The sequence below is a fragment of the Myxocyprinus asiaticus genome, chromosome 29 (assembly GCF_019703515.2).
Source record: "Myxocyprinus asiaticus isolate MX2 ecotype Aquarium Trade chromosome 29, UBuf_Myxa_2, whole genome shotgun sequence".
Classification (NCBI taxonomy): domain Eukaryota; kingdom Metazoa; phylum Chordata; class Actinopteri; order Cypriniformes; family Catostomidae; genus Myxocyprinus; species Myxocyprinus asiaticus.
Genome location: NC_059372.1, coordinates 30,692,073 through 30,836,251, shown reverse-complemented (window position 1 = coordinate 30,836,251; position 144,179 = coordinate 30,692,073). Strand labels below are relative to the sequence as shown.

General features: G+C 42.5%; 1 protein-coding gene across 1 annotated transcript; it reads left to right on the top strand.

Annotated features, from left to right (window-relative positions):
• Positions 1–25,345: 25,345 nt before the first annotated feature.
• Positions 25,346–139,344, top strand: oprl1 (opiate receptor-like 1). The gene is made up of 4 exons (XM_051662667.1): positions 25,346–25,542; positions 26,019–26,235; positions 104,172–104,524; positions 137,596–139,344. Exons 2-4 carry the CDS (start codon positions 26,027–26,029, stop codon positions 138,123–138,125), a joined length of 1,092 nt encoding a protein of 363 aa, XP_051518627.1. The 5' UTR covers positions 25,346–25,542; positions 26,019–26,026; the 3' UTR covers positions 138,126–139,344.
• The last annotated feature ends 4,835 nt before the right edge of the window (positions 139,345–144,179 follow it).

The following is a 144,179-nucleotide window of genomic DNA, read 5'->3' as shown; positions in this document are numbered from 1 at the left end:
TCACTGGTGTGCACACAAGAATGACCTTGTTTACATGAGCGCACCTGACATCAATGCTTTGGGCTGTCTAGAGATGCACATGCAGGATGCGCTGTGGTGCCAGGTGCAAGTTTAAACAAGGCAGGAGAAAAGGCAGATGAAAAGAAATTGTGCACATCGGTTCTTCTGTGTATTTTCACTATTCTTGTTGAATGTGTGAAAGTGAACAAGATTTGAGGACGGGTCAGTCTTCCGCACCCCCCTTGCAATAACTCTATCAATAATTTTATCTTTAATCAGTGTGTGTTGTGTATATCAGTGCTATCGGCCCACCATCCCGACTCACTCTCTGCCGCACTAGTAATATCACACACTGACTAAAGAAAGAGCCTTCTCACATATTTGCTGATTTGTTGTTTTAACATATACCAGAAATAAATTTAAAAGAAGAATTTGACATTAATAACATGGAAAAATAAATAAAAATGTATAATAAAATATCTGGAAAGAAATGTACAGTTAGTCAGTACATCACAGCATAGATTACATTGTGCCTTCCAGGGAAACAAGTAACTGAAAAGGAGCACCATAATGCATAAGACTTGATCAAAATAAAAGGTGGTAATTAAGAAAAACGTCATGGTTACTGGTGTAACCTCCGTTCCCTGATGGAGGGAACGAGACATTGGTGTTGATGTAGTGACACTAGGGGTCACTCTTGGGAGCCCGAGACACCTCTGGTCTTTGATAAAAGGCCAATGAAAATTGGCGAGTGGTATTTGCATGCCACTCCCCCGAACATACGGGTATAAAAGGAGCTGGTATGCAACCACTCATTCAGGTTTTACGCTGAGGAGCCGATATAAGGTCCGGCCATTTCAGCGGGTAGTTCAGCGTTGTGGCAGGAGGGACCAACATCTCGTTCCCTCCATCAGGGAACGGAGGTTACACCAGTAACCATGACGTTCCCTATCTGTCACTCACTCGACGTTGGTGTCGATGTAGTGACACTAGGGGTCCCTATACAAAACGCCACAAGGCTGAACTGTGTTACGTGAACTGGCGGTGTGTGGTGGGCAGACTTGCTGTGTGCCTCATAGCCAGCACACCAGGTCGACACGTAACCTCCCCCAACACAGTTATGAGTGTCGAACGGCCCTTTTTGGGGACAAGTCGACTACCCAGAGATAGACACAGGCTTAACCCAGTCATGGCCTCTTTCCCCTTCTCTTTTTCCACTCCCTAAAAAAGAAGGGGGATTATCCGACTGGGCCGCCAGGTCTAGTCGGGGGGTGTCCCTCCCAAGGGGAGGACACCGCGGAGACCACACCTCGCCCCAAGAGAGGGGGGGATATTTAAGTGGAAAAACACATCACATGGTCTTTCCAACCATGTGGAGAGCCTTCAAGGTAGATCCTACCCAATGGGGGAGGAGTTACTACAACATGGAGACTGAGGGGCTCTGCCCAAGGAAGACGCAGTTTGCCAGTAGGGAAACGAACTAGCGGAAGATATAGATCGCATGGGGTTAGCCTTACAGGGAACCGCCACATGCGGAGCACCTACCCCAGAACCGGGCTCTTAGTTAGCGCGTGTACTGGGCCGGCAGCGAGTCTCTCCGAAAACTCGACTGCCACAGGTCTCGGAGGAAGTCAACCAGGGAACAACTTTTGTGAACACTACTGGGAATTAACAGCGCACATCTTCAGCTCAAAAGGAGGTGGAAGGCGCTATGTGCAAGCGATACACCCAGCCGGCTATCCCGGGCTTATCCGCTTGTGTTGCGTGCCACTACCTGGGACCAAACCGGTTCCACCCAGAGGTTGTAGAACCTTTCAAAGGTGTTGGGTGTTGCCCAGCCCACTGCTCTGCAATGTCTGTTAGAGAGGCACCTCTGGCCAGGGCCCAAGAAGCCGCTACACCACGGGTAGAATTGGCTCGTAGCCCTACCGGGGGCGGCATGTTTTGGGCGAGACATGCCATAGTTATGGCGTCAATGAGCCAGCGGGCGATCCTCCGCTTGGAGACAGCGCTTCCTTTCCACTGTGCACCAAAGCAGACAAAGAGCTGCTCAGAGATTCTAAAGCTCTGCGTGCGATCCAAATAGATGCGTAAAGCGCACACCGGACACGGCAACGACAGGGCTAGGTCTGCCTCCTCCTGGGGCAGCGCTTGCAGGTTCACCACCTGGTCTCTAAAAGGAGTGGTGGGAACCTTGGGCACATAGCCCGGTCGGGGGTCTCAGGATCACGTGAGAATAGCCCGGACCGAACTCCAGGCATGTTTCGCTGACAGAGAACGCTTGCATGTCACCTACCCTCTTGATGGAAGTGAGCGCAGTCAGGAGGGCAGTCTTCAAGGAGAGTGCCTTAAGCCCGGCTGACTGCAAAACTCAAAGGGGGCTCTCTGTAGACCCTGAAAAACTACAGAGGTCCGATGAGGGAACAAGGCGTGGCCTGGAGGGATTCAGCCTCCTGGCGCCTCTTAGGAACCTGATGATCAGATCATGCTTCCCTAAGGACTCACCGTCGACTGCGTCATGGTGTGCTGCTATGGCAGCAATGTACACCTTCAAGGTGGAAGGGGACAGCCTCCCTTCCAACCTCTCTTGCAGGAAGGAAAGCACTGATCTGACTGCGCACCTCTGGGGGTCTTCCTGATGGGAACACAACTTAGCGAACAGACACCACTTAAAGGCATACAGGTGCCTCATAGAGGGAGCCCTAGCCTGAGTGAACGTGTCTACCACCGCAGGTGGGAGACAGCTTAGGTCTTCCGTGTCCCGTCCAGGGGCCAGACATGGAGATTCCAGAGGTCTGGGCGCGGGTGCCGGATGTTGCCCCTTCCCTGAGAAAGAAGGGTCTTTCTCAGGGGAATTTGCCCGGGGGGAGCTGTCACGAGGAGCGTGAGGTCCGAGCACCACGTCTGGGCGGGCCAGTAGGGTGCTTACCAGGACGACCTTCTCCTCGTCCTCCCTGACCTTGCACAGGGTCTGTGCAAGCAGGCTCACTGGGGAAAACGCATATTTGCGAATGCCAGGGGACCAGCTGTGTGCCAGTGCGTCTATGCCGAGGAAGGCCTCGGTGAGGGCGTACCAGAGCGGGCAGTGGGAGGATTCTTGGGAGGCGAACAGGTGCACCTGTGCCTGACTGAATCGACTCCAAATCAGCTGGACCACCTGAAGGTGGAGTCTCCACTCTCCCTTGAGGGTAACCTGTTGTTACGGCGCGTCCGCCGAAGTGTTGAGGTTGCCCGGGATGTGAGTAGCTTGCAGCGACTTGGTGCTGCTAACTCTGTTGGAGGAGACGGCGGGCGAGTTATGACATACAGCAGGAGCGCAGACCGCCTTGGCGGTTGACATATGCTACCGCTGCCATGCTGTCTGTCCGAACTAGCACGTGCTTGCCCTGGATCAACGGCCGGAACCTCCGCAGGGCGAGCAGAATTGCCAGTAACTCGAGGCAGTTGATGTGCCAACGCAGCTGCGGACCCGTCTAGAGGCCGGCGGCTGCGTGCCCGTTGCCAACAGCGCCCCAGCCCATTTTGGAGGCATCTGTCGTGACCACGACGCGCCTGGAGACCAGTTCTAGCGGAACACCTGCTCGTGGAAACGAGAGGTCGGTCCAAGGGCTGAAAAGACGGTGACAGACCGACGTAATGGCCACGCGGTGTGTCCCGTGGCGCCATGCCCGTCTCGGGACTCGAGTCTGGAGCCAGTGCTGAAGCGGCCTCATATGCATCAACCCGAGCGGGGTGGCCACCGCCGAGGACGCCATATGCCCCAGGAGCCTCTGAAAATGTTTCAGTGGAACCGCTGTTTTCTGTTTGAACGCCTTCAAACAGGCCAGCACCGACTGGGCACGCTCGTTCGTAAGGTGCGCCATCAAGGAGACTGAGTCCAACTCCAAACCGAGAAAAGAGATGCTCTGAACCGGGAGGAGCTTGCTCTTTTCCCAGCTGACCCGAAGCCCTAGTCGGCTGAGGTGTGAGAGCACCAGGTCCCTGTGTGCGCATAACCCGTCTCGAGAGTGAGCTAGGATTAGCCAGTCGTCGAGATAGTTGAGAATGCGAATGCCCACCTCCCTTAACGGGGCAAGGGCAGCCTCTGCGATCTTCGTAAAGATGCGAGGAGACAGGGACAGGCCGAAAGGGAGGACTTGTACCGATACGCCTGACCCTCGAACGCAAACCGCAGGAAGGGTCTGTGTCGAGGAAGGATCGAGACGTGAAAGTACGCATCCTTCGGGTCTACCGCCGCGAACCAATCTTGATGACGGACGCTCGCTAGAATGCGTCTTTGCGTCAGCATCTTGAACAGGAGTCTGTGTAAGGCCCGGTTCAGTACTCGCAGGTCCAAGATTGGCCGCAACCCACCACCTTTTTTCGGTACAATGAAGTAGGGGCTGTAAAACCCCTTCTTCATCTCGGCTGGAGGGACAGGTTCTATCGCGTCCTTCCGTAGGAGGATAGCGATCTCCGCGCAAGGTAGCAGCGTTTCCATCTTTCACCAAGGTGAAGTTGACACCGCTGGACCTGGGCGGATGCCCAGCGAAGTGAATCGTGCAGCCGAGTCGGACGGTCCGGACCAGCCCTCGCGACGGACTGGAAAGCGCAAGCCATGCACCCGAGTTCCGCGCAAGGGGGACCAAAGGGACAACGTCATCGGATGTACCGGCGGGTGGGGCCTCGCAGCGGGGTGGAGCTTGAGGTGCCACACCACATCGTGGCCGTGCTGAGTCCGAGGACATCGAAGCACTTACCTGGCTCCTTGTGACCACCCCGGAATAGCCTGGGATGGGGGAGGAAGAGGCCTGTCCTCATGACCCGTGGAGACTGTCACATCGGGGGCAGATTTGTGCCACAGCTGGGCGCTCAGGGCGGGAGACCGCCGCTGGAGCGCCAACCTGCCAAATGGAGTGGTGGACGGTGGTCGTGATGCCAGCCGTACACACCGAATATGTGACCCAGGGAACAAGGAAACCACTCTTGCGGAGCTCTTGAGTACTGCAGCCACTTGGGCATGCAGCGCAATTAAATGCAAAAGGTAACAAAAAGAAGATCTGCTTACCAGCTCCAGAGCAGCGGGTTTCGTTGTCCCTGGGTCGCCCGTCTCAGGGGCGCTTCGAAGACCTCCGTGGGTTCTTCGGTGCCGGCTGTGAGACGGGTGGCGTCGGCTTCCTGCGGTGGGCTCCACGCCGGGGCCGGGCCGGAGGGGCGGGCTGCGGCGGAGCCGGTGCAGTCACCGCAGGGGGACGCCCTCGGCGATGAGTAGATGGGGGGATCTTGAGCCACGCCGGGGCAGGACAAGCCGGCTAGCATCCATCTACTGCTCTACCATCGAGAACTGCTGGGCAAAGTCCTCGACAGTGTCGCCGAATAGGCCCGCCTGGAAAATGGGGGCAGCAAGGAATCGTGTCCTGTTGGCCTCACCCATCTCGACCAGGTTGAGCCAAAGGTGGTGCTCCTGGACCACTAGTGTGGCCATCGTCCGCCCGGGAGACCGCACCATGACCTCCGTCGCTCAGAGAGCGAGGTCGGTCACCGAGCGCAGTTCCTGCATCAATCCCGGGGCGGAACTACCCTCGTGCAGTTCCTTTAGCGCCTTGGCGGACTTGCAGGAGAGCCATGGCGTGCAGGGCGGAGGCGGCTTGTCCAGCAGCGCCGCAGGCTTTGACCGTCAGAGACGACGTAAACCTACAGGCCTTGGATGGGGGCTTTGGGCACCCACGCCAGGTGGTGGCGCTCTGCGGGCATAGGTGCACCGCGAGCGCCTTTATCCACCGGGGGATTGCCGAATAACCCTTGGCCGCCCCACCATCGAGGGTAGTGAGAGCGGGGAAGCTGAAAAGATCGGGACCGGGCAGTAAAAGGTGCCTCCCGCAACCTTGTCAGCTCTTCATGCACTTCCGGGAAGAAAGGAACGGGGCAGGGCGTGGCTTTGAGCGGTGCCGCGAGCCCAGGAACCAATCACAGAGCCGCGAGGGTTCAGGGAAGAGCGGTGAAATCCACTCTAACCGACGCTCGCGGCTGTCCGGGAAAGCATGTCGTCATCTCCGCGTCAGCCTGTGACTGGGCGATCGACCCCGAAGGGAGGAGCCCAGCCGAGGCTTCCGACTGGACGAGCCCTGAATGAAAATCTGAATGAGTGGTTGCATACCAGCTCCTTTTATACCCGTATGTTCGGGGGAGTGGCATGCAAATACCACTCGCCAATTTTCATTGGCCTTTTATCAAAGACCAGAGGTGTCTCGGGCTCCCAAGAGTGACCCCTAGTGTCACTACATCGACACCAACGTCGAGTGAGTGACAGATAGGGAACAGGTCCATGTGATATGCAAACATTGGGTAAAATAGTGTTACAATAATAATAATTATTATTATACCACTAAAATGATCAACTTTACCACTGTGTTTGAATTTTATTGAGACAAAGGCTACAGTATTCAGTAGAGCATGATACAGTATTCAATAGAACATGATAAAAAATATTTCCATGATTTAACTTTATATTTTTTTTTATATTCAGACAACATAAGAATTTAAGAAGTTTTTATTGAGTAAACTAATGGCACAGTGGCAATGTACTGATATAATGTAAAAAAAAAAAAAAAAAAAAAAAAATCCACTAACTGTTATTTACTATACCTTTTTATTCAAATTATTATTTATTTTATTTTATTTTACTATCACATTTTATTTTAAATGAACTCAAAATTTTAAGGCAATCAGGTTACTAACTTTTTTTAAGTTAAACCAAAATAATTTCTTAAAGTGCATAGTTCAGCACATTACCACATTCACCATGGTCAACATACATCGAATCCGATTTGTCCCCTTTTTTAATAAGTAACATGACATTTCAATGACCTATTGATCACTGAATTGAAAAGTCCCTGTTTTTCATTTCAGAAATCTGGTCACCTTATGTTAGGGAATAGAAAATGCCATTAGTTCATTATAAAATCAATAGAAGTTATTGTAAAGACACTGTGTGTGCCTGTGCCTGTGTGTGTGTTTTTACAGGATAACTGCTAATTGAGGCACAGGGCTACTAACTGAGCATTGGTGATGAGATGGGAATCATTAGTTTAAAGTCAGTACTGCTTTGTTTACGAAAAGGCCACCCACTGGCAGACTGGCTGCTTTGTTTGTGATTAATTTAAAAGGGAAGTGTGTGTGTCTGTGTGTTTCGGGATGTGTTTGTGTGTTCGCGTAGGAGTGTTTGTAATTAGCTGAAATGGGATAGAGAAACATTTGCTTGCTTCTGCTTCTGTCCACTGTGATAGAAGAAATAGCACATTTGAAAATGAGCTGAATACACGACTCAATTTTTTATATAATCTCTGTCAGTAACATTTCTGGGCATAATCATGCTTTGACCATGACAGAAAACGTAAGTCTGTATTTCTAGGAATGCTCTTTATTTTAGTTGTGCTCTGTTGTTTCTAACTGCACACATTATAAAAGGCAGAGGCTACAGTATACCATCCTACCATTATTTCTAGTGTAAATACTGTTTAGATACTGTTTGCAACCCAGGAAACATACACTATATATATATATATATATATATATATATATATATATATATATATATATATATTATTTTATGTGATTCAACAGTCAGTGTTTCAGAAGTGTAAACCTGTCAGGCTAGCATTATATAGTTGATAAGAAAGGTGGTTTGGAACTTTAAATGAGGACAAAAATCAATACCAAATCAAAAACAGAATTTCAAAAAGAAACAGACCTCTAATATACATGTTATGATCTGTATCTCTAGATCCCTTTCTATCTCTGTATATGTCCATTTCTTTTGTATGTTACATGTAATTGGATTTAAATAGAATTGATTACATACTGACATTCTCTGAACTCAATTTGTGGCTCTCAATTTGAGGTTCCAAGCAAATGCAATCTTCATTCACTTTTTGTCTTCCTCAATCAATGTCCCATATTCATCTCCATCTCCTTGGCTCATTCTTTTGTGATGTTTTTCATACCCAAGAAGCTTCAGTCAATATGTGCACACAGCATTTATGCTCATGGGATTTCCCACAGAATGTAGCACTTGTCAATGTTCTGATAGCAAATCGTTATTGGGCATATCGCTGCGAAACATTTATAGACATGTTAAGCGGCCAATAAAAACATGACAGACTGCTGAAAAATTAATGTAGAACAACCATGTTGATAGGCAAGTGTCAAGAATGCTCAACTGAAGCAAATAGAAGACAGGCAAATGCTGTGTAGCCTTGGCATCCTGTGGTGTTCAGTAGTGGTGTGTACATTTTTACATAGTTTACGCACTCACAGATTAAGTGAATAACATTGATCATCTCCTAACAAGGCCACACGTCAAGGTCTGGGTAGATTACATGGTAAGCAAACAATCAGTTCTTGTAGTCAAAGTGTTGAATGCAGGAGAAATGGACAGGAGTAAAGACCTGAGTGACTCTGACAAGGACCAAATTGTTATGGCCAGATGACTGGGTCAGAGCATCTCTGAAACAGCAAGGCTTGTGGGGTGCTGCCAGTCAGCAGTGGTGAGTACCTACCGACAGTGGTCCGAGGAGGGACAAACCACAAACCGGCAACAGGGTGTTGGGCGCCCAAAGCTCATCGATGCGTGAGGGCACCGAAGGCTGTCCCGTCTGGTCCGAACCAACAGAAGGTCTACTGTGGCACAAGTCACAGAAAAGTTTAATGATTGTTACGGGAGTGCATTGCACCCTGCTGTGTATGGGGCTGCGTAGCCACAGACCGGTCAGAGTACCCATGAGGACCCCTGTCCACTGTCGAAACGCCCACAATGGACACGTGAGCATCGGAACTGGACCTTGGAGTAGTGAAAGAAGGTCACATTATCCGATGAGTCCTGTTTTCTTTTACATCACCTGGACAGCCGGGTACATGTGTGCCATTTACCGGAGAAAGTATGGCACCAGGATGCACTATGGGAAGACAACATGCTGGTGGAAGAAGTGTGATGCTCTGGGCAATGTTCTGCTGGGAAACCCTGGGTTTCATGTGGACGTCAATTTGACACGTACCACCTACCTAAACATCACTGCAGACCAGGTGCAGCCCTTCATGGCAATGGTATTCCCTGATGACAGTGGACTCTCTCAGCAGGATAATGCGCCTTGCCACACTGCAGACATTGTTCAGGAATGGTTTGTGGAAAATGATGAAGAGTTTAAAGGGGACATATTATGCCCCTTTTTACACAATGTAATATAAGTCTCATGATGTCCCCAGAATGTGTCTGTCAAGTTTCAGCTCAAAATACCTCACAGATCGTTTATTCTACATTGCCTTTATATCCGTTTTGTAGCCCTGCTCCAAACAGCCTGTTTTAGTGTCTGTTGCTTTAAATGCAGAGGAGCTGCTGCTCCCCACACTGCTTTCTGGACGTGGGCTGTGCCTATCCTGCTGGTGCCATGGATACCCCGGCGACAACAATGCAAATAACACACAGAACACACTAAGTCAATCATCTTACTTTATTGTCCATAACAAAGGTCGAGTTATTAAAGATGAAAAACAGCTATAGTTGTCGAAAATACCACTATCGTTTCATAAAATGAAATAATGACTGGTTTTATAACACAGAAAATCTTCATTGCATGACCACTCAATCGGGACAGTGGAGGACGCCAATCAGTTTATATCGTAACCAAAAAAGAGCTACAGCTTCATTGTTATGGAATAAGGTAGTTAAGGACTAGTTTCTACGTTACAAAAAGCACAATGTTTTCACAAGCGTTTTTCACACAACGTGCAAACAAGCAAATTCAGAAAGCCAAAGTGCAAACATTAAAAAAGTATAAAGTGTGAAACTTACGACTTGCAAATCTGAAGTTGGGTCATGGATAGTTGGTATCAATTCATCCTTGATCCTTAGCTTTGAAGCAGATCCAGCCTTGTTTTGACCATCGTTGATGAAGCAGTCTGAGTTAGTACAAGCAGCTCTATCGAGGAGATAAATATGGCGGACTCTGCGCTGCTCGCTCAGGTTTTAATGAGCTACTAAGCTACTCGGGAAGATCTCTTTGCCAGTTGTGGGTGGTACCTTTCCCCTTTTGACGTCATAAGGGGCTACAAACCTGAACAGCTCATTCGGAGACACTGTTTTTTATTGATGTGGAAAGGACAGAAACGAGGGGATAGTCTTTTACCATATTTTGTGGTTGTCTACACACACTGGGGACACATAATTATGTAAACAAAAAAATGGAAAAAATGGATTTTGCATAATATGTCCCCTTTAAGGTATTGCCCTGGCCTCCAGATTCCCCAGATCTCAATCCGACTGAGCATCTGTGGGATGTGCTGGACCAACAAGTCTGATCCACGGCGGCTCCACCTCACAACTTACAGGACTTGAAGGATATGTTGCAAATGTATTGGTGCCAGATACCACAGGACACCTTCCTTCAGGGATCTTGTACAGTCCATGCCTTGGCAGGTTGAAGCTGTTTTGGCGGCATGCAGAGGACCAACAGCATATTTGGCAGGTGGTCATAATTCTTTGAAGAAAAGCTACAATGTGCTTTATTAGCACACTAACATTAGCCCAAGACTAAATTAAATAATTTTTATAGCTTCATTTTGAAACATATCGGCAGCATTCTCTGGGTTTGATCAATTAAACAAATTGCTAGATGCAAAAAAATAAAAATAATAATAAATTAAAAATATAAATTACCAAACAAAATTTAAAAAAAAAATTACCAGAACAAAAACAAAACATTAAATTAAATCAAATTAATAAATCACCACAAAAAAAAAAAAAAAAAAAAAAAAAAAAACATTATTAGGCCTATGTATTATTGCCTAATTATTGACTATTATTTTCTAATATTGCACTTATTTTAATTAACCTTGCCCTATAATTATATGAAAAAAAAACAACAACAAAAAAACATTCTCAGAACGTTCTATAATTTTTTTTTTTAATCAAAACTAGATAAGACTGTCAAAACTATATTTCTAATGCAGTGTTCACTTTTAGAAATACTAGCATTTGAATTTTTTAAGATTTGAACTCTTCCTCTATTCGCATTTTCTGAGCTTCTTCATCTGCAAATGTATAACGCATAAATTAGTCTACGGCACTAAAATAAATTTAGATGGCTATCGGTTAAAGTCAAACTATGCAATATTAACATGTTGATTAGTTCAGTTGGTGTTTTACATTGCTAAAAGTTCAATTCTATTTAAGGCGGGACATAATAGCCTACAGTTAAGATTGAGATGCATTAGATTAGAATGTTGATATTATTCAAAATATTTAATACAGGATATATGTATTACTGACCTTTAGATTTTCTCTCCACATGTGAACGGATTATCATCGTGTTTTTTGTACACGTCTTTTAGGATTTCACAACAAACCTTTGATTGTGGCAATCACCTCCCCACTCATGTTCTCCTTCGCCATCCCATCATTAATTTTCACTATATGCCAGTTGACGTAAGAATAAAGAGACGAGACACAAGCATGTAGTTAAGTCAAGCTTTACTGCAAGCTTAACTCAATAATAGGGAGCGTGAACACAGAAAGCGAAAGTAACCTTCGTGCTGGAGGTCGAACATTACCAAGTGCCGCTAGATTTTAAATTAGTATTTTTTATACTAGTACTTTCTGGTTATATCAGAAATTCTATCTTTCCTTCATGCCAATAGTGTTTAACACTGCTTAACACGTGGTGAATTATTGCATTAAGATCAAGCGGGACAGTGGAGGAAGCCAATCCCCACGGGTATGAGGCCAGCGCAGCTAGCACTAGGGGCGATTTGGGGACCCTAATAGGACCACCTCTGCCGGGTATCCCCCCACGGACCTCCCATTCCCCAGCATGCTCATCTGCCCCGATCGGGCTTCCGGATGAGTCTCACGGCGAGTTCGACCTCTTATTCGGAGCCCGCGAAGGTGATGAGCTCTTGAGCGCAGCATCGGAGAGCGGGCTCATCCGGTCGGACGTGGAAGCCTCAGCTGGGCTCCTCCCTTCGGGTGCGGTTGCCCAGTCATGGGCTGACATGGAGATGACGACATGCTTTCCCGGGCAGCCACGAGCGTCGGGCTAGAGTGGAACCCTCTGCTCTCCCCTGAACCCTCGCGGCTCGATGATTGGTTCCTGGGCTTGCGGCGCCACTCACAGCCATGCCCCGCCCCGTTCCTTTCTTCCTGGAAGTGCATGAAGAGCTGACAAGGTGGTGAGAGGCACTTTTTACTGCCTGGTCCCGATCTTTCAGCTTCCCCGCCCTCACTACCCTCGATGGTGGGGCCGCCCTTCATGAAATTGCTCTCCTGCAAGTCCACCAAGCCAAGGCACTAAATGAACTGCACAAGGGTAGTTCCGTTCTAGGATTGATGCAGGAGCTGCACTCGGTGACCAACCTCACTCTCCAGGCAATGAAGGTCACGGCACGGTCTCTCGGGCAGACGATGTCCACCTTGGTGGTCCAGGAGCGCCACCTTTGGCTCAACCTGGTCGAGATGGGAGAGGCCAACAAGGCACGGTTCCCTGCTGCCCCCATTTCCCAAGTTGGCCAGTCCGGCGACACCGAGGACTTTGCCCAGCAGTTCTCAGCGGTGAAGCAGCAGAGGGAGGTTATCCGGCACATCCTGCCCCGGCATGGCTCAAGATCCCGCACCCCGTCTGCTTGTCACCAAGGGCATCACCCTGCGGTGACTGCATCGGCTCTGACGCAGCCCGCCCCGGCGTGGATCCCACCACAGGAAGCAGACGCCACCAGTCTCGCAGCCACCAAGAACCCGCAAAAGGCTTCGAAGCGATCCTGAGACGGGCAACCCAGGGATGACGAAATCTGCTGCTCTGGAGCTGGTAAGCAGACCACTCCATTCCCCCAGTGGAGGGCTGGGAGGAGAATCTTTTGTTACCTTTGCATTTAATTGCGCTGCATGCCCAAGTGGCTGTGGTACCCAAGAGTTCAGCAAAAGCAGTTTCCTTGTTCCCTGGGTCACATACCCTGTGTGCACGGCCGTCATCACGACCACCGTCCACCACTCCATTTTGGCAGGTTTGGCGCTCCAGCGGCGGTCTCCCCGCCCCTGAGCGCCCAACTGTGGCACAAATCCACCCCCGATGTGACAGCCTCCATGGGTCACGAGGACACGCCTCTTCCTCCCCCGTACCAGGCTGTTCCGGGGGTGGTCACAAGGAGCCAGGTAAGTACTTCGATGTCCCTAAACTCAGCATGGCCACGATGTGGTGTGGCACCTCAGGCTCCGCCCTGTCACGAGGCCCCACCTGCCGGTACGTCTGACGAGATTGTCCTTCTGGCCAAGATGAACAAGGGGTTTTTACAGCCCCTACTTCATTGTACCGAAAAAAGGCGGTGGGTTGCAGCCAATCTTGGACCTGCGAGTACTGAACCGGGCTTTAAACAGACTCCCATTCAAAATGCTGATGCAAAGACGCACTCTAGCGAGCATCCGGCATCAAGATTGGTTCGCGATGGTAGACCTGAAGGACGCGTACTTCCACGTCTCGATTCTACCTTGACACAGACCCTTCCTGCGGTTTGCATTCGAGGGTCAGGCGTATCAGTACAAGGTCCTCCCTTTCCGTCTGTCCTTGTCCCCTCGCGTCTTCACGAAGGTTGCAGAGGCAGCCCTTGCCCCGCTAAGGGAAGTGGGCATTCGCATCCTCAACTATCTCGACGATTGGCTAATCCTAGCTCACTCTCGGGATGTGTTGTGTGCACAGAGGGACCTGGTGCTCTCGCACCTCAGCCAACTAGGGCTTCGGGTCAACTGGGAAAAGAGCAAGCTCCTCCTGGTTCAGAGCATCTCTTTTCTCGGTTTGGAGTTGGACTCAGTCTCAGCCCTGCGGAGGTTCCAGCCTTTGATCCAGGGCAAACACTTGTTAGTTCGGACAGACAACACGGCAACGGTAGCATATGTCAACCGTCAAGGTGGTCTGTGCTCCCATTGTATGTCACAACTCGCCCGCCGTCTCCTCCTCTGGAGTCAGCAGCACCTCAAGTCACTGCGAGCCACTCACATCCCAGGCGACCTCAACACTGCAGTGGACGCGCTGTCATGGCAGGTTACCCTCAGGGGAGAGTGGAGATTCCACCCTCAGGTGGTCCAGCTGATCTGGAGTCAATTCAGACAGGCACAGGTAGACCTGTTCGCCTCCCAAGAATCCTCCCACTGCCCGCTCTGGTACACCTTGACCGAGGCACCTCTCTGTATAGACACGCTGGCACACAGCTGGCCCCCTGGACTGCACAAATATGCGTTTCCCCCAGTGAGCCTACTTGCACAGACCCTGTGCAATTTCAGGGAGAATGAGGAGCAGGTTGTCCTGGTAGCACCCTACTGGCCCACCCAGACGTGATTCTCAGACCTCACGCTCCTTGCGACACCCAAGGGCGGCTGTCCCCTTCCACCTTGAAGGTGTATGTAGCCGCTATAGCGGCACACCATGACACAGTGGACGGTAAGTCCTTAAGGAAGCACTGCGCTCACTTCCATCAAGAGGGTAGGAGACCTGCAAGCGTTCTCTGTCAGCGAAACGTGCCTGGAGTTCGGTCCGGGCTACTTTCACGTGATCCTGAGACCCCAACCAGGCTATGTTCCCAAGGTTCCCATGACCCCTTTTAGGGACCAGGTGGTGAACCTGCAAGCGCTGCCCCAAGAGAAGGCAGACCCAGCCCTGACCTTGCTGTGTCCGGTGCGCGCTTTAAGCATCTATTTGGATCGCACGCAGAGCTTTAGAGTCTCTGAGCAGCTCTTTGTCTGCTTTGGTGGACAGCGGAAAGGAAGCACTGTCTCCAAGCAGAGGATCGTCCACTGGCTCATTGACGCCATAATTATGGCATATAGTGCCACCCCCAGTAGGGCTACAAGCCCATTCTACCAGGGGTGTAGCGGCCTCCTGGGCCTTGACCAGGGGCGCCTCTTTAACAGACATTTTCAGAGCAGCGGGCTGGGCAACACCCAACACCTTTGCGAGGTTCTACAACCTCCGGGTGGAACCGGTTTCGTCCCGTGTAGTGGCACGCACAAGCAGGTAACTCCGGGACAGCCGGCCGGGTGTATCGCTTGCGCATAGCGCCATTCACCTCCCCTGAGCTGAAGATGTGCGCCGTTAACTCCCAGTAGTGTTCACAAACTGTTTTCCCTGGTTGATTTCCTCCGAGTCCTGTGGCAGATGAGTTTTCGGAGAGACTCGCTGCCGGCCCAGTACACGTGCTAACTAAAGCCCTGTATTGGGGTAGGTGCTCCGCATGTGGCGGATCCCCGTAGGTAACCCCATGCGATGTATATCTTCCATTAATTCATTTCCCTGTTGACAAACTGCGTCTTCCTTGGGCAGAGGCCCCTCTGCCCCAGTCTCCATGCTTGTAGTAACTCCTACCCCATAGGGTAGGTCCTACAATGGGACTTCTCCACATGGCATACTCCCGACATAGCTCGGCAAGACCATGTGACGTATTTCCACTTAAATGCCCCGGGTGGGGTGTGGTCTTTGCGGTGTCCTCCCCTTGGGAGCCCAGTTGGTTAATCCCCCTTTATTTGGGGAGTGAAAAAAAAGGGATAAGAGGCCATGACTGGGATATCCCGTCTCTATCTTTTGGGTAGTCGACTTGTCCCCAAAGGGCCATTCGACATTGTTGAGGGAGGTTACATGTCGGCCTGGTGCGCTGGCTATGAGGCACACAGTGGTCTGCCCATCGCGCACCGCCAGTTCACGTAACACAGTTCAGCCAGTTGCGGCGTTTCGTATAGGGACCTCTAGTGTCACTACATCGACACAACGTCGAGTGAGTGACAGATAGGGAACGTCCTGGTTACCTGATGGAGGGAACAAGACGTTGTGTCCCTCCTGCCATAATGCTGAACTACCCGCTGAAATGGCTGGGACCTTGTCTCGGCTCCTCAGCACAAAACCTGAATGAGTGGATGCATACCAGCTCCTTTTATATCCGTATGTCCGAGGGAGTGGTATGCAAATACCACTCAGCCTTTTATCAAAGACCAGAGGTGTCTCGGGCTCCCAAGAGTGACCCTAGTGTCACTACATCGACACATGTCTCGTTCCATCCATCAGGTAACAGAGGTTACGCAAGTAACCAGGACGTTTTTACCAATAAGCTGTTTTTTTACGAGCCATGTCAGCAGGGGGCAGTCAGCACAAGCAGCACAGCCACAGAAATAGAGACGGTCACACAGGATGTGTTTTGACAACTGAGTTGATTCCATGGAAGCCTGGATGGTTTTCCCTTGAGCGATGGCATTAAAGGGGCAGAGATGAGACTGTAGTTGCGGATAAACCTCCTGTAGAAGTTTGCAAAACCCAGGAAATGTTGTAGCTCCTTAACAGTGTTGGGTCTTGGCCACTCTGTGACTGCCTGGATCTTGGAGTCATCCATCTCAACACCTTTATGACTGATGATATACTGATTGTATGGGTAGCGTGGAACTCACTTTTCTGCTTTCATGTAGAGTTGGTGTTTCAGAAGGCGGAAGAGAGGACCATTTTAACGTCTTTGATGTGTTGTGCCTTATCTTGGGAGTATATGAGGATGTCATCAATGTAGGCGATGACACATCTTTTGAGGAGGTCTCTGAAGATCTCATTGATGAATGACTGGAACACAGCTGGTGCATTGGCCAGGCCATAAGGCATCACCTGGTATTCGTAGTGCCCCCTAGTGGTGTTAAATGCGGTTTTGCACTCCTCTCCCTCTCCAATACGAATCCAGTTTTGTGTAGATGTGTGCTTCACGTAGTTGTTCTAGGGCAGACAGCACAAGAGGGAGTGGGTACCTGTACTTGATTGTCACCGTGTTCAATCCTCGATAGTCAATGCATGGACGGAGCCCTCTGTCTTTCTTCTCGGCGAAGAAGAAGCCTGCTGCAGCTGGTGAGGTGGAAGGACGAATGAACCCTGAAGCTAAAGCCTCCTTGATGCAAGTCTCCATAGCCATGGTTTCAGGTCTTGACAATGGATAGGCTTTGCTCCTAGGGGGTGCCATGTTGGGAAGCAACTCCACAGCGCAGTCCCATGGACGATGAGGGGGTAGTTGGGTTGCCTTGGTTTTGCTGAATACCTCGGCGAATTCAGAATATTCCCTGGGGACCTGGATTTGAGCTTTGTTCTCAGGACTTTCAGTGCTAGTAATTAAACATGGCATGGTGACAGTGACATGAAGACAGTTTGACTGACAATAATCTGACCATTGTTTTAACTCCAGGAGTTGATGGGATCATGGATAGCCAGCCATGGATGACCCAGGATGAGAAGATGCTTGGGTGAGTTGATGACATAAAGAGATATGATCTCTGTGTGAAATAATCCAATCCGTAATGTAATTGGAACAGTTTAGTGAGTGATGTCTGTGCCTATAGGTGCATTATTCACAGCAGCTACAGTATGTTAATGGTGGGTATACAAGGTACTGTAGGGATATGGAGTTCTTGTACTAGTTCTTGGTGAATCAAATTCACAGCAGCCCCTGAGTCAATGAGTGCTGAAACACATTTCAGCTTATCAAAGGAGAGTTCAGTGGGAAGGGAGAAACTGTGGGGTGTAGGACATGAAATGTTCTTGGTACTCTCATTAGTTCTAACGGCTGGATATTTCTTGACTTTGTGATGGCATGCAGAGTTTCGATGATTCCTCTCACCACAATAGTAACACAGTCGCTCCTTATGACAACAATCGCGTTCTTCATCAGAAACTCTGGTATAGGCGATCTGCATAGGTTCAGGTGCGTTGGCGCATGCCTGGACTTGACTATGGACCAATGTTTGTGACTTGGAATACATCTTTGAGCGTCGTGAGTTGCGTAGTAAATGATCAATCCTTACAGCCAATGAAATGAATTCAGCGAGTGTTGAATCCTCACCCTTGCATGCGAGTTCAGCCTGCAGACTGTAGTTCAGTCCCTCTCTGAACACAGTCTTGAGTGCGATCATATTCCATCCACTTTGGGCTGCTAATGTCCTGAAGTGTATGGCAAAGTCAGCTGCAGACAGTAAACCCTGGCGTACATGAAGCAGCTGAACAGAGACATTTTTACCTCCCTCTGGGTATTCAAACACTTCATGGATCTGGGAAGCGAAGTAATCAAATGACGTTTGAAGCTGACTATCACTTTCCCAAACAGTTGAGGCCCAGTCTAGCGCTTTTCCGGTAAGTAACATCATCATAAATGCACATTTCTTGGATTCCTGACTGTATGACTCTTGTTGACTGGAGAAATATATTTTACATTGATGTAAAAACCCCTTACATTTCTCTGGCGAGCCATCAAATTTATCAGGAAAAGTGAATCTTACCGGTGTAGCTTGTGGCGATGGAAGAGAATGGATATATTGGGTGAGGTTCTCATTTGCAGCTCTTAGGTTGTTCAGTTGTTCCTGGTAACTCTTGAGAAGTTCGCTCTGGTAAGCGAATGCAGCCTGGAGCTGAGAAACTTCCGCTGGATTCATGGGTGGCGAAGTATTCTGTGAGGGACTTGACATGGAGGCGGAGGTAGAATCCAAATGCAGGAAGTTTATTTACAATCAGCATACAAATCCAAAACACAAGGCAGAGGCGTAATCGTTGAAGCAGGCAAAGTAGTTGTTAACAGGTAATCAGTCTAACCAGGCAAACAGAGCAAAACAATAATCAAAATCTGTAATCCAGTAAAGCAGGCACAATGGTCATAACAAGTAGGCAATGAGAATAGCACTTGGTAAGGCAGTGAAACTGGCAATAATTCGCAAAGTCACAATGGAAAAGCATGGCTATTATATGGTTCAAACAAGAAGTCACCATAGAAGAAAACGGTTCAGTGTCAGTATTCGGGAGAGGGCTCTCTCTGGCGGTCAGCTGAAGGGATACCAGCCTCATTCGTTACAGTCTCTTAAAAGGCTCAATTTCAGTTAGGATGCTATCAAAGAAGGTAGCTGCCTATGTAGGCTGGAGACTGTGAGGCAGCTCACTAGGTTTGGGAAAGACCCATAAAGACCACTTTTAGGTAAAAATACCATTAATTTATCCCATAGACAAATTGATTTTCAACGATAAATTATAAACCTTTAAAGACAGACCTACCATGAGCTACAAAGTTGTTCATTGATGGTATATGCTTTCGTTGAAGCCATCCATTTGCGTTATTTCAACTTCATTGTGAGCTTGGATGGGCTCGGCAGCTGGCCCATGAGAAAATCAAAAATCAAAATATTATTAACTAGAGTCTTGACCAACACAAAATAGGTATTGTTTGAAAGCTTAGAAACTCTACTCCCCAATGCATGTAGGCATTATGACCAAAACTGAACAAGTGCTTTGAAATTTGCAGACAAATCAGAAGTGTTCCATTTTGATAATTTATAAAATAAATGAACGGTACATATTATTGCAATCAATAAAAACAACAAACTCATCAAATAGCTATGTGTCATATGTTGTTGGAAAACTTCCAAAGAGTAGAATACAACCAGCTTTTTTGTTTTACTCACAGATGAATATACAGGTGCATCTCAATAAATTAGAATGTCGTGGAAAAGTTCATTTATTTCAGTAATTCAACTCAAATTGTGAAACTTGTGTATTAAATAAATTCAATGCACACAGACTGAAGTAGTTTAAGTCTTTGGTTCTTTTAATTGTGACGATTTTGGCTCACATTTAACAAAAACCCACCAATTCACTATATCAAAAAATTAGAATACATCATAAGACCAATAAAAAAAACATTTTTAGTGAATTGTTGGCCTTCTGGAAAGTATGTTCATTTACTGTATATGTACTCAATACATGGTAAGGGCTCCTTTTGCTTTAATTACTGCCTCAATTCGGCGTGGCATGGAGGTGATCAGTTTGTGGCACTGCTGAGGTGGTATGGAAGCCCAGGTTTCTTTGACAGTGGCCTTCAGCTCATCCACATTTTTTGGTCTCTTGTTTCTCATTTTCCTCTTGACAATACCCCATAGATTCTCTATGGGATTCAGGTCTGGTGAGTTTGCTGGCCTGTCAAGCACACCAACACCATGGTCATTTAACCAACTTTTGGTGCTTTTGGCAGTGTGGGCAGGTGCCAAATCCTGCTGGAAAATGAAACCAGCATCTTTAAAAAGCTGGTCAGCAGAAGGAAGCATGAAGTGCTCCAAAATTTCTTGGTAAACGAGTGCAGTGACTTTGGTTTTCAAAAAACACAATGGACCAACACCAGCAGATGACATTGCACTCCAAATCATCACAGACTGTGGAAACTTAACACTGGACTTCAAGCAACTTGGGCTATGAGCTTCTCCACCCTTCCTCCAGACTCTAGGACCTTGGTTTCCAAATGAAATACAAAACTTGCTCTCATCTGAAAAGAGGACTTTGGACCACTGGGCAACAGTCCAGTTCTTCTTCTCCTTAGCCCAGGTAAGAAGCCTCTGACGTTGTCTGTGGTTCAGGAGTAGCTTAACAAGAGGAATACAACAACTGTAGCCAAATTCCTTGACACGTCTGTGTGTGGTGGCTCTTGATGCCTTGACCCCAGCCTCAGTCCATTCCTTGTGAAGTTCACCCAAATTCTTGAATCGATTTTGCTTGACAATTCTCATAAGGCTGCGGTTCTCTCGGTTGGTTGTGCATCTTTTTCTTCCACACTTTTTCCTTCCACTCAACTTTCTGTTAACATGCTTGGATACAGCACTCTGTGAACAGCCAGCTTCTTTGGCAATGAATGTTTGTGGCTTACCCTCCTTGTGAAGGGTGTCAATGATTGTCTTCTGGACAACTGTCAGATCAGCAGTCTTCCCCATGATTGTGTAGCCTAGTGAACCAAACTGAGAGACCATTTTGAAGGCTCAGGAAACCTTTGCAGGTGTTTTGAGTTGATTAGCTGATTGGCATGTCACCATATTCTAATTTTTTGAGATAGTGAATTGGTGGGTTTTTGTTAAATGTGAGCCAAAATCATCACAATTAAAAGAACCAAAGACTTAAACTACTTCAGTCTGTGTGCACTGAATTTATTTAATACACGAGTTTCACAATTTGAGTTGAATTACTGAAATAAATTAACTTTTCCACGACATTCTAATTTATTGAGATGCACCTGTATAGTGAGTAATAGCTAAGTTTTTCTTTTACATTTATGTTTCACGTGAACAGGTGTTGATTATATGCCGCGTTTTCGCTTATAACTTGATGAAATATAAACAGAACGTAAAATATCACATAGTGTTACTTAGATGAGGCGATTATCTTTCAAACGAGCCCACACACAAGGTAATTGGATGCATAGATCATTAGATAATCCACATGAAGCACTATGTTACATATGGCCACCAGGAGATGGCGCCAAGTAAATGACACAGACTCAATGATGCAGACTCATGGAGTCAAAAGGCACTCATTCTGTGAAATCTCATTACTAAAATCATGTCTCCATGCTATGAAAACCTTTAGTCATTGATGTGTTTGCATGTGTAATTAGTTCTTATGTACAACTTTTATGTTTATGTTATTTTTGTATTGCTATAACTTTTGATTGCTTTGTCATATCAACACAATTTGTTTCTCAGCTACAGTTGTCATGATTGGGAATAAGATACATGTTATTTAAACCATGAGATATATAATGTCAAATCAGAAAAATAATTACAAAAAAGAAAAATGTTGGCTTTTGAGTGATTTGCAGCAGTCTCTTATGCTGAGAGTCTCAGACTGTATCTTAATCTATATCATTAAAACATTTGAAAAGTTTTCTTTACAATGATACCAAACACTTGACCCTCCTTGTTTTTTTTTTTTTTTGTTTGTTTGTTTTTGTTTTTGTTTTAACATCCATTTGAGGGTGCTTATACCATCAAGCACCCCAGAGAACTGGGCCTGCCACCAATACACACACATATACAATTTTGTTGTAATAATAACAACAGAGAAATGCTGTGACATCTCTGAGAGATGTTCTTTCTTCCAGAATTTCTAATAATTTGTGTCATTTGAATGAAACATCACACCCTTGAGCCATCACTCTTTCAGCATTCCCTCAATGTTGCTCTTTCTCCATCTTTCAGTGTCTTTGCACCCTGTTTTTAGAAATATGTTATAGCACTTACCCCCACTGTTTCCTCTCATCCATTATTGGTCATTTTCTGTTCTCATTGTGTCACTCCCAGCCATTACTGGTATCAGTCATCTTCTCTCCACAAACTTTCTCTCTCTACCTATCAACTCAGTGCTTCATCACTTCCTCTTTACCCCTGCACACCCCATAATTCTTTCTCCTCTGTCTCTGATTTTAAGTATCCCCTAAACCCATGCCTCTCTATTGGACATGCAGGGGCGTATAGGGGGTAGTCTGTAGTTATTGTGATGAATATGATACATCCACTAAAAGTCACCTTGGAACCAGTTGGTTTACAAGTAATTGCAAAAAAGCTCAGAAAAACTAAGTTACTTTTGAGCAAAGGTCTAGTATCAGTTGTCACTTGACACTTGGTTTGATATTTTGTTATCTAATGCAATGACATTTAGTCAATTTTAGTGTGGCTTAAATGTCCACAAACTTTTTAGGGTGTTTGACAGTGCCTCAAATACTCTTTAAGCAAGGGCTCAAAATGTTGCAAATAATGATAAACCATGTTTGCTGTTTGTTATTACTGCTATGAAAGTGCCTAATTTTGCATAAAATTGTAGCTTTTGCAGTGATATAGCAATATTTCATCTAAACATCAGCTTGGTAACCACAGGTCTGCAATTCTAATATTGTATGTACTGTATCTGTGTGTTTGCTTCAAACTACAGATAATAAACCACTGCCTGTAGGTTATCTGATATATGAAGGGACATCAAAGGCTGTGTCTCGTTTGGAAGGATGCATCCTCCGGAGGTCACATTTGTCGGCCGCATACGTCATCGAGGCTGTGTCGTTTCACTTTTTCTTATTTTTTATTGTCAATGTCTTTTATGTATATGCACTTACATTTATACAATTGTTAACCTTTTATGCATTCCCAATAAAAAAAATAAAAAAAAATGAAATGAGACAGCCTCGATGAAGTATGCGGCCGACAAATGCGACCTCCTGAGTACGCATCCTTCCAAACGAGACACAGCCAAAGTCTACAAATAAGGTCAGCAAGTATGGGCTAACTAAAGGTTAATGTGATTATTTAAACGTGTGAAATGGAACCTGGAAACATGGTTCCCTGTGGAAAAGAATAACTGCAGTGCCAACTGTATAATGCACTACATGAGCGCAGCTATTTGCCTGCTATAATATAATGCCTTGTGCAAGAGAATGGGTGTAGAAATTAATTAATTTATTGATTGAGAAGTTATAAAAGTTATGTGTAAATGGACATATATTATCTGAAATCTATTACATAAATCTTTATCTTATTTAAGGGAACTGATTCAATGGTGGGCCTGTTGCCTATGTGTACACAAGAGAGAGGAAAACAGATACATATAATAGCACATGACATCAGAGATTACATCAGTACAAGTCTAATCATGCCAGGTTTTACAACACCATGCAGGACAGATTTCATTATCATTTGTATGGTGCAACATTTTCACATTATAATTCACAAAGTGAACACCATTTGCTATATATAAGAAGATACTAGTGATAAAATAAATCCAAGCAGATCGTGCTGCTAATTTCCTGGCTTGTAAATGCACAGCAGGATATTTCACATCTAACAGGTCTAATCAACTGGTCTTCCAATAATGTGGCAGCATTGCAATATTGGTGGTTTAAGAATACAGGCTGGATTATTTCCACGAGCTAACATAGTAAATTGAGGTTTTAATAATCGGACGGTATTCTGCAATTTTGAGATTGTTAGAATCTGCCAATAATCGTTCTACCATTAGCCTTGACAATGTAATTCACTAGTTTTTATATGTTTAGGGGATTTCAAATATATACTGTGTAAAAAAAGGTTTGTTTAGTACACTGTTAAAAGTAGTAATCTGCAATTGTTACCTTAAGGTGCTATTTCAAACTGGTCTAACTCTTAAAATTAGATTTGTAGGTGTAACCTAATGTATTCTGGTTGTTTCAGTCATGCTACATATTATTTATTTGTTAAATATTATTGAATATTATTGACTTGAGACAGTTTGTCAGATTTAATTTTATAAGTTTCAGGACCAAGGACAGCGCCCAACCACAGTTATTCAGTCAGTTTTTTCCCCCACCAGCAGTGAATGAAAAAAGCATGCCAAAGTACATTTTAGAGAGCAGACTGGTCTCTTAAAGGAATATTCCGGGTTCAATACAAGTTAAGCTCAATTGACAGCATTTGTAGCATAATACTGAATGCCACAAAAATTTATTTTGACTTGCCGCTCCTTTTCTTTAAAGAAAGCTCAAATCTGTCGATTGAACATAACTTGTATTGAACCCGAAATATTCCTTTAAGCCGGTGGCACACTTTACGCCTTATTTAGCACCGTAAATCTCCTAATTTATATATTTTTATTTTTTTAAATATTGAGTGTAAATTTATTACATTATGCTTATAGTTATATTACCCTGGAATTAGTTTTAAAAACGAATTACCACAGCTGCAAGGGGGTTTCTATTGCAGCTGCTGAGAGAGTGACAGTAAATTTGGCATCTTCTCCCATCTGACTTGCTTAATCCACCGCTCTCTATTTTTTTTCCTCTTCTGGAAAGTCATTCAAACGTAATAGTGGATTTTTAATTTTGGTCTTGGTGCAAATGGGTAAGTGAAAATAACATTTGCTGTGATCTCCCATTCACTCCCATTCACCGCTGTCGAAGAATGCATATGTGCAGTAACTGCTCGTGAGTCTCACGAGAGGAGAAAACAAATCTGCATGCTGAGCAGCGGACTGAGACACACACTGCATGCGATTTTATCTTCAAACAGTAGCTGATGAGTTACCCGTAACATAAATAGAAATCTGTGGCACTAAAAAGTATTTTTGCAAATAATTATTAGAAATGACTCTTGAGAGCTCGAGATCACAGAGACCAAAGAGCCATATTTCAAAGAGATTATATATATATATATATATATATATATATATATATATATATATATATATATATATATATATATATATATTCCAAGTGACATCCAAAAGTTAAACGTACAGACATCTGACTGCAGTCACTCTCCATCACTGACACCTGTTCAGGCGCGCGCTCGCGCGCCACCGCTGTGTAATCAGCGTTTGGGTTAGCGCTTGCCAGAGAAAGAGAGAGAGAGAGAGAGAGAGAGAGAGAGAGAGAGAGAGAGAGAGAGAGAGAGAGAGAGAGAGAGATGTAAGTCGCTGCTGAAGATTCGCAACAACAAGCAAGTCCTTTACCGCACCTTCCCCTCCCATTGCCTTCCCTGAGAAAAAAGAAAAATCATGTTTCTCTTTTGCCTGAGATATAGGCTACAGTAATCTGAATATCTCTCAGCTGTTGGAGACACTGTGCTCTGAGAAAACATAAAAGAATAGCGGCAACAGAGAATTCCTCGCTCGCTTACCTGATTCGGAGGCAGCACTGCAAACACATATAAGAGACCGACCGGGATTTGGGGGATTTCTTCAAACAGCGGTATGTGATGCTCTAATTGAACGCTTTTGCTGCAGTTCAGGTCGCTAAAGCGATATTGGTAGAGATTTTTGTGTACGTTTTGCCTGGTCCGGTGTGGACAGTCAGTACTAGGAAATTCGTATGCTATGTTTTCTGTATAGCCAAACTGTCAGATGTATTTCATGCGCAAACTGTTGACAGTACAGATGGGACAGTATGCGCATGAGATCCTGCATTAGCACTGATATATCACATCTGCACCATCAACTGTATCAAACATGTATGTATTTAAGATTTATCCTTGAGATGAAACCTTGAGTCAGTGTAATAAACGATTTTTTTGACCGCCTGTTGTCATTTGAGTTACTCCGCGTGCTGTCTCAGCGTTTGTTTATGTGTTGTTGTTGTGTTTTCTTTCTTTTTTATTATTATTATTATTATTATTTTTTATTTTTTTATTTTATTTTATTTATTTATTTTTTTATTTTTTGCGGTAGTTGTACTCATGGAGTTCCCAAATGATTCCGCTGGCTTTGCTGACCCCAGACACTTCCGTCTGTACAACGAGTCCCTATTCCAGAGCAACTTCAGCGCCTTCAACGGGACTTACAGCTTCTTCCCGCGGGGCGTCAGGATCACTATAGCCGTGGTCTACATGATTGTCTGCTTGGTGGGGCTCGTGGGAAACTGCTTGGTCATGTACGTCATCATCAGGTAAGATCACCTGGCAGGTTATGATGGAACAGGGTATTATTTAGTAATAAAGCAAATGATTGTAGAGTCCATGGGTTAAGAATTGGACCCTGCACTGTTGTGGATGTGTTTTTGAGGCCCATGAGGAAGACCCTTCACTTCCTGACAGGCTGGACAATGCAGTCTGACAGAAGGCCACTGGGTCATGACCTAGCTACACAGTGACTGAAGTTTTTATTTACAACAGTGGACAATTCAGTACCCAAAGTGGACATCTTTTTTTCTTTTCATTTTTTACTTTTCTTTCTTTTCATTGTTGTCTTTGTTATGAGGGAAATAAAAGTAGTAATGACATGACTTTAAAGGGATAGTTCACTAAATAAATTATAATTCTCTGATAATTTTCTCACCCTCATGCCATCTGAGATGTTTATTACTTTCTTTCTTCTGCAAAACACTTTTGAAGATTTGTAGAAAAAGATCCATGCTCAGCAGGTCCTTAGAATGTGAGAGTATGGTGATTAGATATTTGTAGGTCCAAAAAGCACAGATAGTCAGCATAAGAGTAATCCATCCTATCTCCAGCAGTGACATTAATGTCTTCTAAAGCGAACTGATCCCTTTGTGTGTGAAAACGAATGACATTTAAGCACTTTATAACTATAAAAGATCACTTCCAGTCAGGCATTGGCAAATGGCCAAATTGCTTCCGTGACATAAGTTCGATCGCACGTGAACTGACGCGTGACAGACAAAACCAATGAGTGGAATGAACGTGCCAACACACTTGCATCACAGGAGCACTTGGGTAAATTCGCCCATTCATCAACGTCTGACTGGAAGTGATCTTGTATAGTTAAAAAGTGCTTAAATATCATTCGTTTTCACACACAAAGGGATCAGTTCGCTTTTGAAAACATTAATATCACTGCTGGAGATAGGATGGATTACTCTTATGCTGACTATCTGTGCTTTTTGGACCTACAAATGCCTAATCACCATCCTCTCACATTCTAAGGACCTGCTGAGCCTGGATCTTTTCTACAAATCTTCAAAAGTGTTTTGCAGAAGAAGGAAAGTCATACACATCTCAGATGGCATGAGGGTGAGTAAATTATCAGAGAATTTTCATTTTTGGGTAAACTGTTCCTTTAAGAATCTTTAAAGGGGTCATGAAGTGCTTTATTTTATTATTTTATTATCTTCCCTGAGGTCCAATGATAATGTTTTGCACCAAACAGTCACAATTAAGTAATATATGATCATTTTCCACCTGTTTTTGGCCCTCTGTCTGAAACACTCGGTTTTGGCCTTAGCACCTTCTTAAAACTTCAACGTAAACACCCACTTTTATGATTGGCTAACATCATGCAGCCCCTCAAATTCAGCAAACTCAGTCAGAAGAGAATGAACCTTGACATTATAAAACAAAATTGCAAGGTTTACACACAACGCATATCCAACACATTGTATCTGAATATATTAAACTGTTCATCTCAAGCACAACTGTTAACATTCAGCACCATAAACTATCAAACAGTCATGACATTTAAAATATTAAAGAACGAATTGGTTTACTTACGTTTTTGAAGTGTTTTTAATTGCCCAATCCTTCAATAACAGTTCCTTTGCAAAGCTTGAATCGTATTTTGACTGTTCACAAACAATTCATGTTGGCATGAGCCGGAAAAAAAAATTGAACACATCATATTCCAAAGAACGGTGAAAATTACACGCACACATACTGTAGGTGCAGTGAGGTGCACGTTGCCGGGAACACACAGAAACAGTCAAAGACGTCCATCATCAAAGATGTCCTATGTTTACATACACCAACAATCAAAAATAGCACAGATGGACGAAAGAACACATCCATGACAGAGGCCGCAGCTGAATGAAAGAATTGCTTCTCCCTTTCAGAGTTGTAACTTGACACCGTGTCTTTTAAAAGTGGCAAGATACATGGCAGCGGTCAAAAGTCTGTGTAATTCATGTTTATATACAAAATAATTCAAAATAGTCCAGATGAGTCCCCTTAGTTGTTATGTTAGGAATAGTTAGCCACACAAGGCCTGCTTTCTCGAACTGCGTGCCAGTGGGCAGGGCCAAGGGTGCGATGACACGTTGTGGGATGTGTAAATACAAATGAGCAATGTTTTGTGATGTCACGAACAGACAGATTTAAAAACAAGACATTTTAGCAGGGTGGCAACTATAATGCTCTTTTTAGAATGCGGAGAAAGATTTGAGTTCTGAAATTTACAGTGTGTTTTTATAGTACAATTACCTCTTATATATCTAAATATCAATGGAAAACTGATTCTCCTTTTCATGACCCCTTTAATTCATCATGATAATTCATCCTGTGTATACTGCTATGTTTTATGTCTACCATCATCACCCTTTGCTACTTAAAACCAATGGCAGAATTCATAATCAAAGTCATAATCAAAGTATTAGCATCCTGTGGTATTACTTTCCTAGAATATGATCATATTGTTACAATAGCTAGCAGGTGAAATGTGTAATTAACATTTACATTTACATTTAGTCATTTAGCAGACGCTTTTATCCAAAGCGACTTACAAATGAGGAACATAGCAAGCAATTTGTCATACAAAGTTCAACAACATCTACAGTGTTGTACTGCCAAGCTCTCAAGGTGGCTGGAGTAGTATAGGCGCTAGAGTAGAAGAAAGAGACAGAGCATTTATTTGTATTTATTTTTTATTATTTTTTATTTTGTACAATAAGTGCAAGTTAAGTTCAACAATAAGCACAATTAGTGTGGATTGGTTAAGTGCTCACGGAACAGATGTGTTTTCAGCTGGTTCTTGAATGTTGAGATGGTATCAGCAGATAGTGTGGATGTTGGAAGCTCATTCCACCACAGTGGAACAGAGAATGTGAATGATCATAAAATAGACTTTGAGCCTCTTTGTGATGAGACCACCAGGCACTGCTTGTCATAGACCGCAGAGAGCAAGTTGGAGCACAGACCTGGAGAAGTGAATTAAAGTAAGAGGGTGCAGTTCAATTGGCTGTCCTGAAGGCCAGAGTCAAAGCCTTAAATTTGATGCGGGCAGCTACAGGTAGCCAGTGAAGGAAATCAAGAGAGGGGTAACATGAGCCCTTTTTGGCTGATTGAAGACCAGACACGCTACTGCATTCTGGACCATCTACAGTGGTTTAACTGTGTTAGCTGTGAGGCCAGCCAACAAAGCATTACAGTAGTCCAGTCTTGAAATGACCAGACCTTGGACCAGGAGCTGTTCAGCATATTCAGACAGAAAAGGTCTGATTTTCCTGATGTTGTAGAGTGCAAATCTGCAAGACCAGGTGGTTGATGAGATGTGGACGGTAAAATTAAGCTGGTCATCTACCACCACTTCCAGGTTCCGAGCTGTTCTGGTTGGTGTTAGTGTAGTTAGGCCAAGATGAATAGTGAGGTTGTGGTCGACAGATGGGTTGGCTGGGATCACGAGGAGTTCTGTCTTGGCAAGGTTGAGCTGAAGGTGGCGATTCTTCATCCAGGCTGAAATGTCCGAGAGGCAGGCAGAGATATGAGCTGAGACTGTAGGGAGAGGCTGGGTGGAACGACAGGTAGAGCTGCGTGTCATCTGCGTAGCAGTGGTAGGAAAAGCCATGTCCTATGTTGTGTATATAGAGAAGAGGAGGGGTCCAAGCACTGATCAGCAGCAGCCCCACTTTATTACAGTTCAGACAGTGGGCAAACCCCCAATGTACTAACACAGCACACTTTGATCACTATCAACAGCTCTGTGGGACTAGAGATGCTAAATTAATTTTCCCTCAGATTCTCACTCTTTCTGTTTTGTTTATATGCTTTTACTCAATTACCTCCACTGTACCTCCTCATACCCCAATCCCCACCCATTTGTTTCTCAATATCTGTCTTTTATACCAAAATACACAACTTTAAACCCCTAAAGTTAAGTTATGTGAACATAGTCAAGTGTTAGACCTGTTAAACTAATTGTGGCAATTTGTCTCTCTTTTCCAAAGTCAATGCTTTTATGTTCCCCTAATTTTCTCACTTCACGGAGTCATCTGCAACTGCCAAGACCATTCTTTCCAACATCCCACTATATTATCTATCCCAATTCATACTTTTGCACCCCACCCCCATTATAAGATATGGCCAAATTGTCTCCCCAATCATTTATATTCTTGTTACTGTTTTGCTACAGTCCATTATGCACGGCTGTCTAATTGTCATTAAGTTGTTGCATAGATTACATAATAGTTTAAAAAAGTTTAATTATTAGCATGCTCAGTGGTCTAGCACACCTCGTTAATGCCATTTGAGACAACCAATCAAATAGAAAAAGCTGAGACCAACTTTTCATAGAAGCTAAGCAGGAACCTAAGATATTATTCCAGCGCCACACATCAGCACGGTCAGCATTTCAGGTGTAAGTGCCTAACAAAACATGCAATATTTGCCCACTATGTTATGATGGAAATCTTGCACACACCAACAGTAAGTTGTGATGTAAACTACTCACTGTTTGCAAGAATGCACATTACTCACTATTTGTCGAAATTGTCCGTTTTGAATTGAAATGATGTAATGTGCAGTACTTGCTTCGTATGTCATTCCCAGTTTTGCATGTGAAAACATCAATGGAGCAGTTTTCTGCTTATCAGGCATAAGACAAAGAGCAAATGTGTGCATAATGAGAATTAATTAAATTAATATGGTTATCTGACTAGCTTTTTAAGTTGCCTTTAAAAAATTCACTTTACACTATCAAAAAACAAAAAAAACAAAAACAAACTATAACATTGGTAAGACCCGTGGCTTTGACTTACTGTACGTTTTTTTAGGTTTGGCAAGAACACGTTTCATATATTTTTTAATGAAAATATTATTTGTCAATAATTTAAAATAAATGTGAGCGTTTCTAATTTCTTAACTTTTCTTAACTAATTTCTTTATGACTTTTATTAATTCTGACTTTTGGAAAACAATCTCCTAAATTTCCTCTTTTAAAAGATACCAGGATTCATGAATTGTGTGTATGTCTTTATCAGGTATGTGCTCATAAAGGGAGCCACCAGTTAAAAGAGCAGTTCACCATAGAATCACAGTTTATAGTGAGCAGGAGCTGTCAAGCTTAAAAAAAAAAGAAAAAAAAGTGCAGTAATGAAAACACCATAAAAGTAGTCTGCATGACTTGTGCACTATATTCCAAGTCTTCTGAGGCCATACAGAAGCTTTATGTTGTATGGACTACTTTTATGATATGTTAATGATGATTTTTTTTCTCTTTGAAGTATGACAGCTGTGGTTCTTGATTGGAAAAGAGCTGCGTAAAGATTCATGAAGAAAAGACTGGATTATGATTCTGCTGAAAAAAAAACAAAACAATGAGGGTGATTTAATAAAGGTAATAAAGTCATGTCATTTTTCAGATACAGCAATAATGAAAAGAAATTCAAATGATATTCATCTTTTCTTTGAGACAGCTCATAAAAGAAAGGTAAGCTGACTGAAACAGGAAAATTGATAGCAGTGCATACATGGTGGTAGTCTTGTCTTGTGAACTAACACCCCCCCCCCCCCAAAAAAAAAATAAAAATCATATTTAAAGCCTTTATTACAAAAAGTATTGCATTCAACACCTTTACTATTTTAAAGGACAAAAGGACCCCAAATGGTTTGGTCACAACCCCCCCCCCCCCCCCCCCAAGTCATGGTTACCTGATCTAACACTTAAAATGAGTTTTGTTAATGTATCCTAATGTATTCTGGTTGATAATGTTAAATAATATTTTTGACAATAGATGTTAACACATGAAGCACTTTTTTAGGTTAATATTTTTCCAGTGTACCTCTGTATACTGCTTCAGAAGGCAGCATTTTATAGCTTTCGGGACACAGCCTTGAATTGTCCATCTGTTTGTGTCTGATTGTCCTGTAATGATGCTTCTCTGCACATGGCACTCAGTGATGTACAAGACAGTAATCATTGGGCAGAATCAGCTTCCTGCTCTGTGCCGAGTCTTCAGGCCTTCACCCACTCAGGCCCAGCTCACCCACCTTCTCCATCTGCCTGCATGTGTGGAGGCCACAAATGTGTTTACTGTCCCTCCCTCACCGAATGGAAGTGTATGATTATGAGCCTAATGTATGATTGCTTGTGCTTGGATGACTGCCGTCCTTTTGGATGATTTCAGCTGTGAAGTTTGCACTCTGTTCTCTCTTCTTGTCTTCCACTTGCATGCTCTGTAGCATGCAAATCAGTCGTGTGCATGTGTTTGTGTGTTGGAATGTGGATGTAAGCGGTTTACTATGGTAATGCAAGACCAGCGTTTTTACCAGTCATAGCCAATCTGAAAAATCAACCCACTGTGGGTTGAAGGGAAACAGTATATCCATCATTCTGATAAGTTTGTGTTATATTGGCCAAAATGCTGCTGCTTTACTGTAACTATCATTCATGAAAAGACATTGTGATTAAATGCATGACTGCTATCAATAAGTTTCATGTTTTAGCTCTGTTTGTGTCTAGGTTGGGCATGATCAACATTGTCTGATATCCAGTCAAGGTTAAAATTGTTTGGACATAGGTTTAGCTGTAACTGTAGGAAGTAACTGGTTAGCTGGTTATTTCCATGATTCATACTGTATATCATATAAGTCAGTGATTCCAAACCAGGTGTATGCAAAGCAGGTTCCAGGGTGTACTTAGAAATATTTAGACATTAGGCCCTATTTAAAAAGTGCTGGTGCTAAGCGCAGCACTATGCCATAAGTCATAATTGCAAAATCAATGGGCATGGCCATAAAGTTCTGGTATTTTTGTGCAAGCATGCACTAATAGGCGCAAGTGGGTTTGGCGAAATCACAAAGCGCTAATGGGCTGGGTCAAGTGCAATTTAATTCTGAGGTTCTTATGATGTTATTGCAGTCTCTGCGTCCTATTATATAGTCCATTTCCTCAAGCACCAGCGATATAAACAAAGACAAGGGGCGTGGCCAGAAGGGTGGCATGGGGTGGCAGCTGCCACCCTAAAAATGAGCTTTGCCACCCCACATGCAACCCCAACTCGGACCCGCTTGCGTCCTGGAGACGGTGCGCAACACCTTAACTCGTCCATGTCACGCGTAGTCCATTACAACGCCCCCCCAGTCAGACTAAATTAATAGATGTCACCCCTTTCTCGACTCTTGCCACCACTTTGCCACCCCTGCCAAAAAATCCTGGACATGCCCCTGACAAAGACAGCACATTCATAAGAATTTGGTAGTGTAAATAGACAGCAATGAATTAGAAGAATAGAAATATGGACTTACATTATTTTGTGCATTTAGTGCGTCCTTGTTGAATGTGAAACGGTCATATTATATGCATGGAAAATGTGGTTTAGGATATGGATGTAGGTTCCATTAAATTATAGAGAATGTAAGAATTATTAATAATTTTCATCTGCTGACACACAAATCATGGCTAGTATTAACAGTGATTGTATCGGCACACGATTAATGTTTTACTGGTCAATTTTGATTTTGAAAAATGTTAATGAATTTATTGAAACAAGATAATTAAACCAAAATATTTCTACATTTAAATTACACTTCAAACAAAACAAAAATATAATCAAAATAACGAAGTGGTCCAAACATTTTACCCTCTACAAATTCTTCCACCGGCCCCTTTTTTCAGTGACTTAAAAATCACTCTACGATAAAAGGTGGAAAAATTCCAATACAAATTTAGATCATAAATACAATTGTAAATCTAAACATAATAATAATAATTGAAAAGTACACCATGACATATAGATAGTTTAACACTAATATCATAAATATTTGTTTCATAAAACAGCTATAACAGTGATCGTCATAGACATCATTTAGTTTTAGTTTGAACATGAACTTTATTACCACCTGCTGGTGGAATCTTCAGACTGCAAATGTATGAACTGAATTTAGACTTTGCACTGAAAACAGACATGGTATTGAAACATCTTATGGCAATGACCTATTTCTCAGGAAAATAGCAAATTGTGCTTTGCGGCACTTCATTAACATACAATACACCCACAGTTTTCTCACATACACCCACAGAAAGTGCAAACACTCCCACCCACGGCTACTTGTGCTTTGTGCTGACACAAAATTTGCACTAAGAATTAGCGCTTTCTCGAAGATTTTATTAGACGAAGCACACAGTCTTTGCGCATAGTGCTGCGCTTTGCACGCTTACAAAAATAAAGCCCTTAGCCAACATAGTCTAATGACATCTTGTAAGAATTTATACAAGATGGCGAAATCGTAAGTTATTTTTCAACTTGCCTCATACAAAAATATACGACCTTTATTCCAATATAGACCAACCAATCAACAAACAGAATTTCAAATTGAACCAATACAGGTATCAAAGTTTTGCTAGCCTCCCATTCAGCACTTTATTTTAGGAAAATAATTCTAGCAAATTCGCCAACTCGTACTGTTATTATGAATTGTGATGAGACCGGGTTGACTTTGCTAAGTTTGTCTTTAAACCTATAAATCAGAAACACATAGCTTGTGTGTAAGTGTTGTCAAGCTGTGTGAATGACACTTGAAGCAGCATATGCTGTTTGTGCACATCTATGAAGGTACATCTATAAACATCTTATTTACAAGTGATGCTGTATAAGATGATATTTCACAATTGTTGTGCTTCTATGATACTTAAATTCCACCACACAAGCCTGCCAATAACTTTACTTTTGTTAAACATCCCAAACAGTTGAATTATGAGTAAATTCACTGTTTTTTGTAATTAACATTTTTTATTAAATCTTATAACAAGAAACACACACACACACACACACACATACATACATATATATATATATATATATACACACACAACATTTAAACCCCACAACCCCCCCCCCCACGACCCCCAACCCCGCCTCCCCAAAAAACAATCCTGTGCATACACATATACACACACATACATACAGTGCATCCGGAAAGTATTCACAGCGCTTCACTTTTTCCACATTTTGTTATGTTACAGTCTTATTCCAAAATTGATTAAATTCATTATTTTCCTCAAAATTCTACAAACAATACCCCATAATGACAACGTGAAATAAGTTTGTTTGAAATCTTTGCAAATAAAATAAAAAATGAAAAACATCACATGTACATAAGTATTCACAGCCTTTGCCATGACACTCAAAATTGAGCTCAGGTGCATCCTGTTTCCACTGATCATCCTTGAGATGTTTCTACAACTTGATTGGAGTCCACCTGTGGTAAATTCAGTTGATTGGACATGATTTGGAAAGGCACACACCTGTCTATATAAGGTCCCACAGTTAACAGTGCATGTCAGAGCATAAACCAAGCCATGAAGTCCAAGGAATTGTCTGTAGACCTCCGAGACAGGATTGTATCAAGGCACAGATCTGGGGAAGGGTACAGAAAAACTTCTGCAGCGTTGAAGGTCCCAGTGAGCACAGTGGCCTCCATCATCCATAAATGGAAGACGTTTGGAACCACCAGGACTCTTCCTAGAGTTGGCCACCTGGCCAAACTAAGTGATTGGGGGAGAAGGGCCTTAGTCAGGGAGGTGACCAAGAACCCGATGGTCACTCTGACAGAGCTCCAGCGTTTCTCTGTGGAGAGAGGAGAACCTTCCAGAAGAACAACCATCTCTGCAGCACTCCACCAATCAGGCCTGTATGGTAGAGTGGCCAGACGGAAGCCTGGAGTTTGCCAAAAGGCACCTGAAGGACTCTCGGACCATGAGAAACAAAATTCTCTGGTCTGATGAAACAAAGATTGAACTCTTTAGCCTGAATGGCAAGCGTCATGTCTGGAGGAAACCAGGCACCGCTTATCACCTGGCCAAGACCATACCTGCAGTGAAGCATGGTGGTGGCAGCATCATGCTGTGGGGATGTTTTTCAGTGGCAGGAACTGGGAGACTAGTCAGGATCGAGGGAAAGATGAATGCAGCAATGTACAGAGACATCCTTGATGAAAACCTGCTCCAGAGCGCTCTGGACCTCAGACTGGGACGAAGGTTCATCTTCCAACAGGGCAACGACCCTAAGCACACAGCCAAGATAACAAAGGAGTGGCTACGGGACAACTCTGTGAATGTCCTTGAGTGGCCCAGCCAGAGCCCAGACTTGAACCCAATAGAACATCTCTAGAGAAATCTGAAAATGGCTGTGCACCGACGCTTCCCATCCAACCTGATGGAGCTTGAGAGGTCCTGCAAAGAAGAATAGGAGAAACTGCCCAAAAATAAGTGTGCCAAGCTTGTAGCATCATACTCAAAAAGACTTGAGGCTGTAATTGGTGCCAAAGGTGCTTCAACAAAGTATTGAGCAAAGGCTGTGAATACTTACAGTGGTGTGAAAAAGTGTTTGCCCCTTCCTGATTTCTTATTTTTTTTGCATGTTTGTCACACTTAAATGTTTCAGATCATCAAAAAAGTTTAAATATTAGTCAAAGATAACACAAGTAAACACAAAATGCAGTTTTTAAATGAAGGTTGTTATTATTAAGGGAAAACAAAATCCAAACCTACATGGCCCTGTGTGAAAAAGTGATTGCCCCCTAAACCTAATAACTGGTTGGGCCACCCTTAGCAGCAACAACTGCAATCAAGTGTTTGCGATAACTTGCAATGAGTCTTTTACAGCGCTGTGGAGGAATTTTGGCCCACTCATCTTTGCAGAATTGTTGTAATTCAGCCACATTGGAGGGTTTTCGAGCATGAACTGCCTTTTTAAGGGCATGCCACAGTATCTCAATAGGATTCAGATCAGGACTTTGACTTTGGCCACTCCAAAGTCTTCATTTTGTTTTTCTTCAGCCATTCAGATGTGGACTTGCTGGTGTGTTTTGGATCATTGTCCTGCTGCAGAACCCAAGTTCGCTTCAGCTTGAGGTCACAAACAGATGGCTGGACATTCTCCTTCAGGATTTTTTGGTAGACAGCAGAATTCATGGATCCATTTATCACAGCAAGTCTTCCAGGTCCTGAAGCAGCAAAACAGCCCCAGACCATCACACTACCACCACCATATTTTACTGTTGGTATAATGTTCTTTTTCTGAAATGCAGTGTTACTTTTACGCCAGATGTAATGGGACACACACCTTCCAAAAAGTTCAACTTTTGTCTCGTCAGTCCACAGAGTATTTTCCCAAAAGTCTTGGGGATCATCAAGATGTTTTTTGGCAAAAATGAGACGAGCCTTAATGTTCTTTTTGCTCAGCAGTGGTTTTCGTCTTGGAACTCTGCCATGCAGGCCATTTTTGCCCAGTCTCTTTCTTATGGTGGAGTCATGAACACTGACCTTAACTGAGGCAAGTGAGGCCTGCAGTTCTTTGGATGTTGTTGTGGGGTCTTTTGTGACCTCTTGGATGAGTGGTCGCTGCGCTCTTGGGGTAATTTTGGTCGGCCGGCCACTCCTGGGAAGGTTCACCACTGTTCCATGTTTTCGCCATTTGTGGATAATGGCTCTCACTGTGGTTCTCTGGAGTCCCAAAGCTTTAGAAATGGCTTTATAACCTTTTCCAGACTGATAGCTCTCAATTACTTTCTTTCTCATTTGTTCCTGAATTTCTTTGGATCTCGGCATAATGTCTAACTTTTGAAGATCTTTTGGTCTACTTCACTTTGTCAGGCAGGTCCTATTTAAGTGATTTCTTGATTGAGAACAGGTGTGGCATTAATCAGGCCTGGGTGTGGCTAGAGAAATTGAACTCAGGTGTGATAAACTACAGTTAAGTTATGTTTTAACAGGTGGGGCAAACACTTTTTCACACAGGGCCATGTAGGTTTGGATTTTGTTTTCCCTTAATAATAACAACCTTCATTTAAAAACTGCATTTTGTGTTTACTTGTGTTATCTTTGACTAATATTTAAACTTGTTTGATGATCTGAAACATTTAAGTGTGACAAACATGCAAAAAAATAAGAAATCAGGAAGGGGGCAAACAATTTTTCACACCACTGTATGTACATGTGATTTTTTTTTTTAGTTTTTTACTTTTAATAAATTTGCAAAGATTTCAAAAACTTCTTTCACGTTGTCATTATGGGGTATTGTTTGTAGAATTTTGAGGAAAATAATGAATTTAATCCATTTTGGAATAAGGCTGTAACATAACAAAATGTGGAAAAAGTGAAGCGCTGTGAATACTTTCCGGATGCACTGTATATATATATATATATATATATATATATATATATATATATATATATATATATATATATACATACATACATATACACACATAATAATCATACTCACTTAAAAACTATACTACAATACTCTCTCCACACCCCACCCGAGAGCCCCCCAAAAATTCCAAATACCTGCCCCATTTCCGGACAAACAAATTTAAATCACCCCGTCTTCCCAATGACATCTCTTCATAAGCTGCTACCCTCCCCATCTCCGTGGACCACTCCAGATATGGGGGCGCACCAGCTGACCTCCAGCCCCTAAAAATAACCTGCCTGGTGATCATCACACAGGTCAGAACCCAGTTCTCAATATGGACATCCCCCGCATTGATGTCCGCCCCATCGCCCAGAACACAAAGTCTGGGGCAAAACAAAACCCGAGTGCCCACCACGTCGCACACAAAATTCTGAACCTTCGACCAAAATTTCTGGATCTCGACACACCACCAAAAAACATGGGCTATGTCTCCATCCTCCGACTGGCATCTCCAGCAGGTGGGTGTGTCTTTAAGACCAAGCCTATACAGTCTAGAGGGGGTCCAATAAAATCTATGCAACATTTTGAATTTGAATAAGATGCACCCTTGCATCTCTAGATGCAGACTTAATGTTTTTAAGAATCTTAGCCCACACTCCTTCCTCCAAGTTGAAATCTTTCTCCCATACTCTCTTGAGAGAAGTTAAGGCTCTATCCCCCAGACTCTGAATTAACAGGGAGTAGTACACTGATGCCTCATTACCTTTTCCAAAAGCTGTAATCACCTCTCCCAAAGCATCTGCCTCCTTAGGGGGGTGTGTGCTACTCCCAAAAATAGTACAAAGCAGGTGGCGCAGTTATAAATACCTATAAAACTGAGGTCTGGGGATCCCAAAATGTTGGACCAAGATTTCAAATGATCTCAACACTCCACTTTCATATAGGTCACCGAGTGTAGCAACCCCCCTCACAATCCACTCTGACCAGCAGAAAGGGGACTTGCCAATACACAGTCTTGGGTTCTGCTATATGCTCGAGGCAACATTTAAATAAGTGTCCAATTTAAACAATCTGGACACTTTAGTCCATACCGAGTGTAAATGCGAAATAACGGGGTGTAACTTAACTTTTTCGATTAGTTTGATAGAGATGCTTTGTAATAGCGAAATAGGGGCAAGAACTGCCTGTTCAATAACAAACCAGGGAGGGGCTGTCTCAGGTGGAAGTGACCAATAAGCCAAATGTCTGAGACTGAACGCATAGTAATAAAATAAAATCTTGGGTAGGCCTAGCCCACCTTTGTCTATCGGTCTATGTAACTTATTAAAATGCAATCTGGGACATTTACCATTCCAAATGAAGGACTTTGCTATGCTATCAAATTGCTTGAAATAAGAGAGGGGGACATCTACAGAGAGAGATTGTAGCAGGTAGTTTTGGAATACAATTCATTTTAATAACATTAACCTTCCCAATCATTGATAAATGTAATGAAGCCCACCTGCCCACATCGCTTGAAAACCTTTTTATTAAAGGGTCAAAATTAACACTAAATAAATCAGACAAATTTGCTGGGAATAAAATCCCCAAATACTTAATGCCCTGTTTGGGCCACTTGAAGGCGCCTGGCTGGAAAGCCATTACTGGACAGTACGCTGTCAGTGCCAAAGCTTCGGATTTAGACCAATTGACTTTGTATCCTGAGAACTTGGAAAAGGAATTAATAATTCTGTGGAGGCAAGGCATAGATCTAGTAGGTTCAGAGACAAATAATAAAATATCATCTGCGTAAAGCAGAAGCTTATGCGCCACACCTCCTGCCACCACCCCTGGAAAATCATCCTCCTTTCTTATCGCAGCTGCTAATGGTTCCAGGGCAAGACAGAACAATAATGGGGAAAGAGGGCAACCCTGCCGAGTGCCTCTATCCAGAGTAAAACAATCTTTGTTTGTACTGCTGCTACAGGGTGTCTATAAAGTAACTTAATCCAACCAATAAATGTACTCCCGAACCCATACATTTCCAAAATCTTAAAAAGGTAATCCCATTCTACCATATCAAATGCCTTTTCAGTGTCAAGTGAGATGGCAGCGACCGGAGACTGATCATTCGCTACTGACCACATGATATTGATGTTATCAGAAGAGCTGCGGCCCTGAATAAACCCCACCTGATCTATATGTATAAGAGATGTCATAACCTTACTTAATCGGTTAGCCAAAATTTTTGACAAAATTTTTTACATCTAGTTGGATCAGGGAGATTGGACAGTAACTTTTACACTCGCTTGGATCTTTGTCCTTTTTAAGAATCAGATTGATCCGGGCTTGTGTCATGGTTGGAGAAAGCTTACCATTCTTTAATGATTCAGTATAAACTTCTAACAAAAGTGGAGCCAGTTCTGTAACATAGGATCTAAAAAATTCTGTGGCAAAACCATCTGGCCCCAGAGCCTTGCCAGTAGGTAGGGACATAATTACCTCGTCAAGCTCCTCCAAGTTTATCTCAGAATCAAGAGAGTTTTTTTGCTCAGTCTTCAGTTTAGGGAGATCTAATGGTTCCACAAAGTTTCTAAAATCTTCATCAGTAGTCAAAGACGTGGAACTATAAAGATCAAGATAGAACTCTTTAAAGGCATTATTAATATCAATGGCTGAGGTAAACATTTCACCACCAGCAGATTTCACTGAGGGAATGATAGAAAGAGACTCTCTCTGCTTTATATATATAGCCAAAAGCTTTCCTGCTTTCTCCCCCGACTCAAAGTATGACTGTCTTGCCCTGAATAACCAAAACTCCACTTTCTGTGACAAAATAATATTATTTCTATATTTCAATCGGGTCAATTCTCTGAGGCCATCAGATGACATACGGCACTTCAGCTCTGCCTCTGCACTTTTAATATTTCCTTCCAACTCCACGAGTTCTCGTGCTTTGGATTTTTTTGATGAATGAGGCATACTGTATGATCCGACCCCTAAGAACCACCTTAAGTGCCTCCCAAGCCACGCCCACAGAGGATACCGAGGACCAGTTGGTCTCCATATAAATATTGATTTTAGTCTTTAACATTTGTTGGAAATCAGGATTTTGCAAAAGGGATATATTAAGGCGCCAACTATATGATTTCTTTTTCTCTATATGTGGCAACACCTCTAAACTCACCAGGGCGTGATCTTAGACTAAAATGTTTCCAATTGAGCAATCAACAACAGATGAAATGAGGGATTTGGATATATATATATAAAAATCTATTCTAGAATAAATCTTATGGACTGATGAAAAAAATCTATAGTCTCTCCCAGATGGGTTCAAAAGTCTCCAAATATTTGTAAGACCAAGATTTTTACACATCCTGTGAAGCGTCAGTGTTGCTCTAGGGGGCTTACACACTTTTGCTTCACTATGATCAAGGACGGAGTCCATCAAAAGATTAAAGTCTCCTCCCAAAATTATATCATGAGGGGTGCCAGCGGCTTGCAACATCCCTTCAAGATCTATAAAAAAGCCCTGATCATCAGTGTTAGGTGCGTAAATATTAGCCAAAATCAAACTTTCCCCCTGAATTTCTGCTAAAACAATAATGACTCTTCCTAATTTATCATTAAACTGTTTGAGACATTTGAATTGTAAATTTTTATTTACCAACATAATGACTCCCTTGCTCTTACTTGAGCCAACACTAAAGAAAACATGTCCACCCCATATCTTCCCAAATTTTTCAGCTTCCTGCGGGGAAAGATGCATTTCTTGAAGAAACACTATATCATATTTCTTACGTTTAAGAAAAGAAATAACCTTCCTTCTTTTTATGGGGTGCCCCAACCCATTCACATTCCATGTGGAGAGAGATAGTACACTCATATTAACATTTTACATTTTGATATAATAGAAAAAATGTATTGTGTGCCAAAGACAAAATTATGAAGACCACATTTCAACATTAATGCAAGAATAAAACCCTGACAGATTCATCCATAACTGTCCCGAAGTAATGTTATTTAACAAAACAAGCTCCAACCGCTAGGCGGGACCAGCACAAAAGGAAACGAAACACGCATCCCGGTTCCTCGGATGGTCAAGAGTCAATTCACTCGGAGGCCCCATAAAAGTATATCCCATGATTTACACAGTCCACCAACTTTATAAAAGACATCCTTTGTGTGGGCATGTAGATATTTTGTGGTCATCTGTAGTGTTTATTCTCAATCTGCCCGGGAACTTCATTGTAAAAGTGATCTTCTGTCAATGCAAAAGTTTCTTTAAGGAAAAGTGTTAATCCACAAAACAAACTTCAACCACTCGACGGAGCCAACGCAAAAAGAAACAAAAATGGTGCCCAGCTTCCTCCGAAAGCCAGAGCATGTACAGTGAGCCAATCCACTCACAAGAAAAACACCCAATGGTTACTCACCCATTGTTTCTATAAAAGACATTGCTTGATTGGGACATGTAAATACTTTGCTGCCGTCCTTGGTGTTTATTCTCAGTCTGGCCGGAAACATCACAGCAAAAGTGATCTTCCACTGATATAAGAGTTTCTTGCATTCCTTAAACCGATCGTGTTTCTCTCTTGTTGAGTTCGCAAAGTCCGGGAACAAGAAAATATTGTAATTCTTCCAAGAAAGCTTTCCTTTGCTCCTCGCCTGGTGCAACACGAGATCTTTATCGGATGATTTCAAAAATTTGGCCAGAATTGATCGGGGCCTGTCTCCCTCAGCAGATCTGTGAACCGGGACTCTGTGAGCTCGCTCGATTTCCAGCTTGTGGCCTGTTATGTCGAGCAGACTCGGGAAAAGCTCGTCTAGGAATTTCACCAAATCCCTGCCCTCCTCATGCTTAGGAATTCCAACAATTTGAATGTTATTCCTGCGGCTTCTATTCTCAAGATCTTCAAGCTTTTCAAGAACACGTTCCAAATCAGCTTTGGTCGCGGGCATATTAGCAGCTAATTCCTTCTCTGATGCCTCCAAATAATCGATTCGTTTTTCAACATCTGTCACTGTGTGACTAGCTCAGAGAATTTTTTTTCCATCACCGTAATCGATTGACGTATTACAGCGAGATCCTCCAAGTCCGCAAATACCTTCGTCAACATCACCGACATGTTGGACAGTTGACGCTGGATTCCTTCTCCTGCTGCGCCATCCAAATCGAGTCCCCGGTCCACAGGCCTGTCTGGGCTTTAATCTTGAACCTGCAAGTGTCTTTTAATATCTCCAGAGCCCGAGGATTTTGACTTCTTTGCCATGTTTACCTCAAACAGTAAATGTGTAACTGGGTGTATCAAATTTCACCAGATTATATCATGAAAATAATTAAAAAAATCAGCAAAGTGCACAGAACTGTCTCTCACACGTCTGCCCTTTGCATGGCGTCACGTAGCTTCCTGAGTAAATTCACTGTTAAGTCTTTCTTGTGGAAAGTTTCTTCATGATTGTCCCAGAAATGGCAAAACTTGTGAAAAACTAGCTCAAGTGTTTCATTAAGTGAGAGGATGATACTTTGTGAATCAGTGTTTCACTCACAGTATTGATTGTTTTTAGATTTAAAGTGAATTATTGAAAATATAGACACTATAAAAATACTAATGACAATGCAAGAAAAGAAAAAAATATTCAGTATAATATCAGTTAAAAGGAAAACATTTTGGTTTTGGTGCTGGGAATAGTGTGCTTATGAATAGGCATTAGAAGAGAGTTCTCTTCCAGTTGACTCAGCTTAGGTCTGTCAGATCGATACACCAACTATAATGAATTTGTCTTCTCTCACTGGACTGAGGACAGTACATTACAAAGAAGAATGAATATCAAGCTGCATAACAGCATTAGCATTGACCTGCTGATGCTTGCGCAAATGCTGCTTGGCTGTTGTGATGCTTTGTGGCTGATGTCAAGTTACCCTGAGCATGAGGGCTCTGGTTTTGATGTCGGCCCCCCGACCCATTTTTTTTTTCTGCGTATTAAAATGATTTCTAATATAATTAGATTGCTTTATGACTTCCCTCTATGAGATCGAATCTTTCCGCTGTTTCACCATAAGAGAAAAAAACAGTATTGTTCTCCCCCAAAGCTTGATTTATATTTGTTTATTCATGGATGTGTGTTCAATATGCCTGGGTCTCAGTGTGTCTAACTTTACTGCCTCATTATATGTGAGTTATGCTTTTACCCACTTACCCTTATTAAAGTTGATGTTATGAAATTGTTACCAACAAATTAGCAAGGCTTGCAAAATCACTAGAGAGTAGCAAGCATATTATAGTGTATAGTGTAGCTGATGATTGTAAATTATAGGGTACAATGGGGCAAAAGACCCTCCTTAAAGCTGATGTGTTTTTTCTCATTTCTCAATTGAATATGCAAAGACAACTTTAAGTAAGCCATTAGGCTGATTTCACATAAACTATCAAAACATTCCTCTTTTTGTTTAAGCGGCCTGTCCAGGTCCACACAGCAACATTGGCTTGACCAATTGTGTTAGTTTGGGGCAGGACTTTGTTTAACCAGTGGAATACGGGGGTAGTTTTCTGGAATCTATTTGAAAGCACTGATGCAGTTGTAGAAGACAAAGAGTAGAGCACTCCGAAGTGCTCAGTACGGCTGCAACTAATGATTATTTTGATAATCGATTAATTTTACGGTTATTAGAACGATTATTCGACTATTCTGTGATTATTGCAACGATTAATCATTTGCTCTTAACCGATTATTCAGCTTGTGCACTAACTTAAAAGGCTGTATTAAATGTGCTTACTATCAATAAAGAGGACAAAATCATCTTTTAAAAATACCTCAATGATATTCATTGAATTAAAGGTAAAAAAAAAAAAATTTTTTATTAAGTTTAATTCAGTAAAAAAATTAACTGCAAAAAAAATCCTATTGTTATCAATTGTTTTTGTCTTGTTTACCATTTAAAATTGTCTAAAAATCCTTTAAACAATATACATTTACTTGAGAAGCAACATATAAGATATTTAGACTTGCTTTAAGAGAATTTATCTTAAATATAAGTACATTTTGTATATAAGTGTATTTTTTTCACTTGGTTATACTTCTGTGAGTGCAGTAGACACAGTATTCTTATATTCAAGATATATTCTCTAAAAGCAAGTCTAAATATCTTATATGCTGCTTCTCTGGTACATGCATCTTTTTTAAAGGATTTTTAGATATTTTAAAATATTATTATTTTTAATATTATGTTCAACATTCTCAGATAAAAAATATAAGTAAATTAAAGTAAATGTACATTGTTTTAAAGGAGTTTTAGATATTTATATTGAAAAACAAGCCAAAACAAAAACAAATCAAAAACTCTCTTACCTTTGTGTTCTCTTCAATCCATCTTTAACTCACAAAAAAACAAACTCTCTCTTATTAATAAAGCTGCGTATTGCTCATTTTATTCACAATATGAAATGCACAGTGACATTTATTATGATTCAATAAGTCGCGAGCCATCATGTTATAATCTAGCTGCAGCAAGGGGTGAGCGTCCCCATGACAGAGTGCACATCAGCAGGGTGCAGTTTCAGTCTCTCCACCTTATATTGGGATATTCATGCAACTCATAGAAGAGGCACTGACTGCAGAGAGAAATGCCAGTTTCTGAGTTTGTAGTCATTTATATGACCTGCTTCCTTATTATTTGAACTTTATTAAAGCTATAACGCATTAAATATAACTACTTTAAAGATGTAACGCCAGGGTGTTTCCTTTAAAGACGCTCAACACGCAAGTTTTGCTTCAGCAGAGCGGCAGCTCCAGATCCACTTATTTACTTATTTGTTTTTTTGCATTATAATTCCCTCATACTTTGCGATCTACATCACCTGAAGCTGTGAAAGTTTATAGTGCATCTGGACTGTGAGCTGTGTAATTCTTCCTCTCCTCAGTCAGGTGCGAGCTGCAGTGCTCTTCTCGCGTATCATAATTAGAGTTTAATGTGATCTCATATTATGTTAAATGAGATCAAACGACTATTTGACAACGAAAATCTTTGTCGACTAATTTTTATTGTCGACGTTGTCGATAACGTCTAATCGTTTCATCATTAGTGCTCAGCACATACAGACTATGTAATTATTTAATTCAATCACAGTTTTATGGGGATTAATAATCTCACTTGTCCATGTAGCAAACTTAATTACTTTCTAAAACACAACATAATGTCAAAATAAAAGCTTGATTTAAATGGATGCATGTATTTTTGCTACACACTACACTAGTTGGGCATATAAAATGTCATGGAAACTTTTGCCTTGAAAAGAGTAGGAAACCTGATGGGCATATTTGAGCTTCATTTTCCGGGTGGAATGTCCACGGAGGGGTGCCAAAAGCAAGTTGTGAAGCAGGCTGTTTTCAGCTGTACAGGTTGAAATACAGTGAAGAGAAGTGCATATTTTATAAACTGTACCCCCCAACCCAAACAGCAGACCTGAAGCCAAGTGCACACTACACAACTTGCGGCATGACTCACAGACTTGTTTTCTGTTGTGCTGGTGCACATACTACAAGACTGTTCGCAGACTGGGTGTATCAACTACACGGCCATTCGTCCCCGACTGAGGCCCTGTGTACACCTGGTATTAAGATGCGTTTGGGAGATCCAATCACAAGTGTAAAAGCAAAACACATCATGGTTACACCTGGTCATCTCTTTTGACCACTTGTGTTCGGATTTCAAGAGGAGAGACTATGATTTAATGAGGACATACTGTACATCGATCATTACTTTGGTGAATTACTGAATCATAATAAAGCAGAAAAAAGTAAAAGAAGAAAGAATAGGCACTTAAAACCGGTTTCACTTAATTATACACAAACATGACATTTAGAGCAGAATTCTGAGTTATTATGCAGTACCTGTAACTGAACTTCTAAAGTGTGTGTTCTCATATCTGTGTCCCTGTATTTTGATATCAGAAACACTGAAGAATTTAATAAATTTCTTGTGCATGTTCGTGCATTCACTTTTTTACATTTTCCGATCGAATGGTCATTTCCCTTTAAATCTGCACGTAACCGGCAAACTTTAAACTCTTGTTTTATTATGTGATGCTCCACTGCTGTGGCACTATGAGGCCAATGTCTGAATGTGTATCAAGCGGACAAATCTCAAAACAATTTTGACCCCATTACAGCTGTCTTTAACGCTGTACCGTTACAAACGGATGGCCTAAAACACATCTTAAAATTAAAATAACGAAGTTCAATCACAAGCTTACGCAGTTCATTTGTGATAACATGTCAAAAAACAAAGAATTGCTCTCGCCCATTCATTATTTGCATTTATTAGCAAAGGGAAAAAAAAAAAACGCCAAAAATGATAAAGACACCAGGGGTGCGTTTCCCGTACAACTGCGTAACTCACTGCGGAACAACCTTAGTACGATGCATTTTAACGTGTTTTGAGTTAGTGCTTTTCTAATACACTGGGAATTCATCCAGTAGTTTAAGATGTGGAAATGAGCACATAAATGTGATACTTATGGCTTGATGAATCACAGTAGCATGTCAGATCAAAATGTAAGCAATTATTGTGCAAATCATGTCTAACATAAATCCCTGTAATCCCTTCATCATCAACTACCAGAATAATGTAATTAATAAATTAAATAAGTATGATTATGAATCATATGGAATGAAATATAAACCTTTATTGTTTTGCAGCGGTGACCCACCATCACTTACACTACAGCAGTCAAATAACTAAAGTTGACTATGTAAAGATTTTCTCAATACACAATATAATGATAATATATATCTATATTAGTGTTCTACCGATATATCGGTCGGCCGATATTGTCGGCCTATATTAGCCTTTCACCGATATATCGGTATCAGCGTATATGATATGAAAAACTTTTTTTCAGAACATATGAAGAAAACAATGCTTTATAATTGGTGTCATTACATAGTTTGTCCAGCAGAGCGCGCTCCGACTCCAGTGTTTACAGAGCTGACTCTGAGCTGACGGTGGCTCTGCAGACAGGGCAGAGTTAAGCGGTGCGGAGTTGAGCGGTGTCTTCACAGTAAGTGCTAACTAGTTTGTGAAATACATACTGGAAAGTTAATAAACAATGACCCCATCATTTTTCCTTTTCAATATAACTAATATAATGTTAACCCTGTCCCTGACAACCATGTCACTCATGTCTGTTTGCTTTTAGCCAGCTATAGTTTGTCTGTGCTGTCAGTAATGTAGCAGATTGAAAGGTAAACATCAGAGCATCTTTTTGCAGCTCAGCAGACAATGGTGCGTGGTGGATTGTGTCTGTTGAGTGTTGATTTCATGCTATGTTGTTACCTAGTTGGTGAGACGCAATGCTGGTCCATCTTTTACTCTCCGTGACAACGAGCTTATAGCTAACTAGCTAACCACGTAGCTACTTTCATTGCTTGTCAGCTGAGTGGAAGCTAATGTGTAAACATGTATTCACCTAACTGTTTTGTTCAGGATTCATAGTTTGGTACCCCCTTCAACCGAACAATTCCAGTCATTGCATTTATAAAATGTAATATTTAAAAGTCTGGTTTTCCACCGTTGAAAGTTTTCCCTGAACTTGTATAGCAGCATATGGTGTAATGCCGCTGCCGCTGTTTATCTCTCGTCTCGGCAGGTGTAAATGCTTCTTGTTTTACAACCTGCCAATAATTGACTGGCCGTATTAACATAGTCAACATTTGACTGATATTAAACAGTAATACTGATGTTTATTTAGCTACTTATTTTATTTTTATTTATTCTTTATTTTAATGGTCAGCATTTGACTGATACTAAACATACAGTTCTGGTGTTTATTTAGCTATTTTTTTATTTTTATTTATTATTTATTTTAATAGTCAGCATTTGACTAATACTAAACATACAGTACTGATGTTTATTTAGCTATTTATTTTATTCTTATTTATTCTTTATTTTAATGGTCAGCATTTGACTGATACTAAACTTACAGTACTGATGTTTATTTAGCTATTTATTTTATTTTTATTTATTATTTATTTTAATGGTCAGCATTTGACTGATACTAAACAGTACTGATGTTTATTTAGCTATTTATTATATTTGAATTTATTCTTTATTTTAATGGTCAGTAACTGACTGATACTAAACATACAGTACTGATGTTTTTTAAGCTATTTATTGTATTTTCATTTATTCTTTATTTAAATGGTCAGCAACTGACTGATACTGAACCTTCAGTACTGATGTGATTTATGCTATTTATTGTATTTGTATTTATTCTTTATTTTCTCTGTGTTCATTTCTAGAATTTGTTGATAATGTATAATAATAATGTCATATATTCTTTGATAAAATATTTGTTTAAGAAAGCAGCCTTCTGAGTACCTTTGCATAGTCATATCGGTGCAAAATCGGTGAACAATCCACATAGAAATGGTCTGTTTTCATTCAGCTCAAAAATTAACTTTATCAGCCACCATATCGGTAATCGGTGAATTTTCCTCCTCTAAAATCGGTATCGGTCTCAAAAATCCCATAGTGGTCGGGCTCTAATCTATCTCTCTCTCTCTCTCTCTCTCTCTCTCTCTCTCTCTCTCTCTCTCTCTCTATATATATATATATATATCCTTTATTTAAATCCTCAGACAATTCTCAAGAGAAGCTTAATTCTCATTTCTCTCAAGCCACAGCATGAAAACTATGAAAAAACAGCATGAAAACAGCCTATTTTAAAACCAAAAACCAATTAACAGATGAATAGAATTACAATATGAGAAATGTGGTAATCAAATTAAATTGAGCCCTATTACTGTCACAAATCATTGATGAATCACTCATGTTTAGCTAGTTAATTTATTTGATTATTAGCTACCAAGGTGTTTCTAACCATTCCTCAGGTGCATCAGTAGCAGGTGTACTAATGACTATCCTAATTAAAAACAGTATTTATGCATGTTTCAAATGCTCAACAATGGCGGCTTTACAAAGTATTCTACAGCATGAGCACAGAAGGTGTTGCAGAGCTCAGGCAGTGTAAATAAATGCCTACAAAAGAACAATGTTCACCCCGATTGACTCTCTATCTGATGACGACATCATAAGAATATTCCGGCTTCCTAGGACCAAGATCCTTGAGAGGGCCACAAGAAGAAACTATGCCTTAAGTCCAGCAATGCAGTTCTTAGCTGCACTGTGTTATTATGCTGTGGGAAGTTTTATGGAGGTAGTTGGTGATGGCCTGTGGCTCAGCAAGTCTTCGGTCAGCAATGCTGTGACAGCAGTAACACCTTTGCTGTTACAGCTTATGAACACCATGCTGACATCCTCCTAAAGAAATCCAGCTGACCAATCAACAGTTCCATAATACTGCCAACATCCCCAGAGTGATTCACGTCATCGATGGCACCCTTATCCCAGTGGCAAGCCATTAATGTTCACGTAGTGTGTGATCACCTGGGGGTCTTCACTGACATTGTGGCAAAATGGCCTGGAAGCACACATGGCTCTTTTAAGTGGGCCAATTCAGCAGTTTGGTAACAGCTGGCTGCTGGGAGACAGTGAATGTCCTCTTCACCAATACCTCTTGACACCTGTGCAGCATCCAGCCACCATTGCAGAGGAAAGATTCACTCAGGCACATGGAAGAACACACTCTATAATGGAGAGGGCTATAGTCAAGTCAAGTCATTTTTATTTGTATAGCACCTTTCACAACACACATCGTTTCAAAGCAGCTTTACAGAAAATAATTAACAGAAAATGAAACTGTAATACAGTGCATCCGGAAAGTATTCACAGCGCTTCACTTTTTCCACATTTTGTTATGTTACAGCCTTATTCCAAAATGGATTAAATTCATTATTTTCCTCAAAATTCTACAAACAATACCCCATAATGACAACGTGAAAGAAGTTTGTTTGAAATCTTTGCAAATTTATTACAAATAAAAAATGAAAAAAATCACATGTACATAAGTATTCACAGCCTTTGCCCTGACACTCAAAATTGAGCTCTTGTGCATCCTGTTTCCACTGATCATCCTTGAGATGTTTCTACAACTTGATTGGACTCCACCTGTGGTAAATTCAGTTGATTGGACATGATTTGGAACGGCACACACCTGTCTATATAAGGTCCCACAGTTAACAGTGCATGTCAGAGCACAAACCAAGCCATGTAGTCCAAAGAATTGTCTGTAGACCTCTGAGACAGGATTGTATCGAGGCACAGATCTGGGGAAGGGTACAGAAAAATTTCTGCAGCATTGAAGGTCCCAAGGAGCACAGTGGCCTCCATCATCCATAAATGGAAGAAGTTTGGAACCATCAGGACTCTTCCTAGAGCTGGCCGCCTGGCCAAATTGAGCGATCGGGGGAGAAGGGCCTTAGTCAGGGAGGTGACCAAGAACCCAATGGTCACTCTGACAGAGCTCCAGCATTTCTCTGTGGAGAGAGGAGAACCTTCCAGAAGAACAACCATCTCTGCAGCACTCCACCAATCAGGCCTGTATGGTAGAGTGGCCAGACGGAAGCCACTCCTCAGTAAAAGGCACATGACAGCCCACCTGGAGTTTGCCAAAAGGCACCTAAAGGACTCTCAGACCATGAGAAACAAAGATTGAACTCTTTGGCCTGAATGGCAAGCGTCATTGCCTGGAGGAAACCAGGCACCGCTCATCACCTGATCACTCATCACATGCTGTGGGGATGTTTTTCAGCGGCAGGAACTGGGAGACTAGTCAGGATCGAGGGAAAGATGAATGCAGCAATGTACAGAGACATCCTTGATGAAAACCTGCTCCAGAGAGCTCTGGACCTCAGACTGGGGCGAAGGTTCATCTTCCAACAGGACAACGACCCTAAGCACACAGCCAAGATAACAAAGGAGTGGCTACGGGACAACTCTGTGAATGTCCTTGAGTGGCCCAGCTAGAGCCCAGACTTGAACCCGATTGAACATCTCTGGAGAGATCTGAAAATGGCTGTGCACCAGTGCTCCCCATCCAACCTGATGGAGCTTGAGAGGTCCTGCAAAGAAGAATAGGAGAAACTGCCCAAAAATAGGTGTGCCAAGCTTGTAGCATCATATTCAAAAAGAATTGAGGCTGTCATTGGTGCCAAAGATGCTTCAACAAAGTATTGAGCAAAGGCAGTGAATACTTATATACATGTGATTTTTATTTTATTTTTTATTTTTAATAAATTTGCAAAGATTTCAAACAAACTTCTTTCACATTGTCATTATGGGGTATTGTTTGTAGAATTTTGAGGAAAATAATTAATTTAATCCATTTTGGAATAAGGCTGTAACATAACAAAATGTGGAAAAAGTGAAGCGCTGTGAATACTTTCCAGATGCACTGTAAATAATAAAATAACTCACCTTTTCTACGCAGAAACGAAGCCAATCCTGTGTTCCAAACGGCATAAATAATGCCTTTGGAGGGCACTTCAATTGTCACAATTGTGACAGTCATGCTCTCTAATAAGGAACTATTCTTCTAATCACAGGTGGAGAGCTGTAGTTCCAACTACACAACTTTGCGACGCAGTTTGAGAATGTTCGTTGGAACTACGGTTTCTGGAAATGCCAAATCATTGAACTATGTTGGTAACGATGGAACTTGCGACCATAGTTGGCTAATGATAGTTTTGGGAAATGCACCCCAGGTCGGGAGATGTGGGTGATGTTTTATTTTATTTTTTAATTTGTAGCAAATTAGCTTAAAAGGGAATTATTTAGATCTTAGAATTAATTAGATCTTAGAATTAACTGTAGCAGAATCGATATTACAATTACTTGATCTGTCCGTCCAGCGAGCAGACAATATAATTATTTATCAATTCTAGGAAGATTACTTTCCTGGCCAAGGAACGATAGCCTTCCTACTTATACAGTGCTAGCAGTAGTTTAGCATGTAGCAAGGAGCAACATTCAGTGACTTTGAATTGTGAGCGGAACACAGAGACAATCAATCGTGAATATAAGGGATTTAATAAATGAAACTATAACTAACATACAAACAAACTAAGCAAAACATACATATATAGAATGAAGGAAAGTAAGAAAAGGAGAGACAGAGAGCAAAGAAGGCAGTATTTCACGTCAGTTAACCACAACCTAAATGAGAATCATCAGAGGCACAATTCACCTTAAAAGGGGTTCAAACTTAAACGCGCATCTAATCAGTTGTAAATGGTTACTTGCATTGGTTTGTTGCTGAATAAGAGTCTTGATGCGGTAGACGAGGTTCTCGACGATTTCTTTAGGAGTGAGTTGAAGAAGTCCACAGGAAATCCACAAAGTTACTTGAAGGTAAACACTGCCAGAAGGTTAAACTCAAGAGAGAGTTTTGGAGTGTGTTGGTCTCAAGAAGAAGAGTTTTGAGCGATGATTAGTCTGCTTTCTGGAGTTTTGATAGTTCATTGCCGCACCCATTTTGTGGGTGGAGTGGCCAATCAGAGGCATGCATTTTGAGCGGGAGAAACATCCTTTGTCTCCGTTTATGGCCCATTCGCATTTTATTGCTGATCTGGACCGCTAGTGCAGCTTTTAATTCAAAACATAGTAAGAATTGTTCGATGCATTTCATGATCACATGGTGTACATTATTGTGTCAGAAATAAAGGGAAGATCATTTTGATACCAAGAAGGTAACCTCCAGACGATATTAAAGCAGAGATACACTCATACACTTGAATATAGGCATTTAACGTCTAACTAATACAAGTAAAGGGTTTTAACTAAGTTAGTATAATAGGGGAATATACATACAACACATGCATATAGCAGATACATTTATAACTGCTTACTATGGCCTAAAATAGAGAAAATGTCTTTAGGTGTGTGTGTGACGTGTATTGGAATTACTGGAGACAGACAACTGCTCTGGTGCCTGGCACGGGGGTCACCCCCCTTTCTGTGGAATGTGTTTGAAGCTTGATGGAGACACTTCAGAGGAGACCTGTTTTAGCATCCTTTTGATAGTGATAAAGACCATCTGCAATTTAGCACCCATATAAATGTAAACGCGGAGGCCAGGTCAGTAATTTATAAGCAAATGTCAAAAGGCTAAAAGGTTTTTTTTTTAAACAAAGTGTAATTAACCATCACTGATCTTACACAGACGTTACAAATTATATATACATTTTGAATCCTGCTTCCCAAAACCTTGCTCCCCTCTTGCACTTTCTCTATGTATAATTGGCTTTGGCTCATTGTTGGTCTCTCTCTTGTCGGGACAGTGCACACACCTGATGACAGAACGTCTAGATATCAAGCTATTTTGAAATCTGTTGTAGCGTCTGCAACTAGTCGAGGCTTGTCGCAGTGGTGCACACACTATACGACCATTGGTCATTTATCATTTTTGGGTGAACTAATCCTTTAATGTAATTTTCATGCAGATACACTGCTACAATATAATGTTAATCTGCATTAAAGACAGATCTGAGACTTCAACCACAGACCAGTCGGTGACTCAAAACATCAAAGGAGACAAGCTTGAGTCGTACAGTGTATACTAAGTTTAAGCCTAACCATCAGTGGAGTAAAAATGTAATGTTAGAGGGAAAAATACAACCTCTGAATCACGCCCATCACAGATTAAGTGAACAAGATTACTTCTTGGTTTCAACGAGGGATATGAATCCGGGTCTCCCATGGTGCTGTAGCAACGTGCTTCCGGTTGCACCACCAGGGAAGGTAAACATACCGGAGCTGATGCAAAAATTTCTGATGGAAGATGCTGCTTGTAATTTGGCATAATGTGTCCAATCCTAGCGTACCGGAACTCTCCAGAAACAACATGCCGATTTCCCGTGTGATCATGTTGTTAGCCTGAGAATTCAAGGTTTTCTGATCAGTTGTCTCGGGTCACGGCACATTTATTAAAGGGATAGTTCACCCAAAAATTAAAATTCAGTTATTGCTTACACACCCCTGTGTTGTTAACCCCATGTGACTTTCCTTCTTTTTCTAAACACAAAGGGAAAAATTGTGAAACAATTTTGTGCTCAGTGATGTCATACATTGGCAGTTTATGGTGACCACCTCTTCAAGCTTCAAAAGGACACAAAAGTATAATTCAAAAGTCTAATAAATTAAAATATTCAACTCATGTCTTGTTCTGAAGGAATACGATAAGGTTTGGTGAGAAACAAACCAAAATCTAACGTATTATTAAGTGAAACTCCTGACCGACGGTTGATCTCCTGTGAGCCTTCATGAGTCTGCATGAGCTGTAGAGCTCCTTGCACGAGAGCAACTGTAGTTACGCTGCCACTTGCGAGGTGGGGTGTTCAAGCAAAAACTTGTTTTGTTTCGCTTCAACAGGACCACCAGCGATATTAACAACAGAAAAGACAACACAGCTGCACACAAACCAGAGTGCAGAACTTACAAAACATGTCTGTAGAGTTTGTAGTCGAAAAATAGATGCATTCCATCATTATAATTGTTTGAGTTCTCAATCAAACAGAGAGATGGGGCTGAAGGTAGCTACAGTCACACCGTGTTCTACTCAGGCACCAAATGACATGCAATAAAAGTGATTTTTCTATGTTAATCAGAGTTTTTGTCCTAAGCAGCTGCAACAAGACATTCTGTCAATCGCTTGGTTTCTATATTTGGCATCGCGCCAGGTAACCCTGTCCGCTACGACATGGCACCGTTCCAAAATTATTCTGATAACATATTGATAACATCTGATAACATATTTAACCGACTCACTTTCTGGTTAAAACTAGCTGATTTTAGCAGAGAATGTTACACCTACCGACTGTTTTCTTGGAGGTCTGACACACACTATGGGGCTATCCTTATGAGGACTCTCCATAGACATAATGATTTCTATACTATATGAACTATTGATTCTATCCCCTAACCATACCCCTAAACCTAACCCTCACAAAAAAACATTCTGCATTTTTACATTTAAAAAAAAAAAAAACATCGTTTAGTATGTTTTTTAAGCGATTTGAATTATGGGGACACTAGAAATGTCCTCATAAACCATATTTATAGCATAATACCCTTGCAATTACCAGTTTGTAACCTAAAAAAATGTCCTCATAAACCACCCAAACCCACCCACCCACCCACACACACACACACACACACACACACACACACACACACACACACACCTGTTCAGAACAGAGGGGACAGACATTCCCGTTCCCTCTACCTTTCTCTCCGGTTCTTTCACTTCACTTTTGGTAAGTGAAACCTCCAAAGAACTTTAGTCTCCTGCAGAGGTGGGTAGAGTAGCCAAAAAAACTGTACTCAAGTAAAAGTACAATTACTACTCAAGTACAAGTAAAAGTGCTAACATAAATAATTATTTGATTAAGAGTAAGAAAGTATCCAGTTAAAAGAGTACTCAAGTAGTGAGTAACTTGTTACTTTCACAAATGACATAATGGACGTTAACTCCCCTATATCCCATTACATAATACACATTTAACATGTATTACAGAATTATTATTATTATTATTATTATTAATGGAAATTCTGTCATCATTCATCATCATGTTGTTCCAAACCCATATGACTTTCTTTCTTCCATGCAACACTATAAGGAGATTTTAGACAGAATGTTAGCTTTGGTCACCATTTACTTTCAGTGAATGTGTTTTATATATATATATATATATATATATATATATATATATATATATATATATATATATATATATATTGAAAGTGAATGGTGACTGAGACTGTCAGTCCCTAACATTCTGTCCAACATCTTTTAGGTTCCACAGAATACAGAAGGTCACACGGGTTTGGAACAACATGAGGGTAGGGAAATGATGACAGAATATTAAATTATGACTGAGCTATCACTTTAAATATGTAGTTCACCCAAAAATGAAAATTCTCTCATCATTTACTTACCCTCATGCCATCCCAGATGTGTATGACATCCTTTCTTCTGCAGAACACAAATTAAGATTTTAGAAGAATATTTAAGCTCTGTAGGTCAGTACAATGCAAGTGAATGGGTGCCAAATGTTTTATGCTCCAAAAATCAGAATCAGAATCAGAATGAGCTTTTTTGCCAAGTATGCTTACACATACAAGGAATTTGTCTTGCTGACAGGAGCTTCCAGTGTACAACAATACAAAAACAATACAAAAACAGCAGCAAGACATAGATAATAATAAAAAATAAAAAATAATTATACACATACGTACAGACACACACATACATACATACACACATACACATGGGTAGTGCAAATCTAATACAATCTGTTATGTACAGTATAAATACAAATCTGTTATGTACAGTGCAAAAGTTGTTTTTTGTTTTTTTTTTTCAGAGGAATGAAATGGCAGAAGACGTTGGATGTGTTGGATAAATATAAGAAAGACTAAAAGTAGCCTGAGGGAAAAAAACTGTTCCTGTGCCTGACGGTTCTGGTGCTCAGAGCTCTGAAGCGTTGGCCAGAAGGCAACAGTTCAAAAAGGTAGTGGGCAGGGTGAGTGGGGTCCAGAGTGATTTTTCCAGCCTTTTTCCTCACTCTGGAAGTGTATAGTTCTTGAAGGGGGGGCAGGGGGCAACCAATAATCCTCTCAGCAGTCCGAACTGTCCTTTAAAAAGCAAATGCAGGCACCATAAAAGTAATCCATATGACTCCAGTGGTTAAATCCATATCTTCAGAAGTGATATGATAGGTGTGGGTGAGAAACAGATCATTATTTAAGTAATTTTTTGCTAGAAGTTCTTCTCCCAGCCCAGCAGGGGGTGATGTACAGAGAAGAATGTGAATCACCAATGACAGGAAGAAGAATGTGAAAGTGATCTGTTTTTCATCCACACATTCTCATGTCACATCTCTTCTATAGATATTGATTTAACCACTGGAGTCTTATGGACTACTTTTATGCTGACTTACGTGATTTTTGAGCTTTAAAATGTTGGCACCCATTCATTTGCATTGTATGGACCAAAAGAGCTGTGACATTCTTTTAAAAATCTTCATTTGTTTTCTGTAGAAGAAAGGAAGTCATACATATCTGGGATGGCATGAGAGTGAGTAAATGATAAGATAATTGTCATTTTTGGGTGAACTTGTCAGATCTGGATGAATTTGTCAATAAGGAGAGAGGTCTGGAAACCTTTTAGTAATTATTACAGTGAAAACATAAACAATGTCACACAGGGAAACATAAACCAAAGCAAGATTATGATATATTAATGCCTACTTTCGCTATTTCATAGCTTTTATTTGTTAGTTCAGTGTAGTTACAGTTTTCAGTGTCGAAAGAATTTAGATCATTAGTTCCGTACAGCAGTACCGCCGCTCCCTATACACAGAGTACACAGCCTGCGTAGGGCACCACGCGCAGAAATGCTGTCTGTTTGCACTCCAGTTGTCAATAACGCAATTGGCAGAGCAAAAGGCATTTACTTTTAACATGGGTTTTACATGGATTTATACAGTTAATCTGCCCAAATTAGCTGCAACAGTTTCCAGTACCCCCGCGAGGGCACAGGGTAAATGCGTAAATACTGCTTATGACATGCGGGATGCGAGACAAAGTGCACTGATATATTGCTGCACTGAATTAAAAATGTACACTTAAAAACAGATGTCACAAGAGCCCATATTTACAGAATCATCCTGAAAATGACCATCACCATGTCACAGAAAATCCTGCGTTGTCATTAGAGCCAAAACATACCTCAGTGTGCTGACTTAAATTGGAGCTGCAATTTTAATCTTGAAATATCCACTTGTCTTGGTATAAAATGAAGGCATTGCATGATGAAACTATTATTTTTTTTTACTCTGCAGAGTGAAGAAAGTGTTTAACTTAGTTAGAAGAGCTTGAGGCAGCAGCAGTAATGTACTCAGCTGTGTGAATTTCCGCTGTTGTAAAAGTTCCATTCAATAATCTCAATAAATTCCATATTAATTAAAATGAAACCCAGTAATGTAACGACAGGAATGCCGTCCATTGTAACAAAGTAAAAGCACAAACATTACTTTAGAAATTTACTTGAGTGAGAGTAAAAAGTGCCCACTTTTAATTTTTTTTTTTCAAAAAGTTACTCAAGTAAATGTAATGGAGTAAATGTAGCACATTACTACACACCTCTGGTCTCCTGTACTCTCTGTCTAACTGTAGAATCTGGGTGTGTGTGTAGTTACCTTCAATCTCCTCCATTACACTATTTGAATGAGGTTCAAACAAATAAGGCTGGGCATAGAAATGCATCTATTTTTTGACTGCAAACTCTTCAGACATGTTTTGTAAGTTCTGCTCTCTGGTTTGTGTGCAGCTATGTTGTGTTTTCTGTTGTTAATATCGCTGATGGTCCTATTGAAGCGAAACAAACAATTTGTCGCTTGAATGCCCCACCCTGCCAGCGGCAGCGTAACTACTGTTGCTCTCCTGCAAGGAGCTCTACAGCTCGTGCAGACTCATGAACACGCACAGGAGATCAACCATCGGTCAAGAGTTTCACTTAATAATATGTTAGATTTCACCAAAACTTATCGTATTCCTTCAGAACAAGACGCAATCACATCACAATAATTTATTAGACTTCTGAATGATACTTTTGTGTCCTCTTGAAGCTTGAAAATGTGGTCACCATTAACTGCCACTGTATGACAAAAGTTTTTCACAATTTCTTTCTTTGTGTTTAAAAAAAGAAAGAAAGTTATAGGGGGGTTATAACAACACAGGGGTGAGTAAACAATAACTGAATTTTCATTTTTGGGTGAACTAATCCTTTAAGGTAATTTTCATGCAGATACACTGCTACAATATAATGTTAATCTGCATTAAAGAAATTTCAATTTTGCCAGTTCAGGGAATTCATTCAATGTCGGACATGAAAGGCCATCAGTGCAGCCTCATCAGTGAATTTCAGCCAGTTGGTTTACTTCAGTAGGGATGTCCCGATACCAATACTGGTATTGATATCAGGGCCGATACCGCGTTCATATACTGGTACTCGTACTCGTAAAAATGCTCCAATACCAAAAACTGATACATCTGACATACAAATGTTATTCCATAAACATTCAGCAATACAAACACTTCAAAATAAAAGCTCCGCCAAAATACAAGCTCAATTTAAATGAAAAAAAGTATGATAGAAATGTAACATTCACTGTTATACTACTACTATTACTACTACTAATAATAATACATCAATATTAGTTGTATTATATTTACGCAATATCTTACATTTGTGATGCTCTGTAGTGCAGCACTTTATTTGATAAAATATAACTCAAATGTATTTTAGATTGTGCTGTGGGGTTCAGAATAAAAGCACTTCATTTGATAAAAATAATACAATATCATGTTGAAACGTAATTGTTATACTTTCATTTTATTAAAGTTTTAATTAATGTATTTATTTAAACACCATTTTGATGCTAAAATTTAAATATAAAGATAATATGCAGTTAAGAAAAAAAAAAGAAAAAAAAACAGGTGTCAGATTCGGTATTTAGCAAGTACCAAAAGTAGTGGTACTCGTACTCGTAAAAATGGCATTGGGACATTCCTAATTGCATGCAGTTCAAGCTGAATGCACATCACCCTGCTCTATGCACGATCTGTGCCCTTGAATTTTCCTGCTTCATTGATTATATAGATTCTATACAGCTCACAGTCATTGAGGTCATTACTTTGTTAAAGATGGTGAAAAACACATTCATACATGTGTTTCTAACCCTCTCGACCATGGCAATTCTATATGTGAAGATCAATAAACAAGACTCAGGTCCTTCAAAAGCTTCAGTTCACATTACTTCAGCCCCATTTCAATTCAGTTTCCTGGTGAATTCCAAAATTATCATTAAGTTCTTCTGCTGGTGAAGGAGGTCTTAGGTGGCTTGAGTACTGCTCTTTTTTTCTACGTACCAATGACATGTGTCCTCATCTTTTGTGGCCCCAGAATCTTGAGCATGGTGCTAAACACCACAGAAATGTCATGCTTTGAAGCTCTGAGGAGAGACCTGAAACTCCACCAGTGGACCTCTACCCAAGGAGTTCTAATATCTGTTGAGAGCTATCCATTATTGTTCGAAAGCAACATACAAAACCTCTGCTAGCGAAAACACACATCAGTGCAATTAGACTTCTGACTCAAAGTATTTTTATTATTAAGATATAGGCTTTGTGTCAACTTCCCTGTGTGACAGCTAGCCCCTGTCTCCCCTATGTTGTTTTCAAAAAATGGAGAAAGGTACTTTTTGTCTCAGAATGGTGTAGATATGGCATCTTTCCTCATGGGTTAATTGAGGTATGCTAACCAGCCAAACTCCAACCCCTTTGCTTCCACCAGCAAACATATATGAAATTAATACATTTCTGATGGAAAAAAATCTGTTTACCTCTTGTGCAATGCAAAGTGCTTCATAAATTAAATTAAATTCAAACCTTTATGGCTGGCGCTGTTTCCTGACCTCTTTCGATGTCTTTTGTTCATCTCATTGTCTTTGGCTTAATTAGTGGTATGCATGGGCAAACATAAAGAATCCCAACCTTTTCATTATGATTAAAAAGAGACTTTCTTCTCTATCAGCATGTTGTTACTTTGTTATTATGCAGACACTTTTATCTAAATTGTCTTCCACTAAGACCATTTCAATAAAAGGTGGATGGCATTTTTATAGGGTGTATTACAGTTGGTATTATTAGATTTGCTTGATTGCTTCTAGTCTATTCTACAAGGAATTGTTTTGTGGATTGTTTCATTTGAATTGTGAGCTCCTTTGCACAACAATTCATTAGCTGTGATTAAAGCAGCTCTGCTAAAAAGGAATATTGGAATTGCTTGTGGGATATAGTATTATCTCAGATTAAACACTGTATCCAACCTAAATATTTCAATCATATCTCCTGAATAAAACAATATCCTCTGAGATCTGTGTATTTAAAGTCATACACTTATCTAGGTCTTTGGCTTTGTCATGTTCTAAGACTGCAGCACCTGTACAGTCAATCAACATGAAATTAAACATGTTGGTCAACCCACAATTCTGTCATCAGTTACTCACCCTCATGTTTATGACAAATCTTTATGACCTTTCTTATGTGGAACACAAAAGGAGATGTAAAGTAAATTGACAGCCCTAGTCACCATTCACTTTCAAATGTATCTTTTTTTTTCATACAATGAATGTTGAAGTGAAGGGTGACAACATTATGGTGGAATGGTACAACTAACATTATGCTTAATACAATATTTAGTGTTTCATGAAAGAAATAAAGTCATAGGGGTGTAGTCCATTTATGGGTGAACTATTCCTTTAAGCCAGTTGCTTGATGCTGAACATTTAAATGTATGATAACTGTGAAAGTTAAAACAATAACACTCCCCCTGGCTGAAACTATTTAACTTGATGACCAAGCAGTTGAAAGTATTTTGTCCAAAAATAAAAAAGGCAAGTCACTTAACATCTGCTCAGTCACTGATTCATCTTTCTAGAAAGGTGACAGAACAGACAGAACAAATTGTGGGAAAAGTGGTGCACATGAAGGGAGATGACTGTGCCATGACTCGTAGCAGATGGGGATGAAAGTGTTAGTTGCGTAACTGAAAGTGTGATGTGTTTGGCCCCTAAACTTAACCACTCCTAGGTAGACATGCATTGATCTCAGACCAAGCCTCGGGTGTTAATGGAAGAGTTGGCAATATAGGAATTGACATTTGTAGTAAATGAACAAAATCATTCACTAGCTGATATGTAAGTCTTTAAAGTTATAGTTCAACCAAAAATAATTCTGTCATAATTTACTGTCCCTCATGTCATTCTAAATCAGTCTGATTTTCTTTCTTCCATGGAATACAAAAGGAGATGTTTAGCAGAAAGTCAAAGCTGTTATTTTCCATTTAATGAAAGCATACAATGACTAGTTACTGTCAAGCTCCAAAATTGACAAATAAGCATTATAAATGTTCAAGAAAGTAGTCCATATGACTCATTGGGGTGTAACGATCCATCGGCCTGGATCAAAATATCGATTAAATAACAACCAAGATAGCAAGCAACCACTGAAACAATGTTGATGCTTTACAAGGTGATGCTGATTCAACATCACTTTTGCACCCTCAGTTAATGTTGAAACAATGTTGAAATTTCAACAAAAAATCAATGTTAATGTCATTGAATCAATGTTACTGTGCGATGTTGATTCTACATCACTACTGTTGAATCAACGTGGAAATTTCAACCAAAAATCAACGTTAATGTCATTGAATCAGTGTTACAGTGCGATGTTGATTCTACATCACTATTGTTGAATCAACGTGGAAATTTCAACCAAAAATCAATGTAAATGTCTTTGATTCAACAAGAGTGATGTACATAGCACTGTAACATTTATTCAAAGACATTTACATTGATTATTGGTTGAAATTTCCACTTTGATTCAACAATAGTGAAGTACATAGCATAAACATAGCACTGTAACATTTATTCAAAGTGGAAATTTCAATAAAAAATCAATGTTAATGTCATTGAATCAATGCTATACTCAGATGTTGATTCTACATCAGTTTTGTTGAAACGACATGGAAATTAACCAAAAAATCACTATTTACATTATTGAATCAACATTGCATTCTTATGTTGATTCTACATCACCTATGCACCTTCAGTTAATATTGAAACAATATAAAAATTTCACCGTAAAATCAATGTTAGAATGTAATCACTTTCGCATCCTGCATTAGTGTTGAAACAGTATCAACAAAGATTCAAGACATTTGGTGAAAAACAATTATATAAATTTGTAGAGCCGAGGAGGGCAGGGCCGGGCTGGAATGACGCACGCCTGGTCCCCAATCAGCCTGATGGGGCACGCGAGGGATAAAGGCAGCCGGGGACGACAGTTCGAGAGAGAGAGAATTACAGGCAGCTGCCCTGCATGTGTTTATGTTTGTGTGTTTTTGTTTAAGTTTATTATTAAACTATTATTTATATTCTCAAGCCGGTTCTCGCCTCCTCCTTTCCCTCTAACCCCCTTACACTGGTGCCGAAAACCGGGAAGGAGGAGGGATGCCCATCACAGAGTCCTTGACACTGCCATCCACCCAGGGAAGCGCCGCTGCTGTCCGCTGGGTGACGGAGTAGCCCGACCACCCGGACGCGGGAACGGCTGGTGTCCGCGAGGCGAGTGGGGACTGGACTCCCCGACCGCCTGGAGCGATGGAGCCGCTGCCAGGGGCGGAGGAGTGCCCTGCCGTCCCCCAGAAATGCAGAGGGGTCGAGAGAAGACTGAGAGGGTGGAGGAGTGACCGAGGACCACGCGACGCTGCATCAGAGAACCGGTGAGTGAGTCATCCTCGGCCGCCTTTATCCCTTGCGCATCCCATCAGGCTGATTGGGGACCGGGCGTGCATCATTCCAGCCCGGCCCCACCCTCCTCGGCTCTACAAAATTAGTAAGATTTATATAACTGGAACAGAACAGAAATTTGGTTTGTACAGTCCAGTAGTGACACTTTTGACAATCAATCTTGCAGGCTAGTTCAGTCCTATGGATCCAAAGTCCTGCACATTTTGAATGTCTCGTCTCTTTAGTAGAGGCTCCATAACCTGAATTAGTGTCAGAAAAGAAAAACATCCAACATGTGCAGTCTGTGGCAACAGACAATTACAAAAATGTATGGTTTTTTTAGATTCTTCTATCAGTCTCTAATATATTTTCTGCCTCATTCTATTGAATCCACGTTAAGATCACATACATTTTTTTTGTAAGAGCTGTTGATTAAAAGTTGCATTAATTACCCAAAAGTTGAATTATTATTTTTTTTTTTTCTAAATATTGCTAGATGAATCAGTTATCAAAATAATCATTATTTGCAGCTAGGGCTGCACAATTCAATAAAAAACTAATCGCGTTTACGATTACGGCTGCCGTGATTATGTAATTGTGAAAACGGACGATTACAGCATTCAGTTTAAGTCCTCTCCTATTGCATCAATGGTTTCTATTTACAATGTGTTTATGCACTTTGGAATTATTTTGGATTCATTGTATATTGCACCACTCGCTTTGAACGTAGATGTTAAATACACTGTAAATGAGCAACACGACAAAACTAAAACGCTCCAATTCTAATCAAGGCATTGACACGGCTTTGTTTTCATGAGAGCATTCGCGAGAGTGCAGAACTTTGTGTGGAGCGTCATTGAGCTCGCGTCAAAATGCAAGTCTCAAACAGTGTAAACCTGCAGGTCTAATGGGAGAGTTTGTTGTGTTGATTGATTTCTGTGTACAATTTATAAAAAATGTAATAACAGTTTTTTTGTCATGTTAATAAGTAGGCCAATGTGAATTTGATTTGTACAAAATAGCAATACAGTAATTCAGCTTAACTGTTCTAAGTTTGTTTTGCAGGTGTAGCCAGCAAAAAGAATATGGCATCAACAGCATTTTTCAGGAATCACCGTCATTGTTATCGCGTCTGCTCTAATTAGACCCATTTGCCACGCAGCTGGCATTAGTAGATTTAACATGTTCACAAATCGCACAAACTCCGATAGCAAATTACTGTTTTTAATTTCCAAAGTGCAACCACTGAGGCCAAAAAAGATCTAATGATGATCTTACATGAACAAGATCACCACTGAAGATCTAGCGGGATGAATGGTCTCCTGTCTTGCCACCAAAGGGCTTACTGAACGCAGTAAGTAACTTGGTCAATTTAAATAGACTGTTAATAAGTTTGAATATTGAATATGTCATATTATTTACTGTACGTGAACTAATAATTTAAGCAGTAATTTGGCAATAATTTATTTATTCTATACCATTGATATCCATTTAAAATAATTTTTATTTGGCCTAACATTAACAAACATTATTACAATATTTAATGCTTAAAAGAAACAGGATCATAACTCATATCCACCATTGAAATCTGCTAGTCTGAAGAACTGCATGGTTGCTTAATTTGTGACGTCACGATAATTTAATATTTTAATCGACATTAATAATCGCGATTACAATATCAAGGGTAATAATCGACCATTATGATTTTTGCTATAATCATGCAGCCCTATTTGCAGCTCTAAATGAAAGTCAAGGGGTTGAAAATTATGCAGATAAAAATGAGGAACACGAAAATTCACTTAAAGTTGGCTAGTTCACCTAGCTATAGCACCTAGTCACCACATATTTTTTGGTATTTTACGTTAATTCACACAATGCAGGGCATAAACAAACTGTTATAAAACTATTCACTAATAATCAGTTTGCCACAATCCATCACTAAAACATTGTAATACAAATTCAGTCCTTTCCTTATCTGCAAAGATGTGAGGCACAGGTTGGTCCTTTTTCAGATCCCAGGTGACTCACTCCATCATGGTGTGTGTAAGGGGGTTTCGTGGAAAGGAGGAGGCGAGAACCGGCTTGACAACTTAAATAACAATTTATTAACCAAAAAAACACAACCAAAACACACAACTGAAAACACACAGTACAGCTGCCTGCAATTCTCTCTCTCTCTCTCGAACTGTCGTCCCCGGCCGCCTTTATCCCTCGCGCGCCCCATCAGGCTGATTGGGGACCGGGTGTGTCTCATTCCAGCCCGGCCGCGCCCTCCTCGGCTCTACAGGGTGCTTCTTATTTTTTTTTTTTTTTTATGTGTATCTTTATATTTTCTTGGTTTTTAATAATTTAAATACATGAAGAACATTTCTAAGGAAAAAGTTTATTAGATAAAACAACAGAATTAGGCATTTTATCAGCATAGTTGCAAAACAAATTGAAAGCTCCGCCCACCCAAAGTCTCCTCCTATTTATAGGCATGGGTAATAGATATCCCCAACGAGCTCCAGGTGGATGAGTCTGTAATTGTAGCAGAATATTGGATGAGCCTGGAATCACGGCAGAGTTAGATAGAATAGTTGCAACAATTGCTATGCAAGTGCAGAATCAAAGAATGAAGTCAAAGCAATGCATGTGTAAAATGGAATATTCTTGCTCTCTCAAGTGTCAGTTCTGAATGAAATCAATCTCTGATGATTTTGCACAGAATGCATTACCACTGTACTTTAAGTGATCTGCCATAATGTTGTTTGATTTTTTTTTCTTAATAAAGACATTCCTAAAAAATCTTGATAAAACAAGATGCACTTTTTAGTGGCCATGTGGAAATGTTTCTTCAAAAAGTTTGCGCTGGGTGTCTTGTGTGTGAATGATAAAATAATGTCACAACAACCACATCACCATAAACCATACTAACAATCTGTTATGACGTCTGCAATAATTAATTGGAGTATGCCGTGTTTTGTGTATATTGGCATTGGTCATGTAATTTATAATGCAAATGTCTCTTGATGTTAAGACTGATACCCCATTGTGATAATTCCCTATGATCCAGAATTCCTTGATATCTCTTGAGTATATTATAACCAGTAAAACAAAGGGACAGAAAATAAATAAATAAAGTAGACAAATACCATTGTTTGAAATTGTGCTAGAGAATTAAAGTGGGTGCATCAGGTGGTTCAACAAACAAGACTTCTCTATAGGATGCACCTGTGTTTTCTCACTTACAGAAAAAGCAACAATTAGAGCATTGAGAAGCACATGTGGCCTTGTGGTTAGCAAATACAAATCAATGTTAGTTCAATGTCACTGTCACCACCCATTTGTGCTGTTGGCTTCCACTGATATTTCAAGTTGATCCAACATACTTTAAACATTGAAATTACAATCTCAACCAAAATTATGGTTTGGACAAAAAAAATCAACATTGTATCAATGTCCTATCTGGGAAAGGATGCGATGTTATCGATGCAACACATAAACATCAATCTCTATTTTTTTAGGGTGCACCTTTATTTAGAAAATTTCAAGCCATCCACATCCGTACGTATTTCCGTCGAAGTGTGCATCCTCTTCAAATTGTGATGTAGCAACCTAGCACTCTGAGCAATAGCAGCCAAGAAAAATCAAGGATAACGTATAGAAGTTACACCTGTTTCACACCGCACACCGAAGCAGAGCAGAAGCAGTGCGTATTTTTTCGGCACCTATGTTAACAAATGAGTGTATTTACAGCAATTTCCATATACAGTCGAATGCAACTGTGGTAAATAACTGCACGCATCAGCCTGTATGGTCCGTAAATTAAGAACTTAAACTCATTCTTGTATTGACTATGGATGATGTAAGACTACACTGTAATAACATGTGAACATATGCAGTTGTTGCTTGGAGCTAATTCTACCTGATTTAAACTATAAAAACTAATTTTGTCTGTGTAACCTAATGTAGTCATGTATATGTAACCTAAAACAAGGAATTGTTGCATTAACTTTATTGACTTTGAACCAACATACAATTTCCAATACAGCTCAATAGAGCTTGGTATGGATGTGTTCGACACGTGCACTATGACTGTGTTGTCATACTCCACCAGACCTGTAGAGGTCAGTACAGAGTTGTGTCATCTATAGGAGATCTGCTCTGAAGAAAACATTTTGTGACGTAAGGCATACTAAGATAATGGCTGCATCTGAAACCAGGAAAATGCTGCCTCTGGAGGCTGTATACGGAGGTAGGAAGGGATCAAGTCATGTCCGAATCCAGTGTTTACATCACGTCCTGTCTACTGAGGTACCGTCATCTGACCGATTTTTGAAGGCAGCATAGATGTATCCTTCGCTGCCTATAAAATCCCACAATCCTGTGCTCCCAAATCCACGGCGGTTGAGCTGAAGAAAAAAAATGGTGGCCGAAGAGGCAGTTGATAGTCAATTTGTGTATAAATGTACGTTTTTATTCACTTTTTCCAACTTTTGATTCCATTTCTAGCGAGAAAGTAGTATGGTAGTGTGGCGGAGCTGGAAAAACATAAACAAACGAGCCTTTGTTGTTGCCACCCCTCGAATAGCAATGGGAACATAAGTAACGGATGTGAGGTGATGATATATATAAGGTGGAGTCATCAAAGGAAAAGAGAAAGAAGTAAGACAGAGACAGAGAGCAAAGCGAGTACCTGAGTGGAGAAAGACGCAACCTCATCAGCTGGGTGCACGCTGTGTTTAGTGCTGGAGCAATTGCGGGAGTGTTCTGAGGAATTGTGCTCCGAGCTTCGGATACCGGCATAGAGCGTGTGTGGACTCAAGAGCTGGAGTGTGTTTCAGCCCGGGTATCTTCCTTTCACCTGGAAATCTTTGCCTACGATTCCCCATTCAAAAATGTTTCCCCAAGTTGCCAAGAGTAGCGGTTCAACTGTATGGCTTGCTTCACATACACACAAAACTAAACACCCACACCACTTTCGCCACCCGCATCCATTCACGCACCTCTCCCGTTGTTGTGTGAGTATACAAATTTCCTTTTTATATATATATATATATATATATATATATATATATATCCCATATATAGTGAACAATATTTGTCTTAATATTGTTTGTATTTTCCCTTTATTTTTCTTTTGAACGGTTTTTTGATGAGAACTGGACTCTTGAATCTGCCGATTTGAATGCAGGTCTAGAGCGGATCCTCAGCCTTATCACAATATTTATTATTATTATTATGTTTTTTGTGTTTTTTTCTTTTTTTTTTTTTTGTTTGTTTGTTTTTCCCTTTCCACAATTGAATGAGATAAAGTGTAAAAAGGTACATGTAATGTGTTGTTTTGGTTGTTTTTGTGAAAATATAATTGGAAACTGAACTAAAAACCTCTTTTTCTCATGCCTTTATTTTATGTTGGTGTAGAGAAGAAAAAAATAAAAAATAAAATTTTTTTTTAAAACAGGTTATTGTTTGTATGTATGTAACCGGTGGCTTTTAGAGCTTATCTGGGTTTTTTTGTAATTTTGACAAGCTTACTCCTGTCTGGCACCCGAACAATTTAATTTAGGTCAATTTATTTAATTATTGATTTAAATTGTTTTTCCTGGGAGTTGCCACTGTTACAGAAGTGACACCCGAACAGGGACTTTAAAAAAAAAAAAAAAGAATAGAATCACTTGAATGACTTTAACACTTTGTATTTACTTGAATTCTGAACTGCATTTCAAATTGTGATTGTCTGTTAAGGTGTTTTTTTTTTTTTTTTTTTAAGAGAAAATGTGTGAACGGGGTGAACTCTGTTTGAGGTGGTAATTGAGTTAATTTCTGGGTAACAATCCAAAGAGGAAAAAAAAGAAATAAATAAACTGAGGTGTGACTAATTACTAATTTAATTAAGTATGTATTGGGTCAAATTATGTGAGGATTGTAGTTGTTGTGCTGGGAAAAAGTTGTAAACTTAGAAAACTTGTAGTTTGTTTTTTTCCTTTTGATATTTTCCTTATTCCCCTAACTGCCCAAAAACTTGACACATACATATTGAACTTCATTTACTTACAATTTATAGTGCCCATTTACTTTTACACATACTACAAACATGGCCGCTTCCACTCCCCCTCAATCAACTTTTGTGGAAATTGATCCCCCTGACATATCAACCCCAGTCTGGCTACCTGTGCAACAAACCCAGCAGCAACCCAGACTACTTCCTCCACCTCGTGTTCCACCATTCACTCCACACCCACTCCATTCAGCAGCACCCCTTCAAGGGTCCAGGTAGGTTTTGCATCCCCACCACCAGGCGGCAGATCTCCTTTCCAACTGGATCACATGCAACTGTGTACTTCCTCTGAAGTTTCACCACCATCTTCAGGAGCACAGCATGACCTGCCTGGCTTCCTCCCAACTCCTGGAAAGGAAATTTATCAGCTTACTGCACATGTACAAGGGAACTGGGATTATCTGTTTTACTGTCTGAAACAGCAGGATAGAGCTGTGAAAGAACTTACCCAAGAATTTACAAAGACCATTTCTCTTCATGATGCCAAGCTGGAGACATTGACCACAAAAATGGAGTCTAACCATCAGCGAATTCTGAACACAATAACTGCAAATAAACACTATGAGGAAGAAACTGCAGATCAAATGACCAAGGCCATGAAGGTGATGGTGACAGGGGAACTACAAAAAAGTGAAATTACCTTAATTTCAGAAGTTCGCTTCATGGTGGAACAGCTTCAGCTGGAGCTGCAGGAGGACATTCAAGCCACACAGCAAAACTCTCGAAAGAACTGTGAACAGCTGTCCAAAGAGATTATTCACTGTAGCACTCAACTGAATGCCCTGGAACTGCAACTGGAAATGAGTAACAACTTCAAAAAGGCAGTGGCAGACCTTCAAAGAAGTGTACCACTATCACCTCCCAACACCATTCCTTCTTCACCTCCACCTCCAGTGACTGCAACAATATCGCACCCTACACCTGCTGTCAAAAGTGATAATTTAAAGTTACATTCCCCACATTTGGAAGACTATCTGATGACGCTGATCCATTGTTGTACTGAACTTGATGTCAGGACTTTATGGCCTTACATCCCCTGGCTGACGTTGATATTTTGGCTACCTTCCGCACTGTCCTGTATGGTACGGCACGTGATTGGTGGGAAGTTGCTCGATCCTCTATAACCACCTGGGACGAGTTCGAATCAGCTTTCCTTTCAGCCTTCCTCTCTGAAAACTATGCAGACGAGCTGGCTGAGCGAGTCTGAATTAGGACACAGGGAGAAAAGGAATCAATTAGGGATTTTGCCTTCACGTACAGAGCCCTATGCAAGCGATGGAAGCCCACCTTAATGGAGAACGAGCTGGTAAAGATGATTCTTAAAAACATCAAGCCTTACCTTGCCAGCCAACTTTGGAGCCGAGTAAGCACTGTGGATAAGCTAGTGAAACTGGGTCATCAGCTGGAAAAGGATCATGAGCATCAGTTGCACTACAAAGGATGCATAATAACTCAACACATACCACAAAAACCCACCTCTAACCGACTTGCTGAAAAACCTCCAGTCCAGTGTTGGAGATGTAAAGGACAACATCTGCCTGGAAATTGTCCACACTATTCCACCCTTCATGCCACACATTCTCCCAGTCAGCATTGTTCTGTCGGAAGTAAGCATTCCTCCCAACCTCAGAAATCATGAGGTCCACCTTCTAACAATGCCATGTCTGTCACAATTCCCTCAAAATCACTCACTAGGTTCGAAAATTTCACTTCCACTGCTTCTAACGAGTTTGTTTCCATACCTCAACAGTTAGTTGTTCCCATTAGTATTGGAGCCTGGAAAGGAAAGCCCATAGTATATACGGGAGCAAGTTATACTCTCCTCCATGAGAGCCTGTGGAAGGAGCTCGCTCCACATGACAACCTCCATCCCTGGTCCTTTGGTCCACTCTATTTGGCCAATAGCGAGGCCGAAGTACCTTTTAGGATGGACAAATATACAGATAACACTTCACAACAAAGGCTTCACCATACGTGTTGCCATTTTCACCTCCAAAGCCTTGGCTTATTTCGTAGTCCTAGGTTTGGACTTCATCTTTTCCAGTGGTCTGCAAATAAATGTAGCCGACAGGAAATACTCAAGTCAACCCCCAACGAAGAGTATCCTTTTCAACCAGGCCAGGCCAGCGTTCCAGTTGAAAAACCCCAGCATCTGAAAAGGAGGCCACACACCAAAATTTCAAACCAGACACTTTCTCTACTCAGTTCCATTCCTCCATCACAGTTCTCATGGGTATCACAACCACTAGATAGCATGGATGACCAAACCTTAATAGAGGCCGTGGTAAATGAAGCACACTTACCACTTGAAGGAAAACATCAGTTACTTCACCTTCTAGAATCCAACCCACAAGTCTGTACCCTTCGGCTTGGAAGGACAAATGTTCTTCAACACTGCCTCTACACCACTCATCCAGTACCCATTAAACAAAGTCCATATCGGTTAATACGTGAAAAACAAGCTGTTGTGAGAGACCAGTTAAAGGAAATTGTGAAGAATGGTATAGTAGAACCATCACACTCTGCCTGGGCCTCACCTGTTGATCTGGTCCCGAAAAAGGATGGAAGCATAAGATTCTGCGTAGACTACCGTAAGGTTAATGCCATCACCAACAGAGATGCATATCCTCTACCGACCATCGCAGAGATCCTGGAATCTCTCTCCGGAGCAGTCATCTTTTCCACCATTGACTTGAGCAGTGGTTACTGGCAGGTAACTATGGATCCAGAGAGTAAGCCTAAGACTGCCTTCATCACTTCCTCAGGGCTGTACCAGTTTAATGTCATGCCTTTTGGGTTGAAAAACGCTCCCGCAACATTTCAGAGATTGATGGAGACCGTCCTGGGAGAGTTATGGGGATGCTTCGTATATATTGACGATATCATCATATGCTCCCCATCCTTGACCCAACATTTTCACAATCTGCAAACTGTCCTCTCGCGTTTACAAACAGCAGGCTTGACCATAAATCTGAAAAAAAGTAAATTTTGTCTTCAGGAACTGACATTTCTTGGACATGTTGTAAACCTTAAAGGCATTTCCGCAGACCCCAGCAAAGTGGAAGCCATACGTTCTTACCCTGTACCCAGAAATCTTAAAGAAGTTCAGCACTTCCTTGGATTGGCAGGATGGTACCACAGGTTTGTACCCAGCTTCTCCCAAATGGAGAAACAGCACAAATATCCTGAGATAACAAAAATATTTCAGACATTAGCAGAAGATAATTAATTGAAAGATCAATATGAGGTAATCGAGGATAAACTATATCACACAACTCACCTGCCCAGTGGCCAAGTCCATTACAGAGTGTACATTCCTAGTAGCCTTGTCCCAACAATCCTGCAACACTATCATTCACATCCCTTAAGTGGCCATGTAGGAATCTACAAGACTTACAAGAGGTTGCACAATGTCACCTTCTGGCCTGGAATGTGGATGGATGTGAAACAGTATGTTAAGAGGTGTGTGAAATGCCAGACACATAAAAGTGAGAACCAAAAACCTGCTGGGAAGATCCAGCAAGTCACCACCTCACATCCAAACGAAATGCTAGGAGTGGACATTATGGGTCCTCTGCCCTGCAGCACTCAACAACATGAATATGTCCTAGTTTTTGTGGATTATTTCTCACGATGGGTTGAAATGTTCCCCATGCGGAAGGCCAGTGCCCAGACTGTTGCATCACTTCTCTGGAAAGAGATTCTTACCCGGTGGGGCGTTCCTGATTTCATCTTGTCAGATCGAGGTAATCAATTTGTTTCAGCTGTGATCCAAGAGATCTGTGCAAAATGGTGTGTCACTCAGAAAATGACTACCGCATATCATCCACAAACCAACATGATGGAACGAGTAAACCGTACCATAAAGCAAATTATCTCTGCATACGTAGGTGACAACAACAAAAATTGGGACCAATATCTACCTGAACTGAGGTTTGCGATCAATTCAGCAGTACAGGAGTCCATCAGAACGTCCCCAGCCGAGCTCCACCTGGGAAGGAAGTTGCAAGGACCAACGGACAAGTTATTGCAGGGCCAGAATCTCTCTCCCACCATTCCCTCCTATGACTTAGTTGAACATCTAACTCAACTGCAATCAAGAGCAAAAGAGTGCTGCAGAAAAGCCCAATTAAGACAACTTAGGAGTTATAACAAAAACAGAAAAGAGAGTACATTCAAAGAAAAAGACAGAGTGTGGGTGAGAAATTTTCCCCAGTCCAGTGCATTTCACCACTTCAGTGCCAAACTAGCGAAGAAATGGAAGGGACCTTACCGAGTGATAATGCAGTTGGGCCCACTGAACTATCGGGTAGTGCTGGAGGCCACTGGAGAAGATGTCCACACTGTTCATGTATGTAATTTGAAACTGTGTTTTCCCAATGCCGAAGAGTTAGAATCCCAGGAAAAAAAGAAACTCCTTGAAATCTTCCACGAATCCTCCGAAGACAAAGATTTTCGGGGGTTTTGAGAAACACTATCCTCTTTAACAACCTGGGGTTGTTTTTTTCCGGGGGGGGGGAGAGTGTGGCGGAGCTGGGAAAACATAAACAAATGAGCCTTTGTTGTTGCCACCCCTCGGATAGCAATGGGAACATAATTAATGGACATGAGGTGATGATATATATAAGGTGGAGTCATCAAAGGAAAAGAGAAGGAAGACATAGATAGAGAGCAAAGCAAGTACCTGAGTGGAGAAAGACGCAGCCTCATCAGCTGGGCGCATGCTGTGTTTAGTGCTGGAGCGATCGCAGGAGTGTTCTTTTAGAGCTTATCTGGGTTTTTTGTAATGTTGACAGGCTTACTCCTGTCTGGCACCTGAACAATTTAATTTAGGTTAATTTATTTAATTATTGATTTAAATTGTTTTTCCAAGTCACCTCTGTTACAGTAGTTATTAAAGATACAATTGGTTATCGCCAAAACTCTCTTTATTTTGTTCTAGATTAGTAGACCATTGTAGTTCAGTTGGATAAATGAAGCAGACGCGTTACCTTTAGTGGACACCAGATGGAATTAATCAGAATGAGCTTTATGAGCTTTATTGCCAAGTATGCTTACACATACAAGAATTTTGTCTTGGTGACAGGAGCTCCCAGTACACAACAATACAAAACAGCAACAAGACTTTAAAAATAAATAAATAAATAAAATATTGAAAATAAAATAAAGTATATATAGAATACACAATAGACTATATATATATATATATATATATATATATATATATATATATATATATATATATACACACACACATACATTCACATACATATACACTACCAGTCAAAAGTTTTGAAACATTTTACTGAAATGTTTCACATGATCTTAAAAATCTTTTGATCTGAAGGTGTATGCTTAAATGTTTGAAATTAGTTTTGTAGACAAAAATATAATTGTGCCACCATATTCATTTATTTCATTATATAACTAAAATGTAATAAAAAAAAAAAAAGTTTTTGAAAATGACAACTTGGACCAAATAATAAAGAAAAGCAACCACTAAGTGCACAGAATATAGATGGGAACTCCTTCAATACTGTTTAAAAAGCATCCTAGGGTGATACCTCAAGAAGTTAGTTGAAAAAATGTCAAGAGTACATGTCTGCAAATTCTAGGAAAAGGGTGACTAATTTGAAGATGCTACAATATAACAGTTTTGATTTATTTTGGATTTTATTTAGTCACAACATAATTCCCATTGTTCCATTTATGTTATTCCATAGTTTTGATGACTTTACTATTATTCTAAAATGTGAAGAAAAAACATTATAATAAAGAATAAGTGTTTCAAAACTTTTGATCGGTAGTGTATATATACATACATAAACACATATACACATACACATACACACACACACACACACACACACACATACGTAGTGCAAATGTAAATACAAATTATATTTGTTATATGCAGTGCAAGGGAATGTAATGGCAGAAGTGGTTGGATGTGTTGGATAATATAAAAAGACTAAGCTGTATATTGCATATTAATTATTGCTCAAAGGGGCAGTTTTAGCTCTTCATGAGAAGGATAGCCTGAGGGAAAAAACTGTTCCTGTGCCTGACGGTTCTGGTGCTCAGAGCTCTGAAGCGTCGGCCAGAAGGCAACAGTTCAAAAAGGTAGTGGGCAGGGTGAGTGGGGTCCAGAGTGATTTTTCCAGCCTTTTTCCTCACTCTGGAAGTGTATAGTTCTTGAAGGGAGGGCAGGGGGCAACCAATAATCCTCTCAGCAGTCCAAACTGTCCTTTGTAGTCTTCTGATATCTGATTTCGTTGCTGAACCAAACCAGACAGATATTGATGTGCAGAGGACAGACTCAATGACTGCTGAGTAAAACTGTATCAGCAGCTTTGCTGGTAACCTAGCAATGATGTGAAGTTATGCTGCCTCAGTAGCCTGTCCGAAGCCAGTTCCTGGAGGTACCTTCATACGCAAACACTGTCTGTTGAATCATTGACTGATAGGGCAGTGAGGCAACAAGACAGCTACCTTTGGTTTCGGACGCAGCCAACAACTTCGCGTTTTAACCATAGGAGAGAGCTTAACGGTCAGCTAGTGTGTCACAACAGTAGTAATGGCAGAAACTAAGCTTTCCAAAACTTTGTGTCAATAAGAAAGTGAAGGCGCATTATCATGTACAATAGCCTTCACATTTTGTAAAACAAATAAATATCTTTAAATATCACAAAATGTCTGTCTCTCTCAAAATAATTTTTCATAAACACAATATTTTGATTTTTTTGTCTTCGGGAACACAACTCAAGGTGATCAACAGGGGAAATTAAAATGACTAAAATTCAAATCAGCAACTTGTCTGATTTTACAGATCTAATTTATTTCTGCACTGACTTGAGATCAGTTACAGCCTGCATTTAACTCTAATTCAGGGTTTCACTGTGGAATCAGTGCCCCTAGCCTAACCGCGAAACATTTTGAAAAGTTTCTAAACTGTATGACGTAAAAAAGCCTCATTTGCTGAAATCACGTGACTTGGCCAGTTTGATACGCACTCCGAAGCATTGGTTTAAAACAAATGATTCATAAAGGTTTCAAAGCTTCATAAAGCATGTTTCAAAAGTGCCCATCACTACATGACAGTAAGGGTGCTTACGCACTAGGGAAAGCTCAGACACATCGGACTGCGAAAGGTCCATTTGGAAGGCATGCACAACAGAGAGTAGAGGTAGTCACAGATAGAGATGTTAGATGCCCAGTTTTTGTGTTTGATTTTCCCCCTAATAAAGGATTTTTGGTTTATATGAATATCTGCATCTGGGTTCATTCACATATAGCGACGTGACCATCTTTCCGATGCACCACTTCTTTGAAATCAATGCATTTGCAGCATTCTCTGACTCAGTGTTAAAATAATAATAATAATAAATGTTATTTATATAGCACCTTTCCACAAGCTCAAGGACACTTTACACTCCATAAACATTTAACAGGACAAAGTACATTAATATACATTTCAACAGAAGTTACAATTTCAATTTCAAAGGGGGAAATAAAACATCAATCAGTAATGGACAGATTATGTGCTGAAAACAGATGTGTTTTAAGCTGAGATTTAAAGATAGAAATAGAGGAGATGTCATGGAGGCTCTGAGGTAGTGAGTTCCATAGTTTAGGTGCAACTACACTGAAGGATCTCCCACCAAAAGTGGATAGACGAAATCTAGGGACAGACAACAATTTGGAATCAGAAGAACGAAGAGTGCATGCTGGTGTGTATGGATGCAGCAGATCACATATATAATGAGGTGCCAGATCATTGAGAGCTTTGTATGTCAGGAGAAGAACTTTAAACTTAATACGGCATAAGATAGGCAGCCAGTGAAGACTAAACAAGACAGGAGTAATGTGTGCATAACACTTGGTGTTAGTGAGAACTCTAGCTGCAGAGTTTTGGATGTATTGTAATCGGGCAATAGTTTTAGCTGGTAGGCCAGTAAAGAGGCAGTTACAGTAGTCGAGATGTGATGGTATGAAAGCATGAACTAGTGATTCTGCATCCTTCAAACTGAGAATGGGGCGAAGTCGTGCAACGTGACGTAGATGGAAGAAAGCAGTTTTAGTGATGGTTCTAATGTGGGCTTCAAAAGTAAGAGATGGATGGAAAGTGATTCCCAGATTCTTAATGGTTTTAGAGGGTTTGGTCAGATTTCCATCAATATTGACACAAATGTCAATATTTCTTATAAGTGTTTGTGGCCCAGAAATCATGATCTCAGTTTTGTCAGCATTGAATTTGAGGAAATTACTGATACAGGCAGTTACAGGTGCATCTCAATAAATTAGAATGTCGTGGAAAAGTTCATTTATTTCAGTAATTCAACTCAAATTGTGAAACTCGTGTATTAAATCAATTCAATGCACACAGACTGAAGTAGTTTAAGTCTTTGGTTCTTTTAATTGTGATGATTTTGGCTCACATTTAACAAAAACCCACCAATTCACTATCTCAAAAAATTAGAATACATCATAAGACCAATAAAAAAAACATTTTTAGTGAATTGTTGGCCTTCTGGAAAGTATGTTCATTTACCTTATATGTACTCAGTACTTGGTAGGGGCTCCTTTTGCTTTAATTACTGCCTCAATTCGGCGTGGCATGGAGCTGATCAGTTTGTGGCACTGCTGAGGTGGTATGGAAGCCCAGGTTTCTTTGACAGTGGCCTTCAGCTCATCTGCATTTTTTGGTCTCTTGTTTCTCATTTTCCTCTTGACAATACCCCATAGATTCTCTATGGGGTTCAGGTCTGGTGAGTTTGCTGGCCAGTCAAGCACACCAACACCATGGTCATTTAACCAACTTTTGGTGCTTTTGGCAGTGTGGGCAGGTGCCAAATCCTGCTGGAAAATGAAACCAGCATCTTTAAAAAGCTGGTCAGCAGAAGGAAGCATGAAGTGCTCCAAAATTTCTTGGTAAATGGGTGCAGTGACTTTGGTTTTCAAAAAACACAATTGACCAACACCAGCAAATGACATTGCACCCCAAATCATCACAGACTGTGGAAACTTAACACTGGACTTCAAGCAACTTGGGCTATGAGCTTCTCCACCCTTCCTCCAGACTCTAGGACCTTGGTTTCCAAATGAAATACAAAACTTGCTCTCATCTGAAAAGAGGACTTTGGACCACTGGGCAACAGTCCAGTTCTTCTTCTCCTTAGCCCAGGTAAGACACCTCTGACGTTGTCTGTGGTTCAGGAGTGGCTTAACAAGAGGAATACGACAACTGTAGCCAAATTCCTTGACACGTCTGTGTGTGGTGGCTCTTGATGCCTTGACCCCAGCCTCCGTCCATTCCTTGTGAAGTTCACCCAAATTCTTGAATCAAATTTGCTTGACAGTCCTCATAAGGCTGTGGTTCTCTCGGTTGGTTGTGCATCTTTTTCTTCCACACTTTTTCCTTCCACTCAACTTTCTGTTAACATGCTTGGATACAGCACTCTGTGAACAGCCAGCTTCTTTGGCAATGAATGTTTGTGGCTTACCCTTCTTGTGGAGGGTGTCAATGATTGTCTTCTGGACAACTGTCAGATCAGCAGTCTTCCCCATGATTGTGTAGCCTAGTGAACCAAACTGAGAGACCATTTTGAAGGCTCAGGAAACCTTTGCAGGTGTTTTGAGTTGATTAGCTGAGTGACATGTCACCATATTCTAATTTTTTGAGATAGTGAATTGGTGGGTTTTTGTTAAATGTGAGCCAAAATCATCACAATTAAAAGAACCAAAGACTTAAACTACTTCAGTCTGTGTGCATTGAATTGATTTAATACACGAGTTTCACAATTTGAGTTGAATTACTGAAATAAATGAACTTTTCCACGACATTCTAATTTATTGAGATGCACCTGTAATGAGCTGATGGCATGTGTTTCTTCAAAACGTGCAGATGTATAAATCTGGGTGTCATCAGCATAACATTGATAACTGAGACCATGACGACGGATGATCTGACCTAGCGGGAGAACGTAAATTATGAAAAGTAGTGGACCTAGCACAGAACCCTGGGGGATACCCTGAGTGATAGGAGCAGTAGGGGATTTGTTTTTATTAATAGAGATGAAAAACTGTCTGTTAGTGAGGTAGGAAGAAAACATCATGGTTACTTGCGTAACCTCCATTCCCTGATGGAGGGAACGAGACGTTGTGTTGATGTAGTGACACTAGGGGTCACTCTTGGGAGCCCGAGACACCTCTGGTCTTTGATAAAAGGCCAATGAAAATTGGCGAGTGGTATTTGCATACCACTCCCTCTGACATACGGGTATAAAAGGAGCTGGTATGCAACCACTCATTCAGATTTTCTCTTCAGAGCCGAACAGTCGATGTTTACTGAGCTGACTGTTCATTCACCTCTGCTGGATCTGATGGCGCATTCAGCGGCTTCTCCCCACTCTGCACTGGTGCACTGCAGAGAACGCCCCTGGGCGCTTCGGCAGAAAAAAGAGAGTATATTTTCCTAAAAGAGTATATTTCTCTAAAAGAGCAGCACACAGGGAATGTCTTTTTAAAGAGGCATCTTTTTAAAGATGCCTTTCCGTTTGTGTGTTATTCCTGGTTGTGGTCGTTACCTCTCAATTTCTGACAGTCACGATCGCTGTCTTTCGTGTCTGGGTGCGACCCACGCGGAGACAGCGTTCGTGGATGGATCATGTACTCACTGCGAGAAAATGACCATGGCAACATTGCGGTCGGGTATGAGGCCAGTGTGGCTAGCACTGGGGGTGATTTGGGGACCCCAATGGGACCACCTCCGCCGGGTATCCCCCCACGGACCTCCCATTCCCAGCACGCTCGTCTGCCCCGATCGGGCTTCCGGATGAGACCGCCGGCTCGTCTCATGGCGAGTTCGACCTCTTGTTCGGAGCCCGCAAAGCTGATGAGCTCTCGAGCGCAGCATCGGAGAGCAGGCTCGTCCAGTCGGACGCAGAAGACTCAGCTGGGCTCCCCCCCTCGGGTGCGGTTGCCCAGTCACAGGCTGATGCAGAAATGATGGACATGCTTTCCCGGGCAGCCGCGAGCATCAGGCTAGAGTGGAACCCTCCGCTCTCCCCTGAACCCTCGCGGCTCGATGATTGGTTCCTGGGCTTGCGGCGCCGCTCAAAGAAGCCACGCCCCGCTCCAGTCCCTTTCTTCCCGGAAGTGTATGAGGAGCTGACAAGATCGTGGGAGGCACCTTTTACTGCCCGGTCCCGATCTTTCAGCTCCCCCACCCTCACTACCCTCGATGGCGGTGCGGCCAGGGGCTATTCGGCGATTCCCCCTGTGGATATGGTGCTCGTGGTGCACCTATGCCCGCAGAGCGCCACCACCTGGCGTGGACGCCCAAAACTCCCGTCCAAGGCCTGTAGGTTCACATCGTCCCTGACGGCCAAAGCCTACAGTGCCACTGAACAAGACACCTCCACCCTGCATGCCATGGCTCTCCTGCAAGTCCACCAAGCCAAGGCGCTAAAGGAACTGCACGAGGGTAGTTCCACCCCAGATTTGATGCAGGAGCTGCGCTCGGCGACCGACCTCGCTCTCCGGGCGACGAAGGACACGGCGCGGTCTCTCGGGCGGGTGATGTCCACCTTAGTGGTCCAGGAGTGCCACCTTTAGCTCAACCTGGTCGAAATGGGTGAGGCCGACAAGGCACGGTTCCTTGCTGCCCCCATTTCCCAGGTTGGCCTATTCGGTGACACCGTCGAGGACTTTGCCCAGCAGTTCTCGATGGTGAAGCAGCAGACGGAGGCTATCAGTCACATCCTGCCCCAGTGCAGCTCAAGATCCTGCACCCTGCCTGCTCGTCACCAAGGGCGTCCCCCTGCGGTGACTGCACCAGCTCCGCCGCAGCCCGCCCCTTCAGCCCAGCCCCGGCGTGGAGCCCACCGCAGGAAGCAGACGCCACCCATCTCACGGCCGGCCGCCAAGAACCCTCGGAAGGCTTCCAAGCGCCCCTGAGACGGGCGACCTAGGGATGACGAAACCCACCTTGGAGCTGGTAAGCAGACCACTCCATCCCCCAGTGGAGGGCCGGGAGGAGAATCTTTTGTTGCTTTTTCATTTAATTTTGCCGCATGCCCAAGTGGCTGCGGTACCCAACAGTTCAGCAAAAGAACGGTTTCCTCATTCCCTGAGTCACATACCCGGTATGCACAGCCATCAACATGACCACCATCCACCTTTCCATCCTTGCAGGTTTGGCACTCCAGCGGCGGTCTCCCTGCCACTGCGTGCCCAGCTGTGGCACAAATCTGCCCCTGATGTGACAGTCTCCACGGGTCACGAGGACAGGCCTCTTCCTCCCCCATCCCAGGCTGTTCCAGGGGTGGTCACAAGGAGCCAGGTAAGTGCTTTGATGTCCCTGAACTCAGCACGGCCACAACATGGCGTGGCACCTTGAGCTCCGTCCCGCCGCGAGGCCCCACCTGCTGGTACGTCTGACGAGATTGTCCCCTTGGTCCTCCTCACTCGGAGCTTGGATGCGTGGCTTGCACTTTCCAACCCGTCGCGATGGCTGATCCAGACCGTCTGACTCAGCTATGCGATTCAGTTCACCAGGCATCCGCCCAGGTTCAGCGGCATCCACTTCACCTCGGTGAAGGGCGAGAATGCTGCTACCTTGCGTGTGGAGATCGCTACCCTCCTACGGAAGGAAACGATAGAGCCTGTCCCTCCAGCCGAGATGAAGAAGGGGTTTTACAGCCCCTACTTCAATGTACCAAAAAAGGCGGTGGGTTGTGGCCAATCTTCAACCTGCAAGTACTGAACTGGGCTTTACACAGAATCCCATTCAAGATGCTGATTCAAAAACGCATTCTGGTGAGCATCCGGCATCAAGATTGGTTCACAGCGGTAGACCTGAAGGACGTGTACTTCCACGTCTCGAGTCTACCTTGACACAGACCCTTCCTGAAGTTTGCATTCGAGGGTCGGGAGTATAAGTACAAAGTCCTCCCTTTCGGTCTGTCTTTGTCCCCTCACGTCTTCACGAAGGTCGCAGAGGCAGCTCTTGACCCATTAAGGGAAGTGGGCATTCGCAGTCTCAACTACCTCAATGATTGGCTAATCCTAGCCCACTCTCAGGATATGCTGTGCACACAGGGATCTGGTGCTCTCGCACCTCAGCTGACTAGGGCTTCAGGTCAGCAGGGAAAAGAGCAAGCTCCTCCTGGTTCAGAGCATCTCTCGGTTTGGAGTTGGACTCAGTCTCATTGACGGTGCGCCTCACGAACGAGTGCGCACAGTCGGTGCTGACCTGTTTGAAGGCATTCAAACAGAAAACAGCGGTTCCGCTGAAACTCTTTCAGAGGCTCCTGAGGCATATGGCATCCTCAGTGTTGGCCAATCCACTCGGGTTGATGCATATGAGACTGCTTCAGCACTGGCTTCAGACTCGAGTCCCAAGATGGGCATGGCACCGTGGGACACATCGCATGGCCATCACGCTGATCTGTCACCGCCTCTTCAGCCTTTGGACCGACCTCACGTTTCTACGAGCAGGCATTCCCCTAGACCAGGTCTCCAGGCGTGTCGTGATAATGACAGACGCCTCCAAAATGGGCTGGGGCGCTGTTTGCAATGGGCATGCAGCTGCTGGCTTATGGACAGGCCCGTGGCTGCATTGGCACATCAACTGCCTCGAGTTGCTAGCAATTCTGCTCGCCCTGCGGAAGTTCTGGCGGTTGATCCAGGGCAAGCACATGTTCATTTGGACAGACAATGTGGCAACGGTAGCATATGTCAACCGTCAAGGCGGTCTCCGCTCCCGTTGTATGTAACAACTCACCCGCCATCTCCTCCTCTGGAGTCAGCAGCACCTCAAGTCGCTGCGAGCCACTCATATCCCGGGCAACCTCAACACTACAGCGGACGCGCTGTCATGGCAAGTTACCCTCAAGGGAGAGTGGAGACTCCACCCTCAGGTGGTCCAGCTGATCTGGAGTCGATTTGGACAGGCACAGGTTGACCTGTTTGCCTCCCAAGAATCCTCCCACTGCCCACTCTGGTACCCCCTGACCGAGGCACCCCTCGGTATAGACACGCTGGCACACAGCTGGCCCCCTGGACTTCACAAATATGCGTTTCCCCCAGTGAACCTGCAAGGTCAGGGAGGATGAGGAGCAGGTTGTCCTGGTAGCACTCTACTGGCCCACCCAGACGTTGTTCTCAGACCTCACGCTCCTCGCGACAGCCCCCCTCGGCAAATTCCCCTGAGGAAGGACCTTCTTTCTCAGAGACGGGGCACCATCTGGCACCCGTGACCAGACCTCTAGAATCTACACGTCTGGCCCTTGGACGGGACACAGAGGACTTAAGTGGCCTACCGCCCGCAGTGATAGACATGATCACTCAGACTAGGGCTCCCTCTATAAGGCGCCTGTATGCCTTTAAGTGGTGTCTGTTCGCTAAGTGGTTTTCTTCCCGACGGGAAGATCCCCAGGGATGCGCAGTCAGATCGGTGCTTTCCTTCCTGCAGCAGAGGTTGGAGGGGTGGCTGTCCCCCTCCACCTTGAAGGTGTATGTAGCCACTATTTAGGCTTATCACGATGCAGTAGATGGTAAGTACTTAGGGAAGCACGACTTGATCATCAGGTTCCTGAGAGGCGCTAGGAGGTTGAATCCCTCTAGACCGCCCCTCGTTCCCCCGTGGGACCTCTCTGTAGTCATTCAGGGTCTACAGGGAGCTCCCTTTGAGCCCTTGGAGTCAGCTGAGCTTAAGGCACTCTCTTTCAAGACTGCCCTCCTGACTGCGCTCACTTCCATCAAGAGAGAAGGGGACCTGCAAGTGTTCTCTGTCAGCGAAACGTGCCTGGAGTTCGGTTTGGGCTACTCTCACATGATCCTGAGACCCCGACTGGGCTATGTTCCCAAGGTTCCCACAACCCCTTTTAGGGATCAGGTGGTTAACCTACAAGTGCTGCCCCAGGAGGAGGCAGACCCAGCCTTGGCGTTGATGTGTCTGGTGCGAGCTTTACACATCTATTTGGATTGCACACAGAGCTTTAGAAGCTCCGAGCAGCTCTTTGTCTGCTTTGGCGGACACTGGAATGGAAGCGCTGTGTCCAAACAGAGGATGGCCCACTGGGTCATTGACGCCATCGCTGTGGCATATCAAGCTCAGGACGTGGCACCCCCTGCGGGGTTATGAGCCCACTCTACCAGGAGTGTGGCGGCCTCCTGGGCCCTGGCCAGTGGCACCTCTTTGGCAGACATCTGCAGAGCAGCGGGCTGGGCAACACCCAACACCTTTGCGATGTTCTACAATCTCAGGGTTGAGTCGGTTTCGTCCCGTGTAGTGGCAGGCAAAAGCAGGTAAGTTCTGGGACAGCTGGGTGTACCGCTTGCGCATAGTGCCTTTCCCCTGCCTCGAGGGGAAGACATGCTCTCTTGACTCCCAGTAGTGTTCACAGACTGTGATCCCTGGATGACATTCCTCCTTAGCCCTGTGGCAGTCGAGTTTGCGGAGAAACTCACTGCCGGCTCAGTAAGTGTGCTGGTAAGGCTCTGTACTGAGGTAGGTTCTCCGCATGCGGTGGTTCCCCATAGGTAACCCCATGTGTTATGTCTTCCATAAAATCGTTTCCCTCTTGGTAAACTACGTCTTCCTTGAGCAGAGGGCCCTCTGCTCCGGTCGCCATGCTTGTAGAAACTCCTCCCCCCTTGGGTAGGACCTACCATGCGACTCTCCACATGACATACTTCCGACAAGACTTGGTAAGACCATGTGATGTATTTCCACTTGAAGTACCCCCCCCCTTTTTTGGGCGGGGTGTGGTCTCCGCGGTGTCTTCCCCTTGGTAGTGACACACCACTGAGGTAGACACTTAGGGATCCCAGTCAGTTAACAAATTCCACTCTTTTTGGGGAGAAAAGAGAAGGAAAAGAGGCCTCGGCTGGGCCAGCCTGTCCCTATTTGTTGAGCAGTCGACTTGTTCCTGAAGGACTGTTCGACGCTCATAAAGAGCGTTGGGGGAGGTTACGTGACGGCCTGGTGCACTGGCTACGAGGCACACAGCGGTCTGCCCGTCACACACCGCCACTTCACGTAACACAGTTCATCTAATTGTGGCATTTTGTATAGGGACTCCTAGTGTCACTACATCGACACAACGTAGAGTGAGTGACAGATAGGGAATGTCCTGGTTACTTTCGTAACCTCCATTCCCTGATGGAGGGAACGAGACATTGCGTCCCTCTTGCCACAACGCTGAACTACCCGCTTAAATGGCCGGGACCTGGTCTCTGGATGTGGCAATCTGGCCATATCTGATTATTGGAGGGGACTTGTCCCCCTCAATGTATATTGCGGTTACGGCCCTGAAGATTTCTCGACTCTTCAATTAATGGTTGATAACATGTTGTGATGCTGTTTACCATAAACCATAAAAGGAACGATCCGAAAAGTGAGTGGGACCTATCATAAAATACTAGTTGTCATGACCATGCTAATGACGGCAGTCAAACAGTGTGCTTTGCTTAGTTTATTGTGCCTACTGAATTGAGCTGCCAGTCATTGTGTAAATGTTTCCAGTTCATTTTATCTGGATTGAGATGATTAATGAGGTCCTCGAGGACTGTCCCCCATTTGGCCTGAGGGGGGCTCAGAGTCAGCTCCATTACCCAGGTTAATTGTTTATGCCTTGACATATTTATAATAGGGCTGTCAATCAATTAAATTTCTTTAATCAAATTAATTACAAGATATTCTGATTAATTAATCAAATTAATCGTGATTAATTGCATATAATCAATATTTGCTGAAAAGGGCTCCCAAATAAAGATAATTCAATATATAATAAAAAAAATGGGCCTAATTATAAATATAACACATATAATTAAATATAATAATATTCATTTATAATAATATAATACAATTAAATAATTCAAATACATTCTATTATTGTGGCAGAAGAGTAAAACATTGATTAGACAACACAAAAAGTGTCTTTAAAAATCAATATATTGTTTGTTGAATGGTGGTTTCTGACCATTTTGGCACCCTAGGCGAGATCCCTGTTGTTGATGGGGGGAGGTGGTGGTGTATTAGTGACTTGCACTGCGATCTCATTATTGCCGTTCCCATTTGCTAGAGTGATCTCATTGTTGATGGTGGTAATGTGTGTGTGTGTGTGTGTGTGTCCTCCACCTTGTAAATGTGACGCCTTGCAAATGTGACTCTGTTTTACTCTGTTCTCTGTGTCTTTTAGCAAGTCTTCAAATTTTGGCTTTAACATCTGTAGGCGAAACTTAATTACTTTTCCTCTGCACGTCTTCCATGGTTGTTGATTTTTCCCTGGCTAAACAGCTAGTTCAAGTAGCCATGCCCCAAAATCACACTAGAGGTTAAGCTAGAAACGGATGGGTGGAGCTGATTGGGCCGCCCAAAATATAAACATCAATGTTTTGATAGTGTCTGTTTATACTTTTGGGGAAGGTAAACCCGTTAATGGCTTATTTATAAGTTGTTAATGAACAATAACTGGGATAGTAGACTTTACCTTTAAATGTAGTTTGAATCTTTAAAAACACATCTCGAGACTCCTGCACTCTGCTCTGCCCAGCTGTCTTTGATGATCAGCTGTCTGTTTTGATGTCCATACAGCTGCATGTTGCTTGTAAATCTGGAATGGCGCTTACTGCCCCCTGCTGACATATTAAAAAAATAAAATAAAAAAAAATAAAATAAAAAAAAAACACTGAGGTGGCACTTCAAGCTTGAATTGCTCCATTGGTAGGGTGATTACTTATTACGATGGCGTGAATAATTGCATAATTTTTTTAACACATTATTTTTTATAAAATGAATCGCACTGAATTAACATGTTACATCAGCAGCTCTAATTTATAATGAATCTTCCAGTCATTCCGGATGTGTCTTTTTTATTATTTATAATCTGTTCTGTACATGTAAAGGTAAATTTAAACAAGTGAACAACGTTTAACTGATTTCTCTCTAATGGCATACGGCCTTACATGCCTCAGGTGTATGCACTGATTTATATGTGTCTGCATTATTTCTGGTTCAGTTTTGCTGACCAATGTGTTTCTCTGTGTGTAGTATATATGTGAATTGCTGAAGACACATTCAATGTTTTCCATTTTCTATAAGCCTCCTTGTAAATTTCCATAATAAAACCTTCTGCACAGCGACTTAACTACCAATTACTGTCAGCTATGAATTGCACGATCACTTTCAGTTCTGAATAGGACAATCATCTTTATTCTATAGGGGCTTGAAAAAAACATAATTATCCTGAAGTATGTCTACATCAGGGGTCGGCAACCTTTTTGACATAGAGTGCCATTTTTTATTTCACTGGTCAATGGCTGTGCCGAGGAGCAGGCTATTTTATTTATATGAAGTTTTTTGCACCTGCATTCCAGTCTACATCTTGATGTAATCCTTCCTCATGATCACGCAGCATGTTTTCCTCAACTGAATGGGAGTGTGACAAGAAAATCCTAAAACTTTATTTCCAGGTTTAATTTAGATTTTGGAATTCCACGATGTGGGTTTATGTTTTCTCTTTTAATCGTTTAATGTAATTTTGAGTGTGGCCATGGTTTAAGGAGGGTGTACCTGTATGCTGGGTTGGAAATCTCAAGGATTATTAGTGGTGTTTTCCTTATTAGATCACGTATTGTTTTGAAAGCAAAAAGAAACAACTGAAACACAGAATGTAGGCTGTAATCCGTGCAGCCTGACCAAAGCAAAGCGAGCATGTTTACTCGCGAAATTAACCAAAAGTGACACACTGCCGGCTCGTGATGTGCGAATGGCTTGCACGCGATGCACGAGTCTGTTGGGTATACTGCAGTCTCGTCACATTTTAACTTTATGTTTAGCCTCCCATTCAGCTCATGAAAACATGCTGCGTGATCCTGAGGAGGAATTACATCATGATCTAGATTGAAATGCAGGTGCGGAATTTATATAAATAAAATAGTCTACTCCTCTCTCGCCGTTGCTGGCATGCCAGTGATTACCCCTCCGCGTGCCAATGCTGGCAAGTTTGCCATAGGTTGCCGACCCCTGGACTACATGATCACTACTTCAGCGGAAGATTGAGGAGATGAGAGAGATTGTAATATCTCTTTTTGTTCTCTTTTTGTTTCTCTCATGTTAGACGGGTTCCATTTGATGCTTGCTGTGTGAGAAAAAAACCTTTCAAAATGTTTCAATTGTGTATGTTGTAAAAAAGTCTTGCCTAGATTGATTTTTTATTAAATATGTATTGTCTTGGATATTGGTAATTAAAACAAGACATTCATTATTAATGAATTAAGCTTTCTTTTGCCTGCTGAGAAGGAGTGACAGTACAATTTGATCTTGCCTGCAAATTGAAGGTTGCACACACCAGTAACTGCATCATTCAAATCACAATGTGGCATTGATATCATCTGCATACGCTTTAGCCACCCTGACCGCCAGAACAGTGCCTTATGACACATACAGTAACCATATGTCGAGATTCAAGATGACTAGTTTACTTTAGAAGCTATTATTACAGCGTTTGCCACTTCTGTTGTATAACCATATTCTAAAACATTGAAAAACATCAATTTGCACATAAGGAGAAAGCCTTTGTTGAGGTTTTAATTAACACAAACACATATCCTAACACTTTGTTTTCACACACAAAAGGAGATGCTCAAACGCTCAGATCCACTTCTGCTAATTATTTTCTCCTGAACACCAAATACCTGTTCAACTTTAAATTAATTGTTTTTAGTTGTCTCTCACCTGTTCAGCTCTTAACTTGTACAGGATATAAATATTGCATAAAGAAAAAGCATTTAGCCTTCAAGATTGTAACCTTCTTCTCAACAGTCCATCTCGGACAGACCTGGGTGCTGATCTGCCTTCAAAGAGTATGGTCAAAAAAGTAACTAAGTAAGTAGGGATCAAACCATAATGTTGCTATATATAGGGTAGACTTTAACTTTTAACTTTCAAATTTTTAGAAGTATGATTAAATAAATGAGAAATACAAAACTACTTGTATACTGAAGTTTTCAAAATCATGTGTGGCAGGACGAATTATATGTATGAAAAGGGTGGAAACAAACTAAAGGTAGCACAGACTAAAAATAGTAGAGAGGGGCAATATAGGGTGGTATATGAGAACAGTTATGGAGATATTTGTATTTATTCCTCAACAGACATACTGAAACATGTCCTTTTTACTTAAAGGAATATTCTGGGTTCAATACAACTGTAAAGCCTGACATATTAATTAATTGTCAGAATGTTTTATTTATTTATTATTATTTTTTTTAACATTAAACGTTTTTAGTACCATTAGACAAACTATAAAAATAAATCTTAAAGAAATCTAAAAAAAAAAAAAAAAGTGCAATTCTTATGTATCATATTTGATACATTAAACTTTAATGGTCATTATCCTCCTGAGGCCCAGCAATTCAATTTTGTATAGGACATTTGTTATTTAAGTTTTTCTTAGCCCATGCAGGGGTAAATCTTGGGGTATTATCAGAGGACTCCCTGCTTTTCAGAGATACAGAATGTTTGACAGTTTGGCCTTGACAGCTTCCTCTCCTTGGTCTATAATTATGGGTTGAAAAGTATCACAGTTCAATTCAGCACATCAAATGTAATATGATCAAAATATTATTTTTTCAATAAACCATTTTTATCATATTTATCAATAATATATATATATATATATATATATATATATATATATATATATATATATATATAAATAACCAAGTTGCTTATATTCAGAAAATACTCATTTTAAAATATCAGTAACAATATAATAATTACTGTCACTTTTACTTTATGAAAATAAGCTGTCATTTATCCCAAAATAAGAGTCACTTTTCACAAGTCCACCGCCATTTTAAAAATATCGATATAAACATTAAAACCACTTTTTATGATGCCATAAACATGTGAAACTTACAGGTTGTTTGGCTCATCAGCTTGAACAGAGTGTGAAACATGAGCCGTCAAACGTTGTGTATCATATTTGTTATTTGTTATAGGGTTAAGCTCAATCGACAGCATTTGTGGCGTAATATTGATTACAACAAAAAATTATTTTGACTTGTCCCTCCTGGCCAGGCTGTGCAGCTAAAGTATTTTCTATGTAAACAAGTGGCATTAAAGTACAGCTCCTATCCACCTGAATGTGGAAAGACGGAAATCTTCAAAACGGTTGGTCAAGATTACGATCAAAGAGCATATTTATAATCAGCAGTAAAATCTGACAACAATAGTATCATAAAGACTGCTTCTTAAGCTCAGATTACACTAAACAACACTATTTTGCAGGCTGTTTCAGCTAATGTGCATACTCGTGTTGATTGACATGTGATGTCTGTATCTAAAAGGTGATTGGTTCTTTTACCTGTACAGCAGGACTTCCTTTGCTACAGCCATTGGCCGTTCAACTTTCTCCCATTCATTTTAAAACCAGTGGTCCGTCTCTGCTAAATTGTTTTCAGCTCTACTCGCTTCCTGTTACGCAGCTCTCACTCCTTTCCAGTTAAAACGCAAAGCAAATTGCCAAAAGATGTGTCCCCGGTCATCATGATATACATCCACTGACATTCAGATAAAATATTTGCTCATTAAATTAAAAAGTTATATGAGGGTGGGTTACGTAGAACCCAGAACTCCTTGTACTAAAGTCCAAAATTTACCATGAGACCAATCAGCCATCGATTGATCTGGCTAAAGTTTACTGATCTATATATTTATCCACTGACTAACACAATTCCAGTACAGACAGCGTTAGATGTATGGATCAAGTTATCAATTAAATTTTGTGAAATATTTTTTGGAGCGCTTGATTTGGTCATCAGAAATGAATATTTATCAGCACAGTAAAAGATTTGACATTATCTGCATATTGCCTAATTAATATCCATGTTTTTTGCCACTTTGTGACCTACTAATAAAGTTAATTTATTAAAGTTAAGTTTATTATACATACCGTAGAAAGACCAAGAAATATTAATGCCCATTTAAAGCAGAAGTTGCCATAAACAGACATCTCAACCATTTTTCATATCTTCTGAAAAAAATAAAAAAAAATAAAAAAATAAAAATTATTTAGATGTTTTATTATATGTACTGTATGTTTGTTTATTTAAAGGTAATCTGGCAACATTGCCAGTTTAATGGATTTGTTCAACTGTAAACTATTAATACTATTAATTACTTACTGACCCTTTTGCACGGACACATCGCAAAGCAATGCCACCAATTCACGTGGGCAGTCTGTTTGAACAGACACATCACAAAGCATTGCATCATTTCACACAGGCCAGGGGTTTCCAAAGTCCGGCCCTCGGGCTATCTGCGGCCAACCGACTGCTCTGATGCGGCATGTGAGAGATTTTGAAAATAGAACAGAATGTGGCCCACAATAAATACATTATACGAAATTCACATTCTGGATACTGGATGTCGCTATCATTTACAGCTGCTATTTACAGCGTATTGTCTACACTAGTGGGTTCTGTGCAGTCGCCACAGAGAGAGCACTTAAAACACTTGCACATCTTTGCCTGTTGCATGCCCTCAGCTTGCATGCGCTTCTAAAAGTAAAATGAAGCACAATCATTTTGATCAAAATAAAATCATATCTGTAATGCAAGTAACAACAGAATGGAAACTATAATTGAAAAGTTGAAAAATAAAGAATAATTCCTTGCATCACTTCATAACAGGAAAATGTAATATGATTCTGATTGTTGTGATTGGTCACATCCAACACTGCTGAGTAGCAGCTCTATATGTTCTTTGCAATGACACTGAAGGGACATCAAAAAGATAACAATGTTAATAAGTGGGTATGATATTTCGTATAAGACACATCACTGTTCCATCATGTGTTCTTGGTGAGTGAAATCATTTATTTACATGTAGTACTAATCCACTTGTTCTTCTCACGTCAAACACTCTTATTTTACAAGGACTTCACTAAACCTAGTGAATATTCGAGGCAGATTAGGTGTCATGGTGAGAGTCTCCACAAAAACCGTCTGCAAAAGACGCACACACTCTCATTGGCACAAAATTGTGCTGCTGCTCTATTAAGATATGAGATATTACTCTGCAGAAGATTAAATTAAATTCCGGCAACCTCCACCCTTCCCCTTGTGACTTTTGTGGCTGCAAGACATAAATAAATCATGATACATGGCAGATCATGTAATATTTATACCACAGAGTATTCATACCTTTTCCCTGCACAGATATATAATCTATGGAGAAACTATATCATAGACCAAAATTAGAGTTGAACACTATAGAACTATTGGTGCCACTATGTTTTTCTTTCCCTATACAAAACAAATCAGGAAATTGATATTTCTAGTCTGCAATTGATAGATCTAGTTTCCTCAGTTCTTTCATTCATCATACAGAATTTTTGGAAAATGTAATGGATTATTCTGCATTTAGAAGGGGAATAAAAAAGGACTCTGTTTCAAAGCTGACCTATATAGCCTCCAAAACTTCACCTTGAATAAATTTTATGAATAGTAACATTAATACATTTAAAAATTGCCATAGTATAAAATACAATATAAAATCAAATCACAAAAGATCTGATGCCATTAGAAAATGTTTACTTCAGAGATTCCCTTCTCACTCAGAGCACTTGTGCAGGTTGAGAGCGATGTGTGCTTTCATAGCAACCATGATACGTGTTGTTTCTTTTTGTCCTACGAAGGCTCATTTAAACAAAGTTAATTCTATGTTGATGATGCTTTGCATACTGCTGCCTACAGAGGCTATGCAACCTAGCAAAAGCCTTCAAAAAGAGACAGCCAAAATTACATGTGGACGTGACAGCGGTTCCTGACCGGTGCACGTTCAACAGCACACGCAGAACAGATATAAGAGCGGACTTCAACATAAACCAAGATGGTGAGATTGGAATTACTCATCAGAATGGACTGCAGTTGGTAACCGGACTGGATCGAGCATTTTTGTTGGCTGAAGTTCTGCTACTCACGCTCCATACATAAATCAGTCCTTTTTTAGAGATGCACGCATTTTTTGTTTCCTTTACATTTTGCAAAAGATTTAGGTCTACAGGGTTTACCGTCGCTCTGTTGTCAAGACATAAAGTTTTAATACTGGATAACTTTAGGATGATTAGGAAGCAATTTTATCAAATTACAGTCATGTTAACACATACTTTTGAAAAACATGTGCCATATGAAATTAATTTCTTTGGTAATTAAAAGTTTGCCACAAACACTGTCACTAGAGTTTAACTTGCTTTAAAGCCAAAACATTACTTGTAATAATAAATATCTATGAATTTATGTTAAGTCTCTAAGCAGTCCTGGTTTTGGTGGCTATACCTGCTTTCACATTCTCAAAAGTTTGAACATAATATCCGAACCTCTAGTTTGCAAACTGTTCTATCATCTTCACACATTCAGGCTTTTATCCCATGATTGATATACAGCAAAGTGCCCCAAAACTCTTTTGCTTTTGTTTACTCTCACATTCTGATGTTCAGTCATCTCTATTGTGTGTGAGAGTGAGTGAGTTGTTGTGCTTGACCCCCTTCCTCTTTCATTACAATACAAAACTTGAGTGCTAATTTTAAACAGGCTAAGAACCCTGAAGCCAATTCTAGTGTTTTTTTTTTATTTTTATTATTATTATTATTTCCTGATGAGCCTCTCCCTGAGCTCCCCATTTTAGCATCAGTTAATGAACTGAGACCAAACTGTCTGTAGACACTCGAGCCAAGATTGTGTACAGGAGACAAGATTAGAGAGGGAGAGCGAGAACGAGAGAAGGAGAGAGAGAGCTAGAAAGAGTGAAACTGATGGTGTATGACTGTAATCCTACCGGTTCCTCAAAAAGCTCACTGCAGCCTCATCAGCTCTGCGGCTCTGAAGGCTCTTCCCCCTCCCTGATCTCTCAACCTCGATTACTCTCTCTGTTCTGCTCTCTCCATCTCTCCACTTCATTGATCTTTCCCTTCTCCACTCCCCTCTCCTGCCCTTGGAGGCCCAGGGTCTAGTTTCAGTGCTGTCTGATCTCAGTCTGTTTTTAAAAAAGCTGAAATGCTTTTAGTGGAAGATCAAACACAATTCTCACAAGCCCTTTCCTTAATCCAATCCAGACTAACATACAGAATTTCAGTCTTCAGTCTCCACATTTCAAAGCAAACATTTTCTGTCCAGTGAGATTTTATTTTACTCATCCAGCTTTTTTCTTTTTTGCTATAACCAAGTCTTCTGTGAAATTTTTAATTTTCTCATTTCAGTTTGACATGTCATCTCTGTTGGAAGAAGACTTACTAAACTGGTTCAGATGGTGACTTGCTTAAAATGACCAGGGCAGCATTTCCTAAAAGCATCGTAAGCCTAAATCGATCTTAGAAACCACTGGTGCCAATGGTCTCTATGATCAACTTAAGCTGGCTAAGCTTTTGGGAAATGCTGCCCAGTTTGATCACTTTGGTTACCATTATAAGGTTACCATTGAGCACTTTCATGCTTGTTTTAACCAATCAGCGCATTTGCATTTTTGGAAATTACCCCAATTTTGCATTGCATAAAACCAACTTTTATCGGCATTCTTACTGGCTTATCCAATGCGCACAAATGTTGTGCACATGCCTGTTTATGTTTTGACATCAATAGTAGAAAATAAGATGATGATTTTAAGTTTCATGTAAAAGCGGTTTGCGTTGTCTGATTTTTTTATTTGTATTTTTATATATAAACTGAATTTTGGAAGTAATTAGCATATTGATGTGCTTGTAAACACTCATTACTACAATGGTCAATTTGGTCTGCTCACATCTACTCAGATAAAGACAGATTTTTCAGAAATTAGTTTAATTAAAGAGAAGTTGGAGTCATCTGAACAGTACAATGCTGTGATTAAAATATTGAAGGCATACTCATTAATTATGAGCCCAATATAAGACAATTACCCTTAACTACTATATGACTAAGTTTATACAATACAATACAATATTTCAGCAAAAAAAGGGTGATGTTTTCACTTGCTGGTAATGCTAGTCCCAATAAACCCAGCGTGGTTAATAAACACTATGCTAATATCAATAATTAGGGTTATGAAGTCCAATTAAATTATCACAGCAGTGTATACGGCTGCCAGTGCATTCATTATCCTATTAATACAGCTGTAAATATTAAAATGCTGTTTGTGTTAGAATGTGATTCAAGTCGAACTTTTGTTCCACCACTTCCTGGGTAGGTTCAGCAAATAACTGTATCATATTTGAAGAAATATTTTGGCAATGCTTACTGCTGGAACCACAGACTTTGGGCAGAATTCACTAACAGTTGTGCCACTTTTGTGTACAATATTTCAGCACAAAAACGTCATTGTTACTAATGTAACCTCCGTTCCCTGATGGAGGGAACGAGACATTGGTGTCGATGTAGTGACACTAGGGGTCACTCTTGGGAGCCCGAGACACCTCTGGTCTTTGATAAAAGGCCAATGAAAATTGGCGAGTGGTATTTGCATGCCACTCCCCCAGAGATACAGGTATAAAAGGAGCTGGTATGCAACCACTCATTCAGGTTTTACGCCGAGGAGCCGATATAAGCTCCGGCCATTTCAGCGGGTAGTTCAGCATTGTGGCAGAAGGGACCAACGTCTCGTTCCCTCTATCTGGGAATGGAGGTTACACCAGTAACCATGACGTTCCCTATCTGTCACTCACTCGACGTTGGTGTCGATGTAGTGACACTAGGGGTCCCTGTACAAAACGACACAAGGCTGAACTGTGTTACGTGAACTGGCAGTGTGTGGTGGGCAGACTTGCTGTGTGCCTCATAGCCAGCACACCAGGTCGACACGTAACCTCCCCCAACACAGTTATGAGTGTTGAACGGCCCTTTTTGGGGACAAGTCGACTACCCAAAGATAGAGACAGGCTTAACCCAGTCGTGGCCTCTTTTCCCCTTCTCTTTTTCCATTCCCTAAAAAAGAAGGGGGATTATCCGACAGGGCCGCCAGGTCTAGTCGGGGGGTGTCCCTCCCAAGGGGAGGACACCGCGGAGACCACACCTCGCCCCAAGAGAGGGGGGGATATTTAAGTGGAAGAATACATCACATGGTCTTTCCAACCATGTGGAGAGCCTTCAAGGTAGATCCTGCCCAATGGGGGAGGAGTTACTACAAACATGGAGACTGGGGCAGAGGGGCTCTGCCCAAGGAAGACGCAGTTTGCCAGCAGGGAAACGAATTAGCAGAAGATATAGATCGCATGGGGTTAGCCTTACAGGGAACCGCCACATGCGGAGCACCTACCCCAGAACCGGGCTCTTAGTTAGCGCGTGTACTGGGCCTGCAGCGAGTCTCTCCGAACATTCGACTGCCACAGGGCTCGGAGGAAGTCAACCAGGGAACAAATTTTGTGAACACTACTGGGAATTAACGGCGCACGTCTTCAGCTCAAAAGGAGGTGGAAGGCGCTATGTGCAAGCGATACACCCGGCCGGCTATCCCGGGCTTATCCGCTTGTGTTGCGTGCCACTACCTGGGATGAAACCGGTTCCACCCGGAGGTTGTAGAACCTTGCAAAGGTGTTGGGTGTTGCCCAGCCCACTGCTCTGCAAATGTCTGTTAGAGAGGCACCTCTGGCCAAGGCCCAAGAAGCCGCTACACCACGGGTAGAATGGGCTCGTAGCCCTACCGGGGGCGGCATGTTTTGGGCGAGATATGCCATAGTTATGGCGTCAATGAGCCGGTGGGCGATCCTCTGCTTGGAGACAGCGCTTCCTTTCCGCTGTGCGCCAAAAGCAGAAAAAGAGCTGCTCAGAGATTCTAAAGCTCTGCGTGCGATCCAAATAGATGTGTAAAGTGCGCACCGGCACAGCGATGACAGGGCTGGGTCTGCCTCCTCCTGGGGCAGCACTTGCAGGTTCACCACCTAGTCCCTAAAGGGGTGGTGGGAACCTTGGGCACATAGCCCAGTCAGGGTCTCAGGATCACGTGAGAGTAACCTGGACCGAAATCCAGGCACGTTTTGCTGACAGAGAACGCTTGCAGGTCACCTACCCTCTTGATGGAAGTGAGCGCAGTCAGGAGGGCAGTCTTCAAGGAGAGTGCCTTAAGCTCGGCTGACTGCAAAGGCTCAGAGGGGGGTCTCTGTAGACCCTGAAGAACTACAGAGGTCCGATGAGGGAACGAGGCGTGGCCTGGAGGGATTCAGCCTCCTGGCGCCTCTTAGGAACCTGATGATCAGGTCGTGCTTCCCTAAGGACTTACCGTCGACTGCGTTGTGGTGTGCTGCTAATGGCAGCGACGTACACCTTCTAGGTGGAAGGGGACAGCCTCCCTTCCAACCTCTCTTGCAGGAAGGAAAGCACTGATCTGACTGCGCATCTCTGGGGGTCTTCCCGACGGGAAGAACACCACTTAGCGAACAGACGGCACTTAAAGGCATACAGTCGCCTCATAGAGGGAGCCCTAGCCTGAGTGATCATGTCTACCATCGCAGGTGGGAGACAGCTTAGGTCTTCCACGTCCCGTCCAGGGGCCAGACATGGAGATTCCAGAGGTCTGGGCGTGGGTGCCGGATGGTGCCCCTTCCCTGAGAAAGAAGGTCCTTCCTCAGAGGAATTTGCCAGGGCGGAGCTGTCGCGAGGAGCATGAGGTCCAAGCACCACGTCTGGGTGGGTCAGTAGGGTGCTACCAGAATGACCTGCTCCTCGTCCTCCCTGACCTTGCAAAGGGTCTGTGCAAGCAGGCTCACTGGGGGAAACGCATATTTGCGAATGCCAGGGGGCCAGCTGTGTGCCAGCGCGTCTATGCCGAGGGAGGCTTCGGTCAGGGCATCCCAGAACGGGCAGTGGGGAGGATTCTTGGGAGGCGAACAGGTGCACCTGTGCCTGTCGAATCGACTCCAGATCAGCTGGACCACCTGAAGGTGGAGTCTCCACTCTCCCCTGAGGGTAACCTGTTGTGACGGTGCGTCCGCTGTAGTGTTGAGGTTGCCCAGGATGTGAGTGGCTTGCAGCAACTTGAGGTGCTGCTGACTCCAGAGGAGGAGACGGCGGGCGAGTTGTGACATACAACGAGAGCGCAAACCACCTTGGCGGTTGACATATGCTACCATTGTCGTGTTGTCTGTCTGAACTAACACGTGCTTACCCTGGATCAATGGCCGAAACCTCCGCAGGGTGAGCAGAATTCCCAACAACTCGAGGAAGTTGATGTGCCAACGCAGTCGCGGACCCGTCCAGAGGCCGGCGGCTGCGTGCCCGTTGCAAACAGCACCTCAGCCCGTTTTGGAGGCATCTGTCATGACCACGACGCGCCTGGGGACCAGTTCTAGAGGCCTAAAGGGAGGACTTTGTACTGATACTCCTGACCCTCGAACGCAAACTGCAGGAAGGGTCTGTGTCGAGGAAGGATCGAGACTTGGAAGTACGCATCCTTCAGGTCTACCGCCGCGAACCAATCTTGATGGCGGACGCTCGCCAGAATGCGTTTTCGCATCAGCATCTTAAATGGGAGTCTGTGTAAAGCCTAGTTCAGAACTCACAGGTCCAAGATTGGCCTCGACCCACCGCCTTTTTTCAGTACGATGAAGTAGGGGCTGAAAAAACCCCTTCTTCATCTCGGCTGGAGGGACAGGTTTTATCGCGCCCTTCCGTAGGAGGGTAGCGATCTCCGCGCAAGGTGGCAGCGTTTTCGTCTTTCACCAAGGTGAAGTGGACACCGCTGAACCTGGGTGGATGCCTGGCGAAGTGAATCGCACAGCTGAGTCAGACAGTCCGGACCAGCCCTTGTGACGGATTGGAAAGCGCAAGCCATGTGTCCAAGTTCCGCGCAAGGGGGACCAAAGGGACAACATCATTGGATGTACCTGCAGGTGGGACCTCGTGGCGGGGCGAAGCTCGAGGTGCCACACCACGTCGTGGCTGTGCTGAGTCTAAGGATATCGAAGCACTTACCTGGCTCCTTGTGACCAACCCCGGAACAGCCTGGGACGGGGGAGGAAGAGACCTGTCCTCATGACCCTTGTCACATCGATGAGTAGACGGGATGCGGGATCTTGAGCTGCGCCGGGGCAGGATATGCCGGCTAGCATCCATCTACTGCTCTACCATTGAGAACTGCTGGGCAAAGTCCTCGACGGTGTCGCGGAATAGGCCCGCCTGGGAAATGGGGGCAGCAAGGAATCCTGTCTTGTCGGCCTCGCCCATCTCGACCAGGTTGAGCCAAAGGTGGCGCTTCTGGACCACTAGTGTGGCCTCCGTCGCTCGGAGAGCAAGGTCGGTTGCCGAGCGCAGTTCCTGCATCAATCCCTGGGCGGAACTACCCTCGTGCAGTTCCTTTAGTGCCTTGGCGGACTTGCAGGAGAGCCATGGCGTGCAGGGTGGTGGCGGCTTGTCCAGCGGCACCGTAGGCCTTGGCCGTCAGAGACGACGTAAACCTACAGGCCTTGGACTTTGGGCACCTGCGCCAGGTGGCGGCGCTCTGCGGGCATAGGTGCACCACGAGCACCTTTATCCACCGGGGGATTGCCGAATAGCCCTTGGCCACCCCACCATCGAGGGTAGTGAGGGCGGGGAAGCTGAAAAGTTTGGGACCGGGCAGTAAAAAGTGCCTCCCACGATCTTTTCAACTCTTCATGCACTTCCGGGAAGAAAGGAACAGGGTGGGGCATGGCTTTGAGCAGCGCCGCTAGCCCAGGAACCAATCACCGAGCCGTGAGGGTTCAGGGAAGAGCGGTGAAATCCACTCTAACCGACGCTCGCGGCTGCCCGGGAAAGCATGTCATCATCTCCGCGTCAGCCTGTGACTGGGCAATCGACCCCGAAGGGAGGAGCCCAACTGAGGCTTCCGACTGGACGAGCCCACTCTCCGATGCTGCGCTCGAGAGCTCATCACTTTCGCGGGCTCCGAATAAGAGGTCGAACTCGCCGTGAGACGAGCCGGCGGACTCACCCGGAAGCCCGATCAGGGCAGACGAGCGTGCTGGGGAATGGGAGGTCTGCGGGGGGATACCCCCCAGTGCTAGCCGTGCTGGCCTCATACCCATGTGTAAAAGGACCGAGGCGGGAGCCTCTGGGGTGGCTCACTTTCTTACGAAGGCGAGCCGCGACCGCAATGTTGCCATGGACATATTCTCGCAATGAGAACATGACCATCCACGAACGCTGTCTCCGCGTGAGCAGTGCCCAGACACGAAAGACAGTGATTGTGACCGTTAGAAGGTGAGAGATAACGAGCACAACCAGGAATAACACACAATCGGAAAAGCATCTTTAAAAAGACGCTTCTTTAAAAAGACGTTCCGTGTGTGCGCTCTTTTAGAGAAATATATACTCTTTTAGAGGGGAAAAATGCTCTTTCAGAAAATATACTCTCTAGTTTTTCTGCCGAAGCACCCAGGGGCGTTCTCTGCAGTGCACCAGTGCAGAGGGGGGAGAAGCCGCTGAAATGCGCCGTCAGATCCAGCAGAGGTGAATGAACAGTAGTATTCAGCTCAATGAGCATGACCGTTCGGCTCCGAAGAGAAAATCTGAATGAGTGGTTGCATACCAGTTCCTTTTATACCAGTATCTCTGGGGGAGTGGCATGCAAATACCACTCTCCAATTTTCATTGGCCTTTTATCAAAGACCAGAGGTGTCTCGGGCTCCCAAGAGTGACCCCTAGTGTCACTACATCGACACCAACATTGAGTGAGTGACAGATAGGGAACTGCATCTTATTCACTAATTACCCAAAATCCAGTATAACTGGCTCTAAGTATTTAAATTAAGTCATTGTTATTGTCATTCTGTTTTAGCACAAACATGGATCCTTTCTATTTTAATTATACTCATTATAGATTGCACCTTATTCACAAAGCTCAGATCTATTTGCCTGGTGCAATTAATGTCATGCTATGAATTTTTTTTTTTTTTTTTAAAGAGATGTTTGTGTCTAGCGATCATTGCAGCAGTAATTCATCAGATAATGGATAAGAGCATATATCCAGACTCGCAGTGTAGTCGATCACACTTACAGCATTTAAAAGAGCAACAAATTCCCAGCAAGATCGCTGTGGTCTGCTGCATCCTCCACATAACACTTAGAAGCAGCCTGAGAATTGCATTCAGCACAGTTGTTTTGTTTTTTTGACACTAACTTTTTTGGCTTTAGTGAATCAGTTCCAAAACAGTGCAGACAGCATGTGCAAATGAGCAATGCTATCACTGGGTGAGATTTATTCGTAGTAAATTTCCCCTTGATGTGTATCATGATTTCATCTGATGAGTTTTGTGGTGATGATTAAAATGGCTCTATACCTGCATGACTCAGAACTAGAGGAGGATGTGTTGCTGTCGTTCTTTTTCACTTCTCCTTCATCGTGTTAACTCTGTCTGGCTCTTGCTGTTGCATAACGGCCTAAAAAGGAGAGCAGTGGAGGAAAAAAGCATCATATTGTCTACTAATGATCATATATTAGAAGAGAGAGGTAGAGAGACAGAGAGAGGTGGACAATGGTAGTCATTTGAAATATTTGGAAATTAAATGGCATAAAATTATGGTTTAGAAACTCTGGAATAGATGGAGCATGAAGATTTTAGGTGAAGACAATTATTGTGCTAAATACAGTGTATTCACACTCTTTATACTCAGAAAAAAATTCTCACCTTGTGAGCCAGTGTGAAAAAAGGAATTTTTCCTGTCTTTATTGTTAAATGTTAGTTTGATTACAGAGATTTGCAATTCAGCACAAAACAATTTGTTGGACTAGGCAGAGATTTTGAAGAATTACTTTTGATTAATCACTTTGTATTGCAAAACATTGTCACAGTCATTTCAATTCACACTCAAAATAAGTGGCTAATTGTAACACTGAGAAAGTTAATTCTTACTTGGGATGTCCAACATTGGCACTACAACTTGCACTCAAAAAAAGTTACTAATTTCAACATTGAGAAGTTCATTTTAATTGTGATTTACATACTGTAAATGTCAGTGTCAAATACTCACGGCATCTTTTGGTCTTTCACATTTAAATTTCCATTGAAATTGGATTCTTTGTCATGCGCAGTGGGGTTGCAGCTGTCTTGAATAATTCCATCACTGGTACATTACTACATATGCTATCAACCTTTCTCTTTATTCTACCATCACAAAACAGCTTCCTGAAAAATAATTCCCAATTTTCATGCATTGTCATGGCAGTTCTTTGCTGCCATAAAAGAAGAGATTGCAGACAAAACGTTGAAAAGCGAAGCGGATTTGACGTGAAATGTCATTTTAATGGCATTGTTGAGAAGGGCCCAGGGGATCTACTTCATGTAGGTGCAACCGATCAGTTTTCTCACAAATACTGACTGGATTTTGTCAGGATAAATGTGCTGTTCATCCTGATTTATATTTTAATTATCTCTCTTCTTCTCTTTCCTAGATATACCAAGATGAAGACAGCTACCAACATTTATATCTTTAACCTGGCACTGGCTGATGCCCTTGTTCTGGCAACGCTTCCATTCCAGGGCACTGATGTATTCCTTGGCTTCTGGCCCTTCGGCAATGCCCTGTGTAAAGCTGTGGTCTCCATCGACTATTATAACATGTTCACTAGTGTGTTCACCCTCACTGTGATGAGCATGGATCGATATGTTGCAGTATGCCACCCGGTAAAAGCCCTGGACATGAGGACACCCCACAAGGCCAAGGTGGTCAACATCTGCGTGTGGGTCCTGGCTTCGGCCATCGGGGTCCCGGCTATGGTACTTGGAGATGTGGAGGATGACAATGGTGAGCATGTGTCTGTGTGTGTACAGTTATGTGAACAGTCAAGATTAGGGCTGTCACGATTACTCGATTTAAAATGATTACTTGATTACAAAATTGCTGAAATGACTAATCGAAAATAAGGCGGAAGTGATGCAGTCCATAGACAAAGGTCCAAACACATAAAGAAAAGAGGTGCAGCTATGTGAGAGCACTACACTTTAGATTTGAAAAACAATGCAGGACCTTAAAAACCATAACATGACTTCAGCAATGCAATAGAACTAAAAAATAAGACATCCAATTTTTACATACTGGACACACTGGTCATCTGCATGCGATATGTGAGAGAAGGTGAGCCATACTGCATGGGACACACTAAACTCAGCAAAAAACACATTGGAATGCACTCTAAACCTTTTATCTACAAAGCCGTTGGCAGTATAGGCTTTTATGAAGCAACATAAAATAATGTAATGACAAAGACATCTATTGGACTTGATTACAGTTTCACACGCAGTGATGGATCCACAAACACTTTCTGTTCAATAAATCTGACTGAATCCATATGATCTCAGAAGGTTTTTTTTTTTTTTTTTTTTTTTTGCAGATTGTGATTTGGGTTTTGTTCTGTGTAAATTAATAACAATTCGTAAATGTGATTTTTCTCATGTAAATTATATTTATGAAGATTACGTTTGTAAAAGTTTGCAATGCTCCACTTCCAATAAATATTTGATAGTTTATGGCCATTATCAGAGGTAAAACTTAATGTGGGAACCCAGAGAACTTTATTTACAGAATAAAGGTGCAGGTCTGTATGCTGGCAGTCAAAGCTCAACATAAACCATAAGCTCCCCACAGACGTAAAATGAAACAGGCTTACCAGAGAGAGCAACAGCTAGTCTCCAAATGTGTTCCCTGATAGAGGGAATGAGACGTTGTGTCAATGAAGTGACACTAGGGGTCGCTCCGGGAGCCCCAGACATCTCTGATCTTCGAGAAAAGGCCAATGAGAATTGGCGAGTGGAATTTTCATGACACTCCCCCGGACATACGGGTATTAAAGAATCTGGAATGCAACCACTCATTCAGTTTTTGCACTGAGGAGCCGAGACATGGTCCCGGCCCATTCAGCGGGTAGTTTGGTGTTGTGGCAGGAGGGACACAACGTCTCGTTCCCTCCATCAGGGAAAGGAGGTTACGACAGTAAGCAAGATGTTTCCCTTCTGTCACTCACTCGACGTTGTGTTGATGAAGTGACACTAGGGGTCCCTATACAAAATGCCACGACTACTGAACTGTGTTACGTGGACTAGCAGGAGATGTGGGCATCAAGGAATCGAACCTTGTCAGCCTCTCTCGACTCGACCAGGTTGAGCCAAAGGTGGCGTTCCTGGACCACAAAGGTGGACATCGCCTGCCCGAGAGACCGCGCTGTGACCTTCGTCGTCCAGAGGGCGAGGTCGGTCGCTGAGCGCAGCTCCTGCATTAATCCCGTGTCAGAACTACCCTCGTGCAGTTCTTTAAGTGCCTTGGCTTGGTGCACCTGCAGGAGAGCCATGGCGTGCAGGGTGGAGGCGGCACATCCAGCAGCACCGTAGGCTTTAGCTGTCAGTGACGACGTGAGCCTACAGGCCCTGGACGGGAGCCTCGGATGACCCCGCCAGGTGGCGGCGCTCTGCGGGCACAAGTGCACTGCGACCGCCTGATCCACCCTAGGAATTGCCGAGTACCCCCTTGCCACCCCACCGTTGAGGTAGAGTTTGCGAATCGGGTGCACTTCATGCACTTCGTGCACTTCTGGGAAGAAAGGAACGGAGGCGGAGCGTGGCCGTGAGCGGCATTCCGGCCCCAGGAACCAATCGTCGAGCCGCGAGGGTTCGGGGGGGAGCGGAGGGTTCCACTCCAGCCCGACACTAGTGGCCGCCCAGGCAAGCATGGCCGCCAGCTCCACGTCTGCCTGTGACTGGACCACCGTACCCAAGGGTGGGAGTCCAGCCAAGTCTTCCATGTCAGACACGGCAAGCCCACTCTCTGATGCTGCAATGGATATCTCATCCTCTTCGAGAGTTCCGAACGAGGCCGCGAGACGGGCCCGTGGTCTCATTCCAGAACCCGGCCGGGGCATATGAGCGTGCAGGGGAATGGGAGGTCTGTGGGGGGTTACCCGGCAGAGAAGCTCCCACTGAAGTCCCCAAATTGCCCCCAGTGCTAACCGACTCAGCCTCATACCCGTAGGTAAAAGGACCGAGACAGGGAGCCGCTGGGGTGGCTTTCTTTCTGATGAAAGAAAGCCGCGACCGCAACGTAGCCATGGTCATGTTCTCGCAATGAGGACATGAACCATCCAAGAACGATGTCTCCGCGTGGGAAACACCCAAACATGAGATACAGCAATCGTGGCCTTCAGAAGCGGAGAGATAGCGACCGCAACCAGGAAGGATACACAAATGAAAAGGCATCTTGAAAAATATTTTTTTGAGAGAGAAAATATACTCTTTTTTTTCTCGCTGTTGAAGTGCCCAGGGATGTACTCTGCACAACGTCGGTGCAAGAGAGGGAGAACCGCTGTAATGCACTGTAAGACCAACAGTGAGAGCAAGAGAGATGAATGGACCAGTAGTAGTTCAGCTTCAATGAACAACCACTCGGCTCCGAAGAAGAAATATGAATGAGTGGTTGCGTTCCAGCTCCTTTTATACCCATATGTCCGGGGGAGTGGCATGCAAATTCCACTCGCCAATTCTCATTGGACTTTTCTCAAAGATCAGAGATTACTGGGGATCCCAAGAGCGACCCCTAGTGTCACTTCATCGACACAATGTTGAGTGAGTGACAGAAGGGGAACTTTCTTACATTATCATATTATATCGATCACAACTTTACTTTCAAGAAGTAATATTATGCTACCACATAACACTTAAAGATCACTTACAAATAGTAAATAAACTTACAGGCATATCTTTCTCCAAGGCAAAGAATGTTTGTGTGCTGAATTGAAACCGAAACTGCACGTTGACTGTTGCCGATCTAAATCAACACTGTGTATGTACGAAAGAATAATAAACTGCAATACTGAAATATACTATGACCAGATAATGGGCAGAACACTCCCCGCTTGGTATAAATTGTTATACCATCATTAGGTTTGTAACAACATTCACATTTTGCACGTGTTTACAAATTATCAAGTTATTTCTCACATGACAGAAGAACAATTACGCTTCAGATTGGTCAAACATATACTTTAGCAGTCCCTTGTTTAATTATTTTCACTTCAATTTTCTGTTCAACAGTCTGTTGAAATAGGAACCAAGGGTCATGCATTCATTATTGCTGCTATTTCAGCCATCAGCGTAGTAAGAACCTCGTTTGTAAGTTGAGTGTTTGCTAACAGCGTTGCGTCTAGAATGCGTCTGGCTATTCCTATCATTCTCTCCCACACTCCTCCCATGTGAGGTGAATGGGGTGCATTGAATGTCCAGGTACACCCATTATACGGAAGTAATTCTGAATCTCACAATTATCAGAGTTGATTTTGAGTTCCTTGCAAACTCCCATGAAGTTCGTGCCTTTGTCCGACCTGAATTTCTTGACAGGCCCATGCAGGCACAGAAACCTTGTCAAGGCATTTATGAAACTTGAAGAGGACATAGATTCAAGTATCTCTAGGTGGAATGCTCTTGTACATAAACAAGTGAACATGATTGCCCACCTCTTACTTTCGGCACTGCCTCCTTGAGTGCGGCATGACACAACATTCCAGGGGCCGAAAACATCAAATCCCACATATGTGAATGGAGGGGCCATGACTAGTCTGTCTGTGGGGAGATCTGACATTTTCTACTCTTGCAGCTGTCCTCTGAGTTTGTTTTTACAGATGATATGCTCTTTGATGATATTGGAGACAAATGTTTTTTTTAGCTCTGATGATCCATAAGCCAGCTGTACGCAGTGTGCCTTCTGTAAAGTGATGACCTTTGTGGACTACCTTCTCATGGTAGCGTTTGATTAAGAGAGTGCTTATGTGATGATTAGCTGGAATGATCAGAGGATGTTTCTCACCTTTTGTAATGTCTGCATTTGACAAGCATCCTCCCACTCTAATCAGTCGTTCTTCATCAAGAATGGGATTCAGATTCTTAATAGGACTTTGACTAGAGATATTTTCACCATTGTACAAAGACTTTAACTCTTCCTGGAAGATCTCTTGTTGGACACATTTAATTATGGTTGTTTCTGCTTGTGCAAAATTCACTGTACGACACATTTTGCAGCAATGCCAGCCTGCACATGAGTCTTTTCGTGTGCTACTGGAATATGTTTTAGCAATGTGAGTAAGAGTAGCCACCTCTCTCACAAGAGATTTCCAACTGGAAAATCTACTTAATATGTGGGATCCCAGCTGACATTTATTGACCTTCGTGGCCAAGGCTGTTATCTCAGGCCTGATTTCACTGTCAGATTCTGGATTCTGACTGGTAGCAATGTAAAGCCAATGCCCCAGGTTAGTTGATTTCCGGATCCATACAACTCTGTTAGATATACATAAACACAGAATCTTCTAGAAGCATTGTTAATGTATCCCAGTACAATCTTGCTATCAGTGTAGTATTTCACTGAATGTAGATCAATGTCCATTTCGCTGGTTATCAATTCTGCAAGCTCAACTGCTAAAATGGCTGCACATAACTCCAGACGTGGCACTGTATAGGCTGGTTTTGAAGCCAGCTTTGATTTGCCCATAATAAAGCCTACATGACACTGGCCATTATCTTCTACAGTCTTGAGGTATGCTAAAGCAGCTATTGCCATAGTAGAAGCATCAGAAAACACACATACCTCATTCTGAACAGTAAAAGTCAGTGACACTGGTACATAAGTTCTGGGAACACTAAGCGTTTCAAGATGAAATAAATCATCAGTCCATACTCTCCACTGAATTTCTGTTTGCTGAGAATGGTGTGTCCCAATCACATTGGTCTTCTGAAAGTTCTCGCACTAATGCCTTTCCTTGTATGGTTATGGGGACTGTGGATCCTAGCGGATCATACAGACTGTTCACAGTTGCTAAGATTCCTCTTCGTGTGAATGGCTTCACTTCTTTTGACACTTGAAACGTGAAACTGTCGGACTGTAGATTCCAGCTTACTCCTAGTCTGTATTGAAGAGGTAAAGGGTCAACACCTAGTACTAGATCCTTTAGGTCGTTTGCTCTGTCATTTGCAGGAAATGCCTCCATAACTGAACTTCTGTTTGATGCCAGTTTATGCAGTCTAAGGTTTGATTCTGCTAGCATTTCTCTAGTTTTCTACAAGAGACTGACTGCTTTAGGTTCAGAAGACACTGAGGTGAGTCTGTCGTCCACGTAGAAGTTTCTCATGACAAACTGTTTTGCATCTTCTCCATACTCTTTCTCTCCTTGATCAGCGGTTCATTTTAGGCTGTAGATAGCTATTGCTGGAGACGGACTGTTTCCGAAAACGTGTTCTTTCATTCTGAAATCCACAATGTCCTTGCTGGTGTCATTATCTTTGTACCATAGAAATCTTAAGTAGTTTCAGTGGTCCCCTCTAACTACAAAAGAATAAAACATCTGTTGTATATCAGAAGTAATCGCAACTTGTTCTTTGCGAAAACGCAGTAACACACCCATAAGTGTGTTATTGAGATCAGGGCCGCTAAGCAATACATCATTCAATGAGATGCCTTGATACTGGGCAATTGAATCAAAGACTACTCTGATTTGCCCTGGCTTTTGGGGATGGTAAACACCCGAAGTTGATACTAATACTCTTCATCTTGGTTTAATGGAGGTGCTGGTTCTGCTTGATCATTGTCAAAGATCTTTTGCATGAAATTAATGAAGTGATCTTTCAGCTCAGTATTTATCTGAAAGGAGCATTGTAAAGAAAGGAGATGTTTTTGTGCCAGCTCTCTGTTATTTGGTAGTTGATGATGGGGTGAGCAAAATGGTAGTGGTGCTACCCAGTGGTTCATTTCATCAACATACATTTCTTTTTCCATTATTTGAAGGAACTCACCGTCTTCAAAAGATAGAGCAGATTTGTCATCATTGGGAGTTCTGGCAAACACACTATCATCTAAACTCTCCGTTTTGCTTGTGGGAGTGCCTAGATAACACAGTGAAGGAGTACAATCTTGTTGCTTAGGAGCACTGAAAGTCTCTTTTACCTTCATATAGTTTGTGCAAGGGTTGAACAGAGATGGTTGTCCATTTGATAGCACATTCGTTTTGAAAGTGCTCACATTAGTCGGCTTATGAGCTCCCCCTCAGCAGACTTCTCTGACAATAAACCAACCTATATCTAGTCTCTGGGCATAAGGCATGTTAAGAGGTCCATTAATTTGCTCACGTACTTTATGAACATTTAAGATATCGCTACCCAACAGCAGAAGTATTGGTGCATCAGGATCGTGTTCTGGAATCTTATCTGCTACAGATTTCAGATGAGGAAAATACTGTGTGACATCAGGTGTTGGAATTTCAGATCTGTCATCAAGCATCATATCACATTCAATGAGTGTAGGAAGTTCTACCTGAGTTTTCCCATAGATGGATTGAACTGTGAAGCCAGATGCGTTGTGTCTTATTTTCCCTATAATACCCGAGCATGTTTTTAGGGTATATGAGAATGACTCTCCCGTAATGCCAAAAACATCAAAGAACTTTGATTTGGCTAATGATCGATTACTTTGATCATCCAGTACCGCATACATCCTCACAACACTTTTAGGTTTGTTACAAGGATATACTGTCACCAAGCAGATTTTAGAACATGATCTGGGCTTTGTCATGTTCCCACAGCTTTCTGTACACTTGGATACAATGGCTGTCGAAATAGTCTCTTTTTTCTCCCTGCCCTGCTGGCTCTCTCCCGCAGGCGGTTCTGTAACCTAGGGAGCTGGACCCGGATGCAGTTCTGTGGTGTGCTTCTCACTGTTGCATTCTTTGCACTTTATGTTGACTTTACAGTCCTTGGCAACATGCTGAGTAGATGAACAACATCTAAAACAAATATAGTTTTCTTTCAGATACCTTTTGTGATCATCTATGTGTCTACTTCTGAACTCACGACACTTGCCAATGGATGAGGTTTATTGTGAATTGGACACTGACTGTCTGGTTCAATCAGTTTCTTTTCAGGGCATTTGAAAGGCTGTATGCACAGTTGACACATCTGTCTTTCTGACTAATACAGATGATCGGTTACTATACTTTGCTGCAGACAGCTCTGTTTTTGCAGAAGTCTGGTTACTGCTCGTTGAGAACGTGAAACTTGGATCATTCTTGATCTTTGCTTGATTAACAATGAATCTGGTGAAGAAACAGAATGGTGGAAAGGAAACACGGTAATCTTCCTGGTACTTGGAGCCTTGTGCAATCCACTTATCTTGCAAACTGTATGGCAGCATTTCGATGATTAATTTAACTCCACGGGTGGTGTCTAGATAAGCCAGTCCTGGTAAGTGGCCTCCTGACTTTGCTGCATCAATTTACATCAAAAGGTCACCAAGGTCTCTCAACTTTATCGTGTCTTTATTAGAGATTTTAGGAAAATTCTCCAGTTTCTTTAGCAGAGCATCCTCAATGACCTCAGTGCTACCATAGCATTCCTCTAATCTCTGCCATGCCATCTGAACAACTAGTGCTGCATTATGGACATGTACTGACCTGATTATTTTGGCCTGTTTTGATGATTCTGGCCTGAGCCACTTTATGAGCAGGTCTAACTCCTTTCTGGCAGATCAATTGAGGTCTCTTATCACACTCCGAAATGATGTCTTCCACACCCAATATTTTTCTGGGCAGTCATCGAATGTCAGTAACCCAGTACTCACTAATTCTTTTCGTATCAGATGTTTCGTCAGGTCAGTAGTCTCTAAAGGTCTCATCGGATAGTCTCTGAGAGAGGATTCATGAGAGTTTGCATAGCATGTGGTATGCTGTGGAGCACTGTAGCCTCCACTGTCCCTTCTGCTCATTTTTGGTGTTGAGACACTGACTGTGTTACTCTGAGGGAGAGGAGTAAACCTAGGAGCTTTTGAGTGCTTACATTAGAAACTGGAAACTGCTGTGATGCATGAGACATAGATTGCATGTGAACCTGTTCCAACTTGAGTCAGAGAATGATTCTCCACATACTCACTGGTTCTTTGTGCTGAAACTTGAATAGCTAATTATGAGAAGTCCTGAAGCGGAACCTCAGGTTCTACTGTGGCTTCATAAACTGCTGCCCTTTGTTCCCTATCTGTCACTCACTCGACGTTGGTGTTGATGTAGTGACACTAGGGGTCACACTTGGGAGCCCGAGACACCTCTGGTCTTTGATAAAAGGCCAATGAAAATTGGCGAGTGGTATTTGCATGCCACTCCCCCGAACATACGGGTATAAAAGGAGCTGGTATGCAACCACTCATTCAGATTTTCTCTTCGGAGCCGAACGGTCATGCTCATTGAGCTGAATACTACTGTTCATTCACCTGCTGGATCTGACGGCGCATTTCAGCGGCTTCTCCCTCCTCTGCACTGGTGCACTGCAGAGAACGCCCCTGGGCGCTTCGGCAGAAAAACTAGAGAGTATATTTTCTGAAAGAGCATTTTTCCCCTCTAAAAGAGTATATATTTCTCTAAAAGAGCGCACACACGGAACATCTTTTTAAAGACGCGTCTTTTTAAAGATGCTTTTCCGATTGTGTGTTATTCCTGGTTGTGCTCGTTATCTCTCGCCTTCTAACGGTCACGATCACTGTCTTTCATGTCTGGGCACTGCTCACGCGGAGACAGCGTTCGTGGATGGTCACATTCTCATTGCGAGAATGTGTCCATGGCAACGTTGCGGTCGCGGCTCGCCTTCGTAAGGAAGCGAGCCACCCCAGAGGCTCCCGCCTCGGTCCTTTTACCCACGGGTTTGAGGACAGCGCGGCTAGCACTGGGGGCGATTTGGGGACCCCAATGGGACCGCCTCCGCCGGGTATCCCCCCGCGGACCTCCCATTCCCCAGCACGCTCGTCTGCCCCGATCGGGCTTCCGGGTGAGTCCGCCGGCTCATCTCACGGCGAGTTCGACCTCTTATTCGGAGCCCGCGAAAGTGATGAGCTCTCGAGCGCAGCATCGGAGAACGGGCTCGTCCAGTCGGAAGCCTCAGCTGGGCTCCTCCCTTCGGGGTCGTTCGCCCAGTCACAGGCTGACGCGGAGATGACGACATGCTTTCCCGGACAGCCGCGAGCGTTGGTTAGAGTGGATTTCACCGCTCTTCCCTGAACCCTCACGGCTCGGTGATTGGTTCCTGGGCTCGCGGCGCCACTCAAAGCCACGCCCCGCCCCGTTCCTTTCTTCCCGGAAGTGCATGAAGAGCTGACAAGGTCGCGGGAGGCACCTTTTACTGCCCGGTCCCGATCTTTTCAGCTTCCCCGCTCTCACTACCCTCGATGGTGGGGCGGCCAAGGGTTATTCGGCAATCCCTCGGTGGATAAAGGCGCTCGCGGTGCACCTATGCCCGCAGAGCGCCGCCACCTGGCGCGGGCGCCCAAAGCCCCCGTCCAAGGCCTGTAGGTTTACGTCGTCTCTGACGGTCAAAGCCTACGGCGCTGCTGGACAAGCCGCCTCCGCCCTGTACGCCATGGCTCTCCTGCAAGTCTGCCAAGGCGCTAAAGGAACTGCACGAGGGTAGTTCCGCCCCGGGATTGATGCAGGAACTGCGCTCGGCGACCGACCTCGCTCTCCGAGCGACGGAGGTCACGGCGCGGTCTCTCGGGCGGACGATGGCCACACTAGTGGTCCAGGAGCGCCACCTTTGGCTCAACCTGGTCGAGATGGGTGAGGCCAACAGGACACGATTCCTTGCTGCCCTCATTTCCCAGGCGGGCCTATTCGGCGACACCGTCGAGGACTTTGCACAGCAGTTCTCGATGGTAGAGCAGTAGATGGATGCTAGCCGGCTTGTCCTGCCCCGGCGTGGCTCAAGATCCTGCACCCCATCTACTTATCGCCGAGGGCATCCCCCTGCGGTGACTGCACCGGCTCCACCGCAGCCCGCCCCTCCGGCCCGGCCCCGGCGTGGAGCCCACCGCAGGAAGCCGACGCCACCCGTCTCGCAGCCGGCACCGAAGAACCCACGGAGGTCTTCGAAGCGCCCCTGAGACGGGCGACCCAGGGACAACGAAACCCGCTGCTCTGGAGCTGGTAAGCAGATCTTCTTTTTGTTACCTTTTGCAGTACTCAAGAGCTCCGCAAGAGTGGTTTCCTTGTTCCCTGGGTCACATATTCAGTGTGTACAGCTGGCATCATGACCACCGTCCACCACTCCATTTGGCAGGTTGGCGCTCCAGCGGCGGTCTCCCGCCCTGAGCGCCCAGCTGTGGCACAAATCCGCCCCCGATGTGACAGTCTCCACGGGTCATGAGGACAGGCCTCTTCCTCCCCCGTCCCAGGCTGTTCCGGGGGTGGTCACAAGGAGCCAGGTAAGTGCTTCGATGTCCTCGGACTCAGCACGGCCACGATGTGGTGTGGCACCTCAAGCTCCGCCCCGCCGCTCCGCCCCACCCGCCGGTACAGTACCGAAAAAAGGCGGTGGGTTGCGGCCAATCTTGGACCTGCGAGTACTGAACCGGGCCTTACACAGACTCCCGTTCAAGATGCTGACGCAAAGACGCATTCTAGCGAGTGTCCGGCATCAAGATTGGTTCGCGGCGGTAGACCGAAGGATGCGTACTTTCACGTCTCGATCCTTCCTCGACACAGACCCTTCCTGCAGTTTGCGTTCGAGGGTCAGGTGTGTCGGTACAAGTCCTCCCTTTCGGCCTGTCCCTGTCTCCTCGCATCTTTACGAAGATCGCAGAGGCTGCCCTTGCCCCGTTAAGGGAGGTGGGCATTCGCATTCTCAACTATCTCGACGACTGGCTAATCCTAGCTCACACTCGAGACGGGTTATGCACACACAGGAACCTGGTGCTCTCACACCTCTGCCGACTAGGGCTTCGGGTCAGCTGGGAAAAGAGCAAGCTCCTCCCGGTTCAGAGCATCTATTTTCTCGGTTTGGAGTTGGACTCCGTCTCCTTGATGGCGCACCTTACGAACGAGCGCGCCCAGTCGGTGCTGGCCTGTTTGAAGACGTTCAAACAGAAAACAGCAGTTCCACTGAAACATTTTCAGAGGCTCCTGGGGCATATGGCGTCCTCGGCGGTGGCCACCCCGCTCGGGTTGATGCATATGAGGCCGCTTCAGCACTGGCTCCAGACTCGAGTCCCGAGACGGGCATGGCGCCATGGGACACACCGCGTGGCCATTACGTTGGTCTGTCACCGTCTTTTCAGCCCTTGGACTGACCTCTCGTTTCCACGAGCAGGTGTTCCGCTAGAACTGGTCTCCAGGCGCGTCGTGGTCACGACAGACGCCTCCAAAATGGGCTGGGGCGCTGTTGGCAACGGGCACGCAGCCGCCGGCCTCTAGACGGGTCCGCGGCTGCGTTGGCACATCAACTGCCTCGAGTTACTGGCAATTCTGCTCGCCCTGCGGAGGTTTCCGGCCGTTGATCCAGGGCAAGCACATGCTAGTTCGGACAGACAGCATGGCAGCGGTAGCATATGTCAACCGCCAAGGCGGTCTGCGCTCCCGCTGTATGTCATAACTCGCCCGCCGTCTCCTCCAACGGAGTTAGCAGCACCAAGTCGCTGCAAGCCACTAACATCCCGGGCAACCTCAACACTTCGGCGGACGCGCTGTAACAACAGGTTACCCTCAAGGGAGAGTGGAGACTCCACCTTCAGGTGGTCCAGCTGATCTGGAGTCGATTCGACAGGCACAGGTGCACCTGTTCGCCTCCCAAGAATCCTCCCACTGCCCGCTCTGGTACGCCCTCACCGAGGCCTTCCTCGGCATAGACGCGCTGGCACACAGCTGGTCCCCTGGCATTCGCAAATATGCGTTTTCCCCAGTGAGCCTGCTCGCACAGACCCTGTGCAAGGTCAGGGAGGACGAGGAGAAGGTCGTCCTGGTAAGCACCCTACTGGCCCGCCCAGACGTGGTACTCGGACCTCACGCTCCTCGTGACAGCTCCCCCCGGGCAAATTCCCCTGAGGAAGGCCCTTCTTTCTCAGGGAAGGGGCACCATCGGGCACCCGCGCCCAGACCTCTGGAATCTCCATGTCTGGCCCCTGGACGGGACGCGGAAGACCTAAGCTGTCTCCCACCTGCGGTGGTAGACACGTTCACTCAGGCTAGGGCTCCCTCTACGAGGCGCCTGTATGCCTTTTAAGTGGTGTCTGTTCGCTAAGTGGTGTTCTTCCCATCAGGAAGACCCCCAGAGGTGCGCAGTCAGATCAGTGCTTTCCTTCCTGCAAGAGAGGTTGGAAGGGAGGCTGTCCCCTTCCACCTTGAAGGTGTACGTTGCTGCCATAGCAGCACACCATGACGCAGTCGACGGTAAGTCCTTAGGGAAGCATGATCTGATCATCAGGTTCCTAAGAGGCGCCAGGAGGCTGAATCCCTCCAGGCCACGCCTTGTTCCCTCATCGGACCTCTGTAGTTTTTCAGGGTCTACAGAGAGCCCCCTTTGAGTTTTGCAGTCAGCCGGGCTTAAGGCACTCTCCTTGAAGACTGCCCTCCTGACTGCGCTCACTTCCATCAAGAGGGTAGGTGACCTGCAAGCGTTCTCTGTCAGCGAAACGTGCCTGGAGTTCGGTCCGGGCTATTCTCACGTGATCCTGAGACCTCCGACCGGGCTATGTGCCCAAGGTTCCCACCACTTCTTTTAGGGACCAGGTGGTGAACCTGCAAGCGCTGCCCCAGGAGGAGGCAGACCCAGCCCTGTCGTTGCTGTGTCCGGTGCACGCTTTACGCATCTATTTGGATCGCACGCAGAGCTTTAGAATCTCTGAGCAGCTCTTTGTCTGCTTTGGTGCACAGCGGAAAGGAAGCGCTGTCTCCAAGCAGAGGATCGCCCACTGGCTCATTGACGCCATAACTATGGCATATCTCGCCCAAAACATGCCGCCCCCGGTAGGGCTACGAGCCCATTCTACCCGTGGTGTAGCGGCTTCTTAGCCCTGGCCAGAGGTGCCTCTCTAACAGTCATTGCAGAGCAGCGGGCTGGGCAACACCCAACACCTTTGCAAGGTTCTACAACCTCCGGGTGGAACCGGTTTCGTCCCAGGTAGTGGCACGCAACACAAGCGGATAAGCCCGGGATAGCCGGCCGGGTGTATCGCTTGCACATAGCACCTTCCACCTCCTTTTGAGCTGAAGACGTGCGCTGTTAATTCCCAGTAGTGTTCACAAAAGTTGTTCCCTGGTTGACTTCCTCCGAGCCCTGTGGCAGTCGAGTTTTCGAAGAGACTCGCTGCCGGCCCAGTACACGCGCTAACTAAGAGCCCGGTTCTGGGGTAGGTGCTCCGCATATGGCGGTTCCCTGTAAGGCTAACCCCATGCGATCTATATCTTCCGCTAGTTCGTTTCGCTACTGGCAAACTGCGTCTTCCTTTGGCAGAGCCCCTCAGTCTCCATGTTGTAGTAACTCCTCCCCCATTGGGCAGGATCTACCTTGAAGGCTCTCCACATGGTTGGAAAGACCATGTGATGTATTCTTCCACTTATATATCCCCCCCTCTCTTGGGGCGAGGTGTGGTCTCCGCGGTGTCCTCCCCTTGGGAGGGACACCCCCTGACTAGACCTGGCGGCCCAGTCAGATAATCCCCCTTCTTTTTTAGGGAGTGGAAAAAGAGAAGGGGAAAGAGGCCACGACTGCGTTAAGCCTGTCTCTATCTCTGGGTAGTCGACTTGTCCCCAAAAAGGGCCGTTTGACACTCATAACTGTGTTGGGGGAGGTTACGTGTCGACCTGGTGTGCTGGCTATGAGGCACACAGCAAGTCTGCCCACCACACACCGCCAGTTCACGTAACACAGTTCAGCCTTGTGGCGTTTTGTATAGGGACCCCTAGTGTCACTACATCGACACCAACGTTGAGTGAGTGACAGATAGGGAATGTCATGGTTACTGGTGTAACCTCCGTTCCCTGATGGATGGAACGAGACGTTGGTCCCTCCTGCCACAACGCTGAACTACCCGCTGAAATGGCCGGACCTTATATCGGCTCCTCAGCGTAAAACCTGAATGAGTGGTTGCATACCAGCTCCTTTTATACCGGTATGTTCGGGGGAGTGGCATGCAAATACCACTCGCCAATTTTCATTGGCCTTTTATCAAAGACCAGAGGTGTCTCGGGCTCCCAAGAGTGACCCCTAGTGTCACTACATCGACACCAACGTCTCGTTCCCTCCATCAGGGAACGGAGGTTACACCAGTAACCATGACGTTTTTGTAGCATATGCAAATTAGCTTCGAATTCTGCTTTGCTTCTCGCTGCTTCCGCTTCCAGTTCTGCTTTCTCTTTCATCATTTTTGCCTCTTTTTCAGCATAAGAACCTCTGCACATGCTGCTTCGGCTTTTGCTCTAGCACGAATTGCTGCTGAACTGGCAGATGATCTACTCGAGTGTGAAGAATACCTGGAGCCGGATACTTGAGATCGCCTCTCTAAAGCTTGCTGGGCTGTTTCAGCATCCTTATCTAGATCCATCTTGCTTCTTCTTCCTTGCAACTGCAATCTTTCTCTTTTTGATCACATGATTGTGCAGCGTATGATGGTAAATACAGCTCTTGTTAATCTTTCCCTATACGTCGATGCCTTTTTACTTTTCTGTCCTCGCAGCTGCTTCACTCTTAAGAAGCTAGACAGCTAGTTAACAAACATACACAAAGCGGTTTATCCTTTCCAGAATGTTTACTTCTGTGATCCTTTTTTTTTCTTTTTGTAAAACTGAAATACAATAAACAAGAAATGAAATTACAAATTGTACATTAATTTGTTTGATATAAATATAAATATGAACTGCAATCTGCACGTGCGTATACATGTGATAGAAAACTTTCTTATTTCATATTATATCGATCACAACTTTACTTTCAAGAAGTAATATTATGTTACCAGATAACACTCTTAAAAATCATTTACAAATAGTAAATAAACTTACAGGCATATCTTTCTCCAAGGCAAAGACTGTTTGCATGCTGATTTTCAAGTGAATCAGCATAAATTAAATGAATGCTATCATAATGTTAAAATATAATTTAATAATATATTATTGTTGTTGTTTTTGTTTTTTTGTGCATTATAGTAATATTGTCATATAAATAATGTTTAATATTCTTATTTTTGTCTTTTGATTGCGGGGTGAAATATGACGGACATATTCTTGACAGGTTTTACGAGATTCACCCACATCTGTGCACCACCTATGAATATGTGTGCATGACTGCTCATTTATAATTTTGTGTTTGTGTGACACTTGGCCAAGGTCCTGCATCTCTGCTGAACATCTCTTCAACAGCCTCTTCTCTTTTACAATCCATTATTTATGAGCCTAATACAGTAGATCCTGAGGAATAATGGATAAGCCCATTTAGCTCAATGTAAAAGACCTTCTCTGATCTCTGGTTTCCTTCTTTGTAAAGTAATTCCCACTAAACCAACACAGTATAAATAGGACACTTAAATGCAGATTAAGGCTATACTTGTTATATATATGGACTGGTGCATAGATTTGTGCATTTTGTAGTATACACTCACTGAGTACTTTAATAGGAACACCTGTACACCTACTTATTCATGTGATTATCTAATCAGCCAATCATGTGGCAGCAGTGTAATGCATAAGATAATTCATATACAGGTCAGGAGCTTCAGTTAATGTTTACATCAACCATCAGAATGGGAAATTTCGACCATGGCATGATTGTTGGTGCCAGACAGGCTGGTTTGTGTATTTCTTTAACTGCTGATCTCCTGGGATTTTACTCAGAATGGTGCCAAAAACAAAACAAAACAAAAATCCAGTGAGTGGCAGTTCTGCAGATGGAAATGCCTTGTTGATGAGAGAGGTCAACAGAGAATGGCCAGACTGGTTCGAGCTGACAGAAAGGCTACAGTAACTCAGAAAACCACTCTTTACAATTGTAGTGGGCAGAATAGCATCTCAGAATGCACAACACATTGAACCTTGAGGTGAATGGGCTACAACAGCAGAAGACCACGTCAGGCACTTTATTAGGACCATAGTGTTCCTAATAATGTGCTCAGTGAGTGTATACTACAATATAAACAAAACTATGCACAGGTTCATTTGATATTAGTTGCTTTATGAAAGTTTTACAAAAGCCAACTTGACCACAAGTTGTTAGTTTGAATCTTCCTCAACTGATTGTAAATGAACAAATGCTGTATATAGTTTCATAATTATGGCTAAAACATAGAACACACACAGTCCAATTTAGATGATCAGTATCCCTCCCAGCAGAATGTTCAGACAGCTTTCTTTAGTAACACTCTGTTCGTCTCTCCTCCATTGCCAGGCTGCAACATATTTATTTATTCATAAATTCATTCAAGTTGTGTTCTGCTGCCTTTGACACTGCAAGGAAAGACAGAATGAAACAGAGATAGAGGATGAGAGAGATTTAGACATGGAGGGGTGTGGAGAATAAGTCTGTAAACAATGTCCAGCCAGTGCGGTTGTTAAATCCATGTTTAACTTCTCAGACAAGCTTCTCCGCCTCAAAATAGCAAACAAACAAACAAGCAGGCTCAAAAGCAACAATGATTCACTCTCCATTATTGAGTGTTAAAATTCAGTCATCACACAAAGTGATTGCTTGGTGCAGAAGTCTTGGAAAGAAGTGCATGAGTCATATCAACATTTACTGTGATTTAATGAGTTTGTTTGTCCTTTATGGAGCTTGACAACATGGAGTTAACTATTCATTATATGGCAAAAAATCATTTGTTTTGTTTTACATGGAAGAAAAAAAAGTCATATGAGTTTATTCATGAAAAGCACATTTTCTCACTGTTTTTCCACCAGTTTCTGAAGATCAGGGAAGCATGCAGATCTATGCTTGTCAAAATCCTTCTATTTTACTGATGTGATTTGAGTGAATAATTTTGTTGACAAGAATGCAAAGCAAATTTGAAATGCAGGCTGCCAAAATTATTGATTTTAGAGGAGAAAACGTGGTTGTGTATGAAGGAACTGTTCTCTCTGGAATTAAATGCAATCTCAGAGCACTTGCTTCTTGTGTGCAGATGCACTAGTGAGGGATCAGCTCTAGCTCTAGCTCTACACTAATGTGATGCAAATCTGCACATAGCCTACACAAGCGAGTCTTCCTTAGTGTGCAAGACTGATAGAGATACAATAGAAAAGACTATACTGTGTGGAGAAGAGAGATAAATATTAGATATTACTTTGGGAAATCCTTTTGGCATCCCTGATGGCATTCAAAAAAGATCATCATAATAGTAGCAAGGTTTGAATCAGTGGCGACCCGACAGAGGAGGCAAGGGACTGAGTCTCCTAATTGTAACAACAAAAGTGATAAAATTACAGCTGTTTTAAACATTTACCTACTAATATACATAACTCAGGTGCCTTAAATGGAAAAATATGTATATATATATATATATATATATATATATATATATATATATATATATATATATATATATTTTTCATACGACGTAGCCCAGGTGAATTTTTTATCACTGTATGAATCGGTATGAATGCATAGAGCCCCATCTCATTAGTAAATCAACCAAAGAAAATGGATATTCAAATCATGCAGCGCCATCTGCTTCCGTCCAAAATGCGACCAAAAAAGGCTAAATGGGGGCAAAATTAATTTCTGCATTCATAACCAATAATTAATAGAGGTTACAATTCAAGCCAATCAGCTTTCAGTGTCACATTAATGTGTCGTCAAGCCTGCTTGTGGTCAATGGGACAGGTGAAGAGAAACTTTTAAAAATTTGCCAAAATATTGATGAATTACAAATTATTGGAGGATCTAAAAACATGTGAAAGACTGAACGACTATATAAATATACACTTACTGAGCACTTTATCAGGAACACTATGGTCCTAACAAAGTGTCCAACGTGGTCTCCTGCTGTTGTAGCCCATCCGCCTCAAGGTTCGACGTGTTGTGCATTCTGAGATGCTATTCTGCTCACTACAATTGTACTGAGTGGTTATCTGAGTTGCTGTAGCCTTTCTGTCAGCTCCGACCATTCTCTGTTGACCTCTCTCATCAACAAGGTTTTTTCTGCTCACTGGATGTTTTTTTTTTTTTTTTTTTTTGCACCATTCTGAGTAAACTCTAGAGTAGGGATGGGCATGAGTACTGGGTGCCGAAATGTTTGTGTGACATAACACACACCTGCATCTCGACGAAATGGGAGTTAAAGATTTCCGTACAAGTTTCCAAGTTAGAGGTCTGACATAATGTGTCATTCCATTGCACTTTCCCTAGTTGAAAGGTGGAAATTCAGACTCTTCGAGTTGAATGGAACACTTCATGAATCATCACAGTAACAACAATATGGAGTATTGTGGCTTTCCCCACAGGAGCGAACACTTGGGGAGACACACACACACACACACACACACACACACACACACACCAGGCGTTTGGCAGTGGACTCAACGTGCTGAAGAAGAGCATATACAGCAGGCAAGTGTTTCAAACAGCTAGACAGAGCGCAGATAAATGGAACAGAATGTAGCGTCTTCAAAACTGAACTTCAACTTAACACACATATTAAAAACCTAATGGTTATGGCGTCTCCTGTTAAGCCAACCGCGACATGAAAATAGACAGTTCAGACAGTCACTAAAAAGCTGGTGTGCACTTACTAAGATTACTACGGTAACCTGAAGGAAGAACAGACAGACGCGCTTTGTTCACATTCTTTCATTGAGTTAGGCAGCGAATCTTCACATAATGACAAAATATGATGCATTATATTTTGATTATGCAACCTTTTGTACATTTTGTAACAGATTATTTTAGAATAGCCTATAATAATGAATAGACAATACACTGGAACAAAAAGACGCAATGCAGCAGCCAAAGACGTTTGTCAGACATGTTATTATATATACAGTTATGTACATGTCATTGCCCCTCGAATACTCGATGAGTAATTAGTCCAAGTACTCGAGTAGACAAAATGACCAAAATGTCCATCCCTTCTCTAGAGACTGTTGTGCGTAAAAATCCCAGGAGATCAGCAGTTACAGAAATACTCAAACCAGCCTGTCTGTCACCATCAATCATGCCACAGTTGAAATCACTGAGATATTTTTTTTCCCCCATTCTGATGGTTGATTTGAGCATTAACTGAAGCTCTTGACCTGTATCTGCATGATGAATAAGTAGGTGTACAGGTGTTCCTAATAAAGGGCTCAGTGAGTGTATAAACCATATATAAATTTGACTCACTGAAGCAGTGGAGGATGGAGTTGATGTTACTGTACGGAATGGGGCCCTACATTCATTTATAAATGTTTGCATTGATCATAGTCCTTGTAGCAAATCCATTAGTTCTAGGGAATGAGGAAGCGGAGATGGCGTACTCCGTTCAAAATAACAGTCTTTATTCACACAAGATCCTCCCTTTTCAGTGGAACCCTCCAAAATCACACATACACACACACACAGTTTGAAGCTCGGCTCGCTCTTCCCTCTGCTGCCATCTCCTCCTCTTTTATCTCTGTGTCACAGTTCACTGGGAATACAAACAGGTGTTAGCACTGGTGTAAATCCTTAACCACTCATCTTTCCCGGACCTCACTTTCCAAAAATTGGCATTCGATCACACCCCCACCTCCACATACCCCCACCGCCTGAATCAGGCCAGGGAACTGTCAGGCCTGCTACCGATCCCCCATTCCGAGAGAGAAAATCAGCCACAGCCATCTACGCCCCCGGCCTGTGGACCACCTTGAATTTAAAGGGCTGAATTGCCAGATACCAACGAGTGATCCACACATTGGTATCCTTCATGCAGTGGAGCCATTGGAGTGGGACGTGATCCGAACAAAGGGTGAAGGCCCTCCCAAGCAGGTAGTACCTGAGAGTGAGGACTACCTGTTTGATGGCCAGGCACTCTTTCTCTATATTGCTGTACTTTGTCTCTTGCACCGAGAGCTTCTGACTAATGTACAGCATGGGGCGCTCCTCTCCCTCCAATACCTGGGATAATACAGCCCCTAACCCCTTGTCTGATGTGTCCATCTGTAACACAAAAGGGAAAGAGAAGTCAGAGGAATGCAAGAGTGGTCCGCCACAGAGTCCAGTTTCACTTGTGTAAACGCCTGTTGGCACGGCTCCATCCACTGGACCGGGTCTGGTGTTCCCTTTTTAGTAAGATCAGATAGCAGGCTGATGACATCTGAATATTTAGGTACAAACCTATTATAATAGCCAGCCCCAGGAACTCTCACCTCCTTTTTGGTCTTGGGTCTCAGACAAGCCGCAATGACTGCTGTTTTATCAATTTGGGAACACACTTGTCCATGACCCAAGTGGAAACCCAGATACCGTACTTTCACCCATCCAACTTTCACACTTCCTCGGATTCGCTATGAGTTCTGCCCATCTCAGCGATCTCAGGACAGCCCTCATATGCTGGATATGCTGCTGCCAATCATTGCTATAAATAATAATATCATCAAGGTAGGCAATGGCATATGCAGCGTGTGGGCGGAGAATTTTGTCCATGAGTCGCTGAAACGTAGCTGGGTCCCCAAACAAACTGAACAGAAGGGTAATGAATTGGTGTAAGCCAAACGGAGTGAAGAATTCTGCCAATATCCCTTCGTTAAATCCAGTGTCGAATAAAAGTGAGCCACACCTAACCGATCGAGCAGTTTGTCAATGCGAGGCATTGGGTACGAGTCAAATTTAGACACCACGTTAACTTTTCTATAGTCCACACAAAACCGGACCGTCCCGTTGGACTTCAAAACCACTGGTCTGTCCCAGTCACTGTGGGACTCCTCGATCACACCCAACTCGAGCATGGCCGTGAGTTCTTCCTGGACCACTTTTTTTTGTGTTCCGGTAACTGATAGGTGTGGGAACGTTCCGCCACTCCTGGAGTCATCTCAATGTGGTGTTCTGTGAAGTTTATATGACCAGGTAGAGATGAAAACTTGTCGGAAAACTCAGTTTGCAACCTGGCAACCTCATTGACTTGGGATGGTGAGAGGTGGTCTCCACAGTGAACTGGGGTGGTTGAATGGGCAGTTTTTGATTACACCTCCGGACCTGACTCCACCCTCTCTGGGATGACTGTTGTCAAATCCATTCATTTTACCTCATAGTCGACTTCCCCAACTCGCCGTGAGACCTCAAAGGCCCTTACCACTTGGCTAACAATTTAGAGCTCGATGTAGGTAATAACACGAGGACCTTATCTCCCTGTGAGAATTCCCGTGTCTGAGTGCCCCTGTTATACAGCCAGAACTGCCGTTCCTGGAGCAAATTCTCCTGTGCTAGTTGCCCCAATGTGTGGAGTTTTGCTTTCAGGTCCAGAACGTATTGAATTTCGTTCTTGCTCTCTGAAGGTCCCTCCTCCCAATTTTCCCTCAGAACATCTAGGATGCCCAAGGCTTGCGGCCGTAAAGTAATTAAAAGGGGGAAAACCCCGTGGAGGCTTGTGGGACCTCTCACACTGCAAATAACAGGGGTTCTAGCCACTTATCCCAATTTTGCGCATCTTTGTGTTTGAACCTCCGAAACATATTTTTAAGGGTCCGAGAAATTGCTCGACCAGGCCATCATCTGAGGATGGTAAACACTGGTGTAGATTGACTTAATCACCAGGAGTTCATAAAGTTCACAGAGTGTATGTGACATAAACGAGGTGCCCTGATCAGTTAGGATTTATCCTTTCGGGATCCCAACTCGGGAGATAATTTTAAAGAGTGCCTCTGCAACACTGCATGCTGAAATGTTGCACAGGGGCAATGCTTCAGGGTATCATATTGTATAATCCACCAAGATTAATACTAAGTGATGCCCCCATGCTGTCCATTCTAATGGCCGATGAGGTCCATGCCAATTCTTTTGAAGGGGACCTCTATCAATGGAAGAGGGTGCAATGGTGCTTTTGGAGTGGCCGGTGGATTCACCAACTGACATTCACGACATGCAGCACACCACCTGCGTACATCCCTGTGAATGCCCGGCCAATAAAAACGGGCCATGAGATGGTTCAGTGTTTTATCTTGCCCTAAATGTCCCGCCATCAGATTATAATGAGCTGCCTGGAAGACCATTTCCTGGTGGCTTTTTCAGGATTAACAACTGGGTTGTATCTGCTTTTTATTGAGCATCCTGCATCACTCGATACAACCTATCTTTAATAATTGAAAAGTAGGGATAGGAGAGTGCAACACAGGGCTGAAGCTTTTGACCATCAGTTAGTCTCACTTGGTAAAAGGCGTGCCTGAGAAACTCCTCTCTTGTCTGGTCCAGTGGGAAATCCCCCATGGAGCAGACATGTCCCCACTTCCCTTTGGGTTTCCCTGACATGGAGGTGACGTTGACGGCTCAGGCAATGCCTCCCCAGCCAGTGCTCCACAAACCCCACACTGGATTACCCTATTGCAGGACCCATCTGCACACATTCCCTTTAATAATGTCTGAAATGCTGGCCAATTTGTACCCAAAATCAGCGGATGGGTGAGGCAGGGTCTAACCGCTCCCTCTATTCTATGTTTTTGTCCCTGGAATTGAACAATAACAGGCACTAAAGGGTATTCGTGTATATCCACATGCACACACCTCACCTTCACCCGGCATGCTATACCCAAAGCCTCACCTTGAACCAAGCTTTGGTGAATCGAAATCTGATTACAACCTGTATCCACCAAGGCTTGATATGTACCCCCTTGGATACTCACTGGTATACGGTACGTCCCTGCTTGATCGGGGGCAGCTTGTGATGCATTGGTAACCTGGATCCACGGCCCCACATCCATCACCGGGCATTGATCCTGGATGTGTCCTGGTTCCCTGCAGTGCCAGCAGACCGGCCCAGACGTTACCTCCACACCTGCGGCCCCCGGATTTACCAACCTGGCGGGGAGGGGGAATAGAAACAAAGGGGCTCGGAGCAATAGAAACCCCCTGGGTCTGGGGAGCTGGCTTAGGGAAAATTACCTCCCGTCACTGGGGGGTAGGGACAGGAACATTATGGGATGGGGAAGAAGAAGAAAGAAAGGGAGAGAGAGTTGGAGAGAGAGAAAAGGATTTGCTGTCTCCCAGATATGCCATCAAGTAGTCCTCTGCCAGCTGGATGACCTCTTTCAGTGACACCGGACGGTGGCACTGGACTCACTGTCACTGACGGTGGCACTGTCCCGGCAGACAGTTGACGAACAGCTCCAGCACCACCAGGTTGACGATTTCATCGGTGCCGCAGTCCTCAGCCAGCAACCACCTCCGATAGGCATCACAGAGCTGTTGGGCGAAGGCAAACGGGTGGCCAAACTCACCAAATGTCAGCGCTCTAAAGCGTTGATGGTGCTGTTCGAGGTTATGGCCAACCTGTTGCAGGATGGCTCATTTCAGGTCTGAAACAGAGTTTGAAGGTCCCTGTTTCCATGGGTCATACCGTTTGGTTATGCTATACCACCAAAATAAGATTTCCAACCACATCTTACCACTGATAATTTGATCTAATCAAATTCAGTAGATTTGAACATGGCACATTCAGAGTCACGTGTTAGAGCCCTGGTAGTCTCAAGTGTAAAGCACTTATGAAAATCTATGAAGGTAAAATAGTGCCTAAATGATTTGCATGTTCAGAGTAAGATTTGTAAAAGCGTAAATGAAGTTACAAGCGTGATAGAAAAAATTGCATGCACAGAGAAAGATTTGTGAAAGTGTAAATCAAATAGCAAGCGTAAAAATGTATTATATGCACTCAGAACATTTTGTGAAGTTCAAAATCAAGTTGCAAGCATAAGAAACAAATATTAGCAATACTTTAATGCTTTGCATAAAAGTGTAATTCATGTGTTGTGGATGAACTGGTGTCATGAACAGCAAAACAGATTGACCGCGTAGAATCAGTCTGTATGTGTAAAATAAACTACTGCAAAGTGTAAATGACTTGTGTTTGTGGCATAAATATTTTCCAGAAATAATCCGGTATACACTGTTCTGTCTTCCTTTTGGTTTTCCTTGAACAGTTTACTCTGACCTGATCTAACAACGTGACAGACCGCTTCTTCTTTATATGGCTCAGCGTCATTCCTCTTAAATTAAAATATTAATACATACACGATTTAATTATATTTACTATTAATTATCATTGGCAATGCATTTTGGTGAACAGATAGAATTAGCTAGTATCACAGAACTCATGCTAAAAAACAGATTAATAAATTAAGCCATTTAAAAAATAAATAAATAATAAAAAAAACTCTGTGAACAGATAGATAGATAGTTATCATTTTGGGTATTTTGAATGAGTTCAATGATACCAGCAAGTTCCATCCATCCATCCATCCATTTACAATGCCAATGTAATTGTAATTCAAATATAATTAAAATAATGAACAGCATCAAGAAGAAACATTTAAACACCAGATTGAGATTTATATCAATAAATGGAGTCAGCGCAACTTTACACATGCAATAAAAGAACGTGTATGCATTAATATTTTAGTTTAATATTTAAGAGAGGAGAGATACCCAGAGGAACGATGCTGAGCCATATGAAGAAGAAGCTGTCTGTCACGTTTATTAAACCAATCAGGTCAGAGTAAACTGGTCAAGGAAAACCTCATTTGATTGGTTACTAGAAGCAGGTAGACCCACCTTCCCCACGCTTGCAAAACTCTTTTCAGTGAGAAATTCGTGCCAAAAGTGTGAGTGCAACAAAGGGAAGACGGAACAATGTATACCGGATTATTTCTGGAAAATATTTATGCCACAAACACAAGTCATTTACACATTTGCAGTAATTTGTTTTACACATACAGACTGATTCTATGCGGTAAATCTGTTTTGCTGTTCATGACACCCTGTCTTTGCTTGCATATCGCTGATTGCAGGTTTCCAATGTTTTTGGCCATGTTTAGGCGCAAAAACAGTGCCAAAAGTGTAAGCGCAAAAAAAAGGAAGTCAGAAGAATACACACCAAATTTACTTTGTGTTAATATGCAGTTACAGATTCACAACACATGAATTACACTTATGCAAAGCATTAAAGTATTGCTAATATTTGTTTCTTACACTTGCAACTTGATTTACACCTTTACAAATCATTCTGTGAGCATGCAATTTATTTTTATGCTTGCAATTTGATTAATGCTTTCACAAATCTTATTCTGTGCATGCAAATCATTTAGGCACAATTTTACCTTCATAAAAATTGCAAACAGATTGCCCAACTGCAACACAACTCCAGGAGTCAGCGTGCACAGGTTTTTATCAGTCTGCAGTGAAACAATATTGTGTTTAAAAAGTACCGGGTTGATGTTATCAGCACTAGGAAGCATTATCCCTGGATTATTCTCAGTTTTCAAGTCTTCAAATCTTTGAAAGAATATTCTGAATAGCACTACTGTAGCTACTTTGCTTGTTACTAAAAGCAGTTAGTAGCAAATAAACTGCAGTGAAAAAAACAATGTTAACCTGAAAATTGTGCTTCATGTGGAAAAATATAAATTAACTGGTTTGATTCAAGTACACTGAACCAACCTGAATACATTAGGTAACACCAACAAAGGTAATTTTTAAGGATTAGATAAGAAAGAAATAACTCCATATTGTCACAATTGCAGGTTACCTCTTTTTACAGTCTATTAGGGCTGCACGATTTGGGCAAAAAGTCATTTTGCGATTATTTAAAAAAAATATTGCGATTGCAATTTGAACTGCAATTATGATCATGTTTTTCACATGTTCAACTGCCAAAAGGCTACTGGGGTTTTCACACTTGAGTCCTCTTAAAAAGAACCAAACTCAGATCTTTTTTTTCAGTTCACCCACAAATACATAAATATATAAACAGTGAAATGGTCAAAAAGTCTTCTTCGTATTCAAATTGTACCCATCCACTGTGTACCTGTTTTGTCCATTTTGTGATAGGGTCTTAGCCCATTAATCATCATCATTAGTTTTTGAAACCCAATCAACTGGAATATTAGGGATGATCCAATCAGGATTTTAACATCATAAGGGCAACACTTTCTCTCGTGAGGTAAACAAATGACAGGAGATTTTATTTAACCTTTTATTTAACCAGGAATATAGAAAACTCTTGAGATTTAAAATCTCTTTTGCGAGAGTGTCCTGGCCAAGACAGGCAGCAGCTCAATGATTACACAACAACACATACACACAATTTACACACAGCGATATACACAGAATAAGTATATGCATGTACATTTGTGCACAAAAGTTTGCATACCCTTGGAGAATTGGTAATATATGTACCATTTTTAAAGAAAACATGAGTGAGCAGGAAAAACACATTTCTTTTATTTCTTATGGGATTCATATTCAACTGTAGGTTATAACAGAATGGCACAATCATAAAACAAAACATGACAACAATGAAAAAAAAGAAATGACCCCTGTTCGAAAGTCTGCATACCCTTAGTTCTTAATACTGTGTATTGCCCCCTTTAGCATCAATGAGAGTGTGCAGTCTTTTGTAATAGTTGTCTATGAGGCCCCAAATTCTTGCAGGTGGTATAGCTGCCCATTCGTCTTGGCAAACTGCCTCCAGGTCATGCAAAGTCTTTGGTCGTCTTGCATGAACCACACGTTTGAGATCTCCCCAGAGTGGCTCGATGATATTAAGGTTAGGAGAATGTGATGGCCACTCCAGAACCTTCACCTTTTTCTGCTGTAACCACTGGAGGGTCAACTTGGCCTTGTGCTTAGGGTCACTGTCGTGCTGGAAAGTCCAAGAGCGTCACATGCTCAGCTTTCGTGCAGAAGAATGCAAAATGTCTGCCAGTATTTCCTGATAACATGCTGCATTCATCTTGCCATCAATTTTCACAAGATTCTCTGTGCCTTTAGAGCTCACACACCCCCAAAACATCAGTGAGCCACCACCGTGCTTCACAGTGGGGATGGTATTCTTTTTACTATAGGCCTTGTTGACCCCTCTCTAAACATAGTGCTTATGGTTGTGACCATAAAGCTCTATTTTGGTCTTGTCACTCCAAATTACAGTGTGCCAGAAGCTGTGAGGCATGTCAAGGTGTTGTTGGGCATATTGTAACCAGGCTTTTTTTGACCATGCAGCTCATTTTTGTTCAAGTATCGTCGTATTGTGCTCCTTGAAACAACCACACCATCTTTTTTCAGAGCAGCCTGTATTTCTCCTGAGGTTACCTGTGGGTTTTTCTTTGTATCCCGAACAATTCTTCTGGCAGTTGTGGCTGAAATCTTTCTTGGTCTACCTGACCATGGCATGGTATCAAGAGATCCCCGAATTTTCCACTTCTTAATAAATGATTGAACAGTACTGACTGCCATTTTCAAGGCTTTGGATAACTTTTTATATTTTTTTTCCATCTTTCCATTACCTTGTTACACAAGTCTTTTGACATTTCTTTTCTGCTCCCCATGGCTCAGTATCTAGCCTGCTCAGTGCATCCAAGTGAGAGCTAACAAACTCATTGACTATTTATACACAGGCACTAATTGCAATTTAAAAAGCCACAGGTGTGGGAAATTAAGATTTAATTGCCATTTAAACCTGTGTGTGTCACCTTGTGTGTCTGTAACAAGGCCAAACATACAAGGGTATGTAAACTTTTGATCAGGGCCATTTGGGTGATTTCTGTTATCATTATGATTTAAAAAGGAGCCAATCAACTATGTGATAATAAATGGCTTCATATGATCACTATCCTTAAATAAAAGACAGTTTTTTTGCATGATCAATCATATTTTCAAAATCAATGCCAAAATTTCACAATTTCTGCCAGGGTATGCAAACTTTTGAGCACAACTGTACATAAAATAAAGAATGAACTATAGAAACATCAGAATCATAGACTTCAAAAACTAAAGAAACATAAGACATCTGAATATTTAAATGACACAGTTATCACAGGTCAAACAGGGGCAATAATGGTCAGTCATAACATTTGCAGTCAGATGTGCCTGCTTCCAAATCATTTAAAATTACCTTGAATTCATTTAGCGAGACCAGCTCTCTAAGATTCAGTTGATTTTGCAGCTGATTCCAAGCAGATGGAGCAGCAATATTGAAACACCCTTTTACCCAGTTCAGTACGGGCTTTAGGGATAGATAGAAGGAATATAGAAGGAATAAGTCTTGGGAGTGAAGACAGTAACTTCCCATAATTTTTTTTTTTTTTTTTTTTTTTTAAGGATATAGATCTGTAGGTAAGGTGGAAGCAGACCAAGAATAGCCTTGTAAATAAAAGTGTGCCAATGGTTGAGTCTACAGGAAGACAAATCAGACCATCCAACCCGAGCAAACAAGGTGCAATGAGGAGTAAGGGCTTTAAGGTTTGTAACGAACCTCATTGCTCCGTGGTGGAAAGTATCCAGTGTGTGGAAACATTGCGAGGATGCATGCATGTATCTAACATCGCCACAATCCAGCACAGACATGAAAGTGGTAGAAACAAGTCTCCTTTGGCCTCAAAGGAAAGGTAGAACTTGATTCTAATGTAAAAACCCAATTTCAATAGCTTCTGAATGTGAGGCACAAAAGAGAGAGAATCATCAATTAGAATTCCTAGGTATTTGTATTGAGATACTGACTCAATCTCAGAGTCCTGGAAAGGAGTGATTGATGGAAGGTTTAGTGACTTTGATTTTACATTTGAGAACATCATGAGAATGGAGGAAGAGTGCATGTTTCTGGACTACACGTTACTGTTAATGCTGTTTGCTCATCAATCATTTAATAAAAATGGTTGAATTATATCCCATCTTGTATTCCATGTTATTATGATACTTGTGCCTGATGGAGACTGAGATGCTGCTACCGCAGATGATAATAAAAACCGCTTCAAGCAGAATGTGCTGGTTTAGTGTAAATAAAGGGCTTAGCGCACGTATGCAAACGGAAACAAACTCGGAGCACTTCTGTTACTCTAAGCATGAGCTGTGGAGCACAGAACCCGCTCTGAAAACACTGTAATAATGCTGTAACTTAATATAGACTGGACAGAGCAGCACAAATAAACTTTAAAAGCGAGCAGACTATTTATTTAATTAATTGAATAATAATTCCACAAGGTCATATTGCGATTTTGATTTTATTTTGATTAATTGTGCAGCCCCACAGTGTATATAGTCATGAGCAGAACTGCATAATCTACTTTCTTTTCTTTATGTGAAATAACAAGCATTTATCACAAAGTCTTTTTTTGAAGAAAACGTTTTTTGAAGAGCTGTTTATGGAGACTGCTGCTGAGTTTTTGTTTTTTGTTTTCTTCTCGCACATGGCTGTTATTGATAGAGATTGACTGATATTGATGTTTTACTATCGATACCAATTATTTTTATGTCCGATAACCAATATGCTGAGCCAGTATTTAATAATAGTTTTATTTATGCCTTTTGCATAATGGTAACCAAATAATCATTAGACTTCAATAATAAAAACATAATATCTGTCATGTATTCCCTGTTTTTGTCTAGACTTTTATGTTGAAATTCTTGTTTAGTTCCCCGTTCCTGTTTCCTGTGTTAGTTTTGTAGTCCTTTTTATTTCATGATTGGTTCTCCCTGATTGTTTCCCCAGGTGTTCCTTGTTTTCCCTTGTGTATTTAAGCCCTTGTTTCCTCTGGTTAGTTTGTTAGTCTTTGCATGTGTTTGTTATGCTTGGTTTCTTTTTTCTTTTTTCTTTTTTCTTTTTTCTTTTTTCTTTTTTCTTTCGAGATACTTTGTTTATTAAAGCTGCGTTTAGATCCTCATTTCTCCTGCCTCGTTACAGAAAAACAAAACACTTTGATACTTGTTTTGCACAATAGTAATATATTTCTGTCATACTATTTACTTAACCTGGATCTTTTATTTTGTCTGAAAGCTGAAAGAGCAGTGTATATTTGACAGTTTGCAATGTTGCTCATTACAAATCTGGTGAAACACTGTCACCCACTTTTCTGTGATACTCTCACCTCTCCCTTTTTTGAAGATGTAAAAGTTGTTGTGGTTACAAATGTCTGGAATTGCTTGAATATGTGAACCTGCAGCAGTTTGCTAACACAATGCTCATGAACCACCCTGAGACCACATATCATGAGCCCCGTGCATACAGCAGGTCACGTGTTTACTCTGAAGTGGACACAGACCACCCGCTTTTTTCAGTTTAATAATCACATATAATAATACTGATATTTTGATGTTATTTTGATTAATTGTGCAACCCAGGAACATTTTGAAATTAGTCTGATGTTGTAGCCGAACAAAAAAACATTTAAATCATCTATATATTCCTGATATTGCTTCATTTTATATCGGCAGCAAAATAACTGTGATAATATCGTGAATATTCAATGTACCGTCTGCAGACAATCCAGCTGCAAAATGCCTTCACCAACATCACACACCACCGCTTTACTTCTCACACAACAACAACAACAAAAAAAAAGCAATTTTAGACACACATTTGTTGCTAGGCTTAGACAAAATGCAAAAGTCTTATCACGGAGATTTTACACATAGTTTTTCAAAGTTGCAATTACGTGATGATTATTAATGCAGAAAACAAAGTAAATGTTACAGTATATAGTATGTTAATATAATGTCAGGGTTGTTGCACAAGTGGGTTTTGTTAAAAGCTCTGACTGCATACGGTGACCAAAATAACATTAACTTTACATTAAGTTAGTTTAGTACCTTTGAACACCTCTGTTTCCTGTTGAACGCACAGTAGAGTAATGGCATCTCTGGGCATTTAGGTGCTATTCTTTACAAACCTATGAGATGGCACCATTTATCGGTAAATCCGATACTGATAAAATGATGATTGATTAATCAAAATAATTTAAGTATCAGAAAAAAACATTGGTAAAAACGATAATTGGTCGATCTCTAATTATTGTAATATCATGTCAGATAGGCCTGCCCCTAAATGGACAAATAACAAAACAAACCAAACCAAACCAAAGGTTGGTCGCTGTCTAATATGGTAGTTCTTGGCCAACACTGATCTCACATCAAAATTGGTGTCAGGTTAAGGGTCTATGCTTTCTGAATGTCCAAACTCCCCAGTGGCCGAAGCTGTAAATAGTTGTACAAATGCGCAACAGTACTAAGACCAAAACAGAGAATGTGTAATGAAAAAAGTTCATAACACACCAATTTCAAATGTCATCATGTTGCTTGACTAGAATACGCTGCAAAGTGGCCAGATTTTATGCAACAATTCAAAGGTCTAGCTATGAGAGGCTAGACCCCCAGGTACCATCTAAAATCCAATGGCCAGCTTTTCAGCAAAGGCATGACTTCCGAGACATAAACATGGGTGAAAAAGCACTTCTTGGCACTAACGATTGATGGCTGTTTCATGGGATTGTGGATGAAGCACTCGGGAAGTCCGGCTTCACACATCTTAGGCATCTTAGGGAACGGACAGGTGTTTGTTTTAGTGTTCTCAGAGGCAGGCTGTCAAAAATGTCAAGAGGAGTGGCAGTGAGAAAATTGTTAACTGTGAAAAACATCATTTTCTCTAAAGGGCATTTTGAATCTCTAAAAAACTGAATATTGTGGAAGGACAATCTGGGATTTACGTACTGTAGACTTGATGACAGATTGATTGTAATAGTGCAGATATTTTTTGATGGGTTTTTCATATTTTGCATATTTACCATCAGTTGGCACTGGAACTGTGAATAGCACAGCGTTTAAGTATTTAATGAAAATGTCCTAAAAATATTTGATATAAAAGACAGTGATTTGTGGGGCAGAAGATTTCAAACTTTGTGTTGTATTCATTCACCTAAAATGGCATGATAGTCATTTCCAAAAATTAAGAAATTTCAGTCAGTCAATCTATTATATCATTTGTTCCAGTAAACATATAATCTATGCAGTGGATTTGGTGCTTAAATAGAATGTTACATGATCCATTAAATTGAAAGTTTTGGCTTTACAGTTGAGGTTCTTGCTTTGGTCTCCTTCCATCTTGAGTCATTTACCTGAATCACTCACAGTTGCTGGAAGAAGTATGTGAACCCTTGGATTTTTCTTGGATTTCTGGATAAATTACAATTTGATTTGATCTTCAATTAAGTCACAACAATGGAAAAATGCAGTCTGCTTAATTGAATAATACAAACAAAGGGTTCAATACAAGTTAAGCTCAATCAACAGCATTTGTGGCAAAATGTTGATTATATTAACATTTTATTTCACTTGTCCCTCCTTTTCTTAAAAAAAAAAAAAAAAGCACAAATCTGGGTTACAGCGAGGCTCTTACAATGGTAGTGAATGGGACCAGTACGTAAAGGTTAAAATGCTTTCTAAATTATTGCCACAAGACACAAACAATATGCGTGTTAACATGATTTTAATGTGATAAAATTGCTTACTAACCTTTTTCTGTATACATTTATAGCCAGTTTTACAACTTTGTTGCTATGAGGATGTAACGTTGTAAACCCTAAAACCCTAAAATGGCCATAAAGTGTATGATGTAAACAACATTACAGCTCAAATAATACACAAGTTACAGCTCAAACAACACAATTTTTAACAGAAGAATTAATGCAAGGGCTTTTATAAAATTATAAGCTTCACATTTCTGTATTCAAACCCTTCAAAAATTGTCTCATTCACAATTGCAAGTGCCTCTCAAAATCTCGATTTTTGCTTTTTAAGAAAAGGAGGGACGAGTCTAAATATATATTTAGACTTGTCCCTACTTTTCTTTAAAAACAGCAAAAATCAACATTGTGCCACAAATGCTGTCGATTGAGCTTTACTTGTATTGAACCCAGAATATTCCTTTAATGCATTGAAATTGGAGGTGTTGATAAGAGCCGCCTTGACCAATAAAAAACAATCACACATTTTGAGTTCTTTGCTCTTCACAAGAAGCAGTGTTCACATACTTCCTGAAACTAGTCTATCGTACCAACTCCAAATTTTTTGCCCATATTGAATGTAATTTTTATTGTTCTCTCTCTCTTTTATTGTACCCCCCCCCAGGCACAGCCATTGAGTGCATCTTGGTTCTACCAGATCCTCGCAGTTACTGGGACCCTGTGTTTGGCACCTGTGTTTTCCTACTCTCCTTCCTGGTTCCCGTGGCAATCATCTGTGTGTGCTACAGTTTGATGGTGAAACGCCTCCGCAGTGTCCGCATTCTTTCTGGGTCCAAAGAGAAGGATCGCAACCTTCGTCGCATCACCCGCATGGTGTTGGTGGTAGTAGCAGCCTTTGTCGTTTGCTGGACTCCCATTCAGATTATGGCTCTGGCTCAGTCGCTTGGCTTTAACCTAGGCAGCGTCCAAACGGTGGTCTTCATGCATTTCTGCATTGCCCTGGGTTATGTCAACAGTAGCCTTAACCCAGTTCTCTACGCATTCCTTGATGAAAACTTCAAGCGTTGCTTCCGCGAGTTCTGCCACCCCTCGCCATTCGGTCCGGATGCGCAGCAGTCGGGCCGCATGCGCAACATTGCACGCGAAGTGGCCTACAACTGCAAGACTGCAGATGGGAACAGTAACCCCGCATGACTAGGTGTGGAGCTGCCCCTGGTCAGCCCCGAGCCACAACCAAATCCAGGGACAGGAAACTCAAACTCTGAGTTGACTCAAATTACAAATCTCTAGCACCACAGTCACCTCTGCCAGGTAGGCGGGGGAAAGGTGTGAGGGCGGAGTCAAGCTAAATGACGCCCTTTTAGGGACAAAGGGGCTCACTTTATGGTGTCTTAATTGGACTTGGATGTTTTTGTCTACAATTTTGTTCATATTCGAGATTTGTTACACTTTGTTGTTCAGTGTTGCAAGCTTATATAGATGCTTTTTATGTAATTCTTTACAACAATCAATGTTTCTCTTGAAATGTAAGACTGTAGGATTACATGGCCTTAAATATAAATCTGAATCTATGGATTAAGTGTACCAGTCCTTTTGTGTGGTATTGCCAAGTGTTGGACTACTATATACACTACTACGTGTAAAAATAGTATATAGTTTATGGACTGTACTATATATTATATAACTGTACATTTATGACACAAAAGCTGAAACTACAGAGACTTGTAAAGCCTGATTGTTATTTTAAAAAAAAGTTGCTATTTTCTTGGTTCAATTGTACAAAAAAGCAAAAACATATTTAGATCATGTATGTTTGGTAGCACAGATTCAAGTGTAAAAATATTTGTAAAGTCATGAAGCAGTATTACAAAACAGTTGCAGTTGTGTTCTATATGTGCATAAACAAAGTTAATTACATTTGAGGTTTAGCATTGTTGAAGACGTCAGTCAGCATTACCTCCAAGGAATTTTTCTAGAATGTTTTCTGCTCTGCTCTGCTTGGTATCTTGCTTTGTTATTAAATACAGACTCTTTTCAAAGAGAAAGACAACAAAGAGCCAGCACTGTTATGGGTTTACATTACAGACTACTGAATGTGAAAAGACCATAAAGACGCCAAATGTAAAACAAATATATAAATTGAAAGTGTCATTGAAATATAAAGAAATTGTACACTTAAATGCTTCATCCTGTACACTTTAACTTGATATTTTGATTGTTTGTTGACTTGCTTACTTGCTGCATTGACTGGCTGATCATCTACTTGCATATTTATTTAATAGTGGGATCATATTCTGATGTACTGACACAAAATGCCATGTAGTGCAATTGATGTTTACAGAGCCTATATGGGAAATCTTTTTTTCTCCTCTGCAGTTATTAAAATGCACCTCTGTGGCTTGCTCACAATTTAGTCCAACTTTGAAATTCTGTCATTATTGACTCAAAAACCTGTATGCTACATTTTTTATGAATGTTTATGAGGCTATTTTCCAATGACAGTTAATACTGACCAGGTCTGTCAACACCATAAAGTAGTCCATATGACCTATGCACCATATTACAAGTCTTCTGAAGCCATACAATACCTTTTGTGTAAGCAAAAGACTGAAATGTAAGTCATTATTCACTGAAAAACATCCCTTACACTGCAGTTTTCTAATGTCATTCTCCATTCAGCATATTCAAAATGTGAGAACCAATGGCATATGGCATCAGTAATGTAAAATTCAACACACCATTTTTTTAATTATTATTATTATTATTATTTGATCTAAACACTGATGTTAATCAAATTTCTGAGCTTCGGTGGATGGGGAAGATTATCAGTGAATAGCAACTTACATTTTGGTCAGATATGGCTTCAGAAAACAAAATATAGTGCACGAGTCATATGGTTTAGTTTTATAGTGCTTTTATTGTCACTTTGAACTCTTGAATGGAAAAGATCTGCATAAATATCTTATAAAAAAAACAGTGTATGGGTTTGGAACAGGATTAGGGTGAGGAAATAATGTCAGAATTTCCATTTTTGGGTTACCTATTCCTTTACGGCAAGTAAGGGCAATTGAGCACTGCATATATCTGATATTTACATATACATACAGTATATGCTGTAACATTATGAAAACTGTATTAAATCAGGCTTTCATATAGGGTCAAAATAACTTGCTGTTGAAAAGATGTAATGTTTTAAAAAAGATGGAATATTATATTTCTTAACAGAAATGTATAAATGCATGGCATTCATAGTAAGTGGCACATCAATGGCTCTGTTCCGCATCTCAGGGCTTCATTTCAGTTTTTGTTTTTCATTAGAGAATACAGAACCTTGAATGTCAACATTTTCCTATGAGATTCTCAACCATTTGTCTTAAAATGTAATCAGTGGTCAGTGGAATGTTTCTCTGGTGAAAAGCGTCTGCTTATCAATATAGTGGTGAAGAAATTATTTTAACTCTCCAGTTCCTTTACAATATTGAAACCAACAACTTTTGAGATGACAGCCCAGATCCAACCATTACGTCCTGTTTCACTCTTTTAATCTTTGCAGATTCATAGTGAAAACAAGGGTGCAACTAATTCATATATTATTTATATAATGCCAGCTCAGCTCTTTACACTGTTACTGTGCTTTGTATGTTTAATGCATCATACTGTATGTAGGAGTGTTAATGCAGCAACAAAGCTAATCATACATTTAAAAAAAAAAAAAAAAACAACAACAACAAAAAAAAACTTTTATTTTGCCCTTGCAGGTTAAAACTGCTTTTTTAGACAGTTGTGATGGATTGCTGCCCACACATGTAAACGTATTTGCTCAAGTGCAAACTGCAAAATCAAACAATCGTGACCCTAAAATGAGACATACTGTATGCCCAACTCCAGAAAACATCCGCTCCTGTTGCATTGCATCAATATTTGATGTTTTCATTTCTGTTGCCATGGCAACACAATTTCTCAGCCTCATTTTATTTCCCATTTCAGTAACATATGGACATGGGCAAATGTTTTGAAAATATTTAAGTCTGTGATATAAGAGATTAAATTAGAAGTAGGTCTCAGCTGTTCTCAAGCTAATGTTGATCTCAGATCAGACACTTTTTTTAGTTAACTTATGTTTAGAAGAACATGAGTATCAGAGGGATCGAGGCTTGATCAGATTAGTGCCTCCCCCCCCCCCCCCCCCCAAAAAAAAAGATGTAGAATGTGGTGCACAGATGAAGATGTTTTAATGAAGATGTGGTTCTGGTCTGGGCTTTGTGCAGGCCAGTTAAGTTCTTTCACACAAAACTTTGTAAAGCATTTCTTTATGGATCTCACTTTGTGCACAGGAGGACTGGCATGCTGGAACAGAAAAGACTCTCCTTTTCTGGATTGTTGGATGCTCACAATTCTAAGTTCAAAATTCAAATTCAAAATGTAAGGTTGGAAGTACACAATTCTCTAGAATGTCACACTGTAAAAAAAACTGCTGTAATTTTCACAGAAAAACCATTCAGTAAATGACTGTTTATTGAATTTACATAGCAATACTGTAATTTGCTATGCATTTTGGGGTATCAGTTCGAAATGTTTTGTGGTTACGCTAGGTCATTAATCCCACACTGAAACATGGAATCGATGTTAAATGAATGCAGTAACTGATCTTGAGTCAGTTCAGCAACAACGTAGGTGCATAAAATCAGACATATTCAAAGAAGAGTTGCTGATTTAAATTCAGCCATTTTAATTTCCCTGTCGATCACCTTGGCTTGAGTTGTGTTCCCAAAGGAACGAAAATCAAAATGTTGTGTTTGTGAGAGAGAAATTTAACAGAGACATAGTGTGACATTTAAAGTGATTTGTTTGTTTTCGCAGGTGACTCTGGAATTTTGTATTGAATTGTATATACATAGCGCATTTTCATTTTCTTACCTAATACCCAATTTGGGATTTACAAGGAAAGCTTTACATAGCAGTGGTAAAGGCATTAGTCTTTTTCTCTTAATGACTTTATATATGAGTTCAAGTCCCATACTGTCCTAGTGAAGACGTTTCATTTTCACATTTATTGCTCAATCTAAGCATAAATAAAATAAATAAATAAATGTTTATACAAAACAAAGTGGTGTTGTTTTAGAATAAATATAGATATTGTTTGATACTTCTTATTTAAAACAATAATCATAAAAAAGGCCAAGTTTTATATGACGGTCTACATATTCTGCAAATATTTAGATCTGTTTATTCCAGAATACTGTAGACAACCATGAAAAATATATGATAATAAATACAGGCGAGCCATAAATGAATTTCAATGCATTGTGTAGTTGTAGCTGCTTTTGATTCGAGACTTCTCATTGCATGTACACGCCTGTGACTAGCAGATGTCCTCAGTGTGCGGCATTTCGAACGCTTCGACCTAAACATGTTGAAACAAATCTTACATCAAGGTTCCTCAATAGGCGGCCCGCGGGCCACATCCGGCCCATGTGAGACAAATGTTTGGCCCGTGCTAAAGGCCTGTTCACACCAAATCCATGACGATTATGTGAGACAAACTTCCAACTAAAGGTCTATTCACACAGAATGCGTAAAAAATAAATCTGAAAAACAATTTCACCCCTGTACAGTAGGTGGCACTGTTGCTGTTCTACAAACATTTATACCATTCTCATGCCTGGAGCTTCAGCTGTTAGAGATTAATATATTGAACGCTGTTAAAGCATTCATTTACCTAATTTGGCATAAATGTTTTATTATGTTCTTTCCAAGATGTTGATGCATTCTGAGGAGTATATAATCTGTGTTTTTATGCGAGTTAGATGGGTAAAAAGCACTGTTGCATAAATATACATCCTATTTATATTGCACATGTATTTTGCTACTAGAATATTCCAAATGGACTCCCGAAATCAACTACTCTTTTTATAATGTCTGGATTAATGCCTGAATAATATAACGTCTTGGTTACTATTGTAACCTCTGTTCCCTGATGGAGGGAACGAGACATTGTGTCGATGTAGTGACACTAGGGATCGCGCTTGGGAGCCCAAAACACCTCTGTTATTTGAAAAAAGGCCAATGAGAATTGGCGAGTGGAATTTGCGTGCCACTCCCCCAGACATACAGGTACAAAAGGAGCCGGCTTGCAACCACTCATTCAGGTTTGTTCTGAGGAGCCGAGACAGAGACCAGGCCATTTCAGCAGGTAGTTCAGTGTTGTGGCAGGAGGGACACAAAGTCTCGTTCCCTCCATCAGGGAATGGAGGTTACAACAGTAACCAAGACATTCCCTATCTGTCACTCACTCGACATTGTGACACTAGGGGTCCCTATACATAATGCCACAACCAACTGAACTGTGTTACGTGGATCGGCAGTGCAGGTGCAGGCAGGCCACCGCATGCCTAGACACAAGTGCACCCTGCCCCATCGTAACCTTCCCAATGCCCCACATAAGTCGCATAGTCCCTTGTACCCCAAGGGGGGGACAAGACGTATTTATAATGGGAACAGGCCGCACCAGCTGCTTCAGCCTTTTCTCTTCTTTTTCTCCCAAAAAATGAAAAATCATTTAGCTGGGGCCAGATGAATTCGCATCGGGGAAGGTGTTCTTTTTCCCCATGGTGAAAAGACACTGCAGAGACCACATCCTGCCCGAAGGGGAGGTTACCATGTGGAGAATACGTCACATGGACTTACCAACCGGGAAGTACCATATGTGGAAAGAATTCCCTGCGGTAGGTCCTACCCAGAAGGGAGGAACTCTACATGTGCAGCAACTTGTGGCAGAGCAGGGCTCTGCCCAAGGGAAGACACAGGTTTACCATCAGGGAAACCGTACCATGGAAAAATACGCCACATGGGGTTACCAACAGGGAACCACAACATATGGAGCACCTATCCCAGTACAGGGGCTGACCTGACAGGGCATACTAACATGAGTACTGGGCTTGGCATTGAATTCTCCTGCCGCCGGGTGCTGAGGGAGGAAAGACATCCATAGTTCACCGGTCCCGGGAACTCACGTGGATGAAAAAAGCACACGTTATCCCCTTGGGGAGGGGAAAGGCACTGTGTGCAAGTGGTACACCCTGCCAGCTGCCCGCATACTTACCTGTTCGTAGCTGCTAACACACGGGAAGAAACTGGCTCAACCCAGAGATTGTAAAATCTCGCAAAGGTATTGGGTGTCGCCCAGCCTGCTGCTCTACAGATGTCTGTTAGAGAGGCGCCGTTCGCCAGGGCCCAGGAGGATGCCAC

What these genes read in the sequence shown, in the direction of transcription:
- oprl1 (XM_051662667.1), top strand. Translation starts at nt 26,027, where the DNA reads ATGGAGTTCCCAAATGATTCCGCTGGCTTTGCTGACCCCAGACACTTC. An exon ending in GTCATGTACGTCATCATCAG is followed by an intron (nt 26,236 to 104,171) that starts GTAAGATCACCT and finishes TCTCTTTCCTAG; the next exon opens with ATATACCAAGATGAAGACAG. An exon ending in AGATGTGGAGGATGACAATG is followed by an intron (nt 104,525 to 137,595) that starts GTGAGCATGTGT and finishes ACCCCCCCCCAG; the next exon opens with GCACAGCCATTGAGTGCATC.